The sequence below is a fragment of the Cavia porcellus genome, unplaced genomic scaffold (assembly GCF_034190915.1).
Source record: "Cavia porcellus strain 051 isolate PalLab524CR breed Dunkin Hartley unplaced genomic scaffold, mCavPor4.1 scaffold_34, whole genome shotgun sequence".
In the NCBI taxonomy this organism is placed as follows: domain Eukaryota; kingdom Metazoa; phylum Chordata; class Mammalia; order Rodentia; family Caviidae; genus Cavia; species Cavia porcellus.
The window spans coordinates 33011200-33147792 of NW_026947517.1; positions in this window are offsets into that span (position 1 = coordinate 33011200).

The following is a 136593-nucleotide window of genomic DNA, read 5'->3' on the forward strand; positions in this document are numbered from 1 at the left end:
GGCTTCAGGTTACAATTTGTGTTAGGATTAAAATTAGGTTTAGGTTTAGTGTAAGGGATAGGTATAAGGTTAGTTTTAGTGTTAAGTTTATGGTTAGGGTGAGGGGTTAGGTGCTAGGGCTAGTCTTAGTGTTAGGGTTATTGTTAGGGTTAGGTTTACATTTAGTGTTAGGGTTAGGGATATGGTTGGGGTTAGGGTTTAGGGTAGAGGTAGGGTTAGGGTTAGTGTTAGGTTTATGGTTAGTTTTAGGGTTATGTTTAGAGGTTAGCGTTAGGTTTAGTGTTAGAATTTGGGGTTATGGTTAGGGTCATTGTTAGGCTTAGTGGTTATGGTTAGGTTTAGGCTTAGGGTTAGGGCTAAAGCTTAGGTTTAGGTTTAGGGTTAGTGTTAGGGTTAGGGTTATGGATATTGTAAGTGTTAGGGTTAGAGTTAGTTGTTAGGTTTAGGGCTAGGGCTACGCTTAGGGTTAGGGTTATTGCTAGATTTAGAAGTTACTTTTAGGTTTAGGTTTAAGTTTAGTGCTAGGGTTAGGTTTAGGTTTAGAGTTAGGTTGAGGTTTATGGTAAGGGTTAGGGTTAGGGATAGGGTTACACTTAGGCTTCGGGTTACGATTAGGGTCAATGTTACGATTAGGTTAGTGTTATGGTTAGGTGTTAGTGATAGGGTTATGGGTTAGGGTTAGTGTTAGAGTTAGGGTTAGGGTTAGGGTTAGGGTTAGGGTTATGTTTAGTGTTAGTGTTTAGGGTTAGGGTTTTGATAGGGTTAGTGTTATGGTTAGGGTTAGTGTTAGGTTGAGGTTTAGGATTAGGGTTAGAAGTTAGGTTTAGCGTTATGTTTAGGGTTAGGGCTAGGTATAGATTTAAGTTTAGGGTTAGTGTTAGAAGTTGGGGTTAGTGTTAGGGTTAGGGTTAGGATTAGGATTAGGGTTAGCGTAAGTTTTTTGGTTACGCTAGTGTTAATGTTAGAGTTAGGGTAATGTATTACAGTCATTGTTTGGGTTACTTTTAAAATAACCCTAGTAGAGTTAGGTTTAGAGTTAGGTTAATTGTTAGGGATTAATGTTAGGTTTAGGGTTAGGGTTATGGGTCGGGTTTAAGGTTAGGGTTAGGGGTAGGCTTAGGATGAGAAGCTGGGTTAGAAGTACGGTTAGGGTTATGGTTATGGTTAGGGTTTTGGTGAGTGTTAGGGTTAGGTTTAGGGGTTAGATGTTAGGGAGAGTGTTAAGGTTAGGCTTCACGTTACTGTTAGGGTTAGCATCATGTTTAGGTTTAGGGTTAGGCTTAGGCTTAGGGTTAGGGTTAGGTTTAGTGTTAATTTTAGGGTTAAGTTTAGGATTAGGGTTAGGAGTTAGGTGTTAGAGATAGGGTTAGGGTTAGGGTTAGGGTTACGATTTGTGTTAGTGTTACGATTAGGTTTAGCGTTAGGGTTAGGGTTAGGTTTTGGGTTAGTTTTAGGGTTAGTTTTAGGATTAGGGTTAGGTGTTTGGTGTAGTGTTAGGGTTGGGTTTATGGTTAGGTTTAGCGGTTAGTTTAGGCTGAAGGGTAGGGTTAGCGTTCGTATTAGTGTCAGGGTTATGGTTAAAGTTAGGGTTGGGGTTAGGATTAGGGTTAGGGTTAGGTTTAGGGGTTAGGTATTAGGGATAGGTTTAGGGTTAGGCTTCGGGTTATGGTTTGTGTTAGGATTATGATTAGGTTTATGTTTAGCGTTAGGGTTAGGTTTAGGGTTCGTTTTAGGGTTATGTTTATGGTTAGGGTTAGGGGTTAGGTGCTAGGGATAGTGTTAGTGTTAAGGTTATTGTTAGGGTTAAGTTTACTTTTAGGGTTAGTGATTAGGGATAGTGTTAGGGATAGGGATAGTGTTAGGGTTTAGGGTATGTTTAGGGTTAGGTTTAGTGTTAGGGTTAGGGTTAGGGTTAGGGTTAGGTTTAGGGTTATGGTTTTAGGTTAGCGTTAGGTTTAGTGTTAGAATTTGGTGTTAGGGTTAGGGTTATTGTTAGGCTAAGAGGTTATGGTTAGGTTTTGCCTTAGGGTTTGGGTTAAAGCTTAGGTTTAGGGTTAGTGTTAGGGGTAGGGTTAGGGATAGGGTAAAAGTTAGGATTAGGATTAGTCATTAAGTTTAGAGTTAGGGTTACACTTAGGGTTACGGTTATGGCTAGATTTAAAAGTTAGTGTTAGGGTTAGGGTTAAGTTTAGTGCTAGGGTTAGGGTTAGATTTAGACTTACGCATAGATTTAGGGTAAGGGTTAGGGTTAGGGTTAGGGATAGGGTTACTCTTAGGCTTCTGGTTATGGTTAGGGTTAATATTACGATTAGGTTAGGGTTAGGGTTAGGATTAGGTGTTAGTGATAGGGTTATGGTTTAGGGTTTGGGTTGGGGTTAGGGTTAGGGTTAGGGTTATGTTTAGAGTTAGTGTTTAGCGTTAGTGTTTTGTTAGGGTTATTGTTATGGTTAGGGTTAGTGTTAGGTTCAGTTTTAGGGTTAGGTTTAGAAGTTAGGTTTAGTGTTATGTTTTGAGTTAGGGTCAGGGTTAGTGTTAGAGGTTAGGGTTAGTGTGAGGGTTAGGGTTATGTTTAGGGTTAGGGTTAGGGTTATTGTTAGTGTTAGGGTTATGCTAGTGTTAAGGATAGAGTCCGTTTAGGTTAGGGTTAGGGTTAGGGTTAGAGTTATTTTTAGTGTTAGAGTTTAGGATTAGGGTTTTGTTAGGGTTAGTGTTATGGTTATGGTTAGTGCTAGGTTCAGGTTTAGGGTTAGGGTTAGAAGTTAGGTTTAGTGTTATGTTTAGGGTTAGGGTTAGTTATAAGTTTAGGGTTAGGTTTAGTTTTAGAGGTTACGGTGAGTGTTAAGGTTAGGGTTAAGTTTCGTGTTAGTGTTAGGTTTAAGTTAGTGTTAAGGTTAGAGTTAGTGTTAGGTTAGGTTTAGGGTTAGGGTTAGGGTTAGGGTTAGTGTTAGGATTAGGGTTCGGTGTTAGGTTATAGGTATATGGTTAGTGGGAGGGTTACGGTTAGAGTTAGGTTAGGTTAGGGTTAGTGCTAGGTTTAGGGTTAGGGTTAGGTTTAGGGTTTGTCATTAGGGTTATATTTAGGGTTAGGTTGAGCTTTAGGGTGAGGCTTAGGGTTAGGGTTAGAAGTCAAATTTAATTTAGGGTTAGGGTTTGCGTTATGATTAGGTTTAGATGTTAATGTTAGGGTTAGGGTTTGGATTAGGTTTTGGTTTAGGTTTGGGGTTATAATTAAGGTTAGGTTTAGATGTTAGTGTAAGTGGTAGGATTAGGGTTATGTTTAGACAGGGTTTGGGTTAGAATAGGGGTTAGTTAGTGTTAGGGTTAGGGTTAGGCTTTGGTTTAGGATAAGGTTTAAGGTTAGGTTTAGGGTTATATTTAAGGTTAGGGTTAGAGGTTAGTGTTAGTGTTAGGGTTAGTGTTAGGGTTAGGTTTAGGGTTATGGTTAGGGTTATTGTTAGTGTTAGGGTTATGCTAGTGTTAAGGTTAGAGTTAGTGTTAGGTTAGGGTTAGGGTTAGGGTTAGAGTTATTTTTAGTGTTAGAGTTTAGGGTTAGGGTTTTGTTAGGGTTAGTGTTATGGTTATGGTTAGTGCGAGGTTCAGGTTTAGGGTTAGGGTTAGAAGTTAGGTTTAGTGTTATGTTTAGGGTTAGGGTTAGTTATAAGTTTAGGGTTAGGTTTAGTTTTAGAGGTTACGGTGAGTGTTAAGGTTAGGGTTAAGTTTAGGGTTAGTGTTAGGTGAAAGTTAGTGTTAAGGATAGAGTTAGTGTTAGGTTAGGTTTAGGGTTAGGTTTAGGGTTAGGGTTAGTGTTAGGATTAGGGATCGGTGTTACGTTATAGGTATATGGTTAGTGGGAGGGTTACAGTTAGAGTTAGGTTAGGTTAGGTTTAGTGCTAGGGTTAGGGTTAGGGTTAGGTTTAGGGTTTGTCATTAGGGTTATATTTAGGGTTAGGTTGAGCTTTAAGGTTAGGCTTAGGGTTAGTGTTAGAAGTCAAATTTAATTTAGGGTTAGGGTTTGCGTTATGATTAGGTTTAGATATTAATGTTAGGGTTAGGGTTTGGATTAGGTTTTGGTTTAGGTTTGGGGTTATAATTAAGGTTAGGTTTAGATGTTAGTGTAAGCGGTAGGATTAGGGTTATGTTTAGACAGGGTTTGGGTTAGAATAGGGGTTAGTTAGTGTTAGGGTTAGGGTTACGCTTTGGTTTAGGGTCAGGTTTAGGGTTAGGTTTAGGGTTATAATAAAGGTTAGGGTTAGAGGTTAGTGTTAGTGTTAGGGTTAGGTTTAGGTTTAGGTTTATTGTTAGTGTTAGAAGTTAGTTTTGGTGTTAGGTTTAGGTTTAGGGTTAGGGTTAGTGTTAGTGTTAGGATTAGGGTTAATTTTCGGGTTCCGATTAAGTTATGGTTACATGTTAGGATTAGAGTTAGTGTTTAGGTTAGGATTAGGGTTAGAAGTTCGGGTTAGGGTTAGGTTTAAGGTTAGGGTTAGTATTAGGATTACGGTTTGAGTTTAGTGTTAGGTTTAGTTTTAGGGTTTGGTTTAGGGTTAAGGTTAGGGTTACAGATAGTGTTATGGTTAGGGTTAGGTTTTAGGGTTACGGTTATTGTTAGTTTTAGGTTTAGGTTTAGAGTTAGGTTTAGGGTTAGTTTTAGGTTTAGGGTTTGGTTTAGGGATAGGATAAGGTTTAGGATTAGGGTTAGAGGATGGGTTTAGAGTGAGGGTTAGGGTTGAGATTAGGGTTAGGGTTAGGGTTAGGGTTGGGGTAAGGGTTAGGTGTTAGGGTTATGATTAGGGTTAGGGTTAGGATGGGGGTTAGTGTTAGGGTTAGTTTCAGGTTTAGGTTTAGGGTTAGTGGTATGGATTAGGGTTAGGGGTAGGGTTAGTTTTTTTTGGTTAGTGTTAGGGTTATTTTTAGGTTTTATGGTTAGGGATAATGTTATGGTTATGGATAGGGTTAGGGTTGGGTTTAGAATAAAGCTTATTATTATAGGGTTGTTTTATGATTAGGGTTAGGTTTAGGTTTAAGGGTTTTGGTTAGACAGGTTTAGGATTTGGGTTAAGGCTTGGATTTTGGTTCGGTAGAGGGTTAGTTTTAGGTTTAGGGTTAGGGTTAGTGGTATGGATTAGGATTAGGTTTAGGATTATGGTTTGGCCATATGGTTTAGGATTAGGGTTAGGGTTAGAGGGTTAGGGTAAGGGTTAGGGTTAGGTTTAGTGGTTATGATTAGGTTTAGGGTTAGGGTTATGGTTGGGGTTTGGGCTCAGGTTAAGTTTAGGGATGGAGTTTAGGCTTATGGTTATAGTTATGCTTATGGTTAAGTTTAATGATTAGGGTTAGGCTAAGTGTTAGGGTTAGTGTTCTGTTTAGGGATAGGGTTAGGGTTAGAATTAGAGTTAGGGATTAGGGCTAGGCTTAGGTTTAGGAATAGGGTTTGGTTTAGGGATAGGGTTAGGTTTAGGGATAGTGTTTGGATTAGACTTATGGTTAAGTATTAGTGTTAAGGTTAGTGCTAACTTTAGCGTTTGAGGGGAGGGTTAGGGTTAGGTTTGGGTTAGGGTTAGGGTTACAGTTTGATTTATAGTGTGGGTTAGTGTTATGGTTAGTGTTAGCTTTAGATTTAGGGTTAGGATTATGGTTAGAAGTTAGCGTTAGATTTGGAGTTAGGGTTATGGTTAGGGTTAGAGATAGAGTTAGGCTTAGAGGTTAGCGTTAGGGTTAGACTTTGGGTTGAAGCTTTGGTTTAGGGTTAGGTTTAGGGTTAGAAGTTAGCTATAGGTTTTGGGTTAGGTTTAGGGTTAAGTTGACAATCAGGTTTAGATTTAGGGTGAAGGTTAAAAGTTAGGTTTGTGTTAGGGTTAGGATTAGGGTTAGGGTTAGGGTTAGGGATAGTGTTAAGTTTAGGGTTAGAGTTTTGGGTTACGGTTAGGGTAAGGGTTATGTTTAGGGTTATTGTTAGTTTTAGAGTTAGGGTTAAGGATAGGATAAGGGTTAGGATTAAGGTTAGTGTTAGTGTTAGTCTTAGCATTAGGGTTCGAGTTAGGTTTTGGGTTAGGTTTACGGTTAGTGTTACAGTTGAGGTCAGGGTTAGGCTTATGGTTAGGGTTTGGATTAGAGCTTAGGTGTTAGTGATAGGGTTATGGTTAGTCTTTGGATTATGGTTAGGTTTAGGGTTATGATTAGGTTAATGTTAGGGTTAGGGTTAAGGTTAGGATTAACCCTAGGATTAGGGTTTTTTAGGGGTTAGGTGTTAGGGATACGGTTAGTGTTAGGGTGACGGTTAGGGTTAGGTTAGGGCAGGGTTAGTGCTAGAGTTAGGGTTAGTGCTAGATTTAGGGTTAGTGCTAGAGTTAGGGTTTGTCCTTAGGGTTGGGTTAAGGTTGAGGTTTAGGGTTAGGCTTAGGGTTAGGTTTAGAAGTTAAATTTATTGTTAGGTTTAGGGTTAGGGTTAGAGTTAGGATTAGGGTTTGTGTTATGGTTATGGTTATGGTTATGGTTATGGTTATGGTTATGGTTATGGTTAAGTTTAGAATTAGGTTTAGGGTTAGTGTTATGATTTATGTCAGTGTTAGGCTTAGGGTTAGGGTTAGTGTTAAGTTTAGGGTTAGGTTTAGAGTTTAGGCTTAGGGTTAGTGTTACTGTTAGGGTTAGGGCTTAGTGTTAGGCTTAGGGTTACGATTAGGGTTTGTCATTAGTGTTATGGTTAGGGATAGATTGAGGTTTAGTTTTAGGTTTAGGGATATGGTTAGAAGTTAAGTTTAGTGTTAGGGTTAGGGTTAGAGGTTAGTGTTAGGGTTAGGGTCAGGGTTATGGTTAGGGATAGGGTTAGGGTTAGGTTTAGGGTTAGGTTTAGAATTAAGTTTAGGGTTAGATGTTAGTGTTAGGGTTAGGGTTAGGATTAGGGTTAGTTTTGGCTTAGGGTTAGGTTTAGTTTTAGGGTTACTCTTAGGGTTAACATTAGGGTTTGGCATTAGGGGTTAAGGTTAGGGTTATTGTTAGGGTTAGGGTTAGAGTGTTAGGGTTAGCTTTAGGGTTAGAGGTTAGACTTAGGGTTAGCGTTATGGTTATGGTTAGTGTTTGGGTTCGGATTAGTGTTAGGGTTAGAGGTTAGGCTTATGGTTAGGGTTAAGGTTATGGATTAGGGTTAGGGTTAGGGTTAGTGCTAGGGTTAGGATATAGGGTTAGGTTTTGGGTTAGTGGTAGGTTTAGTGTTAGGTTTAGGGTTAGTGTTAGGTTTTGGTTTAGGCTTAAGTTTGGGTTAGGTTTAGGGTTAGGGTTAAGTATAGGGTTAGTGTTAGAGGTTCGTGTAAGGGTTTGGATTAGGGTTTGGGTAAGGGTTAGGTTTAGGGTTAGAGGTTATGGTTAGGGTTAGGTTTTGGGTTAGGCTTAGGATTAGGATTAAAGGGTTAAGGTTAGCTTTAGGGTTAAGGTTAGGCTTGGGTTAGAGGTTAAGTTTGGGTTATGGTTAGTGTTAGGGTTAGTGTTCGGTTAGGGTTAGAGTTTAGTGTTAGGGTTATGGTTAGGGTAAGTGTTAAGGTAATGGTTACAGGTTAGTGTTAGTGTTAGGTTTAGGGTTAGGGATAGGTTTAGGGTAAGAGGTTAGGACTAGGTTTAGGGTTAACATTATGGTTAATGTTCGGGTTCGGATTAGTGTTAGGGTTAGTTTTTAGGCTTATGATTAGGGTTAGGGTTATGGATTAGGTTTAGGTTTAGGGTTAGCATTAGCATTAGTGTTTGGGTTAGAGTTAGGCTCTATGGTTAGGGTTTGCATTAGGGTTTGGGTTAGGGTTAGGGATAGGGTAGGGTTAGGTTTAGGTTAAGGATTAGGATTAGGGATAGGGTAAAAGTTAGGATTAGGGTTAGAGTGTAGGTTTAGTGTTATGGTTATGTTTAGGGTTAGGATTAGAGTTAGGGATAGGGTAAGATTTGGGATTAGGGTTAGAGGGTAGGTTTAGTGTTAGGGTTAGGTTTATTGTTACAGTTAGAGTTTAGTGTTAGGGTGTTTGTGTTAAGGTTAGTGTTGGGGTTAGTTTTAGGGCTAGAGTTAGAGTTATGGTTAGGTTTAAGGTTAGGTTAGTGTTATAGTTAGTGGTTAGTGTTAGGTTTAATATTAGTGTTAGGGTTAAAAGTTAAGTTTAGGGTTAATGTTAGGTTTAGTGTTAGGGTTAGAGAATAGTGTTAGGGTTTGTGTTTGGGTTAGGGTTACAGTTCTAGTTCAGGGTTAGTGTTAGCGTGAGGGTTAGGGTTTGGGTTTGGGTTACGCTTTTGTTTAGAAGTTAGCGTTAGATTTAGTGTTAGGGTTATTGTTAGGATTAGGGTTAGGGTTGGGATTAGAGGTTAGTGTTAGGGTTAGGTTTAAGTTTGAAGCTTAGTTTTAGGGTTAGGTTATGTTTAGATGTTAGCTTTAGTGTTATGTTTAGGGTTAGGATTACGTTGAGGTTTAGGGTTATGGTTAGGGTTAGGGTTAGAAGTTTGGCTTCTGTTAGTTTTAGTATTAGTGTTAGGGTTAGGGTTAGGGTTAGGGTTAGGGTTACGGTTAGAGATTAGGTTTAGGGTTAGGGTTAAGGTTAGAGTTAGGGTTAGTGTGAGGTTTAGGTTCAGGGTTAGGGTTAGGGTTAGGGATAGTTTTAGGGTTAGTGTTAGGGTTTAGAGTTACAGTTAGGTTTAGGATTAGGTTTATGGTTAAGTTTAGGGCTAGGATTAGGTTTAGGGGTTAGGTGTTAGGGTTAGGGTTAGGGTTACAGTTAGTGTTACAGTTAGGTTTAGGGTTTGGATTAGGGTTTGTCATTAGGGTTAGGGTTAGGTTGAGGTTAGGGTAAAGGTTAGGGTTAGATTTAGGGTTAGAAGTTAAGTTTAGTGTTAGGGTTAGGGTTAGGTTTAGGGTTAGAGGTTAGTGTTAGGGTTAGGGTACGTGTTAGTGTTAGGGATAGGGTTAGATTTAGGTTTAGGGTTAGGGTTACAATTAAGGTTAGGGTTTTCTGTTAGTGCTAGGTTTAGGGCTAGGGTTAGGGTTTGACTTAGGGTTAGGGTTAGTGTTAGTTTTATTTTTAGGATTAAGATTTGGGTTTGGCGTTTGGGGTTAAGGTTAGTGTTAGGGTTAGGGTTAGAGTGTTAGGGTTAGGGGTAGTTTAGCATTAGAGGTTAGGGTTAGTGTTAGGGTTATGGTTATGGTTAGTGTTCGGACTTGGATTAGTGTTAATGTTAGAGGTTAGGCTTATGCTTATGGTTAAGGTTATGGATTAGGGTTAGGGTGAGTCTTAGTGTTAGGGTTAGGTTAGGCTTTAGGGCTAGGTTGTAGGTTAGAGTTAGGGTTAGGTTTAGGGTTAGGTTTATGGTTAGGGTTAGATTTGGGTTAGGTTAAGTTTTAGGGTTAGGTTTAGGGTTAGAATTAGAGGTTAGTGTAAGGGTTAGGGTTAGGGTTCGGGTTAGGTTTAGGGTCAGAATTAGGGTCAGGTTTAGGGTTAGGGTTAAGGTTAGGGTTTGGGTTAGGGTTATGGTGAGGGTTAGGTTTAGGGTTAGGCTTAGTATTATAGGATTAGAGTTAGGCTTAGAGCTATGGTTTGTGTCAGGGTTAGGGTTAGAGATTAGGGTTAGTGTTAGTGTTACTGTTATTATTAGGGCTTAGGGTTAGGGTAAGGGTTTCAATTAGAATTTTTTGATGGCGTTAGTGTTAGGGTTAGATTGAGGTTTAGGGTTAGGGTTAAGGATATGGTTAGAAGTTAAGTTTAGTGTTTGGGTTAGGGTTTGGGTTACACTTAGGGTTAAAATTTAGTGTTAGGGTGAGGTTTATGGTTAGGTTTAGAGTTATTGTTAGGGTTACGTTTAGGTTTAGGGTTAGGGTAATAATTAATATTAGGGTTAACGGTTAGTGTTAGGTGTTGGGTTAGTGTTATATTTACAGTTAGGGTTAGAATTTGGTTAAACAAGGTTAGTGTACAGCCTTTGTGGAGATCTGTCTGGAGATTTCTCAAAAAGTTGGGACTGGAAATCCCATTTATTCCAGCTATTCCACTTCTAGGCATATTCCCAGAAGAACTGAAAGCATCATACCACAGTGATATATGTGCACCTATGTTTATAGCAGCACAATTTGTAATCGCCAGATCTTGGAAACAACCCAAGTGCCCATCAACTGAGGAATGGATAAAAAAGTTGTGGTATTTCTATACAATGGAGTATTATTCAGCTATAAAGAAGGATCACATTGAGATATTTATCAATAAATGGGCACAGCTTGAGACCATACTCATAAGTGAAATAAATCAATCTCGCATGTGTGAATACCGAATAGTTTCCCTAATGTAAGTAATGATTCAAATATATAAAAATATGTGGTAATCATGATTCCCCATTAGGTGGCCTTGAAGCCTTATAAAGTTTTCACTCATTAATTAGAAAGGCTTTATTCTGGGCTTCTTGATATGAAAATATTTGAAGCTAGAGTATATGAAGTTTTACCCAAATATTTCAAGGAAAAAGACACTATGGTAACTACTATTAAGTCAGGTTATAAGGTGGTGAAGTACTAGGTTATTGAAACAGTCATGCTGTGACCTCTATTGTTATATTGTTATGTCCTGTTTTATCTCAATCTCCCCCTTATTGTTTCAAAAAAATTATTTAGTCATTTCTTATGTTTGTCTTAATTAAAGAAAAAATTCAAAAAAATTAGGATATATAAATAGTAACTCTTTTCGATTTCCTATTAACTTGTTTTGAAGTCCTGTAGTACTCCCACGATCTTGTTTTGACTGATTAGACTCTGTTCCATTCTATATGATAGTATCAAGTTTGAAGACATAGGCAACTACTTTGAAGACAATAAGATTCACTAAGATACCCATTCTGGTTTGAGTATTGTCTTCTTTGGAAGTCCTGTAATGTTTACAATGCCTAAGTTTTATTGGTCTTGTTCTCTACTGTTTTGTCCAACTTTATAATATCTAATAAGATAGACAATTCTTTTTAAGGAAACAAGGGACAACGTTGATAACCATTGTTGATAAACTTATACTCTGTTCTACACCATGTGCTACGTCTATCCTTGGTATTGACTGACAGCTTTGTTTTGCCATATTTGACTGTATTCTTCCCCGCCCCAAAGAAAGTAATAAGCACTAAGGAGTAATAAAATCCAAGATGTGTAAATTTTGTTGTAAAAAAGAGAGGGAAAAAAAAAAAGAAAAGGAGCTCTAACGGATATAACAGCAAGTGTGTTTGGGGGTGTTAAATAGCTGACTTTATCAATGTTTTTGGAACATTGAACACAGCTGTTTGCAGTCTCCCTGTTTGAATGTCCACCTTGTGTTCTTTGATACTGTGATTTGAGGAACTATTTTCAAGAAAATAGTGTGTAATCTACTAGCAGGTAATTTCTTACTGTTATGGTTTTTTGTTTTGTTTTGTTTTGTTTTGTAGTTCTATATTGCGTGTACCCTTAAGCCGCTTTGGTTTGTTTTGTGTTTTTCTCTTTTTCCTCTTAAAAAAAAAAAAGGTTAGGGTTAGCGTTAGGGTTAGGCTTAGGGTTATGGTTATGATTTGGTTTAAAGTTAAGGTTAGTGTTAGGGGTAGTGTTAGGTTTAAGGTTTGGTTTTGGTGTTAGGGGCTAGTATTAGGGTTAGTGTTTGGGTGAGGTTTAGGGTGAGGGTTAGAGTGTTAGGGTTAGGGTTAGGTGCATGATTAGAGGTTAGTGTTAGGGTTAGCGTTGTGGTTAGTGTTCTGGTTCGGAGTACTGTTGGTGTTAGAGGTTAGGCTTATGGTTAGTGTTAGGGTTATGGATTAGGGTTAGGTTTAGGGTTATGGTTAGTGTTAATGTTAGGGTTAGTCTTTAGGGTTAGAGTGTGGTTGGGGTTAGGGTTAGGTTTAGGGTTAGAGTTATAGGTTAGTGTAAGGGTTAGGGTTAGGTTGAGGGTAGGGTTAGGGTTAGTGGTTATAGTTAGGGTTAGGGTTATGTTTAAGGTTAGGGTTAGGCTTAGGACTATAGGGTTAGGATTAGGGTTAGGTTTAGGGTTAAAGTTATGGTTAGGTTTAGGGTTTGGGTTTGGTTTTGGTTTAGCGTTAGGTTTAGGGTTAGACTTAGAGGTTAGTGTAAGGGTTAGGGTTAGGGTTAGAGTTTAGGGTTAGGGTTATGGTTAGGGTTAGGCTTATGTTTAGTCTTACGGTTTTGGTTAGGCTTAGGATTACAGGGTTAAGGTTAGGGTTATGGTTATGGTTTAAGGTTAGGTTTATGGTTAAGGTTAGGGTTAGGGTTTCAGGTTATGTTTAGGGTTAGGTTAGGCTTAGGCTTAATATTATAGGATAAGTGTTAGGCTTAGGGTTAGGGTTAGGGTTAGGGTTAGGGTTTGGTTTAGATCTTAGTGTTAGGGTTAGGTTTAGTGGTTAAAGTTAGGGTTATGGTTACCGTTAGTGTAATGGTTAGCGGTTAATGTTAGTCTTATGGTTAGGGTTAGGGTTAGCATTAAATTTAGATTTGGCTTTAGGGTTAGTGTAGTTTTAGAGTTAAGGTTATGGTTTGATGTTAGCATTAGGTTTAGGGTTAAGGTTAGAATTAGGGTTAGGGTTAGGGTTAGGCTTAGAAGTTAGGGTTAGGGTTAGGGGTAAGGTTAATGATCAGGTTTAAGGTTAGAGTTAGGATTAGAAGTTCAGGTTAGGGTTAGGTTTAGGATTACGGTTAGAGTTTAGTGTTAGGGTTACGGTTAAGGTTCGAGTTTAGTGTTAGGCTTAGTGTTAAGGTTAGTGTTGGGGTTAGGGTTATGGTTAGAGTTAGGGTTATGGTTAGGTTTAGGGTTAGGTTTAGTGTTATGTTTAGTGGTTAGGGTTAGGCTTAGCGTTAGGGATAGTGTTAAGGTTAGGGTTAGTGTTTAGTGTTAGTGTTAGGGTTAGGATTAGGGTTGAAGCTTAGGTTTAGGGTTAGGGTTAAGTTTAGAAGTTAGCTTTAGGGGTATGTTAAGGGTTAGGGTTAGTTTGAGGTTTAAGGTTAGGGTTAGGGTGAGGGTTAGAAGTTTGGCTTGTATTAGGGTTAGGGTTAGGGTTAGGGTGAGTTTAGCATTAGGGTTAGGGTTAGAGATTGTTTTAGTGTTAGGGTTAGGGTTAGAGTTAGGGTTAGGGTTAGGATTAGTTTTAGGATTTGGCTTAGGGTTAGGGTTAGTTTTAGGGATAATGTTAGGGTTAAGATTAGGGTTTGACCTTAGATGTTAGGGTTAATTTTAGGGTTAGGTTTAGGGTTAAAGTGTTAGGGTTAGGGTTAGGTTTAGTGTTAGAAGTTAGGGTTAGAGTTAGGATTATTGTTATGTTTAGTGTTTGGGTTCGGATTAGTCTTAGGCTTAAAGGTTAGGCTTATGGTTAGGGTTAAGGTTATGGATTACGGTTAGGGTTAGGGTTATTGTTAGGGTTATTGTTAGGATACAGGGTTAGATGTTGGGTTGGGTTAGGGTTAGGTTTAAGATTACGATTAGGTTTTGGGTTAGGCTTAGGTTTGGGTTTGGTTTAGAGTTAGGGTTAGGTATAGGATTAGAGTTAGAGGTTAGTGTAAGGCTTCGGATTAGGGTTTGGGTTAGGGTAAGGTTTAGGGTTAGAGGTTATGGTTAGGGTTAGGGTTAGGGTTAGTGTTAGACTTAGGCTTAGGCTTAGGATTATAGGGTTAGGTTTAGGCTTAAGTTTAGAGTTAGTGTTAGACGTTAAGGTTTTGCTTACGGTTTTGGTTAGGGTTCGGTGAGGGTTAGAGTTTAGGATTAGGGTTAGGTTTATGGTTTAGGTTAGGTTTAGGGTAACGGTTAGGGGTTAGTGTTAGTGTTAGTGTTAGTTTTTTGATTAGGATAGGTTTAGGGTAAGAGGTTAGGTTTTGTTTTAGGGTTTGAGTTATGGTTAGTGTTCGTGTTTGGATTTGTGTTAGGGTTAGATGTTAGGCTTATGGCTAGGGTTTGAGTTAGGGTTAGGTTTAGGGTTAGGGTTAGATTTAGGTCTATGTTTAGATTTAGGCTTAGGCTTATAGGGTTAGGGTTAGGGTTACTTTTACGATTTGTGTTAGGTTTGGGTTTGGTTTAAGGTTAGGATTAGGTTTAGTGTTAGAGTTCGTGGTTAGTGTGTTAGGGTTAGGGTTAGTTTCGGGTTAGAGGTTATGGTTAGGATTATGGTTAGAGTTAAGGTTATGTTTAGGGTTAGGGTTAGTGTTAGGCTTTGGCTTCCAGGGTTAGGGTTAAGGTTAGAATTAGGGTTAGATTTTAGGGTTAGTGTTACAGTTAGGTTTATGGTTAGCGTTAGAGGTTATGGTTAGGGTTTGGTTTAGGATTATGGTGAGGGTTAGGGTTAGGCTTAGGTTTAGGTTTATAGGTTTAGGGTTAGGCTTAGGGTTAGGGTTAGTGTTAGATTTTAGGGTTAGGGTTTGCTTTAGTGTTAGTGTTAGGGCTTAGGGTTAGGGTTAGGGTTAGGGTTAGGGTTATGGTTGGGTTAAGGGCTTAGCATTAAGGTTAGGATTAGTATTTAGGGTTATGGTTATGGTTAGGTTTAGGGTTAGGGTTAGGGTTCGGGTTAGAGGTTACGGTTATGATTATGGTTATGGTTAGGTTTATCTTTAGGGTTAGGGTTAAGGTTAGGCTTAGGATTACAGGGTTAGAATTAAGGTTAGGGTTAAGGTTAGATTTTAGGGTTAGGGTTACGGTTAGGGTTAGGCTGAGTTTTGTGGTTAGGTATAAGGTTAGGTTTAGGCTTAAGTTTAGGGTTAGTGTTAGGTTTTGGTTTAGGGATAGCTTTAGGTTTAGGTTTAGGCATTGGGTTAGGGTTAGGGTTAGGGTTAGGGTTTGGTTTAGGGATAGCTTTAGGGTTAGGTTTAGGCATTGGGTTAGGGTGAGGGTTAGGGTTAGGGTTTGGTTTAGGGATAGCTTTAGGGTTAGGTTTAGGCATTGGGTTAGGGTTAGCGTTAGGGTTAGGGTTAGCATTAACGTTAGGATTAGGGTTAGGGTTAGGTTTAGGGTTATTGTTAGGATTATGGTTAGAGTTAGTGGTTAGATTTAGAGCTTAGGGTTAGGGTTAGGGATTAGGGTTAGGGTTAGGGTTAGTGTTAGGGTTAATGTTAGGCTCAGTATTAGGATTAGGGTTAGGGATATGTTTAGGGCTAGGGTTACTTTTATTGTTAGGTTAGGGTTAGGGATAGGATTAGTGTTAGGTTTAGGTTTAGGCATAGGTTTAGGGTTAGGGTAAGGTTTCAGGGTTAGATTTAATGTTAGGGTTCGGTGTTAGGGTTAGGGTTGACTTTAGTGTTGGTGTTAAGGTTCAGATTATGCTTAGTTTTAGGCTAGAAGGTTAAGGTTAGATGTAGAATAGCGTTGGGTTTAGGGTTAGGGTTAGTGTTAGGGTTAGGTTAGGATTAGGTTTTAGGTGTTAGGGATAAGGTTAGGTTTAGCGTTAGGTTTAGGGATAGGTTTAGGTTTAGAGGTTAGGTGTTTGGATTAGGGTGAGCCTTAGGTTTAATGTTAGGGTTACGGTTTGGGTTATCCTTAGTGTTAGGCATTAGGGTTAGGGTTAGTGTCATTTTTAGTGTTAGGGTTATCGGTTAGGGTTAGGGTTATTTTTAGGTTAGGGTTAGGGTTAGGGATAGTTATAGTGTTAGAGTTAAGTTTAGGGTTAGGGTTAGAGTTTAGGGTTAGTATTAGGATTTGTTTTAGGGTTAGGTTTAGGGGATAGGATTACAGTTAGGGTACGGGTGATTGGGATAGAGTTAAAAGTTAGAGATTAGTGTTAGAGTTAAGGTTAGATTTTGAGTTTATGCTTAGGGTTAGTGTTAAATTTATGGTTACGGTTATGGTTAGGAGTAGAAGTTAGTGTTACTGTTAGTGTTAGGATTAGGTTACGGACATTGATAGAGTTAGGGTTAGGTTTAGGTTAGGGTTAGGTTAAGGTGTTAGGTGTTAATGATAGTGTTAGTGTTAGTGTTATTGTTAGTGTTAGTGTTAGGGTTAGGCTTAGGATTAGTGATAGAGGTTTAGGGTTAGGTTTAGGGTTTGGTTTAGGCTTTGGGTTAGGGTTAGGGGTTAGGGTTTAGTGTTAGGGTTAGAGTTAGTGTTATTGATTAGGGATAGGGTTAGTGTTAGTGGTAGGGTTTTGTTTATGATTAGGGTTAGGGTTAGGGTAGGGTTAGTTTTAGCGTTAGTGTTAGGTTTAGGGCTAGGGATTAGCTTAGGGATAGTTTTAGCGTTAGGGTTATGGTTAGGTTTAGTGTTACGATTAGCATTAGGGTTATGTTTAGGGTTACATATAGGTTAGGGTTAGGGTTACAATTGGACTTAGGGTTAGGTTTAGGTCTACGGTTAGGATTAAGTTTAGTTAGGTATAGGTTTAGGGTTAGGGGTTTGGTGTTAGGGATTGGAATAGGGTTAGAGTTAGGGTTAAGTTTAGTGTTATCATTAGGGTTAGGGTTAGGTTTAGGGTTAGGGTTAGGTTTAGAAGTTTGTGTTAGGGTTAGAGTTTAGGGTTAGGGTTAGTGTTAAATTTATGGTTACCGTTATGGTTACTGTTAGAGGTTAGTGTTAGTGTTAGTATTAGGTTTATGGACAGTGTTAGAGTTGGGGTTAGGTTTAGGTTAGGGTTAGGTTTAGGTGTTAGTTGTTAATGATAGTGTTAGGATTAGGGTTAGGGTTAGGGTTAGGGTTAGGGTTAGGGTTAGTGTTAGTGATAGAGGGTTAGGGTTGCAGTTACGGTTAGGTTTAGGCTTTGGGTTAGTGTTAGGGGTTAGGGTTTAGTGTTGGTTAGGGTTAGTGTTAGCGATTAGGAATAGGGTTAGTGTTAGTGTTAGGGTTAGGTTTAGGATTAGGGTTAAGGTTAGGGTAGGGTTAGGTTTAGGGTTAGTTTTAGGTTTAGGGCTAGGAATTAGCTTCGTGATAGTGTTAGGGTTAGGGTTATGGTTAGGGTTAGTGTTATGATTAGGTTTAGGGTTAAGTTTAGGGTTACATATAGGGTTAGGGTTAGGGTTACAATTGAGCTTAGGGTTAGGGTTAGATCTACGGTTACGATTAAGTTTAGTGTTAGGTATAGGTTTAGGGTTAGGGGCTTGGTTCTAGGGATTGGGATAGGGTTAAGGTTAGGGTTAAGTTTAGTGTTAGCATTAGGGTTAGTGTTAGGGGTTGAAGTTTGTGTTAGGGTTAGTGTTAAGGTTAGGGTTACATTTAGGGTTACGGTTAGGGTCAGTGTTAGGGTTAGGTTTGGGTTTAGGGATTAGGGATAATTTTACGCTTAGGGTAAATTTGGCTAAGGGTTAGGTTTAGGGTTAGGGTTAGGGTTTATGGTTTAGTGTTAGTGTTAGTGTTAGGGTTAGGTTTATGGTTAGGATTAGGGATTATGGTTAATTTTAGTGTTAGGGTTAGGTTTAGGGTTAGTGTTAGGGTTAGGGATAAGTTTAGGGATAGTGTTAGGGCTTGTTTTAGGGTTAGGTTTAGGGTCACGAGTAGGTTTATGGTTACATTTAGGGTTAGGAATAGGTTTAGGATTATGTTTAGGGTTAGTGTTTGAGTTAGGGATAGGGTTAGGATTAGGGTTAGTGATAGTTATAGGGTTAGGGCTAGGGGTTTGGCGTTACTGATAGGGTTAAGGTTAGGGTTAAGTTTAGTGTTGGGTTTAGGTTTATGGTTAGGCTTAGTTTTTGGGGTTAGATTTTGTGTTAGGGTTACGGTTAGGTTTAGGTTTATGTTTAGGGTTAGGTTTACAGTTAGCTTTATAGGTTAGGTTTAGGTTTAGGGTTAGGATTAGGATTAGGTATTAGGGTAGGGTTAGGGTTAGTGTTTATGGTTAAGTTTGTGGTTAGGCTTAAGTTTAAGTTTAGGTTTAGTTATAACTGTTAGAGTTAGTGTTAGGTTTAGTGTTAGGTTTAGGGTTAGTTTTAGGGTTAGGGTTACAGTTAGGGTTAGAAGTTAGTATTAGGGTTGGTGTTAGTTTTAGGATTATGGTTATGGTTATGGTTAAGGTTAGGTAAAGGTTTGGTTTATGGGTTAGGTGTTAGGGATATGGACCAGGTTAAACTTCGGATTATGGTTAGGATTTGGGTTACAATTAGGTTTAGTGTTAATGTCAGGGTTAGGGTTAGGGTTAGGTTTAGGGGTTAGAGGTAGGGATAGGGTTAGGGTTAGTGTAGGGGTTAGGATTAGGGTTACAGTTAAGGTTATGGTTAGGGTTAGTGTTAGATTTAGGATTATGGTTAGGGTGAGAATTAGTTTTAGGGTTAGTGTTTGAAGGATAGTGTTAGAGTTACGGTTAGTTTCATGGTTAGGGATAGGTTTAGTGTTATGGTAAGTCTTTGGGTTAGGGTTTGGTTTAGGTTTAGGCTTAGGGTTTTGGGATTTGGGTTCGGGTTAAGGTTAGGTTTAGGGTTAGGGATTAGTGATAGGATTAAGGTGAGTGATAGGTTTAGGCTTAGGGATTAGGGTTAGGTTTACTTTTAGGGTTAGGGTTATGGGTTAGGTGTTAGGGATAAGTTTAGGGTTAGTGTAAGGGTTAGGCTTAGGGTTAGGGGTTAGGGGTTTGGGTTAGGGTTAGCGTTATGGTTAGGTTTAGGTTTAGGGTTAGCGTTAAGGTTTGTTTAGTGTTATGGTTAGAATTAGGGTTAGGGTTAAGGTTAGGGTTTAGTTTTAGGTTTAGGTTTAGGTTTAGAATTAGGTTTAGGGTTAGGTTTAAGTTTAGGTTAGGGTTAGGGTTAGGGTTTGTGTTAGGGTTAGGCTTTTATGGTTAAGGTTAGATTTACAATTTAGAGTTAGGTTTCTGATTAGCCTTAGGGTTAGAGTTATGTTTAGGGTTCTGTTTAGGGCTTAGAAGATAGGGATAGGGTTAAGGTTAGGCTACGGATTATGTTCCGGGTTAGAGTTATGATTAAGTTAAGGGTTAGGTTTAGGTTTAGTATTCGATTCAGGTTTATGGTTAGGGTTAGTGTTAGGTTTAGGGTTAGGGTTAGGGTTAGGGTTTGGGTTATGTTTAGGGTTAGGGTTAGATTTAGGGCTAGTGTTACGGTTTTGGTTAGGTTTAGGGTTAGGGTTAGACTTAGTTTTAGTGATATTGATAGTGTTAGAATTAGGCTTAAGTTTATGGTTAGGTTTAGCGATAGGGTTAGGAATGGGGTTAAGGTTAGGGTTAGAGTTAGTTATTAGAGTTAGAGGTTCGGGTTAGCGTTAGGGTTAGTGTTACCGTTAGGTTTAGGGTTAGTTTAGGATTAGATTTAGGAGTAGGTGTTAGGGATAGGTTCAGTGTTAGGCTTCATATTAAGATTAGGGTTCGGGTTATGATTAGGTTTATCGTTCGGATTAGGGTTAAGGTTAGGGTCAAGTTTAGTGTTAGTGTTAGCATTTGCGTTAGGGTTAAGGGTTAGGTGTTAAGGATATGTTTAGGTTTATGTTTCGTGTTATGGTTAGGGTTATGGTTACATTAAGGCTTACAGATAGGCTTAGTGTTAGTGTTACGGTTAGGGTTAGGGATTAGGGTTAGGTTTAGTGTTAGTGTTAGGGTTAGTATTAGAGGCTATGTTTACAGTTACGGTTACGGTTATGGTAAGGCTTAAGTTTAGAGGTATGGATTATGGTTAGTGTTTGGGTTCTGGTTAGGGTTAGGTTTAGTGTTAGGGATTTGGATTAGGTTTACAGATAGCGTTAGTTGTAGGCTCAGCATTAGGATTAGGGTTAGGGATAGGTTTAGTTTTAGGTTTAGGTTTATTGTTAGGGTTAGGGTTACGGGTAGGGTTAGGTTTAGGTTTACGGTTAAGGATAGTGTTAGGTTTAAAGTTATGGGTAAGTGTTAGGGTTAGGGTTTTAGGTTAGGTGTTAGAGTTAAGGTTATGTTTAGTGTTAAGTTTATGGTTAGTGTTAGGGTTAGGGTTAGTGTTAGGCTTATGGTTAGGTTTAGGGTTAGGATTCGGGTTAGGGCTAGGATTACGGTTAGGGGTAGTGTTAGGGTTAGGGTTAGGGTTAGTGTTAGGGTTAGGGTTAGGGTTAGAAGTTAGCTTTTGGATTAGGGTTGGAGTTAAGGTTACATTCAGGCTAGGTTTAAGAATAGAGGAAGGTTTAGGATAATGGTTAGAGGTTAGGGTGACGATTAGGGTTAGGGTTATGGTTACGGTTAATGTTATGATTAAGGTTACGTTTAGGGTTACAGTTTGTGTTAGGTTTAGCGTTAGGGTTAGGTTTTGGGTAGGGATTAGTGTTTGGGTTAGGGTTAGGGTTATGGTTATGGTTAGGATTACGGTTAGGATTAGTGTTAACGTTTGGGTTAGGCTTAGGGTTTATGTTTTAAGGATATGTTTAGGGTTATGGTTAGGGTTATGTTTAAGGTAAGGGTTACATTAAGTGTTACAGTTAGTGTTAGTGTTAGTGTTACTGTTAGGGATAGGTTTAGGGTTAGGGTTGGTTTAGGGGCTAGTTTTATGGTTAGGGTTAGGGTTATGGTAAGGCTTAATGTTAGTGTTAGTGTTTTGGTTAGTGTTAGGGTTAGGGTTAGGGATTTGGTTTAGGGCTACGGATAGTGTTAGTGTTAGTCTCAGTATTAGGATTAGGGTTAGGGATAGGTTTAGGGTTAGGGTTAAGTTCATTGTTAGAATTAGGGTTACAGATAGGGTTACGGTTATGTTTAGGGTTAGGATCAGGGTTAGGGTTAGGGTTAGGGCTAGGAATATGATTTGGGATAGTGTTAGTGTTAGGGTAAGGGCTGGTTTAGAGATTAGGGTTAGGGTTAGTCTTAGGGTTATGTTTAGGGTTAGGGGTTAGGTGTTAGTGATAAGTTTATGCTTAGTGTTAGGGTTAGGTTAGGGGTTAGATGTTAGTGATAAGTTTATGGTTAGTGTTAGGGTTAGGTTAGGGGTAGGATTAGGGTTATGGGTTAGGAGTTATTGTTAGGATTATAGTTAGGGTTAGGGGTAGGCTTAGGTTTAGGTTTAGGTTTAGCCTTAGTGTTAGGATTTGGGTTAGAGGTTAGCTTAATGTTTAGTGTTAGGGTTAGGGCTTACAGTTATTGTTAGTTTTAAGGATATGTCAAGGGTTAGGGTTAGGGTTAGGGTTAGCGTTAGGGTCAGGGTTATGGTTAGTGTTAGGTTATGGGTTAGTTTTAGAGGGTTAAGGTTAGGGTTAGTGTTAGGGTTAGGATTAGTGTTACGGTTATGACTACGGTTAGATTTATGGATAGTGCTAGGTTTAGGGTTAGGTTAGGATTATGGTTAGGTTAGGCATTATGTTTAGGGTTAGAGTTAGGGTGAGGGTGAGGGTTAAGTTTAGGGGTTAGGGTTATTGTTATGGTTTGGGTTAGGGTTAGGTTTAGGCTTACGTTTAGGATTTGTGTTAGGGTTAGGGTTAGGGTTAGATTTAGGGTTGGGGTTAGGTCTAACATTAGATTTATTGTTAGGGTTAGGTTTAGGGTTAGTGTTAGCTTTAGGATTAGGGTTAGCGTTAGTGTGAGGCTTAGTGTTAGTGTTAGGGTTAGGGTTAGGGTTAGGGTTAAGTTTAGGGTTAGGGTTAGGGTTAGTGTTATGGTTAGTTTAAGGGTTAGGTGTTATAGTTAGAGATTAGGGTGAGGGTTAGGATTAGTGTTAGTGTTAGGGTTAGGGTTAGGGTTAGGGTTAGGGTTAGGGTGAGGTTTAGGGTTAGGTTTATGGTTATGGTTAGGCTTAGAGGTTAATGTTAGAGGTTATGGTGAGAATCAGGTTTAGTGTTAGTGTCAGTTTTACTGTTAGGGTTAGGGTTAGGTTAGGGTTATATTTAGGGTATAGGTGTTAGGGATAGCCTCAGGGATAGGCTTTGGATTGTGGTTAGGGTACGGGTTACAATTAGGTTTATGGTTAGCGTTAGGGTTCCTCTTATAGTTAGGATTACAGTTAGAGTTAGTGTTACCATTTGGATTAGGGTTAGGGTTAGGGGGCTAGTTTTATGGTTAGGATTAATGTTATGGTAAGGCTTAAGGTTAGCAATACGTATTAGGGTTAGTGTTTGGGTTAGGGTTAGGGTTATGCTTGGTGTTAGGTATTTGGGTTAGGTTTATGGATAGCCTTAGTGTTAGGCTCAGTATTAGGATTAGGGTGAGTGTAGGTTTAGTGTTAGGGTTAGGTTTATTGTTAGGGTTAGTGTTACAGATAGGGTTAGTGTTAGGTTTAGGGTTGAGGATAGGCTTAGGGTTACAGTTAGGAGTTTGGTTTATGGTTTGGTTAGGTTTGGGGTTAGCGTTAGGGTTAGGGTTATTGTTAGGGTTAGTTTTAGGGTTAGAACTATGTTTAGTGTTATGGTTAGGGTTATGGTTAGGTTTAGGATTATGGCTATGGTTAGCACTAAGAATACGGTTAGGGATAATGTTAGAGTTATGGTTAGTTTTAGGGTTAGGGTTAGGTTAGAGGTTAGCTTTAGGGTTAGGTTTGGTGTTAGGGTTATGTTTAGGTTTAGAGTTAGGGATTGCGGAAGGGTTAGGATTACGGTTAGAAGTTAGGGTTATGGTTAGTGTTAGGGTTACGGTTAGCATTAGGGATACGATTAAATTTACGGTTAGGGTTAAGTTTAGTGTTTGGTTTAGGGTTAGGTTTAGGGGTAGTGTACTGATTAGGGTTAGGTTTAGGGCTAGGGTTAGGTTGAGGATTAGAGTTAGCGGTTAGGATTAGGTTTCAGGTTAGGCTTATCGTTAGGTTAAGGGTTAGGTTTAGGCATAGGGTGATGGTTAGGGTTAGGTTTAGGGTTAGTGTTAGGGTTCGGGTTAGAGTTTAGAGTTTGGGTTAGGATAAGGCTTAGGGTTAGAGTCAGTTTTAGGGTTATGGTTAGAGCTTAGTTCTTAGGGGTAGGGTTCAGGTTAGGCTTCGGCTTATTTTTAGGTTTAGGCTTATGATTAAGTTTAGGGTTAGGGTTAGGTTTAGGGTTTGGTTTAGGGTTAGTGTTAGGGTTATGTTTAATGTTAGGGTTAGAGTTCGAGGTTAGGAATAGTGTTAGCGTTAGGCTTAGGCTTAGACTTAGTTTTAGGTTTAGGTTTAGCATTACTGTTAGGTTTAGGGTTAGGTTAACATTTGGGTTAGGGTTAGGGTTAGGGTTAAGGTTAGGGTTAGCGTTAGGTTTAGGGATAGGTTTAGTGCTATGGTTACAGTTTAGGGTTATGGTTATGGTTAGGGTTTGGGTTAGTGTTAGGATTACAGTTAGAGGTTAGCATTAGGGTTAGAGTTAGGGTTAGGGTAGGATTAGGTTTAGGGTCAGCGTTAGGGTTATGGTTAGTGTTAAGTCTAGTTTAGGGTCAGGTTTAGGGTTTTGGTGTTAGGGATAGTGTCAGGGTAAGGCTTTGGATTACACTTAGGTTTAGGGTTACTCTTAGGTTTAGGGTTAAGGTTAGGTTTAGGGTTAGGGTTTAATGGTTACGATTAGGGTTAATGTTTAGACTTAGGGATGGGATTAGGCTTAGGGTTAGAATTAGGTTTTGGGTTACTGTTAGGCCTTAGATGTTAGGAATACGCTTAAGGTTAGGCTTCGGCTTACATTTAGGGTTAGGGTTATGATTAGATTCAGGGTTAGGGTTCGGTTAGTGTTAGGTTCAGTTTTAGGTTTAGGGTTAGTATTAGGTTTAGGGTTAGGGGTAGGGGCTAGGTGTTAGGGATACGGTTAGTGTTAGGGTTAGCTTTAGTGTTAGTGTTAGGGTTATGCTTAGGGTTAGTGTTAGGCTTAGCGTTAGGGTTAGGGGTTAGGTGTTAGGGATATTGTTCGGGTTAGGCTTCGGGTTGTGGTTAGGATTTGGGTTATTATTAGGTTTAAGTTTATGTTTAGGGTTAGCATTAAGTTTAGGCTTAGTGTTAGGGTTAGTGTTATGTTTAGGTTTAGGGTTAGGGTTAGGGGTTAGGTTTTAGAGATAGGGTTAGGGTTAAGGTTTGTGTTAGGGTTAGTTTCAGGGTTAGGGTTATGGTTAGGGTTAGGGTTAATGGTTAGGGTTAGGATTTCAGTTAGGTTTAGGATTAGGATTAGTGTTAGTGTTAAAAGTTAGGGTTAGGGATAGGGTTAGTTTTAGCGACAGGGTTAGTGTTCCGGTTACAGTTTAGGGTTATGTTTAGTGTTAGGGTTATGGTTAGGGTAATTGTTAGATATTAGCTTTAGGGTTAGAGTTAGGGTTAATGTTAGGGTTAGGGTTAGGGTTAGGATTAGAGGTTAGCATTAGGGTTATTTTTAGGGTTAGTGTTCAGGCATAGGATTAGGGTTAGATTTATGGTTAGGGTTATTTCTAAGGGTTAGGTTTAGGGTTAGGGGTTAGTGTTATGTTAGTGTTAGAAGTAGGGTTAGTTTTAGGATTTGGGTTAGGGTTAGTGTTAGGGTTAGGGTTCGGATTAGGGTTAGAGTTTGTGTTAGGTTTAGTGTTAGGGTTATGGTAATGATTAGGGTTGGGGTTAGAATTTATGGTTAGCATTAGTGTAAGGGTTAGGGTTCCGTTTAAGGTTAGGGTTAAGTTAGGATTCGGTTTAGGGGTTAGTGTTATGGTTAGGGTTAGCATTATGATGAAGGTTATGGTTAGGGTGACGGATTAGTGTTAGTGTTTGGATTAGCGTTAAGGTTAGTGTTAGGGTTAGGGTTAGGGTTAGTGCTAGGGATTAGGGTTAGTGTTAGGTTTAGGGCTAGGGTTAGTGTTAGGCTCAGTATTAGGATGAGGTCTATGCATAGCTTTACAGTTAGGGTTAGGTTTATTGTTAGGGTTAGTGTTAGGGATAGTTTAGGGTTAGGGTTAGGGTTACGGATAGGGTTAGTGTTATGATTAGTGTTATGGTTAGGGGTTAGGGTTAGGCTTAGGGATAGTGTTAGGTTTAGGTTTAGGATTAGGTTAGTGTGAGGTTTAGAAGGTTATGGTTAGAGTTAGGGTTAGGGTAAATGTTAGGGTTAGGGTTTTTTTTAGATTAAGTGTTAGGGGTTAGGATTTAGGGTTAGGGTTATGGTTAGGAATTAGGGATAGGGTTAGGGTTAATGTTAGGATTAGGGTTAGTGCTAGGGGTTAGGGTTAGTGTTAGGGTTAGGGCTAGGTTTAGTGTTAGGCTCAGTATTAGGATGAGGTCTATGCATAGCTTTACGGTTAGGGTTAGGTTTATAGTTAGGGTAAGTGTTAGGGATAGGTTTAGGGTTAGGGTTAGGGTTAGGGTTACGGATAAGGTTAGGGTTAGGATTAGGGTTCTGTTTAGGGGTTAGGGTTAGGTTTAGGGATAGTGTTACGTTTAGGTTTAGGATTAGGTTAGCGTGAGGTTTAGAAGGTTATGTTTAGAGTTAGGGTTAGGGTAAATGTTAGGGTTAGGGTTTTTTTTTTAGATTAAGTGTTAGGGTTAGGGGCTTGGATTTAGGGTTAGGGTTAGGTTTAGGAATTAGGGATAGGGTTAGGGTTAATGTTAGGGTTTGGGTTAGTGTTAGGGTTTCAGAATATCTTTAGGGTTAGGGTTAGGGTTATGGTTAGGTTTAGGGTTAGTGTTAGGGTGAATGCTAGGTATAGGCTTGGGATAGTGTTAGGTTTAGGGTTAGGGTTAGAGTTGTGGTTTAGGGTTAGGGTTATGGTTAGTGTTAGTTTTAGGGCTTAGGGGTTTGGGATACGGTTAGGTTTAGGGTTAAGTTTAGGGTTAGCATTACATTTAGGTTTATGGATATGGTTAGTGATAGTGTTAGGTTTAGGAATATGCATTAGGGTTGGGTTATACTTAGGGATCGAGATTGGTTAAGGTTTAGGGTTAGGGTTAGACAAGGTTAGGGTTTGGGTTAGGGTCAGTGTTAGGGTTGCGGTTAGGGTTAGATTTAGGGTTTGGTGTTAGGGTTTAGAGTTAGGTTTAGGGTTAGGGTTTGGTTTAGGGTCAGGTTTAGTGTTAGGTTTGTTATTAGGACTAAGGGTTTGAGTTAGGGTTAGGCTTAGGGTATAGTTTAGGGTTAAGGGTTAGGGTTAGGGTTGTTATTAGTATTAAGTGTTAGGGTGTGGGTTTGTTAGGTTTATTATTAGGGTTGGGGTTAGATGTTATGGATAGGTTTAGTGTAGGCTTCAGCTTATGGTTATGGTTAGGGTTATGAATAGGTTTAGGGTTATGGTTAGGGTCAGTGTTAGTTTTAGGGTTAGTGTTGGGGTTAGTGTTATGTTTAGGGTTAGGGCTAGGGGCTAGGTATTAGGGATATGTTTAGGGTTAGTGTTAGGTTTAGGGTTAGGTTTAGGGTTTGGGTTAGGGTTAGTGTTAGGGTTAGCTTTAGGGTTTAGGGTTAGTGTCATGGTTACAGTTTAGACCTATGGTTAGTTTTAGGGTTAGGGTTAGGGTTATGGTTAGAGGTTAGCGTTATTGTTAGAGTTAGGGTTAGGGTTAGGGTTATGATTAGTGTTAAGTGTAGGTTAGGGTTAGGTTTAAGGTTAGGTGTTAGGGATAGGGTCAGGGTTAGGCTTTCGATTACGCTTAGGTTTACTTTTGCTATTAGATTTAGGGTTAGGGTTAGGTTTAGGGTTAGGGTTTAATGGTTACGATTAGTGTTGGCGTTTAGACTTAGGGATTGGATTAGGCTTAGAGTTAGAGTTAGGATATATATGCTTAGATGTTAGGGATAAGGTTTTTAGGGTTAGTGTTAGGTTTAAAGTTAGGATTAGGGTTAGAGTTTAGGGTTAATGTTAGTGTTAGGGTTATGATTAGTGTTAGGGTTAGGGTTAGAATTTAGGGTTATCATTAGTGTTAGGTTTAGGGTTCCGTTTAAGGTTAGGGTTAGGTTAGGGTTCAGTTTAGGGGTTAGTGTTACGGTTAGGTTTAGTGATAATGGTTACAGTTAGGGTGACGGATTAGGGTTAGTGTTTGGGTTAGGGTTAGGATTAGGGTTAGTGTTAGGGATTAGGGCTAGTGTTAGGGTTAGGGTTAGGTTTAGTGTTAGGCCCATTATTAGGATGAAGTTTAGGCATAGGTTTACGGTTAAGGTTAGGTTTATTGTTAGGGTTAGTGTTAGGGATATGGCTAGGTTTAGGGTTAGGGTTAGTGTTACGGTTAGTGTTTGGGTTAGATTAATGGTTAGGGTTAGGGGTTAGGGCTTAGGGTTAGGGTTACGGATTAGGGATAAGGTTAGAATTAATGTTAGGGTTAGGGTTAATGTTAGGGTTAGGGATTATTGTTCGGGTTAGCTTTAGGGTTAGGGTTAGGTTTAGAGTTAGTGTTAGGGTGAATGCTAGGTATAGGAATTGGGATAGTGTTAAGGTTAGAGTTGGGTATTAGGGTTAGGGTTAGGTTTAGTGTAGGGGTTAGGTGTTTGGGATATGGTTAGGGTTTGGTTAGGTTTAGGGTTAGTGTTATATTTAGGTTTACAGATAGGGTTAGGGTTTGAGTTAGTTTTAGGGTTAGGGTTATGGATTAGGGTTATGTTAGACTAAGGGTTCGAGATTGGGTAAGGGTTAGGTTTAGGGTTAGACAAGGCTAGGGTTGCGGTTAGGGTTAGGCTTAGGGTTTGGGTTACGGTTAGGGTTACATTTAGGGTTTGGTGTTAGTGGTTAGTGTTAGGGTTAGGTTTTGGTTTAGTGTTAGGGTTAGGGTTAGGGTTAGGGTTGTTAATAGGATAAAGGTTAGGGTTAGGTTATTCTTATTGTTAGGATTAGGGTTAGGGTTAGAGTTAGGTTTATGATCAGGTTTTGGGTTAGCATTAGGGTTTGGGTTAGGTATACAGTTACTGTTAGGTTTAGGGTTAGGGTTAGGGATAGGTTTTAGGGATAGGTTTAATGCAGGCTTCAGCTTACTGTTATGGTTAGGGTAATGAATAGGTTTAGGGTTCGGGTTAGGGTGAGCGTTAGGTTTAGGGTTAGTGTTGGGATTAGTGTTAGGTTTAGGGCTGGGGCTAGGCGCTAGGTGTTAGGGATACGTTAGGGTTTGGGTAAGGTTTAGGGTTTGATTTAGGATTTGGGTTAGGGCTAGTGTTAGGGTTCGGTTTAGGAATCGGTTCATTGTTATGATTACAGTTTAGGATTATGGTTATGGTTAGGGTTGGGGTTAGGGTTATGGTTAGAGTATAGCATTAGTGTAGAGTTAGGGTTAGGGTTATGGTTATGTTTAGTGTTAAGTCTAGGATAGGGTTCGGTTTAGGGTTTAGGTTTTAGGGATAGGGTCAGGGTTAGGCTTCGGATTACGCTTAGGTTTAGGGTTACTATTAGGTTTAGGGTTAGGGTTAGGTTTAGGGTTAGGGTTTAATGGTTATGGTTAGGGTTAGTGTTTAGAATTAGGGATAGGATTAGGGTTAGAATTACGATTTGCTTTATTGTTAGGGCTTAGATGTTAGGGATAAGGCAAAGGTTAGGCTTCGGGTTACTTTTAGGGTTAGGGTTATGATTGGATTCAGGGTTAGGGTTAGGGTTAGTGTTAGGTTCAGGTTTATGTTTAGGGTTGGTATTAGGTTTAGGGTTAGGGTTAGGTGTTAGGTATTAGGGATATGGTTAGTGTTAGGGTTAGTTTTTGTGTTAGGGTTAGGGTTAGGCTTAGGGTTAGTGTTAGGCTTAGCGTTAGGTTGAGGGGTTAGTTGTTAGGGATTGGGTTAGGGTTAGGCTTTGGGTTAGTGTTAGGCTTAGCGTTAGGTTGAGGGGTTAGTTGTTAGGGATTGGGTTAGGGTTAGGCTTTGGGTTACGGTTAGGATTTGGGTTATGATTAGGTTAAATTTTAGGATTAGGGTTAGCGTTAAATTTAGGCTTAGTGTTAGAGTTAGTTTTTGGTTTTGGGTTAGGGTTAGGCTTAGGTCTAGGGGTTAGGTGTTAGGGATAGGGTTAAGGTTAGGTTTAGTGTTAAGGTTAGTGTTAGGGTTAGTTTCAGGGTTAGGGTTATGGTTAGGGTTCAGGTTTAGTGTTAGGGTTAAGATTACGGTTGGGTTTAGGATTAGGATTAGGATCAGGGCTAGGGTTAGATGTTAGGCTTAGGGATAGGGTTAGGTTTAGTAGAAGGGTTAGTGTTATGGTTACAGTTTATGCTTATGTTTAGGGTTAGGGTTAGGGTTAGGGTTAGGGTTAGAATGTATTGTTAGGGTTAGAGTTATGGTTAAGATTAGGGTTAGGGTTAGGGTTAGATGTTAGCGTTAGGGTTAGTGTTAGGGTTAGTCTTCGTGCTTAGGGTTAGGGTTAGCATTATGGTTAAGGTTAGGGCTAAGGTTTAGGGTTAGTGTTAGGGGTTAGTGTTATGTTAGGGTCAGGGTTAGTGTTAGGATTTGGGTTTGGGTTATTGTTAGGGTTAGTGTTAGGGTTAGAGTTAGGATTAGTGTTAGAGTTTATGGTTCCAGCTAGTGTTAGGTTTATGGTTAGGGTTAGGGTTAGGGTTAGGGTTAGGGTTAGAATTTAGGGTTATCATTAGTGTTAGGGTTAGGGTTCCGTTTAAGGTTAGGGTTACATAAGGGTTCAATTTAAGGGTTACTGTTACGGTTAGTGGTAGTGATAAATGTTATGGTTAGGGTGACGGATTAGGATTAGTATTTGGGTTAGGGTTAGGATTAGGATTAGTGTTAGGGATTAGGTCTAGTGTTAGTGTTGGCATTAGGTTTAGTGTTAGTGTTGGCATTAGGTTTAGTGTTACGCTCAGTATTAGGATGAGGTTTAGGCATATGTTTACAGTTAGGGTTATGTTTATTGTTAGGGTTAGTGTTAGGGATAGGGTTAGGGTTAGGTTTAGGGTTAGGGATAGGGTTAGGATTAGGGTTAGGGTCATGGTTAGGGGTTAGGTTTAGTGTTAGTTTAAGTGTTAAGCTTAGGTTTAGGATTAGGGTTAGCGTGAGGTTTAGATGATTATGGTTAGGGTTAAGGCTAGTGTTAGGGTCAGGGTTTGGGTTAGATTAAGCGTTAGGGTTAGGGGTTACGGTTTAGGGTTAGGGTTAGGGTTAGGGTTAGGGATTAGGGACAGGGTTAGGATTAATGTTAGGGTTAGGGTTAGTGTTAGGGTTATGGATTATTGTTAGGGTGAGGTTTAGGGTTAGGGTTAAGTTTAGGGTTAGTGTTAGGGTGAATGCTAGGCATAGGGTTCGGGATAGTGTTAGGGTTCGGGTTAGGGTTAGATATGAGTATTAGGGTTAGGGTTAGTGTTAGTGTTAGGGGTTAGGTGTTTGGGATACGGTTAGGGTTAAGTTTAGGGTTTAGGGTTATATTTAGATTTACGGATAGGGTTAGGGTTTGGGTTAGTGTTAGCGTTAGGGTTACGGATTAGGTTTTGTTTAGACTAAGTGTTCGAAAAAGGGTAAGGGTTAGGCTTAGGGTTAGAAAAAGTTAGTGTTGGGGTTAGGGTTTGGGTTAGGGTTAGGTTTATGGTTAGGGTTAGATTTAGGGTTTGGTGTTAGGAGTTAGAGTTAGTGTTAGGGTTAGGTTTTGGTTTAGTGTTAGGTTAGTGTTAGGGTTGTTATTAGGATTAAATTTGGGTTAGATTATTCTTAGGGTTAGGGTTAGCGTGAGGTTTATGATCAGGGTTAGGGTTAGCGTTAGTGTTTCGGTTAGGGTTATGGATACTGTTAGGTTTAGGATTAGGGTTAGGGGTAGGTTTTAGGGATAGTTTGAATGTAGGTATCAGTTTACGGTTATGGTTAGGGTGATGAAAGGTTTAGGGTTCGGGTTAGGGTGAGTGTTAGTTTTAGGGTTAGTGTTGGGGTTAGTGTTATGTTTAGGGTTAGGGCTCGGGGCTAGGTATTATGGATATGTTAGGGTTAGCGCTAGGGTTAAGGTTAGGGTTATGGTTAGATTTAGGGTTATGATTAGTGTTAGGGTTAGTGTTAGGGTTTAGGGTTAGGGTTAGTGTTATGTTTAGGGTTAGCGTTATGTTTAAGTTCAGGTTTAGGTTTAGGGTTAGGGATAGTGTTAGGGTTAGGGTTAGGGTTAGGGCTAGGGTTAGTTTTAGGGTTAGGGTTAGGTTTAGGATTTGAGTTAGGTTAGGGTCAGGATTAGTGTTAGGTTAGGGTTAGGGTTAGAGTTAGGGTTAGGGTTTGGGTTACGGTTAGGGTTGTATGGTACGGTTCGGGTTAGAATTTAGATTTAGTGTTAGGATTAGTCATAGGGTTAGAGTTATGTTTAGGGTTATGGTTAGCGCTTAGATGTTAGGGATAGGGTTAACGTTAGGCTACGGGTTATGGTTAGGGTTAGGGTTATGATTAAGTTTAGGCTTAGGATTAGGTTTATAGTTAGGTTCAGGTTTATGGTTAGGGTTAATGTTAGGTTTAGGATTAGATGTTAGGGATGTGCTTAGTTTCAGTGTTAGTTTTAGGGTTAAGGTGAAGGTTAGGTTTAGGTTTAGGGTTAGGTTTAGGGTTATGTTTAGGCTCAGGGTTATGTTTAGGGTTAGCGTTATGGTTTTTTTTAGTGTTAGGGTTAGGTTTAGGGTTAGGGTTAGGCGTAGTTTTAGGGATACCTATAGTGTTAGCGTTAGGCTTAATGTTAGGGTTAGGTTTAGGGATAGTGTTACTATTAGGTTTAGGGATATGGTTAGTTTTAGGTTTAGTGTTAGCGTTAGGGTTAGGGTTAGGGTTAGGGTTACTTTTAGCGTTAGGGTTAGAGTTAAGGTTAGTGTTAGATTTGAGGTTAGGGGTTAGAGTTAGAGGGTAGGTTTAGGGTTAGTGTTAGGATTAGTGTTATGGTTAGCGTTAGGGTTAGGTTTTTGGTACATTTAGGGGTTCGATGTTAGCGATAGGGTCAGGGTTAGGCTTCGAAGTACGGTTAGGGTTCCGATTACGATTAGATTTAGGGTTAGGGTTAGGGTTAGTGTTAGGTTGAAGGTTCAGGTTAATGTTTGCATTTGGGTTAGTGTTAGGGGTTAGGTGTTAAGGATATGTTTAGGGTTATGTTTAGTGTTGCGGTTACATTTAGGGTTACATTAAGGGTTACAGTCATGGTTAGTGTTAGCATTAGGATTAGGGATTAAGGATAGAGTTAGTTTTAGTGTTAGGTTTAGTGTTAGGGGCTAGTTTTAAGGTTAGGGTTAGTGTTACGTTAAGGCTTAAGGTTAGGGGTATGGGTTAGGGTTAGGGATTGGGATTAAGCTTAGTGTTAGGGTTAGGTTTAGGGCTATGTTTAAGATTAGGGTTAGGTTAGTTTTAGGGTTAGTGTTAGGCTTAGTTTTAGGGATAGGTATAGTTTTAGGGTTAGGCTTAAGGTTAGGGTTACGGTTAGGGATAGGGTTAGGGTTAGGGTTAGGTTTAGGTTTAGAGTTAGGGTTAGGTTTAGGGTTTTTGTTAGGGTTAGGTTTAGGGTTTTTGTTAGGCTTAGGGTTAGGGTGAGGTTTTGGGTTTAGCTTTAGGTTTAGTGTTGCAGTTAGGGTTATGTTTAGGTTAGTGTTAGGAATATGGCAAGAGTTAGGTTGAGGGTTAGGGTTAGGATTAGGGTTTGGGTAGTGTTAAGTTATAGGTTAGTTTTCAATGGTTAAGGTTATTTTTAGGGTTAGGGTTAGGGTTAGCGATTAGGCTTAGAGTTAGGGTTAGGTTTATGTTTAATGTTAGGGTTAGGATTAGGCTTAGTTTTTGGGATAGGTATAGGTTTATGGTTAGGCTTAAGTTTAGGGTTCGGGTTTGGGTTCAGGTTAGGGTTAGGGTTTAGGGTTAGAGTTAGAGGTTAGGGTTAGGGTTATGTTTAATGTTAGGGTTAGGGTTATGGTTAGGCTTAGGGTTTGGTTTAGGGTTAGTGTTAGTGTTAGCATTAGGGTTAGGGTTAGGGTTAGGGTTAGGGTTAGGGTTAGGGTTACAATTAGGTTATGGTTATGGTTATGGTTATGGTTATGGTTAGGGTTAGGGTTACAATTAGTTTAGGGTTATGGTTATGGTTATGGTTAGGTTTAGGGTTAGGTTTAGGTGTTAGAGTTAGGGGTTAGGGTTGGGGTTATTGTTTCGGTTAGGGTTATGGTCAGTTTTAGGGATAGTGATAGTGTTATGGTTAGACTTAAGGTTAGTGTTAGGGTTAGGATTTGGTTTAGTGTTAGCATTAGGGTTAGGGTTAACGTTAGGGTTAGGCTTAGGGTTAGGTTTATGTGTTATAGTTAGAGGTTAGGGTAAGGGTTAGGGTTAGTGTTAGGGTTAGGGTTAGTGTTAGTGTTAGGGTTAGGTTAGTGTTAGATTTAGGGATTAGGTGTTAGGGATAGCATCAGGGTTTGGCTTCGGATTACGGTATGGGTTTGGGTTATGATTATGTTTAGGGTTAGGGTTACGTTTATCCTGAGTGTTAGGATTACTGTTAGGGTTAGTGTTGGCATTTGGATTAGGGTTAGGGGTTCGGTGTTAAGGATATGTTTAGGGTTATGTTTAGAGTTATGGTTAGGTTTAGGGTTAAATTAAGGGTTACATTTAAGGTTAGTGTTAGTGTTAGGGTTAGGGTTAGGAATTAGGGATAGGCTTAGTGTTAGGGTTAGGTTTATGGTTAGAGGCTAATTTTACGGTTAGTGTTAGGGTTATATTAAGGCTTAAGGTTAGGGGTACAGATTAGGGTTAGTGTTCAGGTTAGGTCTAGGGTTAGGTTTAGTGTTATGGATTTGGGTTAGGTTTATGGATAGTGTTTGTGTTAGGCTCAGTATTAGGATTAGGGTTAGGGATAGGTTTAGGGTTAGGCTTAGGTTTATTGTTAGGGTTAGGGATACGGATAGGGTTTGGGTTAGGTTTAGGCTTAAAGATAGGGTTAAGGTTAGGTTTAGTGTTAGGGTTTGGGTTAAAATTAGGGTTAGGGCTAGGTTTAGTTTTAGAGTTAGGGTTCGGGTTAGAGTTAAGGTTAGGGGTTAAGGTTGTATGTCTAGGTTAGGTTTAGGGTTAGGATTAGAGTTTAGGGTTAAGGTTATTGTTAGGGTTATGGTTAGGGTTAGGGTTAGAAGTTAGGGTTAGGTTAGTGTTAGGGTTTGCATTACATTAAGGCTTATGTTTAGGTTAGGGTTAGGTTTAGGGGTTAAGTTTTAGGGATAGGCTCAGCGTTAGGCTTCGGATTAAGGTTAGGGTTCCAGTTATGATTAGGTTTAGGGTTAGGGTTAGGGTTACAATTAAGGTTAGGAATTAGAGATAAGTTTAGTGTTAGGGTTAGGATTAGGTTTAGGGGCTAGTTTCACGGTTAGTGTTAGGGTTATTTTAAGGGTTAAATATAGGGTTATGGATTAGAGTTAATGTTCTGGTCAGGGTTAGAATTAGGATTAGGGTTAGGGGTTAGGGTTAGAATTATGCTTAGGTTTATTGTTAGGTTCAGTATTAGGGTTAGAGTTAAGGATAGATTTAGGGTTAGCTTTAGGTTTATTGTTAGACTTTGCATTACGGATAGGGTTAGGGTTTAGGTTAGATTTAGGGTTTATGAAGGGTTACGGTTAGGGTTAAGGTTTATGGTTAGGGTTAGGGTTATGTTTAGTGGTTAGGGTTAGGGTTAGTGTTAGGATTAGGGTTAGGGTTAAAAGGTTAGGGTTAGAGTTAGGGTTAGGGTGAGGGTTGGGGATTGGGTTTGGGTTAGGTTTAGGGTTAGGGTTTGGTTTAGGGTTTGGGTTAGTGTTAGGAATTAAGGATAGAATTACAGTTAATGTTAAGGTTAGAGGTAGGCTTAGGGTTAGGTTTAGCATTAGGGATAGTGTTAGGGTTAGGGTTAGGTTTCATTTAGGGTTACAGTTAGGGTTATGGTTATGCTTAGTTTTAGGATTAGGTATAGGGTTAGGTTATGCTTAATATTAGGTTTAGGGTTAGAGTTAGGGTTAGGTTTAAGGTTACGTTTAGGATTCGGGTTAGGGTTAGGGTTAGTGTTGGGTTAGGGTTAGCTTATGGTTAGTGTTAGGGTTATGTTTGGTTTAAGGTTTGGGATAGAGTTAGGGTTATGCTTTAGAGATAGATGCTAGGCTTAGGGTTAGAGTTTAGGCTTATTGTTATTGTTAGGCTTAGGTTTAGAAGTTAGGGTTAGGGTTAGTGTTAGGGTTTGGGTTACAGTTAAGCTTATGCTTAGGTTAGTTTTAGGTTTCGGGGTTAGGTGTTATGGATAGGCTCAGGGTTAGGCTTTGGATTAAGGTTAGGATTCCAGTTAGTATTAGGGTTAGGATTAGTGTTAGGGTTAGGTTTAGTTTCACGATTAGAGTTAGGGTTAGGGTTAGGGTTTGGGTGAGTGTTAGGTGGTAAGCGTTAAGGATATGGTTAGGGTTTTGGCTATGGTTACGGTTAGGGATAGTGTTATATTTAGGGCTACGGTTAGGTTAGTGTTAGGATTAGATTTAGGGTTCATAATTAGGTATAAGTTTAGTGTTAGGGTTAGGATTACAGTTTGGGGCTAGTTTTACTGTTAGTGTTAGTGTTATTGTAAGGGTTAAGTTTAAAGTTACGGATTAGGGTTAGTGTTTGGGTTAGCATTAGAGTTAGGATTAGGGTTATGATTAGGGTTAGGGATTAGGGTTAGTGTTAGGGTTAGGGTTAGTGTTAGGCTCAGTATTATGATTAGATTTAGGGATAGGTTTAGGGTTGGGGTTAGGTTTATTGTTAGGGTTAGCTTTACAGATAGGGTTAGGTTTAGGGTTAGGGTTAGGGTTAGGAATAGTTTTAGCTTTAGGGTTGGGGGTTAGGTTTAGGGTTAGGGTTAGTGTTAAGGTTAGGATTAGTGTTATGGTTATGGTTTAGAAGGTTAGGGTTAGAGTTAGGGTTAGGGGGAGAGTTAGGGTTATGGTTTGGGTTAGTTTAGTTTTAGGTTTAGGGGTTAGTTTTGGGTTAGGGTTTGGGTTAGTGTTAGTGATTAGGGATAGGGTTATGGATAATGTTAGAGTTAGGCTTAGGGTTAGGTTTAGGGTTAGGGTTAGGATTAGGGATTATGTTTAGGGTTAGGGTTAGGGCTAGTTAAGGTTAGGGTTAGTTTAGGGTGAGGGTTAGGGGTTAGGGATAGGTTTAGGGTTAGGCTTATTTTTATGGTTAGGGATCCGTTAGGATTAGGTTTCGGTTTAGGGTTAGGTTTATGGTTAGTTTTAGGGTTAGGGATGAAGCTTAGAGTTAGGTTTAGGATTAGGGTTAGGTTAGGCTTAGTTTTAGGGATCGGGATAGGGTTATGGTTATGTTTAATGTTAGGGTTAGGGTTAGGGTTAGGGTTAGGGCCAGGTTTAGTGTTAGGGTTTACAGTTAGAGGCTATGGTTATGGTTAGGGTTAGGGTTAGTGTTAGGGTTATGTTTGTGGTTTCGTTAGGGTTAGGGTTAGTGTAAGATTTAGGGTTAGGCTTAGTTTTAGGGATAGGGATAGTGTTAGCTTTAGGCTTAAGTTTAAGTTTAGGGTTAGGATTAGGTTTAGGGATAAGTTTAGGTTAAAGTTTAGGATTTGTGTTAAGGTTAGATTCAGGATTAATGTTAGGGTTAGGGTTAGGTTTAGGTTTAGATGATAGGGTTAGTGTTATTGTTAGGGATAGGTTAAGGGTTTGGATTAGGGTTAGGGTTAGTGTTATGTTTAGGTTTAGGGTTAGTGTTAGGGCTAGGAATACGTTTAGGTATAGTGTTATGATTACTGTCAGGGTTAGGTTGAGGGTTAGGAATAGGGGTAGGTTTAGGGTTCGGTTTAGGCTTATCATTAGGGTTATGGATTAGGGTTAGTGTTAGTTATATGGTTAGTTTCAGGGTTAGGCTTACGGGTTAGATTTAGATTTTACTTTTAGGGTTAATGTTAGGGTTAGAGTTATGGTTAGGTTTAGGCTCAGTTTTAGAATTAGGGATAGAATTAGGTTTAGGCTTAAGGTTATTTTTAGAGTTAGGTTTAATTTAGTTTTAGGGTTAGGTTAAGATTTGGTTTAGAGTTCGGGTTAGGGTTAGTGTTAGGGATAGCAAAAGGGTTAGGGTTAGGATTAGGATTACGGTTAGAGTTAGTGTTAGCATTTGGGTTAGGGTTAGTGGTTAGTTGTTAAAGATATGTTTAGGGTTATTGTTAGGGTTACGTTTAGTGTTAGGGTTACATTAAGTGTTACAGTTAGTGTTAGTGTTAGTGTTAGGATTAGGGATTAAGGATAGGGTTAGGGTTAGGCTTTGGGGCTAGTTTTACAGTTGGTGTTAGGGTTATTGTAAGGCTTAAGGTTAGGGGTATAGATTAGGGTTAGGTTTGTATTGTGTTAGGGTTACATTTAGGGTTAGTGATTGGGGTTAGGGTTACTTATAGCGTGTTAGACTCAGTATTAAGATTATGGTTAGTGATAGGTTTAGGGTTATGGTTAGGTTTATTGTAAAGGATTAGAGTTATTGATAGGTTTAGGGTTAAATTTTCAGTTAAGGGTACATTTAATTTTAGGGTTAGGGATTAGTGTTAGGGTTAGGTTTAGGTGTTAGGGTTAGGGTTATGGTTAGGGTTAGGTTAAGGGTTTGGATTAGGTTTAGGGTTACATTTAGGGTTATGGTTATGTTTAGGGTTAGGGTTAGGACTAGGAATACAGTTAGAGATTGTGTTACATTTAGAGTTAGGTTAAGTTTTAGGATTAGGGTTAGGCTTAAGGTTAGATCTATGGTTAAGTTTAGGGTTAGGTTTAAATGTAGGCCTACTAATACAGTTAGGGTTAGGGTTAGGGTTAGGGTTAGGGTTAGGGTTATGGTGAGGGTTAGGGGTTAGGGATTAGGGTCAGGGTTTGGGTTATGCTTATCGTTAGGGTTACGGATTAGGGTTAGTGTTAATGGTAGGGTTAGTTTTAGCGTTAAGGTTAAGGGTTAGGTTTAGATGTTAGGTTTAGTGTTTGGGTGAGTGTTAGAGTTAGGGTTAGGGTTGGGGTTAGTGTTGATTTAGGGTTAGGGTTAGTGTTAGGCTTAGTTTTAGAATTAGGTATAAGGTTAGGTTTAGGCTTAAGGTTAGGTTTAAGGTTAGGTGTAGGGTTTGGTTTAGGATTTTGTTTAAGGTTAGAGTTAGTGTTAGTGTTAGGGATAGCGATAGGGTTAGGGTTATGGTTAGGTTTAGGGTTAGGGTTCAGGTTCAGGTTAGAATTAGGGTTAGAGTTAGGTTTAGAGTTAGGTGTTTGGGTTAGGGTTAGGTTTAGTATTAGAGTTTAGGGTTAAGGTTATTGTTAGGGTTAGAAGTTAGGGTTAGCTTTAGTGTTAAGGTTTGTGTTACTGTTAGGGTTATGGTTAGGTTAGAGTTAGGTTTAGCCATTCGTTGTTAGGGATAGGCTCAGTGTTAGGCTTCGGATTATGGTTAGGCTTCCAGTTACGATTAGATTTAGGGTTCGGGTTAGGGTTAAGGTTAGGTTTATGGTTACAGTTAGGGTTATGGTTAGGTTTTGGGTTAGGGTTAGGTGTTAGTGTTAACGATATAGTTAGGGTTATGGTTAGGGTTTACTTTAGGGTTAGGTTTACATTTAGGTTTACGGCTAGGGTTAGTGTTAGTGTTAGGGTTAGGGTTAGGAATTAGGTTTAGGGTTAGGGTTAGGTTTAGATTTAAGTTTCGGGTTACGTTTTGGGTTAGGGTTAGTGTTAGGCTCAGAATTAGGATTAGAGTTAGGGATAGGTTTAGATTTAGGGTTAGGTTTATTGTTAGGTTTAGCGATATGGATAGGTTTAGGGTTAGGTTTAGGGTTAGGGATAGGGTTACAGTTAGTGTTTGGGGTTAGGCTTAGGGTTAGTGTTATGTTTAGGGTTAGGGATACGGTTAGTGTTAGGGTTAGGTTTTGGGTTAGGGTTAAGTGTTAGTGTTAACAATATGGTTAGGGTTATGGTTCGGGTTTACTTTTAGGGTTAGGGTTACTTTTAGGGTTAAGGTTAGGGTTAGTGTTAGGGTTGGGTTTAGGGTTTGGAATTAGGTTTAGGGTTAGGGTTAGGTTTAGGGTTAGGTTTATGGTTAGGGTTAGTGTTAGTCCCACAATTAAGATTAGGGTTACGGATAAGTTTAGGGTTAGGGTTAGGTTTATTGTTAGGGTTAGCATTATGGATAGGGTTAGGGTTAGGTTTAGGGTTAGGGGTATTTTTACGGTTAGTGTTAGGGTTTAGGCTTACTGTTAGATTTAGGGTTAGGGGCTAGCCTTAAGGTTAGTGTTAGAGTTAGATTAGGGATAGTTTATGGTTAGAAGGTTAGGGTTAGGGTTAGGGTGACGGATAGGGTTAGGGTTTGGGTTATGTTTGGTTTTAGGGTTAGGGGTTAGGGTTTGGGTTAGGCTTTGGATTAGGGTTAGGGATTAGGGATAGGGTTATTGTTAGTATTAGTGTTAGGGTTAGGCTTAGGCTTAGGGTGAAGTTTAGTGTTAGGCTTAGAGTTAGTTTTAGGGTTTGGGTTAGGGTTAGGTTTTATGGATAGGTTAAATGTTAGGGTAAGGGGTTAGGGTTAGAAGGTTAGGGTTGGAGTTAGGGTTAGGGCTAGTTTTAGGGTAAGAATTATGGTTAGGGTTAAGTTAGGGTTGGGTTAGGTTTAGGGTTAGGGTAAGGGTTTGGGTTAGCTTAGGGTTAGGGTTAGGGTTAGGTTTAGTTTTAGGTGTATGTTTACGTTAAGGATTTGGGTTAGGGTTAGGGTTAGATTATGGTTAATGTTAGTGTTAGGGTGAGGTTTAGGGTTTTGGTTAGGTTAGGGATTAGGGTTAGGATTAGGTTTAGGTTTAGGGTTAGGTTTATGGTTAGTGTTAGGGTTAGGGATTACACTTAGGGTTAGGTTTAGGGTTGGGTTTAGGGTTAGGGTTAGGCTTATTTTTAGGGATAGGGATAGGGTTATGGTTAGGCTTAAAGTTAGGGTTACGTTTAGGGTTTGGGTTAGGGTTAGGGGTTAGAGTTAGAGGTTAGGTTTAGCTTAGGGTTTGGGTTAGGGTTAGGTTTAGTTTTAGGTGTATGTTTATGTTAAGGATTAGGGTTAGGGTTAGGGTTAGAGTTAGGTTTAGGGTTAGGGTTAGATTATGGTTAATGTTAGTGTTAGGGTGAGGTTTAGGGTTTTGGTTAGGTTAGGGATTAGGGTTAGGATTAGGTTTAGGTTTAGGGTTAGGTTTATGGTTAGTGTTAGGGTTAGGGATTACACTTAGGGTTAGGTTTAGTGTTGGGTTTAGGGATAGGGTTAGGCTTATTTTTAGGGATAGGGATAGGGTGATGATTAGTCTTAAAGTTAGGGTTACGTTTAGGGTTTGGGTTAGGGTTAGGGGTTAGAGTTAGAGGTTAGGGTTAGGTTTGTGTTAGTGTTAGTGTTAGCGTTACTGTTATGGTTAGGGTTAGGGTCAGGATTAGGGTTAGGGTTAGTCTTAGTTTTAGGGATAAGGAGCATGTTAGTGTTAGGCTTAACGTTAGGATTAGGGTTATGGTTAGGGTGATTTTTGGTATACGGTTAGGTTTAGGTTTTCGGTAAGGTTATATTTAGGGTTAGGGTTAGGGCTAGCATTATGTTTAGTGTTAGGGTTAGGTTTAGGGTTAGTGTTAGCGTTAAGGTTACGGTGAGGGTTACGGGTTAGTTTAGAGGTTAGGGTTAGGGTTAGCATTAGTATTAGTGTTAGGGTTATGGTTATGGTTAGTGTTAGGGTTAGGTTAGTTTTAGATTTAGGGGTTAGGTGCTAAGGAAAGGGTCAGAGTTAGGCTTCAGATTACTGTTAGGGTTCAGGTTACGATTAGGTTTAGGGTTAGGGTTGGAGTAGGGTTAGGTTTAGGATTACGGTTAGCGTTAATGTTACCATTTCGGTTTGGGCTAGGCGTTAGTTGTGAAGGATATGTTTAGTGTTAAAATTAGGGTTACGGTTAGGTTTAGGGTTATATTAAGGGTTGCATTTCAGGTTAGTGTTAGTGTTAGCGTTAGGGTTAGGTTTTAGGGATCGGGTTAGTTTTAGGATTAGGGTTAGAGTTAGGGGCTAGTTTTATGGTTAGGGTTAGGGTTATGGTAAGGCTTAAGGTTAGGGGTACAAATTAGTGTTAGTGTTAGTGTTTGTGTTAGGTTTATGGTTAGGGATTTGCGTTATGGTTCCAGATAGTGTGTTAGGTTCAGTATTATGATTAGGGTTAGGGATAAGTTTAGGGCTAGGTTTAGGTTTATTGTTAGGGTTAGGGTTAGTGATAGGTTTAGGGTTAGGGTTAGTGATAGGTTCAGGGTTAGGTTTAGTGTTAAGGATAGGGTTAGGGTTAGGACTAGGGGTTCGGGTTAGTGTTAGGCTTAGGTATTAGCGGATAGGGTTAGCATTATACTTAGGGTTATGTAAAGGTTTAGGATTAGGGTTAGGGTTAAGGTTACGGTTATGATTAGGTTTACGGTTAGTTTTAAATTTAGGGCTAGGAATACGGTTAGGTATAGTGTTAGGTTTAGTTTTAGTGTGAGGGTTAGAGTTACTGGTTAGGGTTAGGGTTCGGGTTAGGTTTATCATTAGAGTTACGGATTAGTGTTAATGTTAGTGTTAGGGTTAGTTTTAGGGTTAGGGTTACGGATTAGGGTTAGATGTCAGGTTTAGGGTTAGGGTTATGGTTAGAGTTAGGGTTAAGATTGGGGTTAGTGTTGATTTAGGTTTAGGGTTAGAGGTTAGTGTTAGGGTTAATGTTAGGGTTAGTGTTCAGGCTTAGGGTTAGGGTTAGTGTTATGGTTAAGGTTAGGGCTAAGGGTTAGGGTTAGTGTTAGGGGTTAGTGTTATGTTAGGGTTAGGGCTATGGTTTGGGTTAGGATTGGGTTTAGGTTATTGTTAAGGTTAGTGTTAGGGTTAGAGTTAGGATTAGGGTTAGAATTTAGTGTTAGGGTTATGATTAGGGTTAGGGTTATGGTTAGAATTTAGGGTTAGCATTAGTGTTAGGGTTAGGGTTCCATTTAAGGTTCGGGTTAGGTTAGGGTTCAGTTTAGGGGTTAGTGTTACAGTTAGCTTTTAGGGATAAAGGTTATGGTTAGGTTGACGGATTAGGGTTAGTGTTTGGGTTAGCTTAGGATTAGGCTTAGTGTTAGGGATTAGGGTTAGGGCTATGGTTTGGGTTAGGATTGGGTTTAGGTTATTGTTAAGGTTAGTGTTAGGGTTAGAGTTAGGATTAGGGTTAGAATTTAGTGTTAGGGTTATGATTAGGGTTAGGGTTATGGTTAGAATTTAGGGTTAGCATTAGTGTTAGGGTTAGGGTTCCATTTAAGGTTAGGGTTAGGTTAGGGTTCAGTTTAGGGGTTAGTGTTACAGTTAGCTTTTAGGGATAAAGGTTATGGTTAGGTTGACGGATTAGGGTTAGTGTTTGGGTTAGCTTAGGATTAGGCTTAGTGTTAGGGATTAGGGCTAGTGTTAGGGTTAGGGTTAGGTTTAGTGTTTGGCTCAGTATTAGGATGAGGTTTAGGCATAGGTTTACGGTTAGGGTTAGGTTTATTGTTAGAGTTAGTGTTAGGGATAGTGTTAGGGTTAGGTTTCTGGTTAGGGATAGGGTTAGAATTAGGGTTAAGGTTATGGTTAGGGGTTAGGGTTAGGCTTAGGGTTAGGGTTAGGTTTAGGATTATGATTAGGGTTAGCATGAAGTTTAGAAGGTTAGGGTTAGAGTTAGGGTTAGGGTTTAGGGTTAGTGTTAGGGTTATGGATTGGGCTAGATTAAGGGTTAGGGTTAGGCGTTAGGGTTTAGGGTTAGGTTTAGGGTTTAGGATTAGGGTTAGGGTTAAGGTTACGGTTATGATTAGGTTTACGGTTAGTTTTAAATTTAGGGCTAGGAATATGGTTAGGTATAGTGCTAGGGTTAGTGTTAGGGTGAGGGTTAAGGTAAGGGTTCGGGTTAGGCTTATCGTTAGAGTTACGGATTAGGGTTAATGTTAGTGTTAGGGTTAGTTTTAGGGTTAGGGTTATGGATTAGGGTTAGATGTTAGGTTTTGGGTTAGGGTTAGGGTTAGAGTTAGGGTTAGGATTGGGGTTAGTTGCTGATTTAGGGTTAGGGTTAGAGGTTAGTATTAGGGTTAGTGTTAGGGTTAGTGTTCGGCTTAGGGTTAGGGTTAGCGTTATGGTTAAGGATAGGGCTAAGGGTTAGTGTTAGTGTTAGGCGTTAGTGTTATGTTAGGGTAAGGGTTATGGTTAGGGTTTGGATTCGGGTTTGGGTTATTGTTAAGTTTAGTTTTAGTGTTAGAGTTAGGATTAGGGTTACAGTTAATGGTTTGGTTTAGTGTTAGGGTTATGATTAGGGTTAGGGTTATGGCTAGAATTTAGGGTTAGGGTTAGCTTTAGGGTTCTGTTTAAGGATAGGGTTAGGTTAGGGTTCAGTTTAGGGGTTATTGTTACATTTAGGATTAGGTATAAAGTTACGGTTAGGGTGACGGATGAGGGTTAGTGTTTGTGTTAGGATTAGGATTAGGGTTAGTGTTAGGGATTAGGGCTACTGTTATTATTAGTGTTAGGTTTAGTGTTAGGCTCAGTATTAGGATGAGGTTTAGGCATACATTTACGGTTAGGGTTAGGTTAATTGTTAGGGTTAGTGTTAGGGATAGGGTTAGGGTTAGGTTTAGGTTTAGGGATAGGGTTAGGATTAGGGTTAGGGTTAGGGTTATGGTTATGGGTTAGGTTTAGGGTTAGCTTTAGTGTTAGGTTTAGGTTTAGGGTTAAGATTAGTGTGAGGTTTAGAAGGTTAGGGTTAGAGTTAGGGTTAAGGTTAGGGTTAGGGTTAGGGTTTGGTTTAGATAAAGGTTTAGGGTTAGGGGTTATGGTTTAGGGTTAGGGTTAGGGTTAGAGTTTAGGGATAAGTTTAGGATTAATGTTAGGGTTAGTGTTAGGGTTAGGGATTATTGTTAGGGTTAGGGTTAGGGTTAGGGTTAGTGTCAGTGTGAATAGTAGGTACAGGGTTCGGGACAGTGTTAGGGTTAGGGTTAGGTTTAGATTTGGGTATTAGGGTTAAGGTTAGGGTTAGTGTTAGGGGTTAGGTGTTTGGGTTAGGGTTATGGTTAGATTTGGGTATTAGGGTGAGGGTTAGGATTAGTTTTAGGGGTTATGTGTTTGGGATACGGTTAGGGTTAGGGTTAAGGTTAGGGTTACAGTTATACTTAGGTTTTCGGATAGGGTTAGGGTTTGGGTTAGTGTTAGGGTTAGGGTTATGAATTAGGGTTGTTTTAGACTAAGTGTTTGAGATCGGGTAAGGGTTAGGTTTAGGTTTAGACAAGGTTAGAGTTGCGGTTAGGGTTAGGGTTAGGGTTAGGGTTACTGTTAGGGTTAGATTTAGGGTTTGGTGTTAGGGGTTAGAGTTAGGGTTAGGGTTAGCTTTTGGTTTAGTTTTAGGGTTAGGGTTGTTATTAGAGTTAAGGTTAGGGTTAGGTTATTCTTAGGGTTAGGATTATGGTTACAGTTAGCGTTAAGTTTATGATCAGGTTTAAGGTTAGCATTAGGGTTTGAGTTAGGGTTAGGGTTACTGTTAGGTTTAGGATTAGGGTTAGGTGTAGGTGTTAGGGATAGTTTTAATGTAGGCTTTAGTTTATGGTTATGGTTAGGGTGATGAATAGGTTTAGGGTTACAGTTAGGGTGAGCATTATGTTTAGGTTTAGTGTTGGAGTTAGTGTTAGGTTTAGAGTTAGGGCTAGGGGCTAGGTATTAGGGACATGTTAGGGTTAAGGTTAGGATTAAGGTTAGCATTACTATTAGATTTAGGGTTATCGTTAGTGTTAGGTTTAGGGTTAGAATTAGTGTTATGTTTAGGGTTAGGTTTAGGTTTAGGTTTAGGTTTAGGATTAGGTTTAGGTTTAGGTTTAGGTTTTGGGTTAGGGATATGGTTAAAGTTAGATTTAGGGTTAGGGTTAGGGTTAGGGTGAGGGTTAGGTTTAGGGTTAGGGTTAGGTTTAGGTTTAGGTTTAGGTTTAGGTTTAGGATTTGAGTTAGGTGTAGGGTTAGTTTTAGTGTTAGGTTAGGTTTAGGGTTAGGGTTAGAGTTAGGGTTAGGGTTTGCGTTACGTTTAGGGTTGTATGGTTAGGGTTCAGGTTAGAATTTAGAATTACGGTTAGGATTAAGTTTAGGGTTACAGTTAGGTTTAGGGTTATGGTTAGGTATTAGATGTTAGGGATATTGTTAATGTTAGGCTACGGGTTTTGGTTAGGGTTCGGGTTATGATTAAATTTAGGGTTAGGTTTAGTTTTAGTGTAAGGTTCAGGTTTATGGTTAGGATTAGTATTAATTTTAGGGTTAGGTGTTACGTATGTGGTTCGTGTCAGTGTTAGTTTTAGTATTAGGGTCAGGTTTAGGGTTAGGGTTAGGGTTATTTTTAGGGTTAGGCTTAGGGTTAGTGTTATGGTTTTTTTAGTGTTAGGGTTGGGTTTAGGGTTAGGATTAGGTGTAGTTTTAGGGATAGCGATAGTGTTAGCATTAGGCTTATGGTTAGGGTTAGATTTAGGGATAGTGTTAGGATTAGGTTTAGGGTTATGATTAGTTTTAGTTTCAGTGTTAGCGTTAGGGTTAGGGTTAGGGTTAGTATTAGTGTTAGCATTAGGGTTAAAGTTAGGGTTAGGGTTAGATTTGGGGGTGGGGATAGAGTTAGAGGTTAGGTTTAGTGTTAGTGTTAGGGTTAGTGTATGGTTAGGGTTAGGGTTAGGTTTGTTTTACATTTAGTGGTTAGGTGTTAGGGCTAGGCTCAGCGTTAGGCTTCGAATTACAGTTAGGTTTCCGGTCACGATTAGGTTTAGGGTTAGATTTAGAGTTAGTGATAGGTTTAAGGTTAGGGTTAGTGTTTGCATTTGGTTTAGGGTTAGGTGTTAGTTGTTAAGGATATGTTTAGGGTTATGTTTAGTGTTGCGGTTACATTTAGGGTTACATTAAGTGTTACAGTTATGTTTAGTGTTGGTGTTAGGGTTAGGGTTAGGGAATAGGGATAGGTTTAGTGTTAGTGTTACATTTAGTGTTACGGGCTTTTTTTATGGTTAGGGTTAAGGTTATGGTAAGGCTTAAGTTTAGGGGTACGGGTTAGGGTTAGGACTAGGGATTAAGTTTAGTGTTAGGGTTAGGTTTAGGATTATGGTTAGGGTTAGGGTAAGGGTTAGGTTTAGGGTTAGTGTTAGGCTTATTTTTAGGGATAGAAATAGTGCTAGGGTTAGGCTTAAGGTTAGGGTTACAGTTAGGGATATGGTTAGGGTTAGGTCTAGGGTTAGAGTTAGGGTTAGGTTTAGGGTTTTTGTTAGGTTTAGGGTTAGGTTTTGTGTTAGCCTTACGGTTAGGGTTATGGTTTGGGTTTAGCTTTAGGTTTAGTGTTGGCATTTGGGTTATGTTTAGGGTTAGTTTTAGGAATATGGCAAGCGTTAGGGTTAGGGTTAGGGTTTGGGTAGTGTTAAATTATGGGTTTATTTTCGAGGGTTAAGGTTATTGTTAGGGTTAGGGTTACGGTTAGGTATTAGGCTTAGAGTTAGTGACAGATTTACTTTAATGTTAGGGTTAGGGTTACACTTAGTTTTAGGGATAGGTATAGGGTTTTGGTTAGGCTTAATGTTAGGGTTCATGTTCGGGTACGGGTTTGGGTTAGGGTTAGAGTTAGGGGTTAGAGTTAGAGGTTAGGGTTATGGTTAGGGTTAGTGTTAGTGTTATGGTTAGGGTAACAATTAGGTTAGGGTTAGGGTTAGGTGTTAGAGTTAGAGGTTATGTTTAGGGTTAGTGTTACGGTTAGGATTACGCTTAGTTTTAGGGATAGTGATAGTGTTATGGTTAGAATTAAGGTTAAGGTTATGGTTAGGGTTACGCTTCGGATTAGGTTTAGGATTAGGTTTAGGATTTGGTTTAATGATCTCGTTAGGGTTAGGGTTAGCATTAGGGTTAGGATTAGGGTTATGTGTTAGAGTTAGAGGTTATATTCATGGTTAGGGTTATGTGTTAGAGTTAGAGGTTAGGTTCATGGTTAGGTTTATTGTTAGGGTTAGGGTTACGGTTAGGGTTAGCGTTAGGTTAGGGTTAGCTTTAGGGGTTATGTGTTAGGGATAGCATCAGGGTTTGGCTTCGGATTACGGTAGGGTTCGAGTTATGATTAGGTTTAGGGTTAGGGTTACGTTTAGGTTGAGAGTTAGGATTACTGTTAGGGTTAGTGTTGGCATTTGGATTAGGTTTAGGGGTTCGGTGTTAAGGATATGTTTAGGGTTCTGATTAGAGTTACGGTTAGTTTTAGGGTTAAATTAAGGGTTACAGTTTGGGTTAGTGTTAGTGTTAAGGTTAGGGTTAGGAATTAGGGATAGGCTTAGTGTTAGGGTTAGGGTTATGGTTAGGGGCTAGTTTTACAGTTAGTGTTAGGGTTATGGTAAGGCTTAAGGTTAGGGGTACGGATTAGGGTTAGTGTTCGGGTTAGGTCTAGGGTTAGGTTTAGTGTTAGGGATTTGGATTAGGTTTACGGATTGTGTTAGTGTTAGGCTCAGTATTAGGATTAGGGCTAGGGTTAGGGTTAGGCTTAGGTTTATTGTTAAAGTTAGTGTTATGGATAGGGTTTGCGTTAGGTTTAGGGTTAAGGATAGGGTTAGGTTTAGTGTTAGTGTTTGGGTTAGAATTAGGGTTAGGGCTAGGTTTTGTTTTAGGGTTATGGTTCGGCTTAGGGTTAGAGTTAGAGTTAAGGTTAGCGGTTAAGGTTATATGTCAAGATCAGGGTTAGGGTTAGGATTAGAATTTAGGGTTAAGGTTATTGTTAGGGTTAGGGTTAGACGTTAGGGTTAGCGTTAGTGTTAGGGTTTGGGTTATATTTAGGCTTATATTTAGGTTTTGGTTAGGTTTAGGGGTTAGGTGTTAGGGATAGGCTCAGCGTTGTGCTTCGGATTAAGGTTAGGGTTCCAGTTACAGTTAGGGTTAGGTTTAGGGTTAGGGTTACAGTTAGGGTTATGGTTACGGTTTGGGTGAGGGTTAGGTGTTATGTGTTAAGTATATGGTTAGGGTTTTGGTTAGTGTCAAGCTTAGAGTTAGGGTTACGTTTAGTGTTATGGTTAGGGTTAGTGTTATGGTTACGATTAGGGTTAGGAATTAGGTATAAGGTTAGTGTTAGGGTTAGGGTTAGGTTTAGGGGCTAGTTTCAACGTTAGTGTTAGGGTTATTTTTTACAGATTACGGTTAATGTTCGGGTTAGGGTTAGAATTAGGATTAGGGTTATGGAATAGGTTTAGAATTACACTTAGGTTTAGTGTTAGGTTCAGTATTAGGATTAGAGTTAAGGATAGATTTAGGGTTAGCTTTAGGTTTATTGTTAGATTTAGCATTATGGATAGGGTTAGGTTTAGGGTGAGGTTTAGGGTTTGGGATAGGGTTAGGGTTAGGGTTAGGGTTAAGGGTTATCGTTATGGTTAGGGTTAAGTTTAGTGGTTAGGGTTAGGGTTAGTGTTAGGGTTAGGATTAGGGATAGGGTTAGGGTTAGAAGGTTAGGATTAGAGTTAGGGTTAGGGTGAGGGTTAGGGATAGCGTTTGGGTTAGGTTTAGGGTTAGGGTTTGTGTTAGGGTTTGGTTTAGTGTTTGGGTTAGTGTTAGGAATTAGGGATCGGGTTACGGTTAGTGTTAAGGTTAGAGTTATCCTTAGGGTTAGGGCTAGGAATAGGGATAGGGTTAGGGTCAGGGTTAAGGTTAGGGTTAGGGTTAGGTTTGGTTTAGGGTTACGGTTAGTGTTATGGTTAGGCTTAGTTTTAGGATTAGTTATAGGGTTGGGTTTTGCTTAATGTTAGGTTTAGGGTTAGAGTTAGGTTTAGGTTTAGGGTTATGTTTAGGATTCGTTTTAGGGTTATGTTTAGTGTTGGGTTAGGGTTAGCTTAGGGTTAGGGTTAGGGTTAGGGTTATGGTTGGTTTAAGGTTAGGGTTAGAATTAGGGTTTGGTGTTAGAGATAGATGCTAGGGTTAGGGTTAGAGTTTAGGCTTAATGTTATTGTTAGGGTTATGGTTAGGGTTAGGGTTAGATATTAGGCTAAGGGTTGTGATAGGGTTTGAGTTATGGTTTGGCTTATTCTTAGGTTAGTTTTAGGTTTAGGGATTTGGTGTTAGGTATAGGCTCAGGGTTAGGCTTTGGATTAAGTTTAGTGCTCCAGTTAGGATTAGGGTTAGGGTTAGTGTTAGGGTTAGGTTTAGGGTCATGGTTAGTGTTAGGGGTAGGGTAAGGGTTTGGGTGACGGTTAGGTGTTAGGCGTTAAGTATATGGTTAGGGTTTTCTTATGGTTACAGTTAGGGATAGGGTTATGTTTAGGGCTACGGTTAGGGTTAGTGTTAGGATTAGGTTTAGGGTTCCCAATTAGGTATAAGTTTAGTGTTTGGGTTAGGATTACAGTTAGGGGCTAGTTTTATAGTTAGTGTTAGTGTTATTGTAAGGGTTAAGTTTAAAGTTACAGATTAGGTTTAGTGTTCGGTTTAGGGTTAGAGTTAGTATTAGGGTTAGGATGAGTGTTAGGGATTAGGCATTAGGGTTAGGGTTAGGGTTAGTGTTAGGCTCAGTATTAGGATTAGTTTTAAGGATAGATTTAGGGTTAGGGTTAGGTTTATTGTTAGGGTTAGCATTACGGATAGGGATAGGGTTAGGGTTAGGTTTAGGGTTAGGAATAGTGTTAGCTTTTGGGTTAGGTGTTAGGGTTAGGGTTAGGATTAGTGTTAGGGTTAGGATTAGTGTTAGGGTTATGGTTTTGAAGGTTAGGTTTAGAGTTAGGGTTAGGGGTAGGGTTAGGGTTATGGGTTTGGGTTAGTTTAGTGTTAGGCTTAGGGGTTAGGGTTTGGGTTAGGGTTAGGGATTAGGGATAGGGTTATGGTTAGTGTTAGGGTTAGGCTTAGGGTTAGGTTTAGGGTTAGGGTTAGGATTAGGGATTATGTTTAGGGTTAGGGTTAGGGTTAGGTTTAGGTTTAGGGTTACGTTTAGGGTTAGGATTAGGCTTAGAGTTAGGATTAGTGTTAGAGGTAAGCTTTAGGTTTAGTGTTAGTGTTAGGGTTACTTTTAGGGTTAGGCTTAGGGATAGGGCAAGGGTTAGGGTTAGGTTTAGGGTTAGTGTTAGGGTTAGCATTAGGGTTAGTGTTAGGGTTAAGGTTAGGGTTAGGTTAGGGATTATGGTTAGTGGTAGGGCTAGGATTAGTTTAGGGTGAGGGTTAGGGTTTAGGAATATGTTTAGGGTTTGGCTTATTGTTATGGTTACGCATCGGTTAGCATTAGTTTTAGGTTTAGGGTTAGGTTTATGGTTAGTGTTAGTGTTAGGGATGAGGCTTAGAGTCAGGTTTAGGTTTAGGGTTAGGGTTATGCTTCGTTTTAGGAATCAGGATAGGGTTATGGTTAGGCTTCAGGTTAGGGTAAGGGTTAGGGTTAGGGCCAGGATTAGAATTAGGGGTTAGAGTTAGAGGTTAGGGTTAGGGTTAGGATTAGGGTTAGGGTTAGGTTTATGGTTGCAGTTTGGTTAGGGTTAGTGTTAGGGTAAGTTTTAGGGTTAGGCTTAGTTTTAGGGATAGGGATAGTGTTATGTTTAGGTTTATGTTTAGGTTTAGGGTTAGGGTTAGGTTTAGGGATAGGTTTAGGTTTAAGTTTAGGATTTGTGTTAGGGTTAGATTTAGGGTTAGGGTTAGTGTTAGGTTTAGGTTTAGGTGATAGGGTTAGGGTTAGGGTTAGGGTTAGGTTAAGGGTTTGGATAAGGGTTAGGTTTAGAGTTAGGGTTATGATTAGGTTTATGTTTAGGGTTAGTGTTAAGGCCAAGAATACGTTTAGGGATAGTGTTATGGTTGCGGTTAGGTTTAGGTTGAGGGTTCAGAATAGGGGTATGGTTAGGTTTTGGTTTAGGCTTATCGTTAAGGTTACAGATTAGGGTTAGTGTTAGTGGTATGCTTAGTTTTAGGGTTAGGGTTACGGGTTAGATTTAGATGATAGTTTTAGGGTTATCGTTAGGGTTAGTGTTAGGGCTAGGGTTAGGCTTAATTTTAGAATTAGGGATAGAATTAAGTTTAGGCTTAAGGTTATTTTTAGGGTTAGGGTTAATATTAGGTTTAGGGTTAGGTTAAGATTTGATTTAGGGTTCGTGTTAGGGTTAGTGTTAGGGATAGCGAAAGGGTTAGTGTTAGGGTTAGGATTATGGTTAGGGTTAGTGTTACCATTTGGGTTAGGGTTAGCGGTTAGTTGTTATATATATTTTTAGGGTTATGGTTAGGGTTACATTAATATTAGGGTTACATTAAGGGTTACAGTTAGGGTTAGTGTTAGTGTTAGGTTTAGGATTAGGGATAATAGATAGGGTTCATGTTAGGGTTATTGTTAGGCTTTGGGGCTAGTTTTACGGTTAGTGTTAGGGTTATTGTAAGGCTTAAGTTTGGGGTTATAGATTAGGGTTAGTATTTGGGTTATGTTAGGGTTACATTTAGGGTTAGTGATTTTGGGTTATGGTTACTTATAGTGTGTTAGGCTCAGTATTGGGATTAGGGTTAGGGATAAGTTTAGGGTTATGGTTAGGTTTATTGTGAAGGGTTAGGGTTACGGATAGGTTTAGGGTTAAATTTATTGTTAAGGGTACGTTTAGGGTTAGGATTAGGGGTTAGTGTTAGGGTTAGGTTTAGGTGTTAGGGTTAGGGTTATGGTTAGGGTTAGGTTAAGGGTTTGGATTAGGGTTAGGGTTACAGTTAGCCTTATGGTTATGTTTAGGGTTAGGGTTAGGGCTAGGAATACGGTTAGGGATAGTGTTATGTTTAAGGTTAGGTTAAGGTTTAGGATTAGGGTTGGGGTTAATTTTTGGGCTATGTTTAGCTTTAGAGTTAGGTTTAAATATAGGGCTAGGAATACGGATAGGGTTAGGGTTAGTGTTAGGGTGAGCGTTAGGTGTTAGGGATTAGCGTTAGGGTTCAGGTTAGGATTATCGTTAGGGTTGTGGATTAGGGTTAGTGTTAGTGGTAGTGTTAGTTTTAGGGTTAGGGTTATGGGTTAGGTTTATATGTTAGGTTTAGGTTTAGGGTGAGGGTTAGAATTAGGGTTAAGGTTGGGGTTAGTTTCATTTAGGGTTAGGGTTACAGTTAGTGTTAGGCTTAGTTTTAGAATTAGGAATATGGTTAGGTTTAGGCTTAATGTTAGGTTTAGGGTTAGGGTTAGGGTTAGGTGTAGGGTTTGGTTTAGGAGTTGGGTTAGGGTAAGAGTTAGTGTTAGGGTTCGTGTTAGGGTTAGGGTTAGGTTAATGTTAGATTTAGGTGTTAGGTTTTACGGATAGGGTCAGTGTCAGTCTTCGGATTACTGTTAGGGTTTGCATTACAGTTAGGGTTAGGGTTAGGATTTAGAGTTAGAGGTTAGGGATAGGGTTAGGTTTAGTGTTAGGGTTAGGGTTATGTTTAGGGTTAGGTTAGGTTTAGATCTAGGTTTTAGGTGTTAGGGATAGGGTCAGTGTTAAGCTTGGGATTACGGTTAGGGTTCAGGTTACTATTAGCTTTTGGTTTACGGTTCGGGTTAGAGTTAGGATTATGGTTAAGGTTACTGTTAGCATTTGGGTTAGGGTTAGGGGTTAGGTGTTAAGGATATGTTTAGGGTTATGGTGAGTGTTACGGTTAGGGATAAGGTTACATTAAGTGTTACACTTAGGGTTAGGGTTAGTTTTAGTGTTAGGGATTTGGGTTAGGGTTACGGATAGCGTTAGTTTTAGGCTCAGTATTAGGATTAGGGTTAGGAATAGGTTTAGGTTTAGGGTTAGGTTTATTGTTAGGGTTAGGGTTACGGCTAGTTTTAGGGTTAGGTTTATGATTAAGGATAGGTTTAGGGTTAAGATTAGGGTTTAGGATTAGAGTTTAGGGTTAGGGTTATGGTTAGAGTCAGCTTTAGGGTTAGGATTAGATTTAGGGTTAGGGTTAAGGCTATGAATAGTGTTAGGGATAGTGTTAGTGTAAAGGTTAGGGCTGGGTTAGGAATTAGGGTTAGGGTTAGTGTTAGGGTATTGATTTGGGTTAGGGGTTAGGTGTTAGGGATAAGGGTATGGTTAGTTTTAGGGTTAGGTTAGGGTTAGGATTATCATTAAGTGTTAGGTGTTATGGTTAGGGTTAGGTTTAGGGTTAGGGTTAGGCTTAGGTTTAGGTTTAGGGTAGGCTTAGTGTTAGTATTAGGGTCACAATTTAGTTTTAGGTATAGTGTTATGGTTAGAGTAACGGTTATGGTTAGGATTAGGGATATGGCAAGGGTTAGGTTTAGCATTACAGTTAGGGTTAGGTTTAGTATTCAGGTTAGTGTTAGGTTATGGGTTAGTTTTAGAGGGTTAAGGTTAGGGTTAGGGTTCGCGATAGGGTTAGGGTTAGTGTTATGGTTACAGTTATGGTTAGGGTTATTGTTAGTGTTAGGTTGGGGTTAGGTTTAGGGTTATGTTTAGGTTAGGGATTAGGGTTAGGGGTAGTGTTAGGGTTAGGGTTAGGTTTAGGGTTAGTGGTTAGGGATAGGTTTAGGGTAAGCCTTATTGTAAGGTTTAGGGATTAGGGTTAGGTTTAGGGTTAGGTTCAGTGTTAGGTTTAGGGTTAGTGTTAGGGTTAGGGATTAGGCTTATGTTTAGGGTTAGGTTAGGGTTAGGGCTATTTTTAGTTTTAGGGACATCTATAGTGTTATGGTAAGACTTAAGGTTAGGGTTAGGGTTAGGGTTAGGGTTAGAGTTTGACGTTAGGGTTAGTGTTAGTGTTAGGGTTAGGGTTAGGGTTAGCTTAGTTTTAGGTATAAGGATAGTGTTAGGGTTAGGCTTAAGGTCAGGTTTAGGGATTGGGTTAGTGTTAGGGTTAGATTAAGGGTTAGGTTTAGGATTTGGTTTAGGGTTAGATTTAGGGTTTGGGCTAGGGCTAGTGTTAGGATTAAGGTTAGTGTTACGTTTAGGGTTAGTGTTAGCCTTAGGGTTAGGATTAGGGTTAAGTTTAGGTTTAGGGTTATTGGTTAGAGTTAGAGGTTAGGGTCAGTGTTAGGGTTAGTGTTAGGGTTAGGGTTGTGGTTAGGGTTAGGTTTAGTTTAGGAATTAGGTGTTAGGGATAAGGTTATGGTTAGTTTTAGGGTTAGGTTAGGGTTAGGATTATGGTTAGGGTTAGGGTTAGGATTAGCGTTAGGTTTAGGGATAGACATACTTTTAGGTTTAGGTTTATTCTTAGGGTTAGGATTAGGGTTAGAGCTTACCTTTAGGTTTAGTGTTAGGGTTAGGGTTAGAGTTTAGCGTTATTGTTAGAGTTAGGGTTAAGGTTAGGGTTAGGTTTAGAGGTTAGCGTTAGTGTTAGTGTTAGGATTAGTGTTCGGGGTTAGGGTTAGCATTATGGTTAAGGTTAGGGCTAAGGGTTAGGATTAGTGTTAGGGTTTAGTGTTAAGTTAGGGTTAGGGTTAGCATTTGGGTTTGGGTTATTGTTAGTGTTAGTGTTAGATTTAGAGTTAGGATTAGGTTTAGAGTTTAGGGTTAGGGTTAGTGTTAGGGTTATGGTTATGGTTAGGGTTAGGATTAGAATTTAGGGTTACCATTAGTGTTAGGGTTTTAGTTCCGCTTAAGGTTAGGGTTAGGTTACGGTTCATTTTAGGGGTTAGTGTTACCGTTAGGTTTAGTGATAAAGGTTATAGTTAGGGTGACGGATTAGGGTTAGTGTTTGGGTTAGGGTTAGGTTTAGGGTTAGTGTTAGGGATTAGGGCTAGTGTTAGGGTTAGGGTTAGGGTTAGGGATAGTGTTAGGCTCAGTATTAGGATGAGGTTTAGGCATAGGTTTATGATTAGGGTTAGGTTTATTGTTAGGGTTAGTGTTAGGGATAGGGTTAGGGTTAGGTTTCTGGTTAGGGATAGGGTTAGGATTATGGTTAGGGTTAGGGTTAGGGTTTAGGGTTAGTGTTAGGTTTAGTGTTAGGTTTAGGTTTTGTATTATGGTTAGCATGAGGTTTAGAAGGTTAGGGTTCGAGTTAGGGTTAGGGTTTGGGTTAGATTAAGGATTAGGGTAAGGCGCTATGATTTATGTTTAGGGTTAGCATTAGGGATTCGGGATAGGGTTAGGAGTAATGTTAGGGTTAGTGTTAGATTTAGGGATTATTGTTCGGGTTAGGTTTAGGGTTAGGGTGAGTTTTAGGGTTAGTGTTAGGGTGAATGCTAGGTATAGGGTTCGGGATAGTGTTAGGGTTAGAGTTGGGTATTAGGGTTAGGGTTATGGTTAGTGGTAGGGGTTAGGTGTTTGGGATACGGTTAGGTTTAAGGTTAAGGTTAATGTTAAGGTTATATTTAGGTTTACGGATAGGGTTAGGATTTGGGTTAGTGTTAGTGTTAGGGTTATGGATTAGGGTTGGGTTAGACTCAGGGCTCGAGATCGGGTAAGGGTTAGGTTTAGGGTTAGACAAGGTTATGGTTGCTGTTAGGGTTAGGTTAGGGTTACGGTTAGGGTTTGATTTAGGGTTGGGTGTTAGTGTTTAGAGTTAGTGTTAGGGTTAGGTTTTGGTTTAGTGTTAGGGTTAGGGTTAGGATTGTTATTAGTATTAAGGTTAGGGTTAGGTTCTTAGGGTTATTCTTAGGGTTAGAATTATGGTTAGGGTTAGCGTTAGGTTTATGATCAGGGTTAGGGTTAGCGTTAGGGTTTTTGCTTAGGGTTAGGTTTACTGTTAGGTTTAGGATTAGTGTTAGGGGTAGGTGTTAGGTATAGGTTTAATGCAGGCTTCAGCTTATGGTTACAGTTAGGGTGATGAATAGGTTTAGGTTTAGGGGTAGGGTGAGCGTTAGTTTTAGGGTTAGTGTTGGGGTTAGTGTTAGGTTTAGGGTTAGGGTTAGGGGCTAGGTATTAGGGGTACATTAGGGTTAGGTTTAGGGTTTGGTTTAGGGTTTGGGTTAGGGATAGGGTTAGTGTTATGGTTACAGTTTAGGGTTATGGTTAGGGTTAGGGTTATTGTTAGAGTTTAGCGTTAGTGTTAGAGTTAGGGTTAGTTTTAGGGTTAGGGATATGTTTAGTGTTAAGTCTAGGTTAGTGTTAGTTTTAGGAGTTAGGTGTTAGTGATAGGGTAAGGGTTAGGCTTCGGATTATGCTTAGGTTTAGGGTAACTATTAGGTTTCGGGTTAGTGTTAGGTTTAAGGTTAGGGTTAGATTTAGGGTTAGGGTTTAATGATTACGGTTAGTGTTAGTGTTCAGACTTAGGGATAGGATTAGGGTTAGGGTTAGGGTTAGGGTTAGGGTTAGGGTTAGAGTTAGGATTTGCGTTATTGTTAGGGCTTAAATATTAGGGATAAGTTTAAAGTTAGGCTTCGGGTTACAGTTAGGGTTAGGGTTATGATTGGATTCAGGGTTAGGGTTAGTGATAGTGTTAAGTTCAGGTTTATGTTTAGGGCTGGTATTAGGTTTAGGGTTAGGGTTAGGGGTTAGGTGTTAGGGATATGGTTAGTGTTAGGGTTAGTTTTAGTGTTAGTGTTAGGAGTAGGCTTAGGGTTAGGGTTAGGCTTAGGTGTTAGGTGTTAGGGATAGGGTTAGGGTTCGGCTTTGCGTTATGGTTAGGATTTGGGTTATGATTAGGTTTAAGTTTAGGGTTAGGGTTAGTGTTAATTTTAGGCTTAGTGTTAGGGTTAGTGTTAGGTTTAGGGTTTTGGTTAGGGTTAGGACTAGGGGTTAGGTGTTAGGGATAGGGTTAGAGTTAGGGTTAGTTTTAGTGTTAGTGTTAGGAGTAGGCTTAGGGTTAGTGTTAGGCTTAGCATTAGGGTTAGGGGTTCGCTGTTAGGGATAGGGTTAGTGTTAGGCTTCGGGTTATGGTTAAGATTAGGTTTATGATTAGGTTTAAGTTTAGGGATAGGGTTAGCGTTAAGTTTAAGCTTAGTGTTAGGGTTAGTGTTAGGTTTGGGGTTTCGGTTAGGGTTAGGGTTAGGGCTAGGGGTTAGGTGTTAGGGATAGGGTTAGGGTTAGGATTAGGTTTAGGTTTAAGGTTAGTGTTAGGGTTAGTTTCAGGGTTAGGTTTATGGTTAGGGTTCGGGTTTAGGATTTGGGCTAAGATTATTGTTAGGTTTAGGATTAGGATTAGGATCAGGGTTAGGGTTAGATGTTAGTGTTAGTATTAGGGTTAGGTTTAGGGATAGGGTTAGTGTTATGGTTACAGTTTAGGCTTATATTTAGGGTTAGGTTTAGGATTAGGGTTAGGGTTATTGTTAGAGTTTAGCGTTAGGGTTAGTTTTAGGGTTAAGGTTATGGTTAGGGTTAGGGTTAGAGATTAGCATTAGTGTTAGTGTTAGGGTTAGTGTTGAGGCTTAGGGTTAGGGTTAGCATTATGGTTAAGGTTAGAGCTAAGTGTTAGGGTTACTGTTAGGAGTTAGTGTTACATTAGGGTTAGGGTTAAGCTTAGGGTTAGGGTTAGGGTTAGGGTTAGGGTTATGTATTTGGTTTAGGGTTAGTGTTAGGGTTAGGATTAGAGTTTGGTTTAGGGTTAGTGTTAGGGTTATGGTAATGAATAGGGTTGGCGTTAGAATTTAGGGTTAGCATTAGTGTTAGTGATAGGGTCTCATTTAAAGTTAGGGTTAGCTTAGGGTTTGGTTTAGCGGTTAGTGTTATGGTTAGTGTTAGCGTTATGATAAAGGTTACGGTTAGGGTGACGGATTAGGGTTAGTGTTTGGGTTAGGGTTAGAGTTAGGGTTAGTGCTAGGCATTAGGGTTAGTGTTAGGGTTAGGGCTAGTGTTAGTGTTAGGCTCAGTATTGGGATGAGGTCTATGCACAGGTTTACAGTTAGTTTTAGCTTTATTATTAGAGTTATTGTTAGGGATAGATTTACGGTTAGGGTTAGGGTTTCATATAGGGTTAGGATTAGGGTTATGGTTATGGTTAGGGGTTAGGGTGAGGCTTAGGGTTAGTGTTAGGTTTAGGTTTAGAATTAGGGTTAGTGTGAGGTTTAGAAGTTTAGGGTTACAGTTAGCGTTAAGGTTAGTGTTAGGGTTAGGGTTTAGGTTAGATTAAGGGTTAGGGTTAGAGGTTAGGATTTAGGGTTAGGATTAGGGTTAAGAATTAGGGACAGGGTTAGGATTAGTATTAGTGTTATGGTTAGTGTTTGGGTTATGGATTATGGGTAGGGTTAGGGTTATGGTTATGGTTAGGTTTAGGGTTAGTATTAAGGTGAATACTAGGAATAGGCTTTGGGATACTGTTAGGGTTAGGGTTAGGGTTAGAATTGGGGATTAGTGTTAGGGTTAGGGTTAGTGTTAGTGTTAGGGGTTAGGTGTTTTGGATACAGTTAGGGTTAATGTTAGGATTAGGGTTACATTTAGGTTTACGGATAGGGTTAGGGTTAGTGTTAGGTTTAGGGTTATGGATTAGGATTGTGTTAGGCTTAGGGTTCGAGATCAGTTAAATGTTAGGTTTAGGGCTAGACAAGGTTAGGGTTGGGGTTAGGGTTAGGGTTAGGTTTTCAATTAGGGTTACATTTAGGGTTTGGTGTTAGGGCTTATAGTTAGGTTTAATGTTATGGTTTTGTTTAGATTTAGGGTTAGGGTTAGGGTTGTTATTAGGATTAAGGGTTAGGGTTAGTGTTAGGGTTAGGGTTAGAGTTTGGTTTAAGGTTAGGGTTAGGTTTAGGGTTGTTATTAGGATTAAGGGTTAGGGTTTGGGTTAGGTTTAGGGTTACTGTTAGGTTAAGGATTAGGGTCAGGTTTTAGGTGTTAGGGATAGGCTTAGTGTAGGCTTCAACTTATGGTTATGGTTAGGTTTATGAATAGGTTTAGGGTTAGTGTTAGGATCAGTTTAGGTTTATGGTTAGGTTTGAGGTTAGTGTTAGATTTAGGGTTAGGCCTAGGGGCTAGGTATTAGGGATAAGTTTATGGTTAGGGTTAGGTTTAAGGTTAGGTTTAGGGTCAGTGTTAGGTTTATGGTTAGTGTTGGGGTTAGTGTTAGATTTAGGGTTAGGCCTAGGGGCTAGGTATTAGGGATAAGTTTAGGGTTAGGGTTAGGGTTAGGTTTAGGATTTGTGTTAGGGTTAGAGTTAAGGTTACTTTTAGGGATAGGATTAGTGTTAGGGTTACAGTTTAGTGTTATGGTTTGGGTTAGGGTTAGGGGTTAGGTGTTAGCGATAGCGTTAGGGTTAGTTTTAGGTTTAGGGTTTGGTTTAGGGTTAGGGTTAGGGTTAGGGTTAGGGTTAGGGTTAGTGATAGTGTTAGGGTTAGTGTTAATGTTAGTGTTAAAGCTTTGGTTCAGGGTTAGGTTTAGTGTAGTGTTAGGGTTAGGTATAGGGTTATATAGTAAGAGTTAGAATTAGGGTTAGTGGTTAGGTTTAGGGTTAGGATTACAGTTAGATCTAAGGTTAGGTTTAGAGTTAGTTTTAGTGTTAAGATGAGGCTTAGGGTTAGTGTTACGGTTAGGTTTAAGGTTAGAGTTAGGGTTAGGCTTAGGTTTAGGCTTATGGTTATGGTTATGGTTAGGGTTACAATTAGGTTCGTGTTCAGGTTAGGGCTAGGGTCAGGGTTAGGATTATAATTTAGGGTTAGGGCTAGGTTTACGGCTTAGGGTTCGGGTTAGAATTATGTTTATGGTTAGATGTTAGCGTTAGTTTTAGGGTTATGGTTACAGTTAGGGTTAGAGGTAAAGGTTAGGGTTAGGGTTTGGTTAGGGTTAGCGTTAGGGCTAGAGTTATGGTTAGAGTTTAGGGTTAGTGTTAGGTTAAGGGTTAAGTTTAGGGTTAGGGTCAGTGTTAGGTTTAGGAGTTAGGTGTTAGGGAGAGGGTTCGTGTTAGCCTTTGGGTTACATTTAGGGTTAGGGTTACGATTAATTTTAGGGTTAGGGTTAGGGTAAGGGTTAGGGTTAGGGCTAGCTTTTGGGTTAGTTTTAGAGTTAGGGTTAGGCATAGGGTTACGGGTCAGGTCTTATTGATAGGGTTAGGGTTAGGGTTTGGGTGAGGTTCAGGGTTAGGGATAGTGTTAGGGTTATGGCTATGGTTTAGGGTTAGGGCAGGTTTAGGTTTAAATATAGGGTTAGGTTTAGTGTTAGGTTTAGTGCTACAGTTAGAGTTTAGCATAAGGTTTAGGGTTAGGGTTAGTGTTAAGGTTATGTTTAGAGGTTAGCTTTTGGTTTAGTGTTATAGTTAGGGTTAGGGTTTGGGTTAGGCTTAGAAGTTATGGTTAAGGTGAAAGCTTAGGTTCAGGGTTAGGTTAAGCTTAAGGTAAGGGTTATGGACAGGATAAGGGTTAGGATTAGGTTTAGTGATTAATTTTAGGGTTTGGGTTACAGTTAAGTTTAGGGTTAGCTTTAGGGGTTAGTTTTAGGGTTAGGGGTAGTGTAAGTGTTAGACTTAGGGTTAGTGGTTAGGTTTAGGGTTAGGATTACAGTTAGTGCTAAGGTTAGGTTTAGAGGTTAGTGTTAAGGTTAGGATGAGGCTTATGGTTAGTGTTAGGGTAGGGTCAAGTTTAGAGTTAGGGTTAGGGTTAGGTTTAGGCTTATGTTTATGGTTAGGTTTAGGGTTACAATTAGGTTCAGGTTCGGGTTAGGGCTAAGTTCAGGGTTAGGATGATAATTTAGGGTTAGGTTTAGGTTTATGGTATAGGGTTAGTGTTAGAGTTATGGTTATGGATAGATGTTAGCGTTAGTTTTAGGGTTATGGTTATGGTTAGGGTTTGGGTTAGCGTTCAAGGTTAGGGTTAGGGTTTGTTTAGGGTTAGGGTTAGTCCTACGGTTACGGATAGAGTTTAGGGTTACTGTTAGCATAAGTGTTAGTTTTAGGGTTAGGGTTAGTGTTATGGTTAGGGTTAGAGTTACGCTTAGTGTTAGTGTTATGATTAATGTTAGTGTTAATGGTTAGGTGTTAGGGAGAGTTTAGGGTTAGCCTTTAGGTTACATTTAGGGTAAGGATTACGATTACTTTTAGGGTTAGGGTTAGGGTAAGTGTTAAAGTTAGGGTTAGCTTTAGGGTTAGTTTTAGAGTTAGGGTTAGACATAGGGTTAGGGGTTAGGTTTTATTGATAGGGTTAGGGTTAGGGTTAAGGTGAGGTTCAATGTTAGAGTTAAGGTTAGGGATAGTGTTAGTGTTAGTGTTATGGTTTAGGGTTAGCGCAGGTTTAGGTTTAAGTTTAGGGTTAAGGTTAGTGTTAGTGTTAGTGTTAATGTTACAGTTAGAGTTTATCGTAATGTTTAGGGTTAGGGCTAGGAAAAGGGTTAGTGTTAGGGTTATGTTTAGAGGTTAGCTTTTGGTTTAGGGTTAGAGTTAGGGTTAGGGTTAGGGTTAGTGTTAGGCTTAGAGGTTATGGTTAAGGTGAAAGCTTAGATTCAGTGTTAGGTTAAGGTTTAGGTAAGGGTTATGGATAGGGTAAAGGTTAGGATTAGGTTTAGTGATTAATTTTAGGGTTAGGGTTACGGTTAGGTTTAGGGTTAGCTTTAGGGGTTAGTTTTAGGGTTAGGTTTAAGGTTAGGGTTAGTGTGAGGGCTAGGGTTATGGTTAGAGTTAGGGTTAGCTTTAGGCTTAGGGTTAGCGTTATGTTTATGGTTAGGATTATATTTAGGTTAACGTTAGGGTTAGGGTTCGGTTGAGGGTTAGGTTTAGGGTTTGCGTTAGATATAGTGATAGTGTAAGGGTTAGGGTTAGGTTGACGGGTTAGGTGTTAGGGATAGTGTTATGGGTTAGGGTTAGGGTTAGGGTTAGGGTTAATGTTATGGTTAAGGTTAGGGTTTAGAGTTAGGGTTAGGGTTAGTGTTATGGTTAAGGTTTAGGGTTAGGATGAGGTTTAGGGTTAGGTTAGGATTAGGGTTAAAAGTTAGGTTTAGTGTTAGGTTTAGAGTTAGTGTTAGGGATAGGTTTAGGTTTAGGATTAGTGTTAGAGGTTAGGTCTAGTGTTAGGGTTAGGGATAGGGTTAGAGGTATGTGTTAGGGTTAGGGTTAGTGTTAAGGTTCGTGTAAGGGTTAGGTTTATGGTTAGGGTTATGCTAGGGTTAGGGTTAGGGTTAGGTTTAGGATTCGGTATTACAGACAGGTTTAGCTTTAGTTTAAGGGGTAAGGTTAGGGTTAGGGTTAGGATTAGAAGATAGGGTTAGTGGTAGGGTTAGGGTTAGGGTTAGAGTTTAGCTTTAGGTTTAGGGTTAGAGTTGGGTTTAGGTTTATGGTTAGGGTTAGTCTTAGATGTTATGGTTAAGGTAGGGTTATTGTTAGGGTTAAAACATAGGTATAGGGTTAGGGTTAGTGTTATGGTTAGAGCTACGGTTATGGTTAGGGTTAGTTTTAGGGTTAGGTTTAGGGGTTAAGTGTTAGCGAGAGACAGCGTTAGGCTTCAGATTATGGTTAGTTTTAGGGTTACAATTAGGTTTAGGGTTAGGGTTAGGGTTAGGGTTAGGTTTAGTGTTAGGGTTAGTTTTATTGTTAGTTTTAGGTTTAGGTTTAGGGTTATGGTTAGGGGTTTAGTGTTAGGTATAGGATTAGGGTTATGTTTAGGTTAGGGTTAGGGTTATGTTTATGGTTAGTTTTAGGGTTATGGGTAGTTTTAGGGTTAGGGTGAGGCTTTAGGTTTAAGGTTAGGGTTAGGCTTAAGGTTAAGATTAGGTTTAGGGTTATGGTTACTGTTTAGCTTTAGGTTTAATATTAGAGTTTGTTGGGAGGGTTAGGGTTCGGGTTAGGCTTAGTGTTTATGGTTAGGCTTTGTATTAGTGTTATTGTTAAAGATTAGGTTTTGGGTTAGGGTGAGGTTTAGGATTAGGGTTAGTGTTAGGGTTAGTATTAGAGTAAGTGTTAGAGGTATGTGTTAGGGTTATGGTTAGGGTTATGCTAGGGTTAGGTTTAGGGTTATTTATTACAGTCAGTTTTAGGGATAGTTTAAGGGGTACATTTAGTGTTAGGGATTAATGTTTGGTTTAGTGTTATGTTTATGGCTATGTTTAGGGTTAGGGTTGGTCTTAGGGTTAGGGTTAGCATTAGAAGATAGGATTAGTGGTAGGGTTAGGTTTATGGTTACAGTTAGGTTTAGGGGAAGTGTTAGGCTTAGGGTTAGCAGTTAGGTGATAGCGAGAGGATTAAGATTAGGCTTCAGGTTACAGATAGCATTAGGGTTATGATTAGTTTAGGGTTAGGCTTAGGGTTAGAGTTAGATTTAGTGTTAGTTTTAGGGTTAGGTTTATGGTTAGGGTTGGTGTTTGGTGTTAGGGATAGGGTTAGGGTTAGGTTTAGGGTTAGGTTTAGGGTAAGGGTTAGCTTTACGGTTAGGGTTCGGGTTAGGAATCGTGTTAGGTTTAGTGTTAGGGTTTAGGTTTTGGTTTAGGGTTAGGTTTAGGGTTAGAGTTAGAGTTAGGGTTAAGGTTAGATGTTAGGGTTAGCGTTAGGGTTACCGTTAGGGTCTGGGTTAGGGTTAGGGTCAGTGTTACGGATAGAATTTCGAGTTAGGTTTAGGGTTAGAGTTAGGGCTGAGGTTAGTGTTAGGTTATGGTTAGAGGTTAGAGTTAGATTTAGGGTTAGAGTTAGATTTAGGGTTAGAGTTTGGGTTTAGGGTTAGTTTTAGGCTTAGAGGTAATGGTTAAAGGTAGTTTTAGGGTTAGGGTTAAAACTTAAGTTTAGGTTTAGGGTTAGGGTTAAGGTTAGTGTTAGGGTTAGTCTTAGGATTAGTGTTAGGTTTAGGGTTAGGGGTTAGGTGTTAGGGAAAGGGTTAGGGTTATGTTTAAGTTTAGGGTTAGCGTTAGTTTTAGGGTTAGAGGTATGGCTTAGGGTTACAGTTAGGGTTAAGATTAGGGTTAGCGTTAGGTTGAGGGTTAGGGTTAGGGTTAGATTTAGAGGTATGGGTTAGGGTTAGTTTTAGGGGTAGCTTTTGGGTTAGAGTTAGTGTTATGGTATGTTTAGGGTTAGGACTAGGGTTACGTATTACGGTCAGTCTTAACATTAGTTAAATGCGTAGTGTTATTGTTAGGGTTAGGGATTAATTTTAGGTTTAGGTTTAGGGTTAGGGTTAGGATTAGAGTTTAGAGTTATTGTTACTTTTGTGTAGGGTTAGGCTTAGGGTTAGAATTAGGGTTAAGATTAGTGCTTGTATTAGGATTAGGGTTAGGTTTAGAGTTAGATTTAGGGGTTAGGTGATAGGGATAGGGTTAAGGTTAGGCTTCGGGTTACATTTAGGGTTAGGGTTATGATTAGTTTAGGGTTAGTGTTAGGGTTAGTGTTAATGTTTGCATTATATTTATGTTTAGTTTTAGGATTAGGTTTAGGGTTAGGTTTAGGGGTTAGGTGTTAGGGATAAGGTTGTAGTTAGGGTTAGGGTTAGTGTTAGTGTTAGGGTTAGGTTAAGTTTAGGGTTAGTGTTAGGGTTACATTTAGTGTTTCAGGTATTGGTTAGATTTAGTGTTAGGGTTAGGTTTAGAGTTAGGGTTACTTTTAGGCTTAGAGTTAGGGTTAGGTTTAGGTTTAAAAGTTAGGTTTAGTTTTAGTTTTAGGGTTAGGTTTAGGGATAGGTTAATGTTAGTGTTAGGGTTAGGGTTAGAGATTAAGGTTAGGATTAAGGTTAGGATTAGCATTAGGGTTAGGGCTAGGTTTAGAGGTATGTGTTAGTGTTAGGTTTAGGGGTAGGTTTAGGATTAGGGTTAGGGTTAGGGATAGAGTTACTGTTAGGCCTTTGGTTATGGTTAGGGTTAGTGTTAGCATGTGGTTAGGTTTAAGTTTAGTTTGACGTTTAGTGTTAGGGTTAGGTTTCGGGTCAGAAGTTAGCTTTAATGTTGAGTTTATGTTTAGGTTTAGGTATAGGTTAGTGCTAGGATTGGGGTTAGGGTTAGAGGTTAAAGTTAGGGTTAGGTTTATTGTTAGGGTTAGGGTAAGATCTATGGGTTACAGTTACTTTTAGGGGAAGTGATAGAGTTAGGGTTAGGGCTATCGTAATTTAAGGGTTAGGGTTAGTGCTAGATATTACTGTCAGTGTTAGTGTTAGTTTAAGGGGTAGGGTTCGGGTTAGGGTTAGGCTTAGGGTTATGCTTAGAGGTAAGCATTAGATTTAGGGTTAGGGTTAGAGTTTAGTGTTAGGGTTAGGATTAATGTTAGGCTTAGGATTAGAAGTTAGGCTTAGGGGTAGGGTGAGGGTTATGATTACGGTTAAGTTTAGGGTTAGGGTTAGGGTTAGTGTTATGGTTAAGTTTAGGGGTTTGGTGTTAGGTAGAGTGTTAGGGTTAGGGTTAGGGTTACGGTTATGGTTACGGTTAGGGTTAGGGTTAGTTTAGGGTTATGCCTAGGGGTTAGGTGTTAGGGAGAGGGTTAGGGTTATGCTTCAGGTTATGGTTAATGTTAGTGTTACAATTAGGTTTAGGTTCAGGGTTAAGTTTAGGGTTAATATTAAGGTCAGTGTTAGGTTTTCAGTTAGGTTTAGGTTTAGGTTTAGGCTTAGGGTTAGGGGTTAGGTGTTAGGGATATGGTTAGGGTTAGGGTTAGTGTTAGCGTTAGTGTTAGGTTTAGGTTTACGGTTTGGTTTAGGTTTACGTATAGTGTTAGGGTTAGGGTTAAGATTTAGGGTTAGGGTTAGGTTTAGGTTTAGGATTAGGGTTAGTCTTATGGGTAGAGGTTAGCGTTAGGTTTAGTGTTAGAGTTTGGGGTTAGGGTTATGGTTAGGTTTAAGCTTAGAGTTTATGGTTAGTGTTACTGATAGGGTTAGGGTTAAAGCTTACGTTTAGGGGTAGTGTTATGTTTAGAGGTTAGTGGTATGGTTAGGTTTAGAGTTAGCATTAGTTTTTGGGATAGGGTTAAGTTTAGAGTTAGGTTTAAGTTTAGGATTAGGGTTAGGGTTAGGATTAGGATTAGGGTTAGGGTTAGGGTTAGGGTTAGAAATAGGGTTACGGTTAGGTTTTGGGTTATGGTTAGGGTTATTGTTAGGGTTATGTTTAGGGTTAGGTTGAGGATTAGAAGTATGGTTAGGGTTAGGGTTAGAAGTTAGGTTTAGTGTTAGTTTTAGGTTTAGAGATTAGGGTTAGGATCAGGTTAAGTTTTAGGGTTATGTTTAGGGTTAGGATTAGACTTTAGGGTTAGCGTAAGTTTAGGGTTTGGATTACGGTGATGGTTAGGGTTAGGGTTAGGTTTAGTCTTTGGGTTATGGGATATGTGTTAGGGAGATGGTTATGGTTAGGCTTAGTTTTACGGTTAGGTTTAGGATTACGATTAGGTTTAGGGTTAGGTTTAAGGTTATGGTTAGTGTTTGTTTTAGGAGTACGTTTAGGGTTACGTTTTATGTGTTAGGGATAGTGTTAGCCTTAGAGTTAGTGCTAGGGTTAGGATTAGGTTAAGGGTTAGGTTTAGGGTTAAGGATAGTGTTAGGTTTAGTGTTAGGGTTGGGGGTAGGGATAGTTTTAGAGTTAGGGTTAGGTTTAGGGTTAGGGTTTAGGGTTAGGGTTATTGTTATGGTTAGGGTTAGGTTGAGGTTTTGGTTTAAGGTTAGGGTTAGGGTTAGCGATAGTGTTAGGGTTAGGTTTCGAGTTAGGGTTAGGCTTACGATTAGATTTTAGGGTTAGGGTTAGTGTTAGTTTTAGGGATCAGGTTAGGTTTAAGGTTCAAGTTTAGGGTTAGGTTTAGGTTTAGTGTTAGGTTTACGGTTAGAGTTAGGTTTAGGATTAAACTTTAGGGTTAGGGTTAGGTTTAGGTTTAGGGTTACGGTTAGGGTTAAGTTTAGGTTTAGGGTTAGGGCTAGGTTGAGGGTTAGCGTTAGTGGTTAAGTGTTAGGAGAGTGTTAGTGTTAGGCTTTGGGTAACTGTTAGGTTTAGGGTTACGGTTAGGTATAGGCTTAGGGTTAAGGTTATGGTTAATGTTAAGTTCAGGTTTAGGGTAAGGGTTAGGGTTAGTGTTAGGTTTTGGGGTAGAGTTTAGGGTAAGTGTTAGGTTTAGGGTTAGCTTTACGATTAGTTTTAGTGTTAGGGTTAGGTTTAGGCTTCAGGTTAGGGTTAGGTTGAGGTTTAGGGATAGGTTTAGGGTTAGTGTTAGGGTTGGGTTAGGGTTAGAGTTAGTGGTAGGGTTAGGTTTACCTTTTGCATAAGGGTTAGATTTAGATTGAGATTTAGGGTTAGGGTTAAGGTTAGGGTTAAGGTTAGAGGTTAGTGTTAGGTTTAGGATTAGTGTTAGGGTTAAGGATAGGGTTAGGGTTAGGGTTGGGCTTAGGGTTAGGGTTATGCTTAGGGTTAGGGTTAGGGTTAAGGTTAGGCTTATGGTTAGGATTAGTTTTATGTTCAGGGTTAGGGCTAGGTTAGTGTTAAAGCTAGGGTTAGGGTTAGAGGTATGTTTTAGGATTAGGTTTAGTAGTAGAGTTAGGGTTAGTATTAGTGTTATGGTAGGTTTAGGGTTATTTTAAGTGTTATGTATTACGGTGAGTGTTAGTGTTATTTTAAGGGGTAGGGTTATGGTTAGGGTTAGGGATTAATGTTAGCTTTAGAGTTAGGTTTATGTTTAGGGGTATGTTAGTGTTCTTGTTAGAGTTAGGGTTAGATTTTAGGGTTAGGGTTAGGTTTAGGGATAGTGTTAGTTTTAGGGATTGGTTTAGGGTTAGAGTTTAGGGTTAGGGTTACGTTTAGGGTTAGAGTTTAGGGTTAGGGTTAGGTTTAGGGTTAGAGTTAGGGTTAAGGTTATTTTTAGGATTAGAATTTAGAGTTACTGTTAATGTTAGTTTTACGGTTATGGTTCGGTTAGGGTTAGGGCTAGGTTTAGGGTTAGTGTTTGGATTATGTTTAGGGTTAGGGTTTAGGGTCTGGGTTATTATTGGTGTTATTGTTAGGGTTAGATTTAGGGTTACGGTTAGGATTAGGTTTAGGATTAGGTTTAGCGATAGTGTTACGGATAGGCTTTGGGTTATGGTATGGTTAGGGTTGTGGTTAGGTTTAGGGTTAATTTTAGATTGAGGTTTAGTGTTACGATTAGGGTTAGGGTTAGAATTTAGGTTTAATGTTAGGTTTAGGTTTAGTGATAGGGATAGTTCCAGGGTTAGGTTTAGTGTTACAGGTTAGGGTTAATGTTTAAGTGTTGTGGTAGTGTCAGGATTTGTGTAGGGTTAGAAGTAAGCTTTAAGGTTAGGTTTAGGGGTAGGGTTAGGGATAGTACTATCGCAGGTTTAGTGTTAGGCTTTGTGGTAGGTTTTACGGTCAGCATCACGGTTAGTTTAAGGGGTAGGGTTAGGGTTAAGGTTAGGGTTAGTGTTAGTTTTAGGGTTAGATTTTAGGGTTATTGTTAGGTTTGTGTTAGGGTTGGGGTTGTGGTTAGTGTTAGGTTTACGGTTACTTTTAGGGCTTGGATTACGATTAGGGTTAGGTTTAGGGTTAGATTTAGGGGTTAGGTGTTAGCCATAGGTTTTGGGTTAGGCTTCGGGGTACGTTTAGGGTTAAGGTTACAATTAGATTAGGGTTAATGTTAGCGTTTGCATTAGATTTATGTTTAGTTTTAGGATTAGGGTTAGGGTTAGGTTTAGGGGTTAGGTGTTAGACATAAGGTTGTTTTTATGTTTAGGGTTTGTGTTAGGGTTAGGGTTAATTTTAGTGTTTGTGTTAGTGTTAGGGTTAGGGTTAGAGGTATGGGTAAGGTTAGTGTTAGGGTTAGGGTTAGGTTTAGAGTAAGGTTTAGTTTTAGGCTTAGGGTTTGGGTTATGTTTCGGGTTAAAATTTAGGTTTAGTGTTAGTTTTAGTGTTAGGGTTAGGGATCGGTGTTAGGGTTAGAGTTAGGGTTAGAGGTTAAGGTTAGGTTTAGGGTTAGAATTAGGGTTAGGGTTAGGTTTAGGGTTAGGTTTAGAGTTATGGGTTAGGGTTAGGTTTAGGGTTAGGTTTAGTATTAGGGTTAGTGTTAGGGTTAGGGATAAGGTTATGGTTAGTCTTTGGGTTATGGTTATGTTTAGGGTTAGGGCTATGGTTACGTTTAGGGTTAGGTTGAGGTTTAGGTTTCGGGTTTGGGTTAGGGTTAGGTTTAGAAGTTAGGTTTAGTGTTAGGTTTAGGGTTATTGTTGGGAAAGGTTAGTGTTAGGGTTAAGGTTAGGGTTAAAGGTTAAGTTTAGGGTTAGGGTTAAGGTTAGGGTTAGGGTTAGATGTATGTGTCAGGGCTACTTTTAGGCGTAGGTTAGAGATAGTGTTAGGGTAATGGTAGGTTTAGTGTTAGGGTTAGGGCTAGGTATTACTGTCAGTTTTAGTGTTAGTTTAAGCAGTATGTTTTGGGTTAGGGTTAGGCTTAGGGTTATGTTTAGAGGTAAGATTTAGGTTTAGGGGTAGGAATAGGGTTAGAGTTTAGGGTTAGGGTTAGGGTTATCGTTAGGGTTAGGATTAGAATTTAGGGTTCTTGTTTGATTAAGTTTAGCATTAGGATTAGGGTTACTGTTATGGTTAGGGTTAGGGGTTAGGTGTTAGGGAGAGAGTTAAGGTTAGGGTTAGGGTTAGGGTTAGTTCAGGGTTATGGTTAATGGGTAGGTGTTAGGGAGTGGGTTAGGGTTAGGCTTCAGGTTACTGATAGTGATAGTGTTACAATTAGGTTTAGGTTTAGGGTTAGGGTTAGGGTATGTATTAAGGTCAGAGTTAGGTTTACGGTAGGTTTAGGGTTAGGTTTAGGCTTAGGGTTAGGGGTTAGGTGTTAGGGATATGGTTAGGGTTAGGGTTAGGGTTAGGTTTACGGTTAGGTTTGGGTTTATGCATAGTGTTAGGGTTAGGGTTAGGGTTTAGGTTTAGGGTTAGGTTTAGGTTTAGGATTAGTGTTAGGCTTATGGGTTGATGTTAGCATTAGGTTTGGTGTTAGAGTTTGGGGTTAGGGTTATCGTTAGTGTTAAGCTTAGTGTTTATGGTTAAGGTTAGTGTTAGGGTTAGGGTTAAAGCTTAGGTTTAGTGTTCAGGTTAAGGTTAGGGTTAGGGTTATGTTTAGAGGTTAGTGTTAACGTTAGGTTTAGAGTTAGTGTTAGTGTTAGGATTAGGGTTATGTTTAGAGTTAGGTTTAGGTTTAGGGTTAGGGTTAGTTTTCAGATTAGGGTTAGGTTTAGGGTTAGGAATAGGGTTACATTTAGGCTTTGGGTTATGGTTAGGGTTATGGTAAATGTTAGGTTGAGGTTTACGATTATGGTTAGTGTTAGGGTTAGAAGTTATATTTAGTGCTAGGTTTAGGGTTAGAGATTAGGATTAGGGTTAGGGTCAAGGTTAGGATAAGAATTTAGGGTTAGGGCTAAGTTTAAGATTAGGGTTACAGTTATGGTTAGGGTTAGGGTTAGGTTAAGTGTTAGGGTTACGTGATACTTGTTAGGGAGATGGTTATGGTTAGGCATAGTGTTACGGTGAGGTTTAGGGTTATGATTAGGTTTACGGTTATGGTTAGGGTTTGTTTTAGGGTTAGGGTTAGGGTTACGGCTTAGGTGTTAGGGCTAGAGTCAGTGTTATGGTTAGTATTAGGTTTAGGGTTAGGCTTAGGTTTAGGTTTATGTTTAGGGTTTACGGATAGTGTTAGGTTTAGTGTTAGGGTTGGTTGTAGGGATAGTGTTCGAGTTAGGTTAGGGTTAGGGTTAGGGTTTAGTGTTAGAGTTATTGTTATGGTTAGGGTTAGCTTGAGGTTTAGGATTAAAGTTAGTGTTACGGTTAGTGTTAGTGTTAGGGTTAGGTTTCAGGTTAGGTTTAGGCTTAGGGTTAGAGTTTAGGGTTAGGGTTAGGTTAGTGTTAGAGTTAGGGATAGGGTTAGGTTTAGGGTTCAAGTTTAGGTTTAGGCTTAGGTTTAGGGTTAGGCTTAGGGTTAGAGTTAGGTTTAGGATTAACCTTTAGGTTTAGGTTTAGGTTTAGGGTTAGGGTTAGTTTTAGGTTTACAGTTAGGGATAGAGTTAGGGTTACAGTTAGGGTTAGGGCTAGGTTTAGTGTTAGCCTTAGTGGTTAGGTGTTAGTGAGAGGGTTAGTGTTAGGCTTCGGGTTACAGTTAGGTTTAGGATTACAGTTATGTATAGGTTTAGGGTTAAGGTTAGGGTTAATGTTAGGTTTCGGTTTAGGGGTAGGGTTAGGGTTAGTGTTAGGTTTAGGGGTGGAATTTAGGGTAAGAGTTAGGTTTAGGGTTAGGTTTATCGTTAGTTTTAGGGTTAGAGTTAGGGTTCGGCTTAAGGTTAGAGTTTAGTTAGGGTTAGGTTTAGTGTTAGTGTTAGGGATATGGGTTATGTTTAGGGTTGGAGTTTAGCATTAGGTTAAGTTTTAGGGTTAGTCTTAGGGTTAGAGTTAGGTTTATTATTAAACTTTAGGGTTAGGGTTAGGTTTAGGGTTAGTGTTAGGTTTTGGGTTATGGTTAGGGTTAGAGTTAGGGTTAAAGTTAGGGTTAGGGCTAGCTTTAGTGTTTGCCTTAGTGGTTAGGTGTTAGAAAGGGTTAGTGTTAGGCTTCAGGTTACAGTTAGTTTTAGGGTTATGGTTACATATAGGCTTATGGTTAAGGTTAGGGTCAGTTTTAGGTTTAGGTTTTGGGGGTAGGGGTAGGGTTAGTGTTAGGTTTAGGGGTAGAGTTTAGAGTAAGTGTAAGGTTTAGTGTTAGGTTTATGGTTAGTTTTAGGGTTAGGGTTAGGGTTAGGCTCAGGGTTAGAGATTAGGGTTAGGGTTAGGGTTATTGTTAGTGTTAGGGATAGGGTTAGGTTTAGGGTTCGAGTTTAGTGTTAGGGTTAGTTTTAGGGTTAGGCTTAGGGTTAGAGTTAGTTTTAGGGTTAAACTTTAGGGTTAGGGTTAGGTTTAGGGTTAGGTTTATGTTTCAGGTTACAGTTAGAGTTAGAGTTAAGTTTTTGGTTAGGGTTAGGGCTAGGTTTAGTGTTAGCATTAGTGGTTAGGTGTTAGAGAGAGGGTTAGTGTTAGGCTTTGGGTTACAGTTACGTTTAGGGTTATGGTTAGGTATAGGGTTAAATTTAAGGTTAGGGTTTGTGTTAGGTTGAGTTTTAGGTGTAGGTTTAGGTTTAGTGTTAGATTTAGGGGTAGGTTTAGGGTAAGGGTTAGGTTTAGGGTTAGGTTTATGGTTAGTTTTAAGGTTGGAGTTAGGGTTAATGTTATTATTAGGGTTAGGGTTAGGTTGAGGTTTAGGGTTAGGTTTAGGGTTAGTGTTAGTGTTAGGGTTACAGTTAGTATTAGGGTTATGATTAGGTTTACGTTTAGCATAAGGGTTAGGTTGAGGTTTAGGTTTAGTGTTAAGGTTAGGGTTAGGGTTAGAGGTTAGTTTTAGGTTTAGGCTTAGGTTTAGGTTTAAGGTTAGGGTTAGGGTTCGGGTTAGGGTTAGGTTTAGGGTTAGATGTATGGGTTAGGGTTAGGTTTAGGGTTAAGGTTATGATTAGGAATAGGGTTATGTTTAGGGTTAGTGTTAGGGTTAGGATTAGGGTTAGGGTTATGGTTAGAGTTTACCTTTAGGTTTAGTGTTAGAGTTTGGTGTTAAGGTTAGGGTTAGGTTTAGGCTTAGAGTTTATGTTTAGGCTTAGTATTAGCGTAATCGTTAAATCTTAGATTTTGGGTTTGGGTGAGGGTTAGGATTAGGGTTAGGGTTAGGGTTAGTGTTAGTGTAAGTGTTAGAGGCATCGGATAGCCTTATGGTTAGGTTTAGGATTAGGGTTAGGGTTAGTGTTAGGTATTACAGACAGGTTTAGGATTAGTTTAAGGGGAAGTGTTAGAGTTAGGGATTAATGTTAGGTTTAGGGTTATGGTTATGCTTATGGTTACGTTTATGGTTAGGGTTTGGATTAGGGTTAGGGTTAGGGTTAGGATTAGAAGTTAGGGTTAGGATTAGAAGTTAGGGTTAGGGGTAGGGTTTGGTTAATGTTTACAGTTATGTTTAGGGGAAGTGTTAGGCTTAGGGTTAGGGGTTAGGTTTTAGGGAGAGGATTAAGATTAGGCTTTGGGTTACAGTTAGTGTTAGCGTTACCATTAGGTTTATGGTTAGGCTTACTCTTAGGCTTAGGATTAGGTTTAATGTTAGTTTTAGGGTTAGGTTTATGGTTAGTGTTGAGGTTTGGTGTTAGAGACAGAGTTAGGGTTAGGTTTAGGGTTAGGTTTAAGGTAAGGTTTAGGTTTACGATTAGGGTTAGGGTTAGGGTTTAGGGTTAGGTTTAGGGTTAGGGTTAGGGTTAGAGTTAGGGTTAGGGTTAGATGTTAGGGTTTGGGTTAGAGTTACCGTTAGGGTTATGGTTAGTGTTACGGATTGAGTTTATTGTTAGATTTAGGGTTAGAGTAAGGGTTAAAGTTAGGGTTATGGTTATGGTTAGAGGTTAGCATGCGGTTTAGGGTTAGACTTTTGGTTTAGGTTTAGGGTTAGTTTTAGGCTTAGAGGTTATGGTTAAGTTTAGTGTTCAGGTTGCTGTTAAAACTTAGGTTTTGTTTTAGTGTTAGGGTTAGTGTTAGTGTTAGGATTATTGTTAGGGTTAGGGTTAGGGGTTAGGTGTTAGGGAAAGGGTTAGGGTTAGGTTTATGTTTAGGGTTAGCATTAGGTTTAGTTTTACAGGTATGGGTTAAGGTTAGGGTTAGCATTAAAGTTAGGGTTAGGGTTATGGTGATTGTTAGGTTTAGGATTAAGGTTAGGATTAGGGTTAGGTTTAGAGTATTTGTTAGGGTTCGCTTAAGGTGTAGGATTCGGGTTAGGGTTAGTGTTATGGTAGTTCATGGTTAGGGTTATGGTTACATATTACAGTCTGTGTTAGCGTTAGTTTAACGTGTAGGGTTATGGTTAGGGTTAGGGATTAATATTAGGTTTAGGTTTAGGTTTATGGTTAGGGTTAGGGTTAGGGTTAGGGTTAGAGTTTAGAGTTATTATTAGGTTTGTGTTAATATTAGGGTTAGGGTTATGATTATGGTTAGCATTAGGGCTTGGATTAGGATTAGGGTTAGGTTTAGGGGTAGACTTAGGGGTTAGGTGTTAGGGATAGTTTTAGGGTTAGGCTTCGGGTTACTTTTAGGGTTAGGGTTACGATTAGTTTAGTGTTAGTGTTAAGGTTAGTGTTAACGTTTGCCTTAGATTTATGTTTAGTTTTAGTATTAGGGTTAGGGTTAGTTTTAGGGGTTAGCTCTTAGTGTTAGTGTTAGAGTTAGGCTTCTGGTTATGGTTAGGTTTTGGGTTACAATTAGGTTTGGCTTAGGGTTATGTTTAGGGTTAGGTTTAGGTTAAGGTTTAGAGTTAGATTTAGAGGTAGGGTTAGGGTTAGTGTTAGGGGTTAGGTGTTAGAGACAGGTTTAGGGTTAGGGTGAGGGTTAGGTATTACTTTCAGGCTTTGGGTTAGTTTAAGGGGTAGAGATAGGGTTAGTGTAAGGGATTAATGTTAGGTTTAGGGTTAGGTTTATGGTTAGGTTTAGGGTTAGGGTTAGGATTAGAAGTTAGTGTTAGTGGTAGGGTTAGGATTATGGTTACCGTTAAGGTTAGGGTTAGGGTTAGTGTTATGGTTAGGGTTAGGGGTTAGGGATTAGGGAGAGGTTTAGGGTTAGGCTTCGGATTATGGTTAGGGTTAGGGTTACGATTAGCTTTAGGGTAAGGCTTAGGTTTAGGGTTAGTGTTAGGGTTAGTTTTAGTGTTAGATTTAGGGTTATTTTTAGCGTTAGGGGTTAGGTATTAGGGGTAGGGTTAGGGTTAGGGTTAGGTTTACAGTTAGGGTTAGAGTTAGGGATAGTATTAGATTTAGAGTTAGGGTTTACGGTTAGTGTTAGGGTTAAGGTTAGGGTTAGGGTTAGGTTTAGGGTTAGAATTTAGAGTTATGGTTAGTTTTGGGTTAGGGTGAGTTTTAGGGTTAGGGTTAGGGTTATGATTAGGGTGAGGATTAGAGGTTAGGTGTTAGGAAGAGGGTTAGGGTTAGGCTTTGGGTTAGGGTTAGGGTTAGGTTTAGAGTTACGATTAGGTTTAAGTTTAAGGTTAGTGTTTGATTTAGGGTTAATTTAGAGTTATTGTTAGGGTTTGGGTTAGGAATTAGGTTTTAGGGATAGTGTTAGGTTGAGGGTTCGAGTTAGGTTTAGGGATAGAGTTAAAGGTTAGGATTAAAGTTAGGGTTAGACGTTTGTTTGACTGTTTTAGTGTTAGGGTTAGGGTTAGGTTTAGGGTTAGGGTGAGGATTAGAAGTTAGGTGTTAGGAAGTGCGTTAGGGTTAGGCTTTGTGTTAGGGTTAGGTTTAGTGTTACGATTAGGGTTAGTATTAATGTTAGGGTAAGATTTAGGGTTAGTTTTAGAGTTAGGGTTATAGTTAGGGTTAGGGTTAGGGGTAAGGTGTTAGGGATAGTATTAGGGTTAGTGTTAGGTTTAGGGTTAGGGTTATGGTTAGGGATAGTGTTAGGGTTAGGGTTTGTGGTTAAGTTTAGGTTTCGGATTACGGTTAAGGTTACGGTTAAGTTTAGAGGTTAGTGTTCGTGTTAGTTTCAGGGTTAGGGCTAGGGTTAGTGTTAGGGTTAGGGTTAAGGTTAGGGTTAGAGTTAAGGTTAGGGTTAGTTTTAATTTTAGGTTTAGGGCTAGGGCTAGGGATAGGGTTAGTGTTAAGAATAAAATTTAGGGTTAGGCTTAGGGTTCGGATTAAGTTTAGGGTTAGGATTAGGTGTTAGGTGTTAGCGTTAAGGTTAGGGTTAGGGTTAGGCTTATGGTTAGAGGTTAGCATTAGGTTTAGGGTTATGGTTAGGGTTAGGGTTAGGGTTAGGGTCAGGGTTAGAGTTAACAGTTGGGATTAATATTAGGGTTAGAAGTTTGGTTTATTGTTAGTGTTAGGCTTAGTGTTACGGTTAGCGTTAGGGTTAGAGGTTAGTTTTAGGTTTATAGTTATGTTTAGAGTTAAGTTAGGATTAGGGTTAGGTTTAGGGTTAGAGGTACAGGTTAGGGTCAGGGTTAGGATTAGTGTTAGGGTGAGGGTTATGGTTAGGTTTAGGGTTAGGTGTAGGTTTATGGTTAGGGTTAGGGTGAGTGTTAGAGTTCTGGGTTAGGATTAGGTTTAGGTTTAGGCTTATGGTACATTTAGGTTTAGGATTAGTGATAGAGTTTAGTGTTAATTTTAGGGTCAGGGTTACTGTAGGGTTAGAAGTAATGGTTAGGGTCACGTTTAGGGGTAGGGTTAGGTTTAGAGTTAGTGTTATGGTACATTTAGGGTTAGGGTTCGGGTTAGATCTTACAGTCAGTCTTAGAGTCAGTTTAAGGGGTAGAGTTAGGGTTAGGGTTAGGGATTAACGTTAAGTTTAGGGTTAGGTTTATGGTTCAGGTAAGGGTTGTCTTAGTGTTAGTGTTAGGGTTAGATTTTAGGATTAGGGTTAGGTTTAGGTTTAGTGATAGCGTTAGGGTTAGGGTTAGGTTTTAGGGTTAAATTTTAGGGTTAGGGTTATTTTTAGGGTTTGGATTAGAATTTAGTGTTAGAGTTAGGTTTAGGGTTAAGGTTAGGGTTAGTGTTAGGGTTAGTGTTATTGTTAAGCGTTAGGGTTAGGATTAGGGTTAGTGTTAGGGTTAGGGTTAGGGTTAATTTTAAGGATAGAGCTAAGGGTTAAGGTTAAGTTTAAGGGTTAGGATTAGGGTTAGGGTTAGGGTTAGGGTAAGGGTTAGGTTTAGTGGTTTGTGTTACGTTTAGGGTTAGTGTTATTGTAAGGGTTAATGTTAGGGTTACAGAGTAGGGTCAGTGTTTGGGTTAGGGTTAGAGTTGGGGATTAGGGTTAGGGTTAGGTTTAAGGTTAATGATAGGCTCAGTATTAGGATTAGGTTTAGTGGTAGTTTTAGGGTTAGGTTTAAATATATTGTTACTGTTAGTTTTAGGGATAGGTTAGCATTAGGTTTAGGCTTATGGATAGGGTTATGGTTAGGGTTAGGGTTAGGCTTAGGTTAGGTTTAGTGTTATGTTTAAGATTTGGGTTAGGGTTAGGGTTAGTGATAGGGATAGGGTTAGCATTAGAGTTAGGGTTAGGGTTAGGTTTAAGTTTAGGGTTTGGTTTAGGGTTAGGTTTAGTGTTTAGAGTTAGAGTTTAGGGTTAGGGTTAGTGTTAGAGTTTAGAATTAGGGTTAGTGTTAGATTTATTGTTAGGGTTAGAATTTAGGATTAGTGTTAGTGTTAGGGTTAATGTTATGGTTTGGCTTAGGGTTAGGTTAGGGTTAGGTTTAGGGGTTAGGTGCTAGGGATAGGTTTAGGGTTCGTATTACAGTTCGCATTCGGATTATAATATGGTTTGGGTATGGTTTAGGGTTATGTTTAGGGTTATGGTTATGTTTAGCATTAGGTTTTGGGTTAGGGTTAATGTTTTGGTTTTACGGATATTGTTAGGGTTATGTTTAGGGTTATGGTTAGTGTTAGGGTTACGTTTAGGGTTATGGTTAGGGTTAGTGTTAGGGTTACGGCTAGGGTTATGGATTAGGGATAGGGTTAGGTTTAGGGTTAGGGTTAGTGTTAAGTGTTAGGGATAGGGTTAGGTTTAGGCTTATCATTAAGGTTAGGAATTAGTGTTAGCGTTAGGTTTAGGGTTAGTGTTAGGGTTAGGGATTAGGCTTCGGGTTAGTGTTAGGTTTAGGATTAGGGTTATTGTTAGAGTTAGGCTGAGATTTAGGGTGAGGGATAGGGTTAGATTTAGGGTTAAGTTTAGGGTTAGGCTTAGGGTTAGGTTAAGGGTTAGGTTTAGGATTAGGTTTAGGATTAGGTTTAGGTTAGGTTTAGTGTTAGGGTCAGCGTTAGCTTTGAAATTAGGGTTAGGTTTAGATTTAGGGTTAGAGTAAGTGTTAGTGTTAGGGTTAGGGGTTAAAGTTAGATGTTAGGGTTAGGATTAGGCTTTAGGGTTAGTGTTAGGTTAGGGTTAGTTTCAGGGTTAGTGTTATGGTTACGGTTAGAGTTTAGGGTTAGGGTTACGGTTAGCTTTAGTTTTAGGATTAGGATTAGGACTAGGGTTAGAGGTTAGGGTTATGCTTAGGGTTAGGGATACGGTTAGGACTAGGTTTTAGGGTTAGGGTTAGTGTTAGTTTTAAGGTTAGTGTTAAGGTTAATGTTAGGTTTAAGGTTAGTTTTAGGTTTAGGTTAGAGCTTAAGTTTAGAATTAGTGTTAGTGTTAGTGTTAGGGTTAGAGTTAGGTTTTGACTTAGGGTTAGGTTTAGGGATTAGGTGTTAGGGATAGAGTTAGGGTAAGGCTTCGGCTTATGGTTAGGATTTGTGTTATGATTGGGTATAGGTTTTGGGTTAGGGTTAGTGTTTGGTTTAGTCGTAGTGCTAGTGTTAGTGTTAGTGTTAGGTTTAGAGTTAGGGTTAGGGTTAGGGGTTAGGTGTTAGGCATAGGGTTAGGGTAAGGGCTAGGGTTAAGGTTAGTGTTAGGGTTAGTTTCAGGGTTAGGGTTAAGGTTGGGGTTAGAGTTTTGGTTTAGGGTTAGGGTTACTGTTAGGTCTAGGTTAAGGATTAGGATTAGGGAGAGTGTTAGAGGTTAGGGTTAGGGTTAGAGTTAGTTTTAGGGACAGGGTTAGTGTTACGGTTATAGTTTAGTGTTACAGTTAGGGTTAGGGTTAGGATTAGTGTAATGGTTAGAGGTTAGCATTAAGGTTAGGGTTAGGATTAGTGATAGAGATTAGCATTAGGTATAGTGTTAGGGTTAATGTTAGGTCTTAGGGTTAGAGTTAGTGTTATGGTTAGGATTGGAGCTAAGGGTTACGGTTAGTGTTAGGGGTTAGTGTTAGGGTTAGGGTTTGGGTTCAGGTTAGGATTAGGCTTAGGGTTAGGGTTAGGGATAAAGTTAGTGTTAGAGGTTAGGGATAGCGTTAGTGTTAGTCTTAGGATTAGCGGCTGTTATGGTTAGGGTTAGTGTTAGTGTTAGGGTTACCGTTAGGGTTAGGATTACGGTTAAGCTTATGGTTAATGTTACGGTTAGTGTTCGGGTTAGGTTAAGGGCTAGGGTTAGAGTAGAGATTAGGGTTACGTTTAGGGTTATGTTTAGGGTGAGTTTAGGGTTACGTTTAAGGGTTAGGTTTAGGCTTACCGTTAAGGTTAGTGATTAGTTTTAGTGTTAGGGTTAGGGTTAGTGTTAGGGTTAGGTTTAGGGATTAGGGTTAGGTTTAGTGTTGGTTTTAGGGTTATGGTTATGGTTATGGTTAGGGTTACGCTTAGTTTTAATTTAGGGATAGGGTTAGTGTTAGGCTTAGTATTAGGCTTAGTGAAAGTGTTAGTGTTAGTGTTAGTGTTAGTGTTAGTGTTAGAGTTAGTGTTAGGTTTAGGTTTAGGTTTAGGGTTAGGGTTAGGGTTAGGGTTAGGGTTAGATTTAGGGTTAGTGTTAGGGTTAGGATTAGGTTTAGTGTTAGGGATTAGGGTTAGTGTTAGGGTCAGCGTTCATATTTATGTTAGGGTTAGGGTTATGCTTAGACAAGGTTAGGCTTGGGATTAGGGTTAGGGTTAGTATTATTGTAAGGGTTAGGGTTAGGGTGATAATCTGAGGTTAGGGGTTAGGTTTAGGTTTAGGGTTAATATTTGCTTTAGGGTTAGGGTTTTATGGTTAGGGTTAGGGTTAGAGTTTTTGATTAGGTTTAGGGTTAGGCTTAGAGATAGAGTCGGGGATAGGGTTATTGTTACGGGTTAGGTGTTAGAGATAGGGTTAACGTTTGGCTTCGCATTATGGTTAGGTTTACGGTTATGATTAGGTTTAGGTTTAGGGTTAGGGTTAGCGTTTGGTTCCGTTTTAGTGTTAGGGTTAGTGTTATGTTTAGGTTTAGGGTTAGGGGTTAGGTGTTAGGGATAGGGTTACTCTTAGGGTTAATTTACTGTTTGGGTTAGGGTTAGGGTTAGGTTTGAGGATTAGGCTTAGGGTTAGGTTTAGGTTTAGGGTTAGGGTTAGCGCTAGATTTTAGGGTTAGGGTTGTGGTTAAGGTTAGTTTTAGGGTTAGGGTTAGGCTTACTTTTAGGGTTGGGGATAGGGTTAGGTTTAGGCTAATTGTTAGTTTAAGGTTAGAGTTAGGGTTAGGTTTAGGGTTAGGGTTAGACTTAGTTTTAGGGTTTATTTAGGGTTAGGTTTAGTTTTAGGCTTAGGTATTACGGTCAGGGTTAGGGTTAGGGTTAGGGTTAGGTTTAGGGTTAGCGTTAAGCTTAGTTTTAGGGTTTTCATTAGGGTTATGGTTAGAGTTAGGGTTAGGGTTAGGGTTTGGGCTCTGGTTACGAGTTAGTTCGAGTTTAGGGTTATGGTTAGGGTAAGGGTTAGAGTTAGAGTTTAGGGTTAGTGTTATTGTTAGCATTATGGTTATGGTTAGGGTTAGGGTTAGAACTTAGTGTTAAGTTTATTGTTAGGGTCAGTGTTATGGTTAGGGTTAGGGTTAGGTTAGGGCTTTGTTTAGGAATTAGGTGTTAGGGATAGGGTCAGCATTAGGCTTTGCATTATGGATAGTGTTCAGTTTACTATTAGGTGTATGGTTAGGTTTAGTGTTAGGCTTAGGGTTAGGGGTTAGGTTTTAAGGATACGTTTACGGTTATGGTTAGAGTTATGGTTAGGGTTAGGGTCGTGTTTAGGGTTACGCTTAGGGTTAGTATTAGGGTTAGGGTTATGGAATATGGATAGGGTTATGCTTAGTGTTAGTGTTAGGGGTTAGAGTTAGAAGGTCATTGTTACAGTTAGGCTTTGGTTAAGTGTTAGGGTTAGTGTTTGGGTTAGGTTTAGGTTTAGGGTTTCGGGGTTAGGCTTTGGATTTTGGTTAGATATTAGGAATACGGTTAGGTGAGTGTTAGGGTTAGGATTAGGGTTAGGGTTAGGGATTAGGGTTAGGGTTAGGGTTAGGATTAGGGTTAGTGTTAGGGTTTAGATGTTAGGGACAAGGTTATGGTTAGGGTTACGGTTGGGTTTAGGTTAATGCTTAGGGTTAGGGTTAGGGTTAGGGTTAGTGTTAGGTTTAGAGGGTAGCTTTATAGCTGGGTTAGTGTTAGGGTTTAGGTTAGGATTAGAGTTAGGGTTAGGGATAGCGTAAATTTAGGATTAGTGTTTGAGTTTAGGTTTAGGTTTAGGGTTATTGCTAGGGTTACAGTAAGGGTTAGGTTTAATTTCAGGTTATCAGTTTGTTTTAGAGGTTAGGGTTAGGGTTATTATTAGGCTTAGAGTTAAGGATATGGTTAGTTTTAGAGGTTAGTGTTAGCGTTAGCGTTAGTGTTAGGGTTAGGGGCTAACTGTTAGGTTTAGGGGTAGGGTTAGTGTTATGGTTACTGTTTGGGTTAGGCTTACGGTTAATGTTACGTTTAGGGTTACGGTTAGTGTTTGGGTTAGCGTTTGGTTTAAGGTTAGTTTTAGGGTGAGGTTCTGGGTTAGTTGTAAGGGTTAGGGTTAGGCTTATATTTGGGGTTAGGGATTAGGGTTAGTGTTAGTGTTAGTGTTAGGGTTAGGGTTAGGTTTAGGGTTAGGTTTAGGGTTGGTTAGGATTAGGGTTAGGGTTAGTGTTAGAGGTTAGGGTTAGGGTTAGTGTTAGTGTTAGGGTTACGAGTTAAGTGTTAGCGTTAGGGTTTGTGTTATTATTAGGGTTATGGTTATGGTTAGGGTTACGTTTATGTTTATATTTAGGTTTACGATTAGTGTTCGGGTTAGGGTTAGTGTTAGTATAGCGATTAGGATTAGGTTTCGGGATAGGGTTAGGGTGAGTGTTAGTGTTAGTGTTAGGTTTTAGGGTTAGGTTTAGGGTTTCGCTTATCTTTAGGGTTAGGGACTAGGGTTAGGGTTAGTGTTAGGGTTAGGTTTATGGATTAGGGGTAGAGTTACTGATAGGTTTAGGGTTAGTGTTAGGGTTAGGGTTAGCTTAGTTTTAGAGTTAGGGATAGGGATAGGCTTAGGCTTAAGGTTCGGGTTAGTGTTAGGGATATGGTTAGAGTTAGAGTTAGGCTTAGGTTAGGTTTATTGTTATGTTTAGGATTTAGCTTAGGGTTAGGGTCAGTGATAGCGTTAGAGTTCGAGTTAGGGTTAGTGTTAGGTTTAAGGTTAGGGTTTGGTTTAGGGTTAAGTTTAGGGTTAGGTTTAGGGTTTAGAGTTAGAATTTAGGTTTAGGGTTAGTGTTAGAGTTTAGAATTAGGGTTAATGTTAAATTTATGGTTAGGGTTAGAAGTTAGGTTTAGGGTTAGTGTTAGGGTTAGTGTTACAGTTAGGGTTCGGGTTAGGTTAGGGTTAGGTTTCGGGGTTAGGTGCTAAGGATAGGTTTAGGCTTCATATTACGGTTCAAGTGGGTTATAATAAAGTTTGAGTTAGGTTTATGGTTATGTTTAGGGTTACAGTTAGGTTTAGGGTTAGGGTTAATGTTTAGGTATTAAGGATATGGTTAGGGTTATGTTTATGTTTATGGTTAGTCTTAGGGTTATGTTTAGGTTTATGGTTAGGGTTAGTGTTAGGGTTACTGTTAGGTTTGTGGATTAGGGATAGGGTTAGGGTTAGGGTTAGTGTTAGGTGTTAGGGATAGGGTTAGTGTTAGGCTTATCATTAGGGTCCGGGATTAGGGCTAGAGTTATGGTTAGGTTTAGTGTTAGTGTCAGGATTCAGGATTAGGCTTAGGGTTAGGGTTAAGTTTAGGTTTAGGGTTTGGGGCAGGGTTAGAGTTAGGGTTTGTGTTAGGTTTAGGTTTAGGCTTAGTTTCAGGGTCAGGGTTAGGATTAGGGTTTGGCTTAATGTAACAGTCAGGGTTGGGTTAGGGTTAGGGTTAGGGTTAGGTTTAGGGTTAGAGTTTAGTGTTAGGTTTAGTGCTATGGTCATGTGAAGGTTTAGTGTTAGTGTTAGTGTTAGAAGTTATTGTTAGTTTTAGTTTTAAGGTTAGGGTTATGGTTAGGGTTAGAGGTAGGTTAGGGTCAGGCTTTGGATTTAGGTGTTAAGTATAGGGTCAGTGTTAGGCTTTGGATTATCGATAGCCTAGGTTACTATTAGATTTAGGGTAAGGTTTAGGGTTAGGTTTAGCGTTAGCATTTGGGTTAGGGTTTGGTGTTCGGTGTTAAGGATATGGTTAGGGTTATGGTTAGAATTAGGGTTAGGGTTAGGGTTGGGTTAAGGTTAGAGTTACGGTTAGGGTTAGGCTTATTTTTAGGGTCATTGTTAGGGTTAGGGATTAGGGATAGGGTTAGGGTTAGGTTTAGGAGTTAGTATTACATTTGGGTTAGGGTTATTGTAAGGGTTAAGGTTTGGGTTACGAATTATGGTTAGTGTTCGGGTTAGTGTTAGACTTAGGGTTAAAGTTAGGGATTATGGTTACAGTTACGATTAGGGTTTGTGTTAGGCTCAGTATTAGGATAATGTTTATGTTTATGGTTAGGGTTAGTGTTAGGGTAAGGTTTAGGGTTAGGCATTAAGGGTACGGTTAGGGTTAGAGTTAGGGTTACAGTTAGGCTTTAGTGTTACATTTAGGGTTAGGGTTATTGTAAGGGATACAGTTAAGGTTACAGATTAAGGTTAGTGTTCGGGTTAGAGTTAGACTTAGGGTTAGAGTCAGGGATTAGGGTTAGGGGTTAGGGTTAGGGATTAGGGATTATCGATAAGGTTAGGGTGAGTGTTATGTTAAGGTTTAGGATAGTGATTAGGGTTAGGTTTAGGTTTAGGGTTAGGGTTAGGGTTAGTGTTTAGCTTTAGGTTTAGGTTTAGGGTTAGGGTTTGGGTTAGATTTAGAAATTTAGGGTTAGGGTTAGGTTTATATTTAGGATTAGGGATAGGGTTAGTGTTAGAAGTTAGGGTTATGGTTATCGTTATTTTTAGGGTTAGGTGTTAAATGTTAGGGTTAGGGTTGGTGTTTTTGTTAGGGTTACGGTTAGGGTTAGGGTTATGGTTAAAGTTACAGTTAGGGTTACGATTAATGTTCGGGTTAGGGTTAGGTTTAGGGCTAGGGTTAGGATAGCGATTAGTGTTAGGTTTCGGGTTAGAGTTAGCATGAGGGTTACGGTTAGGGTTTAGGGTTAGATTTAGTGTTAGGCTTATCCTTAGGGTTAGAGATTAGTGGTAGTGTTAGTGTTAATGTTAGCGTTTGTGTTAGTGTTAGGTTTAGGGATTAGGTTTAGTGACTGTGATAGGTTTAGGGTTAGTGTTAGGGTTTGTGTTAGCCTTAGTTTTAGAGTTAGGGATAGGGTTATGGTTACACTTAAGGTTCGATTTAGTGTTAGGGATACAGTTAAAATTAGCATTAGGCTTAGGTTAGGTTTAGTGTTATGTTTAGAATCTGGATTAGGGTTAGGGTTAGTTTTAGGGTTAGGGATAGCGTTAGAGTTAGGGTTAGGTTGGGTTTAGTGTTAGGTTTTGTGTTAGGGTTAGGTTTAGTGTTAGGTTTAGGGTTTAGAGTCAGAGGTTAGGGTTAGTGTTAGGGTTAGAGTTTAGGGTTAGGGTTAGTGTTATATTTAAGGTTAAGATTATGGTTTGAAGTTAGGGTTAGGTTTAGGGATACAGTTATGGTTAGGGTTACATTATGGTTAGGTTTAGGGTTTAGGTGTTAGGGAAATGTTTAGGCTTCGGATTACAGTGCGGGTTCTGTTTACAATAAGGTTAGGGTTAGGGTTAGGGTTATGCTTACGGTTACGTTAGGTTTAGGGTTAATTTTTGGGTTAGGGTTACAGTTTAGCTGCTAGGGTAATGGTCACGTTTATGTTTAGGGTTATGGTTATGGTTAGGGTTAGGTTTAGGGTTATGGTTATGTTTAGGATTAGGGTTAGGTTTAGGGATTAGGGTTAGGGTTAGCATTAGGTTTATGATTAGAGTTAGGGTTAGGGTTAGGCTTAGTTTTAGGTTTAGGGATAGGATTATGCGTAGGCTTAAGGTTAGGGTTACATTTAGGTTTCGTGTTTGGGTTAGGGTTCGGTTACTGTTTACATTTAGGTTTTGGGTTAGGGTTAGTGTTAATTTTAGGGTTAGGGTTAGGGTTTGAGTTAGGGTAGGGTTATGCTTCGGTCTAGGCTTTAGTGTTACAGTTTAGGGCTAGGGTTGGGTTAGGGTTTGGTTTAGAGTTTAGGGTTATGGTCAGTGTTAGGGTTATGGTTATGGTTAGGGTTAGAAGTTAGGGTTAGGTTTAGTGTTAGGGTTAGGTTTACGGTAAGGTTCAGGTTTGGTTAGGTATAGGTTTATGGCTTATTTGTTAGGGATAGGGACAGGGTTAGGCTTTGGATTACATTTAGTGTTCGGGTTACAATTAGGTTTTGTGTTAGGGTTAGTGTTATGGTTAGAGTTATGGTTAGGATTAGGGTTTGGGTTGTGGTTAGGTTTTAAGGATATGGTTAGGGTTATGTTTAGGGTTACGGTTAGGATTATCATTAGGGTTAGGGTTAAGTTTAGTGTTCGGGTTTGGGTTAGGGTTACAGTTGGTGTTAGGCTTAAGTTTTGGGTTAGGTGTTAGGTGTTAAGGATATGGTTAGGGTTATGTTTAGGATTATGGTTAGGATTAGGGTAAGAGTTAGGGTTAATTTTAGGTTTAGGGTTAGGCTTAGGGTTAGGGTTAGGATTAGGGTTAGGGCTAGGTTTAGGGTTTGTGTTAGGTTTAGGTTTACGGTTAGAGTTAGGGTTAGGTTTAGGGTTAGGTTTAGGGTTAGGTTTAGTTTTAGGGTTAGCTTTAGGGTTAGTGTTAGGGGTAGGTGTTAGAATTAGATGTTAGGGTTAGGGTTAGGTTTAGTGTTAGGGTTAGGTTTAGTGTTAGGGTTAGGGTTACGTTTAGGGTTAGGTTTAGTGTTAGGTTTAGGGATTAGGTTTATGGTTAGAGTTACGTTTAGGGTTAGAGTTAGCGTTAGGGTTAGGCTTAATTTTAGGTTTAGGGATAGGATGAAGGGTATGCTTAAAGTTAGGGTTACGTTGAGGGTTCGTTTTAGGGTTAGGGTTAGGTTTCGGTTTAGGTTTATGTGTTGGTTTAATGTTATCGTTAGGTTTAGTTTTAGGGTTAGCTATAGGGTTAGTGTTAGGGTTAGGTTTAGGGTTAGGGTTTGGTTTAGAGTTAGGGTTACTGTTAGGGCTAGGATTTAGAGTTACAATTTAGGATTAGTGTTGGGATAGGATTAGCGTTATAGTTTAGGGTTATGGTTAGTGTTAAGGTTATGGTTATGGTTAGGGTTAGAAGTTAGGGTTAGGGTTAGTCTTAGTGTTAGGTTAACCGTAAATTTCAGGTTTGGTTAGGGTTAGGTTTATGGCTTATTTGTTAGGGATAGGGACAGGCTTAGGCCTCAGATTACAGTTAGCGTTCAGGTTACATTTAGGTTTTGTGTTAGGGTTAGTGTTATGGTTAGAGTTAGGGTTAGGCTTAGGGTTTGGGGTGGGGTTAGGTTTTAAGAATATGGTTAGGGTTATGTTTAGGGTTACGGTTAGGATTATCTTTGTGGTTAGGGTTAAATTTAGTTTTAGGTCTTCGGTTAGGGTTAGATTTTGGGTTAGGGGTTAGAGTTCGAGTTTAGGGTTTGGGTTAGGGTTTGAGTTAGGTTTAGCCTTAAGGTTAGGGCTAGGTGTTATAGTTAGAGGTTAGGGTTAGGTTTAGGGTTAGTGTTAGGGTTATTGTTAGGGTTAGGTTTAGGGTCAGTGTTAGGGTTATGGTTAGGTATCACAGTCAGGGTTACTGTTAATGTTATGCTTATAGTTAGGTTTAGGGTTAGGTTTAGGTTTAGGCTTATGCTTAATTTTAGGTTTAGCTTTAGTTTTAGAGTTAGGGTTAGGGGTTAGATTTGGAGGTTAGAGATAGGTTTAACTTTAGTGTTAGGGTTAGGGTTACAGTTAGGGTTAGATTTAGGGTTTGGGTTATGGTTATGGTTATGGTTATGGTTATGGTTATGGTTATGGTTAGGGTTAGGGGTTAGAGTTAGAAGTTAGGGTTAGGTTTAGGGTTAGGGTTAGGATTAGGTTTAGGGTTAGAAGTTAGTGTTAGGGTTAATGTTAGAGTTAGGGTTACAGTTAGGGTTAGGATTTTGTTACGGTTAGGTTCAGGGTTAGGTTTAGGGGACAGGTGTTAGGGATAGGGTTAGGGTTAGGGTTAGGGTTAGGGTTAAGGTTAGGCTTTTGTTTAGTTTTTGGATTAGATTATTGTTAGGGTTAGTGTTAGGTTTTAGGGTTTGTGTTAGTGTTAGTGTTATTGTTAGGTTTAGGTTTAGGGTTAGGTTTAGGGTTAGGGTTAGAGGTTAGTGTTAGGGTTATTGTTAGGGTTATGTTTAGGTTTAGGTTTAGGGTTAGGTTAAGTGTTAGTGTTAGTGTTAGGGTTACTGTTAGTCTTAGTGTTAGGCTTAGTTTGAGGGATTTGGGTCAGTGTTAGGGTTAGGGTTCGGATTCATGTTAGGCTTAGGGTTAGGGTTAGGGTTAGATGAGTGAGGCTTGGGGTTAGGGTTAGGGTTAGGGTTATTGTAAGTGTTAGGTTTAGGGTTAGGCTTAAGGATAGAGTCGGGTTTAGGGTTATGGTTATGGGTTAGGTGTTAGGGATAGGGTTAATGTTAGGCTTCGGGTTTAGGTTAGTTTTATGGTTATGATGCGGTTTAGTGTTAGGTTTAGGTTTTGGGTTAGCGTTAGGTTCACGTTTAGTCTTAGAGTTAGCCTTAGGTTTAGGGTTAGGGTTAGGAGTTAGGTGTAGTGATAGGATTAGTGTTAGTGTTAGTGTTAGTGTTAGTGTTAGTGTTAGTGTTGGGCTTAGGGTTAGGGTTAGTGTTAGGGTTTAGTTTTAGGGCTAGTGTCTTGTTTAGGTTTAGGGTTAGGGTTATGGTTAGGGCTAGATGTTAGGGTTAGGATTAGGGTTAGGCTTAGTTTTAGGGTTAGGGATAGGTCTAGGGTAAGGCTAATTGCTGTGTTAGGGTTAGGGTTAGGGTTAGGATTAGGGTTAGTCTTAGGCTTAGTTTTAGGGTTAGGTTTGTGGTTAGTGTTAGGGTTACGGTTAGCTATTACAGTCAGGATTACTTTTAATGTTAAGCTTATGGTTAGGTTTAGGGTTAGGTTTATGGTTAGGCTTATGCTTAATTTTATGGTTAGCTTTAGTGTTAGGGTTAGGGTCAGGGGTTAGGGTAAGAGGTTAGAGTTAGGTTTAAGTTTAGTGTTAGGGTTAGGGTTACAATTAGGTTTAGATTTAGGGTTAGGTTTATGTTTATGGTTAGGGTTAGGCTTATGTTTAGGGATAAGCATAGTTTTATGTTTAGGCTTAAGTTTAGGGTTAGGGTTAGGCTTAGGATTAGGTTTAGGATTTGGGTTATGGTTAGATTTAAGGTTAGGGTTAAGGCTAGCGTTAGGTTTAGGGTTAGGGTTAGGCTTAGGGTTAGATTTAGCGGTTAGGTGTTAGGGATAGGTTCAGTATTAGGCTGCGGACGATGGTTAGGGTTTGGGTTACGATGAGTTTTAGGGTTAGGTTTAGGGTTAGGATTACGGTAGTGGTTAGTGTTAGGGTTTGGGTTAGGGTTAGTGGTTAGGTGTTAAGGATATGTGTAGGGTTATCATTAGCGTTACGGTTAGGCTTAGTGTTAAGGTAATTGTTAGTATTAGTGTTAGAGTTAGGGATTAGGGATAGGCCTAGTGTTAGGGTTAGGGTTAGGTTTAAGGGCTAATTTTCTGGTTAGTTTAGGGTTGTGGAAAGGCTTAAGGTTAGGGGTACGGATTAGGGTTAGTGTTCTTGTTAGTGTTAGTTTTAGGGTTATTGTTAGTGATTTGTGTTAGTGTTACAGATAGTGTTAGTGTTAGGCTCAGTATTATGATTAGTGTTAGGGATAGGTTTATTATTAGGCTTAGGTTTATTGTTAGGGTTAGTGTTACAGATAGTGTTAGGGATTTTTACGGTTAAGGATAGGGTTAGAATTAGAGTTAGGGATAAGGGTTAGTGTTAGGGTTAGGGTTACAGTTAGGTGTTAGGGTTAGTCTTATGCTTAGGGTTAGAATTAGGGTTATGATTAGGTTAGGGTTAGGGTTAAGGTTATGGTAAGGTTTAGGGTTAGGGTTAGGTTCAGGGCTAGGAATATGGTTAGGGTTAGTTTTAGGGTTAGGGATTAGGGTTAGGTTTAGGGTTATGTTTAGGTTTATGATTAGGTGTTAGGTGTTAGGGATAAGGTTATGGTTAGGGTTAGGGTTAGCATTAGTGTTAGTGTTATGGTTATGTTTATGGTTAGTGTTAGACGTTATTCTTAGGGTTAGTGTTAGTGTTAAGTTTATAGTTAGGGTTTGCATTAGGTTTTGGTGTGAGGTTTAGGTATTAGGTGTTAGGGATATTGTTAGGGTTAGGCTTCGGATTACGGATAGGGTTAGTGTTACTATGATTTATGGTTAAGTTTAGGGTTATGTTTTGGGTTAGGGTTAAGGGTTAGGTTTTAAGGATATAGTTAGGGTTATGGTTACAGTTACGGTTAAGTCAGGGTTATGTTTAGAGCTACAGTTGGTGTTAGTATTAGCGTTAGGGTTCGTATTAAAATTAGGTTTACAGTTAGGGTTAGGGTTAGGCTGAGTGTTAGGATTACTATTAGGGTTAATGTTATCATTTGTATTAGGGTTAGGGTTTAGGTGTTAAGGATATGTTTAGGGTTATGGGTAGGGTTACTGTTAGGGTTAGGGTTAAATTAAGGGTTACAGCTATGGTTAGTGTTAGTGTTAGGGTTAGGGTTAGGGATTAGGGATAGGGTTATTGTTCAGGTTACGTTAGTATTAGAGGCTAGTTTTATGGTTAGTGTTAGGGTTATGGTAAGGCCTAAGGATAGGGGTACGGATTAGCGTTAGTGTTCGTGTTAGGGTTAGGGTTAGGTTTAGTGTTAGGGATTTGGGTTAGGATTTCAGATAGTTTTAATGTTAGGCTCAGTATTAGGATTAGAGTTAGGGATAGGTTTAGGTTTAGGATAATGTTTATCGTTAGAGTTACGGTTACGGATAGGGTTAGGGTTAGGTTTGGGGTTTAGGATAGGGTTAGGGTTAGGGTTAGAGTTAGGGTTAGGGCTTAGAGTTATATGTCAAGGTTAGGGTTAGGGTTAGGATTAGAGTTTAGGGTTAGGGTTATTGTTAGGGTTATGGTTAAGGTTAGGGTTAAGTTTAGTGTTAGGGTTAGGTTTCGGGTTAGGTTTAGGGTTAGGTGTTAGTGTTTGGGTTAGGGTTTGGCTTAGGGTTAGGAATTAGGGATAGTGTTACTGTTAGTGTTAAGGATAGGGATAGGGTTAGGGTTAGGTTTAGGGTTAGGATTAGGTACAGGGTTAGGTTTAGGGTTAGAGTTAGTGTTAGGGTCAGGGTTAGGGTTAGGGTTTGAATTATGTTTATGGTTAGTGTTAGGGGTTAGTGTTTTGGTTAGGGTTAGGGTAGGGTTAGGATTAGATATAGGGTTAGGGTTAGGGTTATGTTTAGGGTTAGGGTTGGTTTAGGGTTAGCGTTAGGGTTATGGTTAGGCTTTGTTTTAGGATTAGGGATAGAGTTAGGCTTAGGCTTAATCTTAGGTTTAGGATTAGGGGTAGGGTTAGGTTTAGGGTTACATTTAGGATTCAGGTTAAGGTTAGGGTTAGATTTAGGTTTATGGTTTGGTTTAGGGTTAGGGTTGGTTTAGGGTTAGGGTTAGAGTTAGGGTTAGGTGTTAGAGTTAGATTTTAGTGCTAGGGTTGGAGTTTAGGGTTAATGTTATTTTTAGTGTTATGTTAGAAATTAGGGTTAGGGTTCGTGTAAGTGTTTGGGTTACGGTTAGGCATATGCTTAGTTTAGGGTTAGGTTCAGGTGTTAGGTGTTAGGGATAAGCTCAGGATTAGGCTTTCGATTAAGTTTAGGGTTCCAGTTACGATTAGGTTTAGGGTAAGTGTAGGGTTAGGGTTAGGGTTACAGTTAGGGTTAGGGTTAGAGTTTGGGTGAGGTTTAGGTGCTAGGTGTTAAGGATATGGTTACGGTTTTGATGAGGGTTACGGTTAGGTTTAGGGTTACTTTTAGGGTTATGATTAGGGTTAGTGTTAAGGTTACGTTTAGGGTTTCCAATTAGGTATAAGGTTAGTTTTAGGGTTAGAATTAGAGTTAAGGCCTAGTTTTATGGTTAGTGTTTGTGTTATTATAATGGTTAAGTTTAGAGTTATGAATCAGGGTTAGTGTTCGTGTTAGGGTCAGAGTTAGGATTAGGATTAGGGATTAGGCTTAGGGTTAGGGTTAGTGTTAGGGTTAGTGTTAGGCTCAGTATTAGTATTAGGTTAGTGATAGGTTTAGGATTAGGGTTAGGTTTATTGTTAGGGTTAGCATTACAGATAGGGTTACGGTTAGTGTTAGGTTTAGGTTTAGGGATAGGGTTAGGTTTAGTGTTAGGAGTTAGGGTTAGGGTTAGGGTTAGGGTTAGGGTTATGGGTTAATGTTAGGTTTAGTGTTAGAGTTAGGACTAGGGTTAGGGTTCGGGTTAGGGTTAGGTTTAGGGTTATGGTTTGGGTTAGGTTTAGGGTTAGGGTTAGGGGTTAGGATTTGGGTTAGGGTTTGGGTTAGGGTTAGGGTTAGGGTTAGAGTTAGGGTTAGAGTTAGGGTTAGAGGTTAGCTGTTTGGGATATGGTTAGGTTTAGAGTTAGGGTTAGGTTTAGGGTTACATTTAGGTTTACTGATAGGGTTAGGGTTAGTGTTAGGTTTAGGGTTATGGATTAGGGTTGGGTTAGGCTTAGGGTTTGAGATCAATTAAAGGTTAGGGTTAGGGCTAGACAACGTTAGGGTTGGGTTTAGGGTTAGGGTTAAGTTTTCGGTAAGGGTTAGATTTCGGGTTTGGTGTTAGGGTTTACAGTTTGGTTTAGTGTTAAGATTTGGTTTAGGTTTATGGTTAGGGTTAGGGTTGTTATTAGGATTAAGGTTTAGGGTTGGCTTAGGGTTAGGTTTAGGGTTAGGGTTAGGGTTTGGTTTAGGGTTAGGGTTAGATTTAGTGTTGTTATTAGGGTTAAGTTTTAGGGTTTGAGTTAGGGTTAGGGTTACTGTTAGGTTAATGATTAGGGTCAGGGTTTAGGTGTTAGGGATATGTTTAGTGTAGGCTTCAGCTTATGATTATGGTTAGGGTTATGAATAGGTTTAGGCTTATGGTTAGGGTCAGTGTTAGGTTTATGGTTAGGGTTGGTGTTAGTGTTAGATTTAGGGTTAGTCCTAGGGGCTAGGTATTAGGGACAAGTTTAAGGTTAGGGTTAGGTTTAGGGTTAGGTTTAGGATTTGGGTTAGGGTTAGAGTTAGGGTTACGTTTAGGTATAGGGTTAGTGTTATGGTTACAGTTAGGGTTATGGTTTGGTTTAGGGTTAGGGGATAGGTGTTAGCGATAGTGTTAGGGTTAGGTTTAGGTTTAGGGTTTGGTTTAGGTTTAGGGTTAGGGTTAGGATTAGCGATAGTGTTAGGGTTAGTGTTAGTGTTAGGGTTAAAGCTTTGGTTCAGGGCTAGGTTTAGCATAGTGTTAGTGTTAGGTATAGAGTAAGGGTTAGAATTAGGGTTAGTGGTTAGGTTTCAGGTTAGGATTACAGTTAGAGCTAAGGTTAGGTTTAGAGGTTAGTGTTAGTGTTAAGATGAGGCTTAGGGTTAGTGTTAGGGTTAGGTTTAAGGTTAGAGTTTGGGTTAGGCTTTGGTTTAGGCTTATGGTTATGGTTATGGTTAGGGTTACAATTAGGTTTGGGTTCGGGTTAGGGCTAGGGTCAGGGTTAGGATTATAATTTAGGGTTAAGGTTAGGTTTACAGTTTAGGGTTAGGTTTAGAGTTATGTTTATGGCTAGATGTTAGTGTTAGTTTTACGGTTATGGTTATGGTTAGGGTTTGGGTTAGAGTTAAAGGTTTGGGTTAGGGTTTGGTTAGGGTTAGCATTAGGGCTAGGGTTATGGTTAGAGTTTAGAGTTAGTGTTAGGGTAAGGGTTAGTTTTAGGGTTAGGGTCAGTGTTAGGTTTAGGCTTAGAGTTACACTTAGTGTTAGTGTTATGATTAAGGTTAGGGTTAGGGTTTAGGTGTTACGGAGAGTGTTAGTGTTAGCCTTTGATTTACATTTAGTGTTAGGGTTACGATTAGTTTGAGGGTTAGGGTTAGGGTAAGTGTTAGAGTTAGGGTTAGCTTTAGGGTTAGTTTTAGAGTTAGGGTTAGGCATAGGGTTAGGGGTCAGGTTTTATTGATAGGGTTAGGGTTAGGGTTAGGTTGAGGTTCAGGGTTAGGGTTAAGGTTAGGGACAGGGTTAGGGTTAGGGCTAGGGTTTAGGTTTAGGGCAGGTTTACTTTTAAGTTTAGGGTTAGGTTTAGTGTTAGGTTTAGGGCTAGGGTTAGTGTTACAGTTAGAGTTTAGTGTAAGGTTTAGGTTTAGGGTTAGGGTTAGTGTTAGGATTCTGTTTAGAGGTTAGCTTTTGGTTTAGGGTTATAGTTAGCGTTAGCATTTGGGTTAGGCTTAGAAGTTATGGTTAAGGTGAAAGCTTACGTTCAGGATTAGGTCAAGGTCAAGGTAAGTTTTATGGATAGGTTAAGGGTTAGGATTAGGCTTAGTGATTAATTTTAGGGTTTGGGTTACAGTTAGGTTTAGGGTTAGCTTTAGGGGTTAGTTTTAGGGTTAGGGCTAGGGTTAGGGATAGGGTTAGTGTTAGAATTAGGGTTAGTAGTTAGGTTTAGGGTTAGGATTACAGTTAGTGCTAAGGTTAGGTTTAGAGGTTAGTGTTAGGGTTAGGATGAGGCTTAGGGTTAGTGTTAGTGTTAGGGTTATGTTTAGAGTTAGGGTTAGGTTTAGGTTTAGGCTTATGTTTTTGGTTAGGGTTAGGGTTACAATTAGGTTCGGGTTCGGGTTAGGGCTAGAGTCAGGGTTAGGATTATAATTTAGGGTTAGGGTTAGGTTTACGATATAGGGTTAGGGTTAGTGTTATGGTTGTGGTTAGATGTTAGCGTTAGTTTTAGGGTTATGGTTATGGTTATGGTTTGGGTTATAGTTAAAGGTTAGGGTTAGGGTTTGGTTGTGGTTAGGGTTAGGGCTAGGGTTACGGTTAGAGTTTAGGGTTAGTGTTAGCATGTTAGGTTTAGGGTTAGGGTCAGTGTTAGGGTTAGGTTTAGAGTTACACTTAGTGTTAGTGTTATGATTAAGGTTAGTGTTATGGGTTAGGAGTTAGCGAGAGGGTTAGGGTTATCCTTTGGGTTATATTTAGGGTTAGGGTTATGATTAGTTTTAGGGTTAGGGTTAGGGTAAGGGTTAAGTTTAGGGTTAGCATTAGGGTTAGTTTTAGAGTTAGGGTTAGGCATAGGGTTAGGGGTTAGGTTTTATTGATAGGGTTAGGGTTAGGGTGAGGTTCAGTGTTAGAGTTAAGGTTAGGGATAGTGTTAGGGTTAGGGTTAGGGTTTAGGGTTAAGGCAGGTTTAGGTTTAAGTTTAGGGTTAGTGTTAGTGTTAGGGTTAGGGTTAGTGTTAGGGTTAATGTTAAAGTTAGCATAAGGTTTAGTGTTAGGGTTAGGGTAAGTGTTAGTGTTAGGGTTATGTTTAGAGGTTAGCTTTTGGTTTAGGGTTAGAGTTAGCGTTAGGGTTAGTGTTAGGCTTAGAGGTTATGGTTAAGGTGAAAGCTTAGGTTCAGGGTTAGGTTAAGGTTAAGGTAAGTGTTATGGATAGGGTAAGTGTTAGGATTTAGTTTAGTGATTAATTTTAGGGTTAGAGTTACGGTTAGGTTTAGGGTTAGATTTAGGGATTAGTTTTAGGGTTAGGGTTAAGGTTAGGGTTAGTGTGAGGGTTACGGTTAGGGTTAGAGTTAGGGTTAGTGTTAGGCTTAGGCTTAGCATTACGGTTATGGTTAGGATTATATTTAGGTTAACGTTAGGGTTAGGTTGACAGTTAGGGTTAGGGTTTGCGTTAGATGTAGTGCTAATGTAAGGGTTAGGGTTAGGATAAGGGTTAGTGTTAGGGTTATGTTTGAGGTTAGCTTTTGGTTTAGGGTTAGAGTTAGGGTTAGGGTTAGTGTTAGGCTTATAGGTTATGGTTAAGGTGAAAGCTTAGGTTCAGGGTTAGGTTAAGTTTAAGGTAAGTGCTATGGATAGGGTAAGGGTTAGGATTAGGTTTAGTGATTAATTTTAGGGTTAGGGTTACAGTTAGGTTTAGGGTTAGATTTAGGGGTTAGTTTTAGGGTTAGGATTAAGGTTAGGGTTAGTGTGAGGGCTAGGGTTATGGTTAGAGTTAGGGTTATCGTTAGGCTTAGCGTTAGTGTTATGTTTATGGTTAGGATTATATTTAGGTTAACGTTAGGGTTAGGGTTCGGTTGAGAGTTAGGTTTAGGGTTTGCGTTAGATATAGTGATAGTGTAAGGGTTAGGGTTAGGTTTACGGGTTAGGTGTTAGGGAAAGTGTTATGGGTTAGGGTTTGGGTTAGTGTTAGGGTTAGTGTTATGGTTAAGGTTAGGGTTTAGAGTTAGGCTTAGGGTTAGGGTTAGTGTTATGGTTAAGGTTTAGGGTTAGGATGAGGTTTAGGGTTAGGTTAGGATTAGGGTTAAAAGTTAGGTTTAGTGTTAGGTTTAGAGTTAGGGTTAGGGTTAGTGTTACAGATAGAGTTTTGGGTTAGGTTTAGGGTTAGAGTTAGGGTTAAGGTTAGTGTTAGGTTATGGTTAGAAGTTAGAGTTAGATTTAGGGTTAGAGTTTGGGTTTAGGGTTAGTTTTAGGCTTAGAGGTTATGGTTAAGGTTAGTTTTAAAGTTAGGGTTAAAACTTAAGTTTAGGTTTAGGGTTAGGGTTAAGGTTAGGGTTAGGGTTAGTCTTAGGATTAGTGTTAGTGTTAGGGTTAGTGGTTAGGTGTTAGGGAAAGGGTTAGGGTTAGGTTTAAGTTTAGGGTTAGTGTTAGGTTTAGGGTTAGAGGTATGGGTTATGGTTACAGTTAAGGTTAAGATTAGGGTTAGCCATAGGGTTAGGGTTAGGGTTAGAGTTAGAAGTATGGGTTAGTTTTAGGTTTAGGGGTAGCTTTTGGATTAGAGTTAGTGTTATGGTAGGTTTAGGGTTAGGATTAGGGTTATGTATTACGGTCAGTGTTAATGTTAGTGTTATGGTTAGGGTTAGGGATTAATGTTAGGTTTAGGTTTATGGTTAGGGTTAGGGTTAGAGTTTAGGGTTGTTTTTAGTTTTGTGTTAGGGTTAGTGTTAGGGTTAGGGTTAGAGTTTAAGGTTATTGTTATTTTTGTCTAGGGTTCATGTTAGGGTTAGAATTAGGGTTAAGGTTAGGGCTTGGATTAGGATTAGGGTTAGGTTTAGAGTTAGATTTCGGGATTAGGTTTAAGGTTAGGCTTTGGGTTACGTTTAGGGTTAGGGTTACGATTAGTGTAGGGTTAATGTTAGGGTTAGTGTTAACCTTTGCATTAGATTTATGTTTAATTTTAAGATTAGGTTTAGGGTTAGGTTTAAGGGTTAGGTGTTAGGGATAAGGTTGTAGTTAGGGTTTGGGATAGAGTTAGTGTTAAGGTTAGGTTAAGTTTAGGGTTAGTGTTAGGGTTACATTTAGTGTTACAGGTATTAGTTAGATTTAGGGTTAGGTTTAGAGTTAGGGTTAATTTTAGGCTTAGGGTTAGGGTTAGGTTTAGGGTTAAAAGTTAGGTTTAGTTTTAGTTTTAGGTTTAAGGTTAGGGATAGCTTAACCCTAACCCTGACCCTAATGGTAACCCTAACGCTAACCATAACATCTAACCCTATCCCTAACTCTAACTCTAACCCTAACCCTAAACCTAAACCTAAACCCTAACACTAAACCTAACACGATTCCTAACCCGAACCCTAACTGTAAAGCTAACCCTTACCCTAAACCTAACCCTAACCCTATCCCTAACACCAAACACCAACCTAAACCATAAACCTAACCCTAAAACTAACACTAAACCTAACCCTAACCCTAAGTCTAACAATAAACCTAATCGTAACCCTAACGCTATCCATAACCCGAAGCCTAATCTTAATCCTCTCGCTAACACCTAACCCCTAACCCTAAGCCTAATACTTCCCCTAAACCTAACTGTAACCATAAACCTAACCATACCACTAACCCTATCTTCTAATCCTAACCCTAACCCTATGCCCAACCCTAACCCTAAACATAACCATAAACATAACACTAAACCAAACATTAATCCCTAACCCTAAACGTACCTCTTAAACTATCCCTAAACCTGACTGTAATACCTAACCCTAAACCTAACCCTAGCATAACCCTAACCATAACCCTAACACATACCTCTAACCCTTACTCTAATACTAACCCTAACACTAACCCTAATCCTAAACCTCACCCTAACCCCAAACCTAATCTTTAATGACCTCTAATACTAAGCCTAACCATAAACACTAAGCCTAACCCGAACCCTAACCCTCACACCAAAGTCTAACATTAAACATAAAGCTAAACTGTAACCATAACCCTAAAACCAATCCTAAACTTAACCCTAAACCTAACCTTAAACCTAAAGCCTCACCCTAACCCTAAAACTACCCATAACTCTAAAACTAACCATAAACCTAAACCTAACCATAACCTAACCCTAACCCGAAAACTAAACATAATCCTAATCCTATACCTAACACTAAACCCCTAAACATAACCCTAAACTTAACCCTAAAACTAACAGTAAACCTAACCCTAACACTAACCCTAACCCTACCCTTAACCCTAACCCTAACCATAAACCTAATCATAACCCTAACACTAACCATAATCCGAAGCCTAACGCTAAGCCTCTTGCTAACACCTAACCCCTAAACCTCACCCTAACACTAACCCTAACACTAACCGTAACTCTAACCATAACCCTAACCGTAACCCTATACCTAAGTTTTAACCCTAACAATAACCCTACCTTAACCATAACATCTAAGCCTAACCCTAACCCTAACCCTAAACCCAAGTCTAACCCTAAACCTAATGCTAAACTCTAACCCTAACCCTAACCCTACCACTAACCCTAACTTCTAACCCTAACCCTAACCCTAACCCTAACCCTAACCTTACCCCTTAAACTAAAGCTAAAGCTGTCTGTAATACCAAATCCTAACGCTAACCCTAACCCTAGCATAACCCTAACCCTAATCCTAAACCTAAACTTTACCCTAACCTTAACGCTAACTCTAACCCTAACACATACCTCTAACCCTAACACTAACCCTAACCTCTAACACTAACACTAACCCTAAATCTATCCCTAACACTAACTCTAAACCTAACACTAAACCTAACTTCTAACCCTAATCCTAACCTAACCCTAAACCTCAACCTAACCCTAACCTTAACCATAACACTAACTCTAACCCTAAGCCTAACTCTAAACCCTAACCCTAACCCTAACAATAACACTAACCCTAACACTAACCCTATCCCTAAGTCATAACCTAAACCTTCCCCTAAACCTAACTGTAACCATATCCCTAAGTTAGGTTTAGTGTTGAGTTCAGGTTTAGGGTTAGGTATAGGTTAGTGCTAGGGTTGGGGTTAGGGTTAGAGTTTAAAGTTAGGGTTAGGTTTATTGTTAGGGTTAGTGTTAGGGTTAGAGCTATGGGTTACTGTTACTTTTAGGGGTAGGGATAGAGTTAGGGTTAGGGCTATCGTAGGTTTAGGGTTAGGGTTAGGGCTAGATATTACTGTCAGCGTTAGTGTTAGTTTAAGGGGTAGGGTTCGGGTTATGGTTAGGCTTAGGTTTATGATTAGAGGTAAGCATTAGGTTTAGGGTTAGGGTTAGAGTTTAGAGTTAGGGTTAGGATTAACTTTAGGGTTAGGATTATAAGTTAGGCTTAGGGGTAGGGTAAGGCTTATTATTACGATTAGGTTTAGGGTTAGGGTTAGTGTTATGGTTAAGTTTAGGGGTTAGGTGTTAGGTAGAGTGTTAGGGTTAGGGTTAGGGTTACGGTTACGGTTATGGTTAGGGTTAGTTTAGGTTATGGCCAGGGTTTAGGTGTTAGGGAGAGGGTTAGGGTTATGCTTCGGGTTACGGTTAATGTTAGTGTTACAATTAGGTTTAGGTTCAGGGTTAGGTTTAGGGTTAATATTAAGGTCAGAGTTAGGTTTTCCGTTAGGTTTAGGGTTAGGTTTAGGGTTAGGGTTAGGGGTGAGGTGTTAGGGATATGGTTAGGGTTAGGATTAGGGTTAGGGTTAGGGTTAGGGTTAGGGTTAGGTTTAGTGTTAGGTTTAGGTTTATGGTTAGGTTTAGATTTACGTATAGTGTTAGGGTTAGGGTTAAGGTTTAGGGTTAGGGTTAGGTTTAGGTTTAGGATTAGGGTTAGTCTTATGGGTAGAGGTTAGCGTTAGGTTTAGTGTTAGAGTTTGGGGTTAGGGTTATGGTTAGGTTTAGGCTTAGATTTTATGGTTAGGGTTACTGTTAGGGTTAGGGTTAAAGCTTACATTTAGGGTTAGGGTTATGTTTAGAGGTTAGTGGTATGGTTAGGTTTAGAGTTACTGTTAGTTTTTGGGATAGGGTTAAGTTTAGAGTTAGGTTTAAGTTTAGGATTAGGGTGAGGGTTAGGATTAGGATTAGGGTTAGGGTTAGGGTTAGAAATATTGTTACGGTTAGGCTGTGGGTTATGGTTAGGGTTTTTGTTAGGGTTATGTTTAGGGTTAGGTTGAGGTTTAGGAATAAGGTTAGGGTTAGGGTTAGAAGTTAGGATTAGTGTTAGTTTTAGGGATAGAGATTAGGGTTATGATCAGGTTAAGTTTTAGGGTTATGTTTAGGGTTAGGATTAAACTTTAGGGTTAGGGAAGTTTAGCGTTTGGATTAAGGTGATGGTTAGGGTTAGGTTTAGTGTTTGGGTTATGGGATAGGTGTTAGGGGGATGGTTATGGTTAGGCTTAGTGTTACGGTTAGGTTTAGGATTACTATTAGGTTTAGGGTTAGGTTTAAGGTTATGGTTAGTGTTTGTTTTAGGGGTAGGTTTAGGGTTACGTGTTACATGTTAGGGATAGAGTTAGCGTTAGAGTTAGTGCTAGGGTTAGGTTTAGGGTTAGGTTAAGGGTTAGGTTTAGGGTTAAGGATAGTGTTAGGTTTAATGTTAGGGTTGGGGGTAGCGATAGTGTTAGAGTAAGGGTGAGGTTTAGGGTTAGGGTTTCGGGTTAGGATTATTGTTATGGTTAGCGTTAGGTTGAGGTTTAGGTTTAAGGTTAGGGTTACGGTTAGCGTTAGTCTTAGGGTTAGGTTTCGAATTAGGGTTAGGCTTAAGGTTAGATTTTAGGTTTAGGGATAGTGTTAGTGTTAGGGATCGGGTTAGGTTTAGGGTTCAAGTTTAGGGTTAGAGTTAGTTTTAGTGTTAGTTTTAGGGTTATGGTTAGGGTTAGAGTTAGGGTTAGGTTTAGGTTTAGGGTTAGGGCTAGGTTTAGGGTTAGTGTTAGTGGTTAAGTGTTAGGAGATGGTTAGTGTTAGGCTTCGGGTCACGGTTAGGTTTAGGGTTATGGTTAGGTATAGGCTTAGTGTTAAGGTTAGTGTTAATGTTAAGTTCAGGTTTAGGGTAAGGGTTAGCGTTAGTGTTAGGTTTCAGGGTAGAGTTTAGGGTAAGTGTTAGGTTTAGGGCTAGCTTTACGATTAGTTTTAGGGTTAGGCTTAGGTTTAGGCTTAGGGTTAGGGTTAGGTTGAGGTTTAGGGTTAGGTTTAGGGTTAGTGTTAGGGTTGGGTTAGGTTTAGAGTTAGCGTTGGGTTTAGGTTTACCTTTTGCATAAGGGTTAGCTTTAGATTGAGATTTAGTGTTAGGGTTAAGGTTAGAGGTTAGTGTTAGGTTTAGGTTTAGTGTTAGGGTTAAGGATAGGGTTAGGTTTAGGGTTAGGGTTAGGGTTAGGGTTAGGCCTAGGGTTAGGGTTAGGGTTAAGGTTAGGCTTATGGTTAGGATTAGTGTTATGTTTAGAGTTAGGGCTAGGTTAGGGTTAGGGCTAGGGTTAGGGTTAGAGTTATGTGTTAGGATTAGGTTTAGTAGTAGGGTTAGGGTTAGTATTAGTGTTATGGTAGGTTTAGGGTTAGGGTAAGTGTTATGTATTATGGTGAGTGTTAGTGTTAGTTTAAGGGGTAGAGTTACAGTTAGGGTTAGGGATTAATGTTAGATTTAGAGTTAGGTTTATGTTTAGGGGTATGTTAGTGTTCTAGTTAGGGTTAGGGTTAGATTGTAGTGTTATGATTAGGTTTATCGTTAGTGTTAGTTTTAGGGATTGGTTTAGGGTTAGAATTTAGGGTTAGGGTTACATTTAGGGTTAGAGTTTAGGGTTAGGGTTAGGTTTAGGGTTAGAGTTAGGATTAAGGTTATTTTTAGGATTAGAATTTAGAGTTACTGTTAATGTTAGGGTTGTGGTTATGTTTCGGGTTATGGTTTGGGCTAGGTTTAGGGTTAGTTTTTGGATTATGTTTAAGGTTAGGGTTTAGGGTCAGGGTTAGTGTTAGTGTTAGGGTTAGGGTTAGATTTAGCGTTACGGTTAGGATTAGGTTTAGGGTTAGGATTAGCGATAGTGTTACGGATAGGCTTTGGGTTATGGTATGGTTAGGGTTAGGGTTATGTTTAGGGTTAGTTTTAGATTGAGGTTTAGTGTTACGATTAGTGTTAGGATTAGAATTTAGGTTTAATGTTAGGGTTAGGGTTAGTGTTAGGGATAGTTCTAGGGTTAGGTTTAGTGTTAGAGGTTAGGGTTAATGTTTAAGTGTTGTGGTAGTGTCAGGATTAGGGTAGGGTTAGAAGTAAGCTTTAACGTTAGGTTTAGGGATAAGGTTAGGGATAGTGTTACTGCATTTTTAGTGTTAGGGTTTGGGGTAGGTATTATGGTCAGTGTTAGGGTTAGTTTAAGGGTAGGGTTAGGGTTAAGGTTAGGGTTAGTGTTAGGTTTAGGGTTAGAGTTTAGGGTTATTGTTGGGTTTGTGTTAGGGTTGGGGTTGGGTTAGTGTTAGGTTTACGGTTAGTTTTAGGGCTTGGCTTATGATTAGGGTTAGGTTTAGGGTTAGATTTAGGGGTTAGGTGTTAGCGATAGGTTTAGGGTTAGGCTTCGGGTTATGTTTAGGGTCAGGGTTACAATTAGGTTAGGGTTAGTGTTAGCGTTTGCATTAGATTTATGTTTAGTTTTAGGATTAGTGTTAGGGTTAGGTTTAGGGGTTAGGTGTTAAGGATAAGGTTGTATTTATGTTTAGGGTTAGTTTTAGGGTTAGGGTTAGGGCTAAGTTTAGTGTTAGTGTTAGCGTTAGGGTTAGGGTTAGAGGTATGGGTTAAGGTTAGTGTTAGGGTTAGGTTTAGGTTTAGAGTAAGGTTTAGTTTTAGGCTTAGCTTTAGGGTTATGTTTCGGGTTAAAATTTAGGTTTAGTGTTAGTTTTAGTGTTAGGGTTAGGGATCGGTGTTAGGGTGAGAGTTAGGGTTAGAGGTTAAGGTTAGGATAACGGTTAGAATTAGGGTTAGGGTTAGGGTTAGAGGTATGGTTTAGGGTTAGGTTTAGGGTTACGTTTAGGATTAGGGTTAGTGTTAGGGTTAGGGATAAGGTTATGGTTAGTCTTTGGGTTATGGTTAGTTTTAGGGTTAGGGTTATGGTTAGGTTTAGGGTTAGGTTGAGGTTTAGGTTTAGGGTTTGTGTTAGGGCTAGGGCTATGTTTAGAAGTTAGGTTTAGTGTTAGGTTTAGGGTTATTGTTAGGGATAGTTTAGTGTTATGGTTAAGGTTAGCGTTAAAGGTTAAGTTTAGTGTTAGGGTTTAGGTTAGGGTTAGTGTTAGAGATATGTGTCAGGGTTACTTTTAGGGGTAGGTTAGAGATAGTGTTAAGGTATTGGTAGGTTTAGGGTTAGGGTTAGGGCTAGGTATTACTGTCAGTGTTAGGGTTAGTTTAAGCGGTAGGGTTTGGGTTAGGGTTAGGCTTAGGGTTATGTTTAGAGGTAAGATTTAGGTTTAGGGGTAGGAATAGGGTTAGAGTTTAGGGTTAGGGTTAGGGTTAAAGTTAGCGTTAAAGGTTAAGTTTAGTGTTAGGTTTAAGGTTAGGGTTAGGGTTAGAGATATGTGTCAGGGTTACTTTTAGGGGTAGGTTAGAGATAGTGTTAGGGTATTGGTAGGTTTAGGGTTAGGGTTAGGGCTAGGTATTACTGTCAGTGTTAGGGTTAGTTTAAGCGGTAGGGTTTGGGTTAGGGTTAGGCTTAGGGTTATGTTTAAAGGTAAGATTTAGGTTTAGGGGTAGGGATAGGGTTAGAGTTTAGGGTTAGGGTTAGGGTTAACGTTAGGGTTAGTCTTAGAATTCAGGGTTCGTGTTATGATTACGGTTAGCATTAGGATTAGGGTTAGTGTTACGGTTAGGGTTAGGGGTTAGGTGTTCGGGAGAAGGTTAGGGTTAGGGTTAGGGTTACTGTTAGGGTTAGTTTAGGGTTAGGGTTAATGGTTAGGTGTTAGGGAGTGGGTTAGTGTTAGACTTCGGGTTACTGTTAGTGATAGTGTTATGATTAGGTTTAGGTTTAGGTTTAGGTTTAGGGTTAATATTAAGGTCAGAGTTAGTTTTACGGTAGGTTTAGGGTTAGGTTTAGGCTTAGGGTTAGGGGTTAGGTGTTAGGGATATGGTTAGGGTTAGGGTTAGGTTTACGGTTAGGTTTAGGTTTACGCATAGTGTAAGGGTTAGGGTTACGGTTTAGGTTTAGGGTTAGGTTTAGGTTTAGGATTAGGGTTAGGCTTATGGGTTGATGTTAGCATTAGGTTTAGTGTTAGAGTTTGGGGTTAGGGTTATCGTTAGGTTAGGCTTATAGTTTATGGTTATGGTTAGTGTTAGGGTTAGGGTTAAAGCTTAGGTTTAGTGTTAGGGTTACGGTTAGGGTTAGGGTTATGTTTAGAGGTTAGTGTTTGGGTTAGGTTTAGAGTTAGTGTTATAGTTAGGGTTAGGGTTAGGTTTAGAGTTAGGTTTAGGTTTAGGGTTAGGGTTAGGTTTCGGATTAGGTTTAGGTTTAGGGTTAGGAATAGGGTTACAGTTAGGCTTTGGGTTATGGTTAGGGTTATGGTAAATGTTAGGTTGAAGTTTACGAATATGGTTAGTGTTAGTGTTAGAAGTTAGATTTAGTGCTAGGTTTAGGGTTAGAGATTAGGGTTAGGTTTAGGGTTAGAGTTAGGGTTAGGATTAGAATTTAGGGCTAGGGGTAAGTTTAGGGTTAGGGTTACGGTTATGATTAGGGTTAGGGTTAGGTTTAGTGTTAGGGTTACGTGATACTTGTTAGGAAGATCCTTATGTTTAGGCATAGTGTTACGGTGAGGTTTAGCGTTATGATTAGGTATAGGTTTATGGTTAGGGTTTGTTTTAGGGTTAGGGTTATGGTTATGGCTTAGGTGTTAGGGATAGAGTTAGCTTTATGGTTAGTGTTAGGTTTAGGGTTAGGTTAGGTTTAGGTTTATGTTTAGGGTAGGGATAGTGTTAGGTTTAGTGTTAGGGGTGGGGGTAGGGATAGTGTTCAAGTTAGGTTAGGGTTAGGGTTAGGGTTTAGGGTTAGGGTTATTGTTATGGTTAGGGTTAGATTGAGGTTTAGGATTAAGGTTAGGGTTACGGTTAGTGTTAGTGTTAGGGTTAGGTTTCGGGTTAGGGTTTGGCTTATGGTTAGATTTTAGGGTTAGGGTTAGGGTTAGGGTTAGTGTTAGAGTTAGGGATAGGGTTAGGTTTAGGGTTCGAATTTAGGTTTAGGCTTAGGTTTAGGGTTAGTCTTAGGGTTAGAGTTATGTTTAGGATTAAACTTTAGGGTTAGGGTTAGGTTTAGGGTTACAGTTAGGTTTAGAGTTAGGGTTACAGTTAGGGTTAGGGCTATGTTTAGTTTTAGCCTTAGTGATTAGGTGTTAGGGAGAGGTTTAGGGTTAGGCTTCGGGTTACAGTTAGGTTTAGGGTTACAGTTATGTATAGGCTTAGGGTTAAGGTTAGTGTTAGTGTTAGATTTAGTTTTAGGGGTAGGTTTAGGGTTAGTGTTAGGTGTCGGGTTACGGTTAGGGTTAGAGTTAGGGTTATGGTTAGGGTTAGGGCTAGCTTTAGTGTTAGCCTTAGTGGTTAGGTGTTAGAGAGGTTTAGTGTTAGGCTTCAGGTACAGTTATTTTTAGGTTTACAGTTAGGTATAGGCTTACGTTTAAGGTGAGGGTCAGTGTTAGGTTTAGGTTTTGGGGTTAGGGGTAGGGTTAGTGTTAGGTTTAGGGGTAGAGTTTAGAGTAAGGGTTAGATTTAGGGTTAGGTTTATGGTTAGTTTTAGGGTTAGGGTTAGGGTTAGGCTCGGGGTTAGAATTTAGGGTTACGGTTAGTGTTAGTGTTAGCGTTACGGATAGGGTTAGGTTTAGGTTTCGAGTTTAGTGTTAGGGTTAGTTTTAGGGTTAGGCTTAGGGTTAGAGTTAGGTTTAGGATTAAGCTTTAGGGTTTGGGTTAGGTTTAGGGTTAGGTTTATGTTTTGGGCTACTGTTAGAGTTGGAGTTAGGTTTACAATTAGGGTTAGGGCTAGGTTTAGTGTTAGCCTTAGTGATTAGGTGTTAGAATGAGGGTTAGTGTTAGGCTTTGGGTTACAGATACGTTTAGGGTTATGGTTAGGTATAGGCTTAAATTTAATGTTAGGGTTTGTGTTAGGTTGAATTTTAGGCGTAGGGTTAGGGTTAGTGTTAGATTTAGGGGTAGAGTTTATGGTAAGTGTTAGGTTTAAGGTTAGGTTTACGGTTAGTTGTAGGGTTAGAGTTAGGGTTAATGTTATGGTTATGGTTAGGGTTATGGTTAGGTTGGCGTTTAGGGTTAGGTTTAGGGTTAGTGTTAGGGCTAGTGTTAGGGTTAGGATTAGGGTTAGAGTTAGTGTTAGGGTTAGGGTTAGGGTTAGGTTTACGTTTAGCATAAGGGTTAGGTTGAGGTTTAGTTTTAGTGTTAAGGTTAGGGTTAGGGTTAGAGGTTAGTTTTAGGTTTAGGCTTAGGGTTAAGGTTAGGGTTAGGGTTAGGTTTAGGGTTAGATGTATGGGTTAGGGTTACATTTAGGGTTAAGGTTATGGTTAGGATTAGGGTTATGTTTAGTGTTAGTGTTAGGGTTAGGATTAGGGTTATGATTATGGTTAGAGTTTAGCTTTAGGTTTAGGGTTAGAGTTTGGTGTTAGGGTTAGAGTTAGGTTTAGGTTTAGAGTTTATGTTTAGGCTTAGTATTAGCAGAATCGTTAAATCTTAGGTTTTGGGTTAGGGTGAGGGTTAGGGTTAGGGTTATGCTAGGGTTAGTGTTAGGGTTAGTGTTAGGTATTAAAGTCGGTTTTAGGGTTAGTTTAACGGGAAATGTTAGGGTTAGGGATTAATGTTATGTTTAGGGTTATGGTTATGGTTATGGTTACATTTAGGGTTATGGTTTGGGTTAGGGTTACGGTTAGGATTAGAAGTTAGAGTTAGGGTATGGTGTAGTTTATGGTTACTGTGAGGTTTAGGGGAAGTGTTAGGCTTAGGGTTAGAGGTTAGGTTTTAGGGAGAGCATTAAAATTAGGCTTTGATTACAATTAGTGTTAGGGTTACCATTAAGTTTAGGGTTAGGCTTACTGTTAAGCTTAGGATTATATTTAATGTTAGTTTTAGGGTTAGGTTTATGGTTAGTGTTGGGGTTTGGTATTAGAGATAGGGTTAGGGTTAGGTTTAGGGTTAGGTTTAAGGTAAGGTTTAGGTTTACGATTAGGGTTAGGGTTAGAAATCATGTTAGATTTAGGTTAGGGTTTAGGGCTATGTTTAGGGTTAGGGTTAGGGTAAGAGTTAGAGTTAGTGTTAGGGTTAGATGTTAGGGTTAGGTTTAGGGTTACCGTTAGGGTTACGGTTAGGGTTAGAGTTAGGGTTAGTGTTACGGATTGAGTTTATGATTAGGTTTAGGGTTAGAGTTAGAGTTAATGTTAGGGTTATGGTTATGGTTAGAGGTTAACGTTAGGTTTAGGGTTAGAGTTTTTGTTTAGGTTTAGGGTTAGTTTTAGGCTTAGATGTTATGGCTAAAGTTAGTGTTAAAGTTAGGGTTAAAACTTATGTTTAGTTTTAGGGTTAGGTTTAGGGTTAGGGTTAGTGTTAGGATAAGTGTTAGGGTTAGGGTTAGGGTTTAGATGTTAAGGAAAGTGTTAGGGTTAGGTTTACATTTCGGGTTAGCATTAGGTTTAGGTTTAGAGGTATGGGTTAAGGTTAGGGTTATGGTTAAGGTTAAGGTTAGGTTTAGGCTTATTGTTAGGGTTAGGATTAAGTTTAGGATTAGGGTTAGGTTTAGAGGTATGTGTTTGGGTTTGGTTAAGGTAGGATTCAAGTTAGGGTTAGTGTTATGGTCGGTCGGGGTTAGGGTTGGGTTACATATTACGATCTGTGTTAGCATTAGTTTAACGTGTACGGTTATGGTTAGGGTTAGGGATTAATATTAGTTTTAGGGTTAGGTTTATGGTTAGGGTTAGGGTTAGGTTTAGAGTTTAGAGTTATTGTTAGGTTTGTGTTAAGGTTAGGGTTTGGGTTATGATTAGGGTTAGGGTTAGGGCTTGGATTAGGATTAGGGTTAAGTTTAGGGGTAGACTTAGTGGTTAGGTGTTAGGGATAGTTTTAGGGTTAGGCTTCGGGTTACATTTAGGGTTAGGGTTACAATTAGTTTAGCATTAGTGTTAGGGTTAGTGTTAAGGTTTGCCTTAGATTTATGTTTAGTTTTATTATTAGGGTTAGGGTTAGTTTTAGGGGTTAGCTGTTAGGATTAGTGTTAGAGTTAGTCATCTGGTTACGGTTATGTTTTGGATTACAATTAGGTTTGGCTTAGGGTTATGTTTAGGGTTAGGGTTAGGTTCAGATTTAGAGTTAGATTTAGAGGTAGGGTTAGGGTTAGGGTTAGGGGTTAGGTGTTAGCGACAGGGTTAGGGTTAGGGTTAGGTTTAGGTATTACTTTCAGGCTTCGGGTTAGTTTAAGGGGTAGACATAGGGTTACTGTAAGGGATTAATGTTAGGTTTAGGTTTAGGGTTATGGTTAGTTTTAGGATTAGGGTTAGGATTAGAAGTTAGTGTTAGTGGTAGGATTAGGATTATGGGTACGGTTAGGGTTAGGGTTAGTGTTATGGTTAGGGTTATAGGTTAGGGATTAGGGAGAGGTTTAAGGTTAGGCTTCGGATTATTGTTACTGTTAGGGTTACGATTACCTTTAGGGTAAGGCTTAGGTTTAGGGTTAGTTTTAGTGTTAGATTTAGGGTTAGGTTTAGAGTTAGGGTTAGGGGTTAGGTATTAGGGATAGGGTTAGGGTTAGGGTTAGGTTACGGTTAAGGTTAGAGTTAGGGATAGTATTAGATTTAGAGTTAGTGTTTACGGTTAGTGTTAGGCTTAAGGTTAGGGTTAGGGTTAGGTTTAGGGTAAGGGTTAGGGTTAGGGTTAGGATTATGATTAGGTGAGGATTAGAGGTTAGGTGTTAGGAAAAGCGTTAGGGTTAGGCTTTGGGTTAGGGTTAGGTTTAGTGTTATGATTAGGTTTAGTGTTAATTTTAGGGTAAGATTTAGGGTTAGTTTTAGAGTTAGGGTTAGGGTTATGGTTAGGGTTAGGGGAAAGGTGTTAGGGATAGTATTAGGGTTAGTGTTAGGTTTAGGGTTGGGGTTATGGTTAGGGAAACTCTTAGGGTTAGGGTTAGGATTTGTGGTTAAGTTTAGGTTTAGTATTACGGTTAATGTTACGGTTAAGTTTAGAGGTTAGTGTTCGTGTTAGGTTTAGGGTTTGGGTTAGGGTTAGTGTTAGGTTTAGGGTTAAGGTTAGGGTTAGAGGTAGGTTTAGGGTTAGTTTTAGGTTTAGGTTTAGGGTTAGGGCTAGGGATAGGGGTAGTGTTAAGATTAGAATTTAGGGTTATGCTTAGGGTTAGGATTAGGTTTAGGGTTAGGTGTTAGTTGTTAGTGTTAAGGTTAGGGTTAGGGTTAGGCTTATGTTTAGAGGTTAGCATTAGGTTTAGTGGAAGGGTTACGGTTACGGTCAGGGTTAGAGTTAACGGTTAGGATTAAGGTTAGGGTTAGAAGTTTGGTTTAGTGTTAGTGTTAGGGTTAGGGTTAGGGTTAGGGTTAGAGGTAGGTTTAGGGTTAGTTTTAGGTTTAGGTTTAGGGTTAGGGCTAGGGATAGGGGTAGTGTTAAGATTAGAATTTAGGGTTATGCTTAGGGTTAGGATTAGGTTTAAGGTTAGGTGTTAGTTGTTAGTGTTAAGGTTAGGGTTAGGGTTAGGCTTATGTTTAGAGGTTAGCATTAGGTTTAGTGGAAGGGTTACGGTTACGGTCAGGGTTAGAGTTAACGGTTAGGATTAAGGTTAGGGTTAGAAGTTTGGTTTAGTGTTAGTGTTAGGGTTAGTTTTAAGGTTAGCGTTAGGGTTAGAGGTTAGTTTGAGGTTTAAAGTTAGGTTTAGAGTTAAGTTAGGGTTAGGGTTAGGTTAAGGTTTAGAAGTACGTGTTAGGATCAGGATTCGGATTAGGGTTAGGGTTAGGGTTATGGTTAGGTTTAGGGTTAGGTGTAGGTTTATGTTTAGGGTTAGGGTTAGTGTTAGAGTTATGGGTTAGGGTTAGGGTTAGGTAGGCTTATGGTACATTTAGGTTTAGGGTTAGTGATAGAGGTTAGTGTTAAGGTTAGGGTCAGTTTTAAGATAGGGTTAGAAGTAAGGGTTAGGGTTAGGTTTAGGGGTAGGGTTAGGTTTAGAGATAGTGTTATGGTACGTTTAGGGTTAGGGTTTGGTTTAGGTCTTACGGTCAGTGTTAGACTTAGTTTAAGAGGTAGAGTTAGGGTTAGGGTTAGGGATTAAGGTTAAGTTTAGGGTTAGGTTTATGGTTCAGGTCAGGGTTGTGTTAGTGTTAGTGTTAGGGTTACATTTTAGGATTAGGGTTAGGTTTAGATTTAGTTTTAGCATTAGTGTTAGCGTTAGCGTTAGGAGTAGGCTTAAATTTTAGGGTTAGGATTAGAATTTAGTGTTAGAGTTAGGTTTAGGGTTAGGGTTAGTGTTAAGTGTTAGCGTTAGGGTTAGGGTTAGGGTTAGGGTTAGGGTTAGGATTAGGCCAAGGTTAGGGTTTGGGTTAGGGTTAATCTTAAGGATAGAGATAAGGGTTAAGGTTAGGTTTAGGGGTTAGACTAAGGGTTAGTGTTAGGGTTAGGGTAAGGGTTAGGGATAGGGGTTTGTGTTACGTTTAGGGTTAGTGTTATTGTAAGGGTTAATGTTAGGGTTACGGAGTAGGTTCAGTGTTTGGGTTAGGGTTAGAGTTAGGGATTAGAGTTAGGGTTAGGTTTAAGGTTAGTGATAGGCTCAGTATTAGGGTAAGGTTTAGGGATAGTTTTATGGTTAGGTTTAGGATTTTTGTTACTGTTAGTTTTAGGGATAGGTTAGCATTAGGTTTAGGGTTAGGGATATGGTTATGGTTAGGGTTAGGTGTTATAGTTATGGATTAGGCATAAGGTTAGGGTGAATGTTAGGGTTAGGTTTAGGGTTAGGGATTAGGGTTAGTGTTAGGTTTAGGGTTAGGGTTTGGGTTAGGGTTAGATTTTAGCTTTAGGGTTTGGCTTAGGGTTACGGTTAGGGTTAGGCTAAGGGTTATTGTAAGGGTTCGGATTAAGGTTGGATGTTAGGGATAGTGTTAGGTTTATTGTTAGTGTTAGGGAATGGGTTACTGTTAATGTTAGGGTATGGTTAGATTTTACACTTTAGGGTTAGGGTTAGGATTAGGTTTAGTATTAGGGATAGGGTTAGTGTTAGAGTTTAGGGTTACTGCTAGTGTTAGGGTTAGGGGATAATTGTTAGGTTTAGGGTTAGTGTTATTTCTAGGGTTACGGTTAGGCTTAGGGTTACATTCATGGTTAGGTTTGTGGTTACGATTAATGTTTGGGTTAGGGTTAGGGTTAGTGTTAGGATAGCGATTAGGCTTAGGTTTCAGGTTAGGGTTAGGGTGAGTGTTAGTGTTAGGTTTTAGGGTTAATTTTAGTGTTATGATTATCTTTCGGGTTAGGGACTAGGGTTAATGTTAGTGTTAGGGTTAGGTTTAGGGATTAGGCGTAAAGTAGTGATAGGTTTAGGGTTAGTTTTAGGTTTAGGGTTAGGCTTAGTTTTAGAGTTAGGGATAGGGATAGGGTTAGGCTTAAAGCTCGGGTTAGTGTTAGAGATATGGTTAGGGTTAGGGTTAGGCTTAGGTTAGGTTTAGTGTTATGTTTATGTTTTGGGTTAGGGTTAGGGTTAGTGATAGGGTTAGGGTTTGCGTTAGAGTTAGGGCTAGGGTTAGGTTTAATTTTAGGGTTTGGTTTAGGGTTAGGTTTAGAATTCAGAGTTAGAGATTAGGGTTAGGGTTAGGGTTAGTGTTAGAGTTTAGAATTAGGGTTAGTGTTAGATTTATTGTTAGGGTTAGGATTAGAATTTAGGATTAGTGTTAGTGTTACAGTTTGGCTTAGGGTTAGGTTAGGGTTAGGTTTAGGGGTTAGGTGCTAGGGAAAGTTTTCGCGTTCGTATTACAGTTCGGGTTCGGGTTATAATAAGGTTTGGGTTAGGTTTAGGGTTATTTTTAGGGTTATGGTTAGGTTTTGCGTTAGGGTTAATGTTTAGGTGTTAAGGATATGGTTAGGGTTATGTTTAGGGTTATGGTTAGTGTTAGGGTTACAGTTAAGGTTATGGATTAGGGATAGGGTTAGGTTTAGGGTTAGGGTTAAGGTTAGGTGTTAGGCATAGGGTTAGGGTTAGGCTTATCATTAAGGTTAGGAATTATTGTTAGGGTTAGGTTTAGTGTTAGTATTAGGGTTAGGAATTAGGCTTAGGGTTAGGGTTAGGTTTAGGGTTAGTGTTAATGTTAGATTTAGGCTGAGATTTAGGGTTAGGGATAGGGTTAGTGTTAGGCTTAAGCTTAGTGTTAGGCTTACGGTTAGGTTAAGGTTTAGGTTTAGGTTTAGGTTTAGGTTTAGGATTAGGTTTAGTGTTAGGTTTAGGTTTAGGGTTAGTGTTAGCTTTAAGATTAAGGTTAGGTTTATATTTAGGGTTAGAGTAAGTGTTAGTGTTAGTGTTAGGGTTAGGGGTTAAAGTTAGAGGTTAGGGTTAGGGTTAGCGATTAGGGTTAGTGTTAGTTGTAGGGTTAGTGTTATGGTTACGGTTATAGTTTAGGGTTAGGGTTATGGTTAGCTTTAGGTTTAGGATCAGGATTAGGACTAGGGTTAGAGGTTAGGGTTATGCTTAGGGTTAGGGATACGGTTAGGGTTAGGGTTTAGGGTTAGGGTTAGTGTTAGGGTTAAGGTTATGGTTAAGGTTAGTGTTAGGTTTAAGGTTAGTTTTAGATTTAGGTTAGAAGTTAAGTTTAGAATTATGGTTAGTGTTAGGGTTAGGTTTAGAGTTTGGTTTTGGCTTAGGGTTAGGCTTAGGGTTAGGTGTTAGGGATAGAGTTAGGTTAAAGCTTCAGGTTATGGATAGGATTTGTGTTATGATTGGGTATAGTTTTGGATTAGGGTTAGCATTAGGTTTAGGCTTAGTGTTAGTGTTAGTGTTAGTGTTAGTGTTAGTGTTAGTGTTAGTGTTAGGTTTAGCGTTAGGGTTAGGGTTAGGGGTTAGGTGTTAGGCATAGGGTTAGTGCAAGGGCTAATGTTAAGTTTAGTGTTAGGGTTAGTTTCAGGATTAGGGTTATGGTTAGGGTTAGAGTTTTGGTTTATGGTTAGGGTTACGTTTAGGTTTAGTTTTAGGATTAGGATTAGGGAGAGTGTCAGAGTTTAGGGTTAGAGTTAGTTTTAGTGATAGGGTTAGTGTTACGGTTACAGTTTAGTGTTACAGTTAGGGTTAGGGTTAGGGTTGGGGTAATGATTAGAGGTTAGCGTTAGAGTTAGGGTTAGGTTTAGTGATAGAGGTAAGCATTAGGGATAGTGTTAGGGTTAGTGTTAGGTCTTAGGTTTAGCGTTAGTGTTATGGTGAGGATTGGAGCTAAGGGTTACAGTTAGTGTTATGGGTTAGTGTTAGGGTTAGTGTTTGGGTTAGGGTTAGGATTAGGCTTATGGTTAGGAATAGGGTTAGTGTTAGAGGTTAGGGTTAGCGTTAGCGTTAGTCTTAGGGTTAATGGCTGTTATGGATTGGGTTAGGGTTAGTGTTAGGTTTACCGTCAGGGTTAGGGTTACGGTTAGTGTTTGGGTTAGGTTAAGGGCTAGGGTTAGAGTAGAGAATAGGGTTAGGTTTAGGGTTACGTTTAAGGTTTAGGGTTAGGTTTAGGCTTATTGTTAGGGTTAGTGATTAGGTTTAGTGTTAGTTTTAGGGTTAGGGTTAGCGTTAGGGTTAGGTTTAGGGATTAGGGTTAGGGTTAGTGTTAGTTTTAGGGTTAGGGTTATGGTTATGGGTAGGGTTACACTTCATTTTAGGTTTAGAGATAGGGTTAGGGTTAGGCTTAGTATTAGGGTTAGTGAAAGTGTTAGTGTTAGGGTTAGGGTTAGGGTTAGGTTTAGGTTTAGGTTTAGGTTTAGGGTTAGGGTTAGGGTTAGGTTTAGGGTTAGGGTTAGGTTTAGGTTTAGGTTTAGGGTTAGGGTTAGGGTCAGGGTTAGGGTTAGGGTTAGGTTTAGGTTTAGGGTTAGGGTTAGGGTTAGGTTTAGGGTTAGTGTTAGTGTTAGGGTTAGGATTAGGTTTAGTGTTAGAGATTAGGGTTAGTGTTAGGGTCAGTGTTCATATTTGGGTTAGGGTTAGGGTTATGCTTAGACAAGGTTAGGCTTTGGGTTAGGCTTAGGGTTAGTATTATTGTAAGGGTTAGGTTTAGGGTGATCATTTGAGGTTAGGGGTTAGGTTTTGGGTTAAAGTTAATGTTTGGGTTAGGGTTAGGGTATTATGGTTAGGGTTAGGGTTAGCGTTTTTGATTAGGTTTAGGGTTAGGCTTAGGGATAGAGTTGGGAATATGGTTATTGTTATGGGTTAGGTATTAGGGATAGGGTTAAGGTTCAGCTTCGCATTATGGTTAGGTTTACGGTTATGATTAGGTTTAGGTTTAGAGTTAGGGTTAGCGTTAGGTTCTGTTTTAGTGTTAGGGTTAGTGTTATGTTTAGGTTTAGGGTTAGGGGGTTAGCTGCTAGGGATAGGTTACTGTTACGGTTAGTTTTCTGTTTGGGTTAGGGTTAGGGTTATGTTTGAGGATTAGGGTTAGGGTTAGGTTTAGGTTTAGGGTTAGGGTTAGCGGTAGAGTTTAGGGTTAGGGTTGGGTTAAGGTTAGTTTTAGGGTTAGGGTTAGGCTTACTTTTAGGGTTAGGGATAAGGTTTGGTTTAGGCTAATTTTTAGGTTAACATTAGGGTTAGGGTTAGGTTTAAGGTTAGGGTTAGGCTTAGTTTTAGTGTTTATTTAGGTTTAGGTTTAGTTTTAGGCTTAGGTATTACGGTCAGTGTTAGGGTTAGGATTAGGTTAAGTGTTAGGGTTAGGCTTAGTTTTAGGGTTTTCGTTAGGGTTATGGTTAGGATTAGGCTTAGGGTTTGGGTTTGGATTATGGTTAGGGTTTGGGTTAGTGTTACGGTTAGAGTTGAAGTTTAGGGTTATGGTTATGGTAAGGGTTAGAGTTAGAGTTTAGTGTTAGTGTTGGTGTTAGCGTTATGGTTATTGTTAGTGTTAGGGTTAGAAGTTAGTGTTAGGTTTAGTGTTAGGGTTAGTGTTATGGTTAGGGTTAGGGTTAGGTTAGGTCTTTGTTTAGGAATTAGGTGTTGGGGATAGGGTCAGAGTTAGGCTTCACATTATGGATAGTGTTCAGTTTACTATTAGGTGTATGGTTAGGTTTAGTGTTAGGCTTAGGGTTAGGGGTTAGGTTTTAAGGATACGGTTATGGTTAGGGTTAGGGTCATGTTTAGGGTTACAGCTAGGGTTAGTATTAGGGTTAGGGTTATGGAATAGTGATAGGGTTATGCTTAGGGTTAGGGTTAGGTGTTAGGGTTAGAAGGTTAGTGTTAGAATTAGGCTTAGGGTAAGTTTTAGGGTTAGTGTTTGGGTTAGGTTTAGGGTTAGGGTTTCGGGGCTAGGCTTTGGGTTTTGGTTAGATATTAGGGATAGTGTTAGGTGAGTTTTAGGGTTAGGTTTAGCGTTAGGGACTAGGGTTAGGTTAGGTTTAGGATTAGATTTAGTGTTATGGTTTAGGTGTTAGGGACAAGGTTAGGGTTAGTGTTAGGGTTGGGTTAAGTTTTACGGTAAGGGTTAGGGTTATGGTTAGTGTTAGGTTTAGAGGGTAGCTTTACAGCTGGGTTAGTGTTAGGGTTTAGGTTAGGATTAGGGTTAGGTTTAGGGATAGGGTAAGTTTAGGGTTAGTGTTTGAGTTTAGGTTTAGGGTTAGGGTTTTTGCTAGGGTTACAGTAAGGGTTAGGTTTAATTTTAGGTTATCAGTTTGTTTTAGAGGTTAGGGTTAGGGTTAGGATTAGGTTTAGAGTTAAGGATAGGGTTGGTGTTAGAGGTTAGTGTTAGCGTTAGCGTTAGTGTTAGGGTTTGGGGCTAAGTGTTAGGTTTAGGGTTAGGGTTAGTGTTAGCGTTACCATTAGGGTTAGGGTTACGGTTAATGTTATGTTTAAGGTTACGGTTAGTGTTCGGGTTAGCGTTTGGGTTAAGGTTAGTTTTAGGGTGAGGTTCTGGGTTAGTTGTAAGGGTTAGGGTTAGGGTTAGGCTTATCATTGGAGTTAGGGATTAGGGTTAGTGTTAGTGTTAGTGTTAGGGTTAGGGTTAGGGTTAGGGTTAGGGTTAGGGTTAGGTTTAGGGTTAGGTTTAGGGTTGGTTTAGTATTAGGGTTAGGGTTAGTCGTTAGGTGTTAGGGAGAGTGTAAAGGTTAGGCTTTGTTTTACGGTTAGGGTTAGTTTTACGATTAGGTTTAGGTTTAGTCTTAGGGTTAGGTGTAGGGCTAGGCTTAGGTTTAGTGTTAGTTTTAGGTTTAGGTTTAGCGTTAGGGTTAGGGGTTAGGTGTTAGGGATAGGTTTACGGTTAGGGTTAGGGTTAGGTTTATGGTTCGGGTTAGGGTTAGGGATAGTGTTAGGTTTAGGGTTAGAGTTTAGGGTTAGTGTTAGGGTTAGGGTTAGGGTTAGGGTTAGGGTTAGGGTTAGGATTATGGCTCGGCTTCAGGTTACAGTTAGAGCTAGAGTTACGTTTTGCTTACGGTTAGGGTTAGGGTTAGGGTTAGGGTTAGGTTTAGGGTTATGGTTACATATTAGTGATAGATTTAGGTTTAGGGTTAGTGTTATGGTTAGAGTTTAGTGTTAGGGTTAGCGTTAGCAGTTAGCATTAGGGTCGCATTAGTGTTAGGGTTAATGCTTAGGTTTAGGTTTAGCGTTAGGGTTAGTGCTATGGTTAGGGTTAGAGTTAGGGTATGTGTTAGGCTTATGTTTAGAATTTAGCATTCGGCTTAGTGATATAGTTTGGGGTTAGGGTGAGGGTTAGGATGAGGCTAAGAAGTTATCATTAGGGTTAATGTTAGGCTTAGGGTTAAAGCTTAGGTTTAGGGTTAGGTTTAGCATTTAGGTAAGGTTTAGCATTAGGTTTAATCATTAGGTTTAGGGTTAGATTTAAGTTAGGGTTAGAGTTATGGTTAGGGATTGGGTTAGGGTTAGCTAGAGGGTTACGTCTCGGCTTCGGGTTACTGTAAGGCTTTGGGTTACAGTCAGGTTTAGGGTTAGGCTTAGGCTAGGGTTAGGGTTAGTTTTAGGTTTAGTGTTAGTTTTAGGGTTAGGTTTAGCATTAGGGTTAGGGGTTAGCTGTTAGGGATAGGGTTAGGGTTAGGGTAGGGTTAGGGTTAAGTTTAGGGGTTAGGTGTTAGGGATAGGGTCAGGGTTAGGCTTCGGATTATGAATTGGTTTAGGGTTACTATTAGGTTTAGGGTAAGGTTTAGGTTTCGGGTTATCGTTTGGGTTACGGTTAGGTGTTAGTTTTTAAGGATATGGTTCAGGTTATGTTTAGAGTTATGGTTAGGGTTAGAGTTGTTTAGGGTTACAATTATGGTTATTGTTGAGGTCAGGTTTTTGGTTAGGGATTAGCGATACAGTTAGGGATAGGGTTAGGTTTAGGGGTTTATGTTACGTTTAGGGTTAGGGTTATTGTAAGGGTTAATGTTAGGGTTACGGATTAGGGTTAGTGTTCGGGTTAGGGTTAGAGTTAGGGATTAGGGTTAGGGTTAAGTTTAAGGTTAGTGATAGGCTCAGTATTAGCATGCGGTTTAGGGATAGTTTTATGGTTAGGTTTAAGTTTATTGTTACTGTTTGTTTTAGGGATAGGTTAGCATTAGGTTTAGGCTTAGGGATATGGTTATGGTTACGGTTAGGTGTTAGAGTTATGGATTAGGGATAAGGTTAGGGTGAATGTTAGGGTTAGGGTTAGGCTTAGGGATTAGGTTTAGGGTTAGGGTTAAGTTTAGGGTTAGGGTTTGGGTTAGGGTTAGAGTTTAGCTTTAGGGTTTGTCTTAGGGTTACGGTAGGGTTATGTTTAGGGTTAGGGTTATTGTATGGTTTAGGATTAAGGTTAGAGGTTAGGGATAGTGTTAGTGTTATTGTTAGTGTTAGGGTTTGGGATAGGGTTAGTGTTAGGGTATGGTTAGATTTTGCACTTTAGTATTAGGGTTAGGATTAGGTTTAGGATTAGGGATAGGGTTAGTTTTAGAGCTTAGGGTTATGTTTAGTGTTAGTGTTAGGGTTACGTGTTAAGTGTTAGGGTTAGGGTTGGTGTTTTTGTTAGGGTTACAGTTAGGGTTGGGATTATGGTTAGGGTTACAGTTAGGGTTACGATTAGTGTTCAGGTTAGGGTTAGGTTTAGTGCTAAGTTTAGGATAGCGATTAGTGTTAGGTTTCAGGTTAGGGTTAGCGTGCGGGTTACGGTTAGGGTTTAGGGTTAGATTTAGTGTTAGGCTTATCCTTAGTTTAGAGACTAGGGTTAGTGTTAATGTTAATGTTAGCATTAGTGTTAGTGTTTGTGTTAGGTTTAGGGATTAGGGTTAGGGTTAGGGTTAGGCTTAGTTTTAGGTTTAGGGATAAGATTACGCATAGGCTTAAAGTTAGGGTTACATTTAGGCTTCATGTTTGGGTTAGGGTTAGGTTACAGTTTACATTTAGGTTTTGGGTTAGTGTTAGTGTTAGGTTTAGGGTTAGATTTAGCGTTAGGGTTAGAGTTAGGGTTAGGTTTAGGGTTAGGGTTCCAGTTAGGGTTAGGGTTACAGTTTGGTCTAGGCTTTAGAGTTACAGTTTAGGGCTAGGGTTGGGTTAGGGTTTGAGTTAGAGTTTAAGTTTATGGTTAGTGTTAGGGTTATGGTTATGATTAGGGTTAGAAGTTAGGGGTAGGTTTAGTGTTAGGGTTAGGTTTACAGTAAGGTTCTGGTTTGGTTAGGTATAGGTTTATGCCTTAGTTGTTAGAGATAGGGACAGTGTTAGGCTTTGGATTACATTTAGAGTTCGGGTTACAATTAGGTTTAGGGTTAGGGTTAGCGTTATGGTTAGAGTTAGGGTTACAGTTAGGGTTAGGCTTAAGGTTTGGGTTAGGGGTTAGGTGTTAAGGATATGGTTAGGGTTATGTTTAGGATTACAGTTAGGATTAGGGTAAGGGTTAGGGTTAAGTTTAGGTTTAGGGTTCGTGGTAGGGTTCGGGTTAGGGTTAGGTTAAGGTTAGGGGTTGGAATTAGAGGTTAAGGTTCAGGTTATGGTTAGGGTTAGGTTTAAGGCTAGGGTTAGGGTTAGTATTAGGTTTAGGTTTATGGTTAGAGTTACGGTTAGGGTTAGGTTTAGGGGATAGGGTTAGGTTTAGCTTTAGTGTTATCTTTAGGGTTAGGTTTAGGGGTAGGTGTTAGACTTAGATGATAGAGTTAGGGTTAGGTTTAGTGTTAGGGTTATGGTTACGTTTAGGGTTAGGTTATTGTTAGGGTTAGAGTTAGTATTAAATTTAGGGATTAGGTTTTGGTTTAGAGTTAGGTTTAGGGTTAGAGTTAGGGTTAGGGTTAGTCTTAATTTTAGGTTTAGGGATAGGATTAAGGTTATGCTTAAAGGTATGGTTACGTTTAGGGTTTGTGTTAGGGTTAGGGTTAGGTTTCGGTTTAGGTTTTGGTTTAGGGTTAGTGTTAGGTTTAGGGTTAGGGTTAGCATTAGGGTTAGTGTCAGGGTTAGGTTTAGGGTTAGGGTTCGGTTTAAGGTTAGGATTACTATTAGGGCTAGGATTTAGGGTTACCATTTAGGGTTAGGGTTGGTTTAGGGTTAGTGTTAGAGTTTAGGGTTATGGTGAGTGTTAGGGTTATGGTTATGGTTAGGGTTAGAAGTTAGGGTTAGGGTTAGTGTTAGGGTTAGGTTTACGGTAAGTTTCAGGTTTGGTTAGGGATAGGTTTATGGCTTAGTTGTTAGGGATAGGGACAGGCTTAGGCTTCAGATTACAGTTAGTGTGCAGGTTACAATTAGGTTTTGCATTAGGGTTAGTGTTATGGTTAGATTTAGGGTTAGGCTTAGGGTTTGGGTTGGGGTTAGGTTTTAAGGATATGGTTAGGGTTATGTTTAGGGTTACGGTTAGGATTATCGTTAGGGTTAGGATTAAGTTTAGTGCTAGGGTTTGGGTTAGGGTTAGGGTTAGGGCTACAGTTAGGGTTAGGCTTAAGGTTTGGGTTAGGGGTTAGGTTTTAAGGATATGGTTAGGGTTATGCTTAGTATTACGGTTAGGATTAGGTAAGGGTTAGTGTTAATTTTAGGTTTAGGGTTCGGGTTTGGGTTAGGGTTAGGTTTAGGGGTAGGGTTAGGGGTTGGATTTAGAGTTTAGGGTTCAGGTTATGGTTATGGTTAGCTTTAGGGCTAAGGTTAGGGTTAGTGTTAGGTTTCGGTTTATGGTTAGAGCTAGGGTTAGGGTTAGGTTTAGGTTTAGTTTTAGGTTTAGCTTTAGGGTTAGTGTTAGGGGTAGGTGTTAGAGTTAGATATTAGGGTTAGGGTTAGGTTTAGTGTTAGGATTAGGGTTATGTTTAGGGTTAGGTTTACTGTTAGGGTTAGAGTTAGTGTTAGGTTTAGGGATTAGGTTTAGGGTTAGAGTTAGGTTTAGGGTTAGAGTTAGGCTTAATTTTATGTTTAGGGTAGGATTAAGAGTATGCTTAAAGTTAGGGTTACGTTTAGAGTTCATGTTAGGGTTAGGGTTAGGTTTCGGTTTCAGTTTAGGCTTTGGTTTAGGGTTAGTGTTAGGTTTAGGGTTAGGTTTAGCGTTAGGGTTAGTGTTAGGGTTAGGTTTAGGGTTAGGGTTTGGGTTAGGGTTGCTGTTAGGGCTAGGATTTAGAGTTTCAATTTAGGATTAGGGTTGGGTTAGGGTTAGCGTTAGATTTTAGGGTTATGGTTAGTGTTAGGGTTTTGGTTATGGTTAGGGTTAGAAGTTAGGGTTAGGTTTAGTGTTAGGGTTAGGTTTACGGTAAGGTTCAGGTTTGGTTAGGTATAGGTTTATGGCTTATTTGTTAGGGATAGGGACAGGGTTAGGCTTTGGATTACATTTAGTGTTCGGGTTACAATTAGGTTTTGTGTTAGGGTTAGTGTTATGGTTAGAGTTATGGTTAGGATTAGGGTTTGGGTTGTGGTTAGGTTTTAAGGATATGGTTAGGGTTATGTTTAGGGTTACGGTTAGGATTATCATTAGGGTTAGGGTTTGGGTTAGGTTTAGGTTTAGGTTTAGGGTTAGGGTTAGGATTAATTTTAGGGTTAGAAGTTACTGTTAGGGTTAGGTTTACGATTAGGGTTAGGATTTTGTTAGTGTTAGGCTCAGGGTTAGGTTTAGGTGACAGGTGTTAGGTATAGGGTTAGAATTATAGTTAGGGTTAAGCTTAGGCTTTTGTTTAGTTTTCAGGTTAGGTTATTGTTAGGGTTAGTGTTAAGTTTTAGGGTTTGTGTTAGTGTTAGGGTTATGGTTAGGTTTAGGTTTAGGTTTAGGGTTAGGGTTAGTGTTAGGGTTAGGTTAAGTGTTAGTGTTTGTGTTAGGGTTAGGGTTAGTCCTAGTGTTAGGCTTAGTGTTAGGGATTAGGGTTAGTGTTAGGGTTAGGGTTCAGATTCTTGTTAGGGTTAGGGTTAGACAAGGTTATGTTTGGGGTTATGGTTAGGGTTAGGGTTATTGTAAGGGTTATATTTAGGGTTATGCTTAGGGATAGAGCCAGGGCTAGGGTTATGGTTATGGGTTAGGTGTTATGGATGGGTTTAATGTTAGGCTTCAGGTTTAGGTTAGTTTTATGGTTATGATGTGGTTTAGTGTTAGGTTTAGGTTTAGAGTTAGTGTTAGGTTCAGTTTTAGTCTTAGGGTTAGTCTTGGTTTAGGGTTAGGGTTAGGTGTTAAGTGTTAGTAATAGGGTTAGTGTTAGTGTTAGGGTTAAGGTTAGGGTTAGCGTTAGAGTTTAGGTTTAGGGTTAGTGTTTTGTTTAGGTTTAGGGTTAGGGTTATGTTTAGGGCTAGATGTTAGGGTTAGGATTAGGATTAGGCTTAGTTTTAGGTTTAGGGATAGGTCTAGGGTAAGGCTAATTGCTGTGTTATGGTTAGGGTTAGGGTTAGGATTAGGGTAGGGTTAGGCTTAGTTTAAGGGTTAGGTTTAGGGTTACTGTTAGGGTTATGGTTAGGTATTATCATCAGGGTTACTGTTAATGTTAATCTTATGGTTAGGTTTAGGGTTAGGTTTCTGGTTAGACTTATGCTTAATTTTAGGGTTAGATTTAGTGTTAGGCTTAGGGTTAGGGGTTAGAGTTAGAGGTTAGAGTGAGGTTTAATTTTACTTTTAGGGTTAGGGTTACAGTTAGGGTTAGATTTAGGGTTAGGGTTATGGTTATGGTTAGGGTTAGGGTTAGGGTTAGGGCTTAGAGTTAGAAGTTAGGTTTAGGGTTAGGGTTAGGATTAGGTTTAGTGTTAGAAGTTAGTATTAGGGTTAATGTTAGGGCTAGGTTTACGGTTAGGGTTTGGAATTCATTAGGGTTAGGTTCAGGGTTAGGTTTAGGGGACAGGTGTTTGGGATAGGGTTAGGGTTAGGGTTAGGTTTAAGGTTAGGCTTTTGTTTAGTTTTCGGGTTAGGTTATTGTTACGGTTAGTGTTAGCTTTTAGGGTTTGTGTTAGTGTTAGTGTTACGGTTAGATGTAGGTTTAGGGTTAGGTTTACGGTTAGGGTTAGAGGTTAGTGTTAGTGTTAGGGTTAGTATTAGGGTTATGTTTATGTTTAGTGTTAGGGTTAGGGTTCGGATTCGTGTTATGGTTAGGGTTAGGGTTAGACAAGTTTAGGCTTCGGGTTAGGGTTAGGGTTAGGGTTACTGGAAGGGTTAGGTTTAGGGTTTGGCTTAGGGATAGAGTCAGGTTTAGGGTTATGGTTATGGGTTAGGTGTTAGGGATAGAGTTAATGTTAGGCTTTGTGTTTAGGTTAGTTTTATGGTTATGATGTGGTTTAGTGTTAGGTTTAGGTTTGGAGTTAGCGTTAGGTTCAGGTTTAGTCTTAGGGTTAGTCTTAGTTTTAGGGATTAGGGATAGGTCTAGTGTAAGACTAATTGCTATTTTAGGGTTAGTGTTAGGGTTAGGGTTAGGATTAGGGTTAGTGTTAGGCTTCGTTTTATGGTTAGGTTTGGGGTTAGTGTTAGGGTTACAGTTAGGTATTATAGTCAGGATTACTGTTAATGTTAATCTTATGGTTAGTTTAGGGTTAGGTTTATGTTTAGGCTTATGCTTAATTTTAGGTTTAGCTTTAGTGTTAGGGTTAGGGTTAGGGTTAGGGGTTAGAGTAAGAGTTTAGAGTTAGGTTTAAGTTTAGTGTTAGGTTTAGGGTTACAGTTAGGGTTAGATTTAGGGTTATGGTTATGGTTAGGGTTAGGGTTAGGGTTAGGGTTAGGCTTAGGCTTAGGTTTAGGAATAGGCATAGTTTTATGTTTAGGCTTAAGTTTAGGGTTAGGGTTAGGTTTAGGATTAGGTTTAGGGTTTTGTTAGGGTTAGATTTAGGGTTAGAGTTAAGGCTAGCGTTAGGTTTAGGGTTAGGGTTAGGCTTAGGGTTAGATTTAGCAGTTAGGTGTTAGGGATAGATTCAGGATTAGGCTGCGGACGATGTTTAGGGTTCGGGCTACAATGAGTTTTAGGGTTAGGGTTAGGGTTAGGATTATGGTAGCAGTTAGTGTTAGGGTTTGATTTAGGGTTAGGGTTTAGGTGTTAAGGATATGTGTAGGGTTATTGTTAGGGTTACAGTTAGGCTTAGTGTTAAAGTAATGGTTAGTATTAGTGTTAGGGTTAGGGATTAGGGATAGGGTTAGTGTTAGGGTTAGGGTTAGGTAAAGGGCTAATTTTACGGTTAGGTTAGGGTTCTGGAAAGGCTTAAGGTTAGGTGTATGGATTAGGGTTAGTGTTCTGGTTAGGGTTAGTTTTATGGTTATTGTTAGTTATTTGGGTTAGTGTTACAGATAGGGTTAGTGTTACAGATAGCGTTAGTGTTAAGCTCAGTATTATGCTTAGTGTTAGGGATAGGTTTATTATTAGGCTTAGGTTTATTTTTAGGGTTAGTGTTACAGATAGTGTTAGGGTTTTTTATGGTTAAGGATAGGGTTAGAGTTACGGTTAAGGGTTAGGTTTAGTGTTAGGGTTAGAGTTACGGTTAGGTGTTAGGGTTAGTGTTATGCTTAGGGTTAGGTTTAGGGTTAGGATTAGGTTAGGGTTAGGGTTAGGGTTATGGTAAGGTTTAGGGTTAATGTTAGGTTTAGGGCTAGGAATATGGTTAGGGTTAATGTTAGGGTTAGGGATTAGGGTTAGGTTTAGGGTTATGTTTAGGTTTATGGTTAGGTGTTAGGTGTTAGGAATAAGGTTATGGTTAGGGTTAGCATTAGTGTTAGTGTTATGGTTATGTTTAGGGTTAGTGTTAGAAGTTATTCTTAGGGTTAGTGTTAGGGTTAGGTTTATAGTTAGGGTTAGCATTAGGTTTTAGTGTGGGGTTTAGGTATTAGGTGTTAGGGATATTGTTAGGGTTAGGCTTCAGATTATGGTTAGGGTTAGTGTTAATTTGGTTTAGGGTTAAGTATAGGGTTATGTTTTGGGTTAGGGTTAAGGGTTAGGTGTTAAGGATATAGTTAGGGTTATGGTTACAGTTATGGTTATGGTTAGGGTTATGTTTAGAGCTACGGTTAGTGTTAGTGTTAGGGTTGGGGTTCGGGTTACAATTAGGTTTAGTGTTAGGGTTAAGGTTAGGCTGAGTGTTAGGATTACTATTAGTGTTAATGTTATCATTTGAATTAGGGTTAGGGTTTAGGTGATAAGGATATGTTTAGGCTTATGGTTAGGGTTACTCTTAGGGTTAGAGTTAAATTAAGGGTTACAGCTATGGTTAGTGTTAGGGTTAGGGTTAGGGATTAGGGATAGGGTTATTGTTAGGGTTAGGGTTAGTATTAGAGGCTAGTTTTATGGTTAGTGTTAGGGTTATGGTTTGGGTTAGGGTTTGGGTTATGGTTAGGAATTAGGGATAGTGTTACTGTTAGTGTTAAAGATAGGGTTAGGGTTGTTGTTAGGTTTAGGGTTAGGATTAGGTATAGGGTTAGGTTTAGGGTTAGAGTTAGTGTCAGGCTCAGGGTTAGGGTTAGGGTTTGCATTATGTTTAGGGTTAGGGTTAGGGGTCAGTGTTTTGGTTAGGGTTAGGGTTAGGGTTAGATATAGGGTTAGGGTTAGAGTTAGGGTTAGGTTTAGGGTTATTGTTTAGGATAGGGTTAGGGTTATGGTTAGAGTTAGTTTTAGGTGTAGGGTTAGAGTTAGGGTTTGCGCTAGACTTAGGTTTAGGTTTAGGGTTCGGGTTAGGGTTAGCGTTAGGGTTATGGGTTAGAGTTATATATCAAGGTTAGGGTTAGGGTTAGGAATAGAGTTTAGGGTTAAGGTTATGGTTAGGGTTATGGTTAGGGTTAGGGTTAACGTTATTGTTAGGGTTAGGTTTTGGTTTACGTTTAGGGTTAGAGTTAGTGTCATGGTCAGGGTTAGGGTTTGGATTATGTTTAGGGATAGGGTTAGGGGTTAATGTTTTGGTTAGGGTTAGTGTTAGGGTTAGGATTAGATATAGGGTTAGGGTTAGGGTTAGGTTTATGGTTAGGGTTTAGGATAGGGTTAGGGTTAGGGTTAGAGTTAGTTTTATGGGTAGGGTTAGAGTTAGGGTTTGTGTTAGGCTTAGGTTTAGGGTTAGGGTTCGGGTTAGGGTTAGGGTTAGGGTTAGAGTTAGGGGTTAAAGTTATATGTCAAGGTTAGGGTTAAGGTTAGGATTAGAGTTTAGTGTTAAGGTTATGGTTAGGGATATGGTTAGTGTTACGGTTAAGGTTAGTGTTAGGGTTAGGTTTTGGGTTAGGTTTAGGGTTAGGGTTAGTGGTTAGTGTTTGGGTTAGTGTTTGGGTTAGGGTTAGGAATTAGGGATAGTGTTACTGTTAGTGTTAAAGATAGGGTTAGGGTTAGGGTTATTTTTTGGGTTAGGATTAGGTATAGATTTAGGTTTAGGGTTAGAGTTAGTGTCAGTGTCATGGTCAGGGTTAGGATTAGGGTTTGGATTATGTCTAGGGTTAGGGTTAGGGGTTAGTGTTTTGGTTAGGGTTAGGGTTAGGGTTAGTATTAGGGTTAGGTTTGGTTTAGGGTTAGCGTTAAGTTTATGGTTAGGCTTTGTTTTAGGATTAGGTTTAGGGTTAGGTTTAGGCTTAATCTTAGGTTTAGGTTTACGGTTAGGGTTTGGTTTAGGGTTACACTTAGGATGCAGGTTAAGGTTTGGGTTAGGTTTAGGGTTATGGTTTGGTTTAGGGTTAGGGTTGGTTTAGGGTTAGGGTTAGAGTTAGGGTTAGGTGTTAGCATTAGATTTTAGTGTTAGGGTTAGAGTTTATGATTAATGTAATTTATAGTGTTATGTTTAGGATTATGGTTAAAAATTGGGGTTAGGGTTCGTGTAAGTGTTTGGGTTACGGTTAGGCATATTGTTAGTTTAGGGTTAGGTTCAGGGGTTAGGTGTTAGGGATAGGCTCAGGATTAGGCTTTGGATTAAGTTTAGGGTTCCAGTTATGATTAGGTTTTGGGTAAGGGTTAGGGTTAGGGTTAGGGTTACAGTTAATGTTAGGGTTAGGCTTTGGGTGAGGTTAGGTATTAGTTGTTAAGGATATGGTTAGGGTTTTGATTAGGGTTACGGTTAGGGTTAGGATTATGTTTAGGGTTATGATTAGGGTTAGTGTTAAGGTTACGTTTAGGGTTCCCAATTAGGTATATGGTTAGTGTTAGGGTTAGGATTATGGTTAGGCCCTAGTTTTATGGTTAGTGTTTGGGTTATTGTAATGGTTAAGTTTAGAGTTATGGATTAGTGTTAGTGTTCGTGTTAGGGTCAGAGTTAGGATTAGGGTTGGGGATTAGGGTTAGTGTTAGGGTTAGTGTTAGGCTCAGTATTAGTATTAGGTATAGCGATAGGTTTAGGATTAGGGTTAGGGTTATGGTTAGGGTTAGCATTACAGATATCATTAGGGTTGGGTTTAGGTTTAGGTGTAGGGTGTAGGTATAGGGTTAGGTTTAGGGTTAGGAGTTAGGGTTAGGGTTAGGGTGAGGGTTAGGGTTAGGGTTAGGGTAAGGTGTTACGGTTATGGGTTAGGGTTAGGGTTAGTGTTAGAGTTAGGATTAGGGTTAGGGTTCGTGTTAGAAGGTTAGGGTTAGAGTTAGGGTTAGGGTTAGGTTTAGGGTTAGGGTTAGGGGTTAGGATTTGGGTTAGGGTTTGGGTTAGGGTTAGGGATTAGTGATAGGGTTATAGTTAGTGTTAGTGTTAGGGTTAGGGTTAGGGTTAGGTTTAGGGTTAGTGTTAAGGTTAAGTTTAGGCTTAGGTTTAGGATTAGGGTTAGAGGTAAACTTTAGGTTTAGTGTTTTGGCTCACTGTTAGGGTTAGGGTTAGTGATACGGCAAGGGTTAGGCTTAGGGCTAGGTTTAGTGTTAGGGTTAGTGTTAGGGTTATTGTTAGGGTTAGGGTTAGGGTTAGTGTTAGGGTTAGGGTTATGTTTAGGTTAGGGATTAGGCTTAGGGTTAGTTTTAGGTTTAGGTTAGCGTTAGGGTTATAATTAGGGATTAGGCTTAGTGTTAGGGTTATGTTTAGGGTTAGGGTTAGGCTTAGTTTTAGGAACAGGTATAGGTTTATTTTTAGGCTTAAGGATAAGTTTAGGGTTTGTGTAAGGGCCAAGGTAAGGCTTAGGTGTTAGAGTTAGAGGTTAGGGTTAGGATTAGGGTTAGTGTTAGGTTTATGGTTATGCTTAGGATTAGGGTTAGGGTTAGGGTTATTTTTATGGTTAGGCTTAGTTTTAGTGATAGAGATAGTGTTAGGTTTTGGCTTAAGTTTAGGTTCAGTGTTAGGTTTAGGTTTAGGGTTAGGTTTATGTTTAGGTTTAGGATTTTGTTAGGGTTAGATTTAGGGTTAGGGTTAGGGCTAGCATTAGGTTTAGGGTTATGGTTATGTTTAGGGTTTGTGTTATTGTTAGGTTTAGGGTTAGGGTTAGTGTTAGGGGTTAGAGTTAGAGGTTAGGTTAGGGTTAGGGTTAGTGTTTAGTTTAGTGTTATGTTTCAGGTTAGCGTTAGGGTTAGGTTAGTTTTAGATTCGGGGTTAGGTGTTAGGGATGGGGTCTGGGTTAGGCTTCGGATCATGGTTTAGTTTTTGTGTTACCATTAGATTTTGGGTTAGGGTGAGGGTTAGGGTTAGGTTTAGGGTTAGGGTTAGAATTACTGTAAGGGGTAGTGTTAGCATTTGGGTTAGGGTTAGTGGTTAGGTGTTAGGGATATAATTAGCGTTATGGTTAGTGTTACCCTTAGGGTTAGGTTTACATTGAGTGGTAAAGTTAGGGTTGGTGTTAGTGTTAGGGTTAGAGTTAGGGATTAGGGATAGTTTTAGTGTTAGTGTTAGGGTTGGGGCTAGTTTTACCATTAGGGTTAGGGTTATGGTAAGGCTTAAGTTTAGGGTTTCTGATTAGGGTTAGTATTTGGGTTAGGTTTAACGTTATGTTTAGTATTAGGGATTTGGGCTAGGGTTACTTATAGCGTGTTAAGCTCAGTATTAGGATTAGGGTTAGGGATAGGTTTAGGGTTAGGATTAGGTTTATTGAGAGGTTTAGGGTTATGGATAGGTTTAGAGTTAAGGGTAGGGTTAGTGTTAGGTTTAGGGGTTAGGTTTAGGGTTACAGTTAGGTTTAGGTATTAGGCTTAGTGTTATGGTTAGGGTTAGATTAAGGGTTTGGATTAGGGTTAGTGTTAGGGTTATGGTTGGGTTTAGGGTTAGGGTTAGTGTTAGGGCTAGGGATACGGTTAGGGATAGTGTTATGGTTAGTGTTAGGGTTAGGGTGAAGTTTAGGGCTAGGGATTAGGGTTAAGGTTCGGGTTAGGCTTATTATTAGGGTTACATATTAGGGTTAGTGTTAGTGGTATGGTTAGGTTTAGGGTTAGTGTTACGGGTTAGATTTAGATGTTATTTTTAGGGTTAGTGTTATGGTTAGAGTTAGGGTAAAGTTTAGGGTTAGGCTTAATTTTAGAATTAGGGATAGGGTTAGGTTTAGGCTTAAGTTTAGGTTGAGGTGTAGGGTTAGGGTTAGGCTTAGGGTTAGGTTTAAGATTTTGGTTAGGGTTAGGGTTAGGGATAGTGTTAGTGTTAGGGATTGCGATACGGTTAGGGTTAGGTTTATGGTTAGGGTTCAGGTTCAGGTTAGGGTGAGGGTTAGAGGTAGGGGTTGGAATTAGATTTTAGGGTTAGGTTTATTGTTAGAGTTTAGGGTTAAGGTTATTTTTAGGGTTATTTTTAGGATTAGGGTTAGAAGTTAGGGTTAAGGTTAGTGTTAGGGTTCGGGTTATGGTTAGGGTTATGGTTAGGTTAGTGTTAGGTTTAGGGGTTAGGTGTTAGGGATAGGCTCAGGGTTACACTTTGGATTATGGTTAGGGCTCCCATTATGATTAGATTTTGGTTTAGGGTTAGGTTTAGGGTTAGGGTTAGGGTTAGTGTGAGGGATTTGGTTTAGGTTTACAGATAGCATTAGTTTTTGGCTCAGTATTATGATTAGTGTTAGGGATATGTTTTGGGTTAGGGTTAGGTTTATTTTTAGGGCTAGCTTTAAGGATAAGGTTAGGGTTAGGATTTGGTTTAGGTTTAGGGATAGTGTTAGGGTTAGATTTATGGGTTAGGGTTAGGATTAGGGTTAGGGTTAGGGGTAAGGGTTAGTGGTAGAGTTAGGATTAGGGTTAGGGTTAGGGTTATTAGGTTAGTGTTACAGTTAGGGTTAGGGTTTGGATGAGGTTTAGGGTTAGGGATAGGGGTTAGGGTTTGGGTTAGGGTTAGGGTAACTGATTAGGCTTAGCATTAAGGTAAGGATTAGGGTTAGGTTTAGGGTAAGGTTTAGCCTTTATTTTAGGGATAGGGATAGGGTTATGATTAGGCTTAAATTTAGGGTTAATGTTAGGGTTAGAGTTAAGGTTAGGGTTACAGTTAGGGTTAGGTTTAGGGTTAGGGTTAGGATGAGGGTTAGGGTTAGGTTAGGGATTATGTTTATGGTTAGGGTTCGGGTTAATTTTAGGGTTAGGGTTATGGTTAGGGCTAGGTATAGGTTTAGAGATAGTGTTAATGTTAGTGTTAAAGCTTGGTTTGGGATTAGGTTTGGGGTTAGTGTTTGGGTTATAGTTAAGTTTAGGTGTTAGGTGTTAGGGATAATTTTATGGTTAGTTTTAGGGTTAGGTTAGGTTTAGGATTGGGTTTAGGGTTTAAGGATTATGGTTAGGGTTAGGGTTAATGTTTGGCTTCAGTGTAGGTTTAGTGTTAAGCTTAGAGTTAGGATTACTGTTAGAGGTTAGCTTTAGGTTTACTGTTAGGGTTAGCGTTACCCTTAGTGTTAGGTTTAGGGATAGGGTAAGGGTTATGTTTAGGGTTAGTGTTAGTGTTAGGGTTAGGGTTAGTGTTACTTTATGGGTTAGTTTTAGAGTGTTAGGCTTAGGGTTAGGGACATTGTTATGGTTATGGGTTAGGGCTAGCTTTAGCGTTATGGTTAGGTTAGGCATTAGGTTTAGTGTTAGGGTTAGGGTTAGGGTTAGGGGTTAGGGACAGGTTTAGGGTTAGGCTTATCGTTAGGGTTAGGGTTAGGGTTAGGGTTAGGTTTAGGTTAATGGTTAGGTTAGGGATTAGGTTTAGGGTTAGGGTTAGCATTATGCATAGGGTTAGGGGGAGGGTTAGAGTTAGGGTTTAGTGATAGGTTTAGTGTTAGGCTTATCATTATGGTTAAGAATTAGTGTTAAGATTAGGTTTAGCTTTAGGATTAGTGTTAGGATTAAAGATTAGGCTTAGTGATTGATTTAGGGTTAGATTTAGGGTTAGGGTTAGGCTTAGTTTTAGGTATAGGGATATGGTTATAGTTAGGCTTAAGTTAAGGGTTAGGGTTAGGGTTAGGGTTAGGTTTAGGTTTAGGGGTTAGAGTTAGAGGTTAGGGTTAAGGATATGGTTAGAGTCAGGGTTTGGTTTAGGGTTAGGCTCAGTTTTAGGGATAAGGATCGTGTTAGGGTTCTGCTTAACATTAGGGTTAGGTTTATGGTTAGGTTTAGGCTTGTTTTAGGATTTTGTTTAGGGTTATATTTAGGGTTAGGGTTTGGGCTAACGTTAGGTTTAGTGTTAGGTTTAGGGTTAGGGTTACGGTTAGGTTTAGAGGTTAGATTTAGAGGTTAGGGTTAGGGTTAGGGTTAGATTTAGGGGTTAAATTTTAGGGATAGGGTCATGGTTAGGCTTCAGATTACAGTTAGGATTCAGGTTACTCTTAGGTTTAGGGTTAGGGTTAGGGTTATGGGCACGTTTAGGGTTAGGGTTAGGTTTAGGGTTAGTGTTATTTTACCATTTGGGTTAGGGTTAGGGCCTAGGGTTTAGGGTTATGGTTAGAGTTCGGGTTAGGGTTAGGGTTACAGTTAGTGTTAGTGTTAGTGTTAGTTTTAGAGTTGGGGTTAAGGATTAGGGATAGGGTTAGTGTTAGGGTTAAGGTTATGTTTAGGGGCTAATTTTACAGTTAAGGTTAGGGTTATAGTAAGGCTTAAGGCTAGGGGTTCGGAATAGGGTTAGTGTTTGGGTTAATGTTAGGGTTAGGTCTAGGTTCAGGGATTTGTTTTAGGGTTTAGTATAGCGTTTTAGTCTCAGTATTAGGATTATGGTTAGGGATAAGTTTAGGGTTAGGGTTAGGTTTATTTTTATGTTTGGGATTATGGATAGGTTTAGGGTTAGGTTTAGTGTTAAGTATAGGGTTGGGGTTAGGACTAGGAGTTAGGGTTAGGATTAGGCTTAGGTTTAGGGGTTAGTGTTATGGTTATGATTAGGGTTAGGTAAATATTTAGGATTAGGGTTAGGGTTAGGGTTAGGTTTAGGTTAATGGTTAGGTTAGGGATTAGGTTTAAGGTTAGGGCTAGGAATATGGTTACGGATAGTGTTAGGGTTAGGGTTAGGGTTATGGTGAGTGTTAGGTTTAGTATTCGTGTTAGGGTTATTGTTAGGCTTACAGATTAGGGTTAGTGCCAGTGGTAGGGTTAGTTTTAGGGTTAGGGTTACCTCTTAGAGTTAGATGTTAGGTTTCGGTTTAGGGTTAGGGTTAGGGTTAGAGTTAGGTTTAAGGTTAGGGTTGCTTTAGGGTTAGGGTTACAGTTAGTGTTAGACTTAGTTTTAGATTAGGGTTAGAGTTAAGTTTGGGCTTAAGGTTAGGTTTAGGGTTAGGGTTAGGGTTAGGTGTAGGTTTAGGATTTGGGTTAGGGTTAGGGTTAGTGTTAGTGTTAGGGATAGCAATAGGGTTAGGTTTAGGGTTAGGTTTAGGGTTAAGGTTCGGGTTCAGGTTAGTGTTAGGGTTAAGTTAGAGTTAGGTGTTAGTGTTAGGTGTTAGGGTTAGAGTTAGGGGTTAGAGTTAGGCATTAGGGTTAGAGTGAGTGTTTGGGTTTGGGTTTGGGTTAGGTTCAGGGTTAGGGTTTGGGGTTAGGGTTTGGGTTAGCGTTATGGATTAGGCTTAGTGTCAGGGTACGGTTTAGGGTTAGGTTTAGGGTTAGCGTTAGGGTTAGATTTAAGGACAAGGATAGGTTTAGGGTTAGGTTTAGTGTTACGGTTAGGGTTAGGGTTAGTGTTAGGATTAGGTTTAGTGTGATGCTTAGGGTTAGGGTTTTGGTTATGTTTGGTTTTAGGGTAAAGGATTAGGTATACGGTTAGGATTAGGATTAGGCATTATGTTTAGGGTTAGTGTTAGTGTTTGGGTTAGGTTTAGGCTTAGGGTTAGGCTTACGGGTAGGAATATGTTTAGGGATAGTGTTAGTGTTAGGGTTAGTGCTAGGTTAACAATTAGGGTTAGAGTTAGGGTTAGGGTTATGGTGAAGTGTTAGGGTTAGGGTTAGGTTTAGAGTTTGGTTTAGGGTTAGGTTATGGTTATGGTTACAGATTAGGATTAGTGTAAGGGTAAGTCTTAGGGTTAGGTTTAGGATCAGAGTTAGGGTTAGGCTTAGATTTAGGGATAAGGATATGTTTAGGGTTAGGTTTAGTGTTACGATTAGGGTTAGCGTTAGAGTTAGGTTTTGGGTGAGGATTAGGGTTAGGGTTTGGGATAGGTTTGGGCTTAGGGTTAGGTGTTAGGGATAGGGTTAGGGTTAGTCTTCAGATTACTGTTAGGGTTTGGGTTATGATTAGGTTTAGGGTTAGGCTTAAGGTTAGGATTATGGTTACTGTTAGTGTTAGCATTTGCGTTTGGGTTAGGGGTTAGGTGTTAAGAATATGTTTAGGGTTTTGGTTAGGGTTATGGTTAGGGTTACAGTTACATTAAGGGTTACAGTTAGGGTTAGTGATAGTGTTAATGTTAGCATTAAGGATTAGGGATATGGTTAGTGTTAGGGTTAGGGTTAGGGTTAGGAGCTTGTTTTACCGTTAATGTTAGTGTTATGGTAAGGCTTAAGTTTAGGGATACGGATTAGGGTTAGTGTTTGTGTTAGGCTTAGGGTTAAGTTTAGTGATAGGGATTTTGGTTAGAGTTACAGATAGCTTTAGTGTTAGGCTCAGTATTAGGATTGGGGTTAGGGATAGGTTTAGTGTGAGGTTTGTTGTTAGGGATAGGTTTATGGATAGGGTTAGGGTTAGGTTTATGGTTAAAAATAGGGTTAGGGTTAGCATTAGGGTTTAGGGTTAGGGGTTAGGATTAGCGTTATGTTTAGTGTTAGTTTTAGGTTTAGGATTAGTGTTAGCGTTAGGTTTAGGGCTATGAATAGGGTTACGGATAGTGTTAGTTGTACAGTTAGGCCTAGGTTAAGGATTATGGTTAGGGTTAGTGTTAGGGTTATGGTTAGGGTTAGGGGTTAGGTGTTAGGGATAAGGTTATGGTTAGTGTTAGGGTTAGGTTCGATTTAGGATTATGCTTAGGGATTAGGTGTTATGGTTAGGTTTAGGGTTAGGCTTAGGTTCAGGGTTACGGTTAGCCTTAGGGTTAGGATTAGGGTCCAAGGTTAGCTTTAGGTTTAGTGCTAGGGTTAGGGTCAGGGTAAGGGATATGGCAAATGTTAGGTTTAGGTTTAGGGATAGGGTTAGGGTTAGGTTTAGGGTTAGGTTTAGTGTTAGTGTTAGGTTATGGGTTAGTTTTAGAGGGTTAAGGTTAGGGTTAACTTTAGGGTTAGAGTTAGTGTTACAGTTACGGTTACGGTTAGGGTTATGGTTATTGTTAGGGTTAGGTTTAGGGTTATGGTTAGATTAGGATTAGGGTTAGGGTTAGGGTTAGGCTTAGGGTTAGGTTTAGGGTGCGGGTTAGGGTTAGGGGTTATGGATAGGTTGACTGTTAGGGTTAGTTTTACACAGGATTAGGGTTAGGTTTAGGATTGGAGTTAGGTTTTGGGTTAGGGTTAGGATTAGGGGTTACAGATAGTTTTAGGGTTCAGCTTATCATTAGGTTTAGGGATTAGGGTTAGGGTTAGGTTTAGGTTTAGTTTTAGTGTTAGGGTTATGAATTAGGCTTATGGTTAGGGTTAGGTTTAGGGTTAGGGTTATGTTTAGGCTTAGTTTTAGGGATAGGGATAGTGTTAGGGTTAGGCTTAAATTTAGGGTTAAGTTTAGGGTTATGGTTATGGTTAGCGTTAGGTGTTAGAGTTAGAGGTTAGGGTTAGCTTTAGGGTTAGTGTTTGGGTTTGTGTTACTGTTAGGGTTAGGGTAGGGTTAGGTTTAGGGTTAGTTTTAGGGATAGTTTAGGGTTAGGGTTTTTTTAGGGATACGGTAGTTTTAGGATGCGACTTAAGGTTAGGGTTCGCCTTAAGTTTAGGGTTAGGGTTAGGGATAAGTTTAGGGTTATGTTTAGGATTTGGCTTAGGGTTAGATTTAGGGTTAGTGTTTGGGCGACCCTTAGGTTTAGGATTAGGGTTAGGTGTAGGGTTAGTGTTAGCATTACGGTTCGGGTTCGGGTAAGGTTTGGGGTTAGGGTTAGGATTTAGAGTTAGTGTTTAGGGTCAGGGTTAGGGTTAGTCTTAGTGTTAGGATTATGGTTAGGTTTAGTGTTAGCATTTGGATTAGGTTTAGGGGTTAGGTGTTTAGGATATGTTTAGGGTTATTGTTAGGGTTAAGGTTAGTGTTAGGGTTACATTAGTGGTTACAGTTAGGGTTAGTTTTAGTGCTAGGGCTAGGGTTAGTGATTAGGGACAGGGTTAGTTTTAGGGTTAGGGTTAGGGTTAGGGGCTAGTTTTACGGTTAGTGTTATGGTAAGGGTTATGGGTACGGTTAGGGTTATGGTTAGGGTTATGGTAAGGCTTAAGTTTAGGGGTACGGATTAGGTTAGTGTTCAGGTTAGGGTTAGGGTTAAGTTCAGTGTTAGGGATTTTGGTTAGGGTTACGGATAGCGTTTGTGTTAGGCTCAGTATTAGGATAAGGGTTAGGGATAGGTTTAGGGTTAGAATTAGGTTTATTGTTAAGATTCGGTTTACGGATAGGGTTAGGCTTAGGTTTAGGGTTAAGTATAGAGTTAGGGTTATGGTTAGGGGTTAGGGTTAGGGTTAGGGTTAGGGTTATGGTTAGGGGTTAGGTTTAGGGTTATGTTTAGGTTTAGGTTTAGAGTTAGGATTAGGATTAGGGTTAGGTTTAGGGTTATGGTTAGGTTTAGGCTTAGGATAAGGGTTAGGGCTAGGAATACGGTTAGGGATAGTGTTAGGGTTAGGGTTAGGGTTAGGGTTAAGTTTAGAGGTTAGCTTTATGGTTAGGGTTGGGGTTAGGGTTACGTTTAGGTTTAGGGTTAGGGATAGGGGAATGGTTAGAATTAGCTTTAGTAGTTAGGGTTACCGATATGGTTAGCATTACCATTAGGGTTAGGGTTAAGTTTAAGATTTCTGTTACGGTTACGATTAGACTTAGTTTAGGTTTAAGGTTAGGTTAGGGATTAGGATTGGGTTTAGGGTTAGGGTTAGCGTGAGGGTTAGTGTTAGGTGTTAGGTCTGGGTTTACGTTAGGCTTATCTTTTGGGTTTGGGATTAGGGTTATGTTTAGTGTTTGGGTTAGGGTTAGGATTAGTGTTAGGGTTAGGGTTAGGGTTAGGGTTAGGTTTAGGATTTGGATTATGGTTAGATTTAGTGTTAGCCTTAGGGTTAGCGTTAGGGGTAGGGTTAGGTTTAGTATTATGGTCTGGTTAGGGTTAGGGATAGAGTTAGGGTTAGGGGTTAGAGTTAGATGTTAGGGCTCTGTTTAGGGTTATGGTTAATCTTAGGGTTACGTTAAGGGTTACAGTTATGTTTCTTGTTAGTGTTATGGCTAGGGTTAGGGATTAGGGATAGGGTTAGTGTTAGGGTTAGGGTTAGGGGTAGTTTTACAGTTAGGGTTAGGGTTATGTTAATGCTTAAGGTTAGGGGTATAGGTTAGGGTTAGTGTTTGGTTTAGGGTTAGAGTTAGGTTTAGTTTTAGGGATTTGGGTTAGCTTTACAGATAGTTTGTTAGGCTCAGTTATAGGATTAGGATTAGCGTTAAGTTTAGGGTTAGGTGTAGGTTTAATGTTAGGGTTAGGGTTACGGATAGGGTTAGTGTTAGGTTTACAGTTAAGGGTAGGGTTAGGGTTAGGTTTAGTGTTTAGTGCTAGGTTTAGTGTTAGGGTTAGGTTTAGCTGTTAGGATTAGGGTTATGGTTAGTGTTAGGTTAAGGTTTAGTATTAGGGTTAGGGTTAGGGTTAGGGTTAGGGGTATGGTTAGGTTTAGGGTTATTTTTAGGGTTAGGGCTAGGAAAACGTTTAGGTATAGTGTTAGGATTAGGGTTAGGCTTAGGCTTAGGCTTAGGGTTAGAGGGTGGCTTTAGGGTTAGGATTGGGGTTAGGGTTTCGTTTATGGTTAGGTTTAGGAATACGGGAAGGTTTAGGATTAGGGTTAGACATTAGGCTTACCTTTAGGGTTGGGGGTGCGGTTTGGGTTAGGGTTAAGGTTACGGTTGACGTTACGGTTAGTGTTAGGTTTAAGGTTAGGGTTAGGGTAGGGATTAGGGTTAGGTTTAGGGTTAGTGTTAGGGTGAGGGTTAGGGTTAGGGATTAAGGGTTAGGGTTAGGGTTCGGGTTAGGCTTATCGTTATGGTTATGGATTAGGGTTAGTGTTAGTGGTAGGGTTAGGGTTTGGGTTAGGGCTAGAGGTTAGAGTTAGATGTTAGATTTATTGTTAGGGTTAGGTATAGAGTTAGGGTTAGGTTTAGGTTTGGGTTAGGGTTAGTGTTAGTGTTAGGGTTAGTCTTAGTTTAAGATTAGGGACAGTGTTAGGTTTAAGCTTAAGGCTAGGTTTAGGGTTAGGGTTAGTGTTAGGTTTAGGATTTGGGTTAGCGGTAGGGATAGTGTTAGTGTTAGGGATAGCGTTACGGTTATGTTTAGGGTTAATTTTAGGGTTAGGTTTTGGGTTCGTGTTAGGGTTAGGGTTAGAGTGTAGGGTTAAGGTTATTGTTAGGGTTAAGATTAGAAGTTAGGGTTGGGGTTGTGTTAGGGTTTGATGTTACGATTAGAATTATGGTTAGGCTTGGGTTAGGATTAGTGGTTAGGTGTTAGGGATAACCTCAGGGTTAGTCTTCAGATTACAGTTAGGGTTCCGGTTACGTTTAGGTTTAGAGTTAGTGTTAGGGTTAAGGTTAGGGTTACGGTTCGGTTAGTGTTAGGGTTTTGGTTAGCATTAGGTATTAGATGTTAAGGATATGGTTAGGTTTAGGGTTAGGGTTAGGGTTAGTGTTAGTTTTAGGGTTAGGGTTAGGGTTAGGGTGAGGATTAGCATTAGGGTTAATGTTAGTGATTAGGGATAGGTTTAGGGTTAGGGTTAGTGTTAGGCTCAATATTAAGTTTAGGGTTAGGGATAGTTTTAGGGTTAGGGTTTGGTTTATTGTTAGGGTTAGTTTTATGGATAGGGTTAGGTTGAGGTTTAGGTTTAGGGAGAGGGTTAGGGATAGGGTTAGGGTTTAGGCTTAGGTTTAGGGTTAGGGGTTATTGTTAGGGTTAGTGTTAGTGTTAGGATTATGTTAGGGTTAGGTTTAGAAGGTTAGGGTTAGAGATAGGTTTAGGGTGAAGTTTAGGGTTAGGGTTTGGGTTAGTTTTAGGGTTAGGGTTAGGGGTTAGGGTTTGGGATAGGGT